The sequence below is a fragment of the Lepidochelys kempii genome, chromosome 10, assembly GCF_965140285.1.
Source record: "Lepidochelys kempii isolate rLepKem1 chromosome 10, rLepKem1.hap1, whole genome shotgun sequence".
Taxonomy (NCBI): domain Eukaryota; kingdom Metazoa; phylum Chordata; order Testudines; family Cheloniidae; genus Lepidochelys; species Lepidochelys kempii.
This window is the reverse complement of record NC_136389.1, coordinates 1,550,448-1,692,890: the sequence shown is the minus strand read 5'-3', so window position 1 is coordinate 1,692,890 and position 142,443 is coordinate 1,550,448. Positions and strand designations below refer to the sequence as shown.

General features: G+C 53.8%; 1 protein-coding gene across 1 annotated transcript; it reads right to left on the bottom strand.

Moving 5' to 3' along the window:
• Positions 1-34,807: 34,807 nt before the first annotated feature.
• Positions 34,808-77,514, bottom strand: HS3ST2 (heparan sulfate-glucosamine 3-sulfotransferase 2). The gene is made up of 2 exons (XM_073361597.2): positions 76,674-77,514; positions 34,808-36,273 (listed from the first exon to the last, which is right to left on the bottom strand). The coding sequence occupies exons 1-2, from the start codon at positions 77,186-77,188 to the stop codon at positions 35,655-35,657; spliced, it is 1,134 nt and encodes a 377-aa protein (XP_073217698.1). The 5' UTR covers positions 77,189-77,514; the 3' UTR covers positions 34,808-35,654.
• Between the last annotated feature and the right edge of the window lie 64,929 nt (positions 77,515-142,443).

Sequence of the window (142,443 nt, the reverse complement as noted above, 5' to 3'; positions counted from 1 at the left end):
GTGAAGCTGACACAATGCTGCCCTTGCTAGCTGGCATGTAGGCCTACTGTGACTCTCTAGACAGGGGTGGGGAGGAATCGTAACATTAACAGCACAAAGAGTGCTTCAGGGCCTTCCACTGTGACCACACACGAGCCCCATATAACAGCTATGGCACTGTGCCCCAGTGGTCATCCAGAGGGCCATGGCTATGGCTCCTGCTGCCTGTTCCAAGAGCAATGACTCTTGACGACCCCTCCGCCTCCGTAGGTGGCAGCCGGAGCAGCAATGGCATTAAAATGCTGGTGTTGATTTGACACGGGGGCACCTGGAGACATTTTGCTGGGAAAAAAGGAAAATGGCAAAGCTCCCCATCAAAATTGTTATTACAGCACCATCCCTTCATGTCAACAGCCTGCTCACGAAAGCTCATGCTCTAATAAATGGGTTAGTCTCTAAGGTGCCACAAGTCCTCCTGTTCTTTCTGCAGATACAGACTAACACGGCTGCTCCTCTGAAACCTTTCCCAACAAGGGGAGTTTTTAATACAACTTGATGTAGTTCTGGCAGAAAGGACGCTACTAGACACAGAGCTTGGTAATGTGCGGGCTGTTCATGCTAATTACACGTTGTTTCTAAAATTATGCTCCCAGGCTGGGGGGCTGTGGGCTGGGATCAACATTAAGAGCTTTCTGTGATCAGATTATTTCTACTGTGATACACATTCGAATGAGCCTGTCAACTGAAATTTTCTGTCTGGTTAGGAATTGATTTTTCTAGCTTCTTGCTCATATGTAAACATTTTTAGTGGTCCTCAGCCAAAGCAGGAGCAGGGAAAGCAAACATCAGACCAAGCAAACTCGATCCCTTTAGGGAAATCACTGGCCACAGAAGGAAACAAAATGCATGATGGCTTCAAAAGACATCCATTAAACTGTGTGCTGAAATGATTCATAGCATGGGTACTTAAAGGTTTAATTAGATCTTAATCACATAATTTTATCTTTGTTTTAGAAATTAGTGCTTAATGACTGTATTGCTCTCATAACAGCACCGTGACAAATACGGCACTAACCCACGGGGCAGAGATGGGACAGAGATTGTGAGCTGTTCCTCAGAGCAGGATATTAAACACCCCTAAGCCAATCAGACCTGGCAGCATTTAGCAAGGACTCTAATAGAACCCTCTAAAAGTGGAGAGGAGGCAACGGGATCTACATGGCAGATACCCGGCCCCCTGTACTGTGGCCAGGTGCAGGAGCTGGCTGCGTTCTCTTGGCCAGGCCCTGAGGAGCACTAGCCTGGATGGACAGAGCTCTCTGCATGCCCTGGGGATCTCTGCTCAGACGCCTAAGCATGGACTTGAGCTCTGGGCTGCTGAGCTTTGCCCTTTGTTTCCATTTGGGCAGTTGAAGGGTGTGGGGAGCCTTCCATGGGGGGTGACACCTGCAGACCTGGCTTGAGGCAGCCAGCAACTCTGTGTTAGACTTAAATCTGGGCCTGGAAGGGAAGATCCGCCTCCCCAGAAGCTGCTGCCGAGAGCCAAATGGCCTTTGCTGTGCCCCATTGAGACTCTGGGGCTGGGGAGAGAGGGCCCCTCCAGCGTGCTGGAGGCCTGATGAGGTTGTGTAAACAGAGCTCTCCTTACAGGAGAACAGGGTTTGCAGCGGGATAGGAGAGCTCAGGCCAGCTGGCAGCAAGAGCCCGCTCTGACTCCTGCCCAGCCTTCCTCCAGGCCCAGGGGTGCTCAGGCCCCCCGCTCTCCCGACCCCTTCCCCAAAGCCCTCACCACCTGCTCTGCCTCTTCCTGCCCTCCCCTTCCTCCCGGAGCCTCCTGCGTGCCCCGAAACCACTGATAGGCGCTGGGAGGGAGGGGTGGAGCGGCCGGCAGGTGGGGGAGCCGCGAGGGAGAGCTGGCTGTCTGTGGGTGCTGACCACTCGCTAACCTTTTTCCATGTCGGTGCCCCTGCCCCTACCGAATAACAACCTAGCGACACCTGAGCTGCAGTGGAAGAGGAGTCACAAGAAGCCTGGCACCCACCTGGCAAGGTTCAGTCTCCCATGAGCCCAGGGGATCACTGTGTATGGGCAGAACTAAGACTCGGGAGTTTCACCCATCTAGGAAACAGGCCGATGTCCCTCAGGCCAGCGTGAGTGGGAGGTGGTTTAATTGAAATCTAGCTAATGAGCAGAGTTTCTTGAAGGTTGGTTAGAATCTGTAAGAAAACAGGATCTTACGTCTTCATCTCGTCCCCGGTTCAGTGCGATGCTCTATTAATGATGTCAAGAACTGTCACGGGGCAGCCAAAGGGCAGGGGCCTTGGAGGAATGGGATGAGGGGGAGGAGCCGGGGTGCTCTGGGGCAGTCTCCCAAGGGAAGTGGTGCGAGGTCAAGTCATTGTGGGGTATCAGAAGAGGGCTGAGCAAAGCACAGGAGTAGCTGCTGTTGGGGGGTCAGTCCTGAACTGGCCAAGAGAGGCGAGTGGTGACCTAATGGGCTCCTACATCTCAGCTTTGAGTCAGTGGATCGTGGCCGGATGGTGTGAGTGACAAGGACAAAACCCACAATACAATTCTTCTGCAGCTTCCCTTCTGGCGTGGCTGCCAGCCCAGTGCTTGGCTGGCCACGGGTTCCCCTGTGCTCCTTTCTTGGAATTGCCCCAGTGCGTTGCTCCTGGCTGCCCTGCTCCTGGGTGTGACCCGGTTTTATTTTCAGTGGGACATCTCCCCAGGAAGGGGAAGAGACCCCTGTCGCTTCTGGAGGCTGTGTGTGTGTGTGTATGCATGTGCACGTTAGAAGCATGTGTGTAGGTGCTGATTGATGCTGAGGGACTGGGGTGTCTGGTCCTGACATGCTAACTTCACGCATTGCATTTCCACTACGCGGTGGGAGCTGGCTGGCGTTTAGGTCTCCCTGCTCTTTCAGGTAGCGCAGCAGCTGTCCGATTGCACCAGTTCGGGGATGTGTCCGAGTCAGCCCTGTTTGCTGGGGATGCAGAATGCCGGAGACGGTGACATAGATTGGAGTGAAAGGCTGCATGCAGCAGGTTGGACCCTTCACAGAATAGGGCGACTGTCATTAATCTCAGTCACTGCTGGGCACTTGTTCTCCCAGGCTGCCACTTCAGGCACCAACAGAACCTTCAGTGCCATCACCGATTTTTGCATGCTACAGAGGCTGTGTTTGTGTGCCCAGTAATGTGGGGTGTGGTCTGCCTGGCATTTGCCACACGTCCACATGCTTGGCCAATACACACACAGACCCAGGACACTTGCGTTATGCTGCTCTGTGGAGGATCACGTTGGCAGTCTTCAGATATGTTAAGGGTGTTTATAAGGAGGACACTGATCAATTGTTCTCCATGTGCATTGAAGGCAGGACAAGAAGCAATGGGCTTAATCTGCAGCAAGGGAGAGTTAGGTTAAATATTAGGAAAAACTTTCTAATTATAAGGGGAGTTAAGCTCTGGAACAGGCTTCCAAGGGAGGTTAGAGTCCCCGTCACTGGAGGTTTAAGAACAAGTTAGACAAACCTGTTGGCCCTGCCGTAGCACAGGGGCTGGACTTGATGACATCTTGAGGTCCGCTCCAGCCCTACAGTTGTGTGATTTGTTGGGGTTTGGGGGTTTTTGTTTTTGTTTTTTTTTTTTTGCTCCATACTAAGGCTGGTGTTTCGTTTATACCTGCAGCAAGAGGAGTGTAGCCAGAGCTGATCCACATGCGTCTAATGCCTGTCTATTTTATTTCAATTCGTACGCAAAGCCTAGTCATATGCACGGGGCACCCTTGGCTGCAGTTTTAAAGTTTTATGCCAGATTTGTACCCAAATGTAACTATTGTGAAATTCCAAAGAGCTTGCTAAACACAAACTGAGCAAGGTGGCGCTCCAGTCACCCGCCCCGTTCTCATGTACCTGGGGAAAAAAAGACAAGCCTTGACTTTCTCCAAGTTCTGGGCCTGCGTATCCTGCAACAGCAAGATCGACAGGTTAAGTTCACATTGTGTCACGGGTTGTTTCCTTTGGTCAGTTCTTAAAATTGTTGCCTTTTAAAAATTCCTTGAGTTTGCTCTTGTCCCTGTACAGGGCAGGATGTAGAGCAGGTGCACGCCTGGCCCTTTCCATCCCTCAGAGTGGCCCTCATGATCTCATTTCGTGGCCCCGTCCTTTAACTTTATCCTCCCATGGGGGGGTTTTCTCCTGACAGAAAACAATGTTGCTGTGACTGAAGAACCCCTTAATGCCATCTGGCAAGGGGATTCCAGGAACCGATGAACCGGAATCGGCCCAAGAATGTCCTGGGCGGTCTTGACTGGGAAATGCGTGTACAAGTGCAGAGTTGGGAGCTATGTTCTTACTGCAGATTTGTTCTTGGAGGCGGTATCAAGCTGTGAATCGCCAGGAGAGGTGAAAAAGCAGGTTTTCAGTCAGCCAGAGCCATTTATTCACCTGTCTGTCAGATGTAAATGGAGCACTGCGAGCTGACACAATGGATGGCCATTTACATACAGAGTCAATGAAGAGATGTGACCCCAACAGGGAAGGATGGACCATGAGCTGTGCAGCCTAAGTAGAAGGCAAAGAAGCCACTCCTTATCCTGCACCAAGGCAGTAACCGGGCAAAGGAGGGGTGTGAGAAGAACTTCTGCAGACAGGAGCTTAGCCTGTTGGTTAAGGTTAGTCTCTAACAGCCATGTTATAATTGGAAACAAGAGGCAAGGAGATCGTAATTTACATGTAACCAACAATTCAAGTTATAACCAGTAATACACTTGTTGACTTCACTACAAATCTATCTCAGGGCTGTAATATTGGGCAAGGTGCTGACCCTGAGTTGCATCGCATGAGCTGCTGTGTACACAGGGTCTCTGAGGACAGCAGAGTTGGTATTTCAGTGGAGAAGGGGCTGAACATGCTTTAAAGGGGCTCGGGGCCTGGGATGCCTCTGTTGTTAACCAGCAAGGCATGGGCAGGCTGGGCACCCCTACGTGAGAGACCCAGCCTGGAGCGCTGCGTTGCATGCACACCACTGTTACTCGTGCCCCACGGGAGAGGGGCGTGCAACTTGTGCGTTTGATAGGAAGCACTGAATGTGTTTTATTAGACCAGATCGCTGCCCTGTGACTCCTAGCAGTGCAGCCTGCCCCCTCTCTGAGCTCTCGGGTTTACGACCCTGCCTCTCCAGCTGACCCATCTTGTTATTCCCAGCAACAGCCCTCTGACCATTCTGTTGATACGGCTGCATTAATACAGGACTTGCCTTTGATCCGCAGCATCTGGGAGGCGCAGGGAGATGCGTGCCCCTTCCTACAGCCGTATTTTTACTGGAGCAATAAAATCTCTTTGCAATTGAAGTGACTCTCTCCTTTATCCTTGAAATCCACGCTGCCCTTGCTGCCTATGGAGGCGGTGCCCTTCCCCACCTTCCCTGTCTGGTTGTCCTGCCAGGTGACCCGCTCGCACTCCTCGCTGCCCCAGAGTAGGGGCCCTAGGTCATAAAGCATCTTTGGACAATTACGAACCGGTTCCCTAGCAGGAATGAACTCCATCGAATCCCTTCAGTCCCTGGGTAAATATTCGTGCCTAAACTGTTCCAGTCTCCCTTTCATGTCCTCGGCTCGTGCAGCCCTCGGAGCTACAGCCGCAAAACGCCAGCGGCAACAGAGATGGCTGGCTGGCACTGGGCAGGGCTTCCTGAGGTGTAGCAGGGCAGAGAACTGGGGGGCTAACTGGGAACGCCTCTAAACCATGAGTAGGTCAATGGGGCTCTGTGTGTAAGGGAGGCCAGGACTGGGCCTGGGGTGTTCAGGGCAGCCAGGTGGGTCACCTTGCTTCAAAACCTGGGCGTGTGCGAAACTGTGAACAGGCAGAACTGTAGCTTGTTGCCGTGCATGGTACTCCCTCAGAAAGCCGCTGAGACAGGCGGCGGATTGTGATCAGTGCTGTAGAATTAATCTGAACCCCAGGTTGTCCTGAACTGAGCTGAAATCTCAAAATCAGGAGAAAACCAGAGCCCTGAGCATAAAAACTCCTGACCAAGGCTGGTGACCTCAGGATGTAAAAGTTCCAGCAGGGCTTTCTACCCCCCTGTGTGCCGCTGGGATCCGAGATCCCTTGGGATGTCGCTAGGGTGTCTAGTGCTATTTCCCTGCATCCCCTAGTTCTAAGCAGAGAGAGGCCTACGTGCAAAGTCTGATCTGAACTTTCCAAAGTTTGAGGTGTTTGGAGCCAGGGGTTTGGCTCAGACCACTTTCTAGATGTAGGGGTCAGCAATGGAGCTCACAGCAGGAGCCAAACTCTGCTAGCATTCTGGAGTGCTCGGATCTGGGTCTTGGGTTCAGTCCGGTTGGGTTCTGGGCCTGATCTCAGAATTTCTGTCACTTGGCAACATGGAGGCACCATCAGTCTGAAAAGGCATCCAAAGGCCAGTGCTCTGCTGGGCTTGGGCTCCGGGGTGGCAGTGGGTGTCACGGCCCTGCTAGGGAGGTCTGAACTTGCCTGATAGTCTGGCTTGTCCAGACCGTCCTGTCCTCGCTGCCCGCTGAGCCGCCCCGTAGCCGCATGCCTGTGTGGGTGCACTCGCGTGTGCAGCTTCCAGGGGCCTCCGCATGACACGGGACATCAGGACAAAGCAGCTGTGCTGCCCCTTCCACCAGTTCTGTGGCTCCCTGCCCCCAGGCCGGTGCCTGGCACGCCCCCCAGCACCCACCCCCAGCTAGCCATTGAGCCCAGCCTTGCACCATTCGCCTCTCCGGTGGAAAGAGCAGGTTTGCGTGTGGAGGGCCTGGGTGAGTCCTGCGGGTGTGTTTTGGGGAGGCAGCATCTCAGCCGAGTTTGGCTGCCCGCGCCCTTTCTGGTGCCGCCTGGCGCTTCCCCCTGCGTTGATCGCTGCAGTCCCACAGCTCCGTGCCAGGGGTGCCTTCAGGGGTCTTGCTGGAATTGCTTCTCTTGCAGTGATAAGAAGCATCGCTTTGCAGTCAGCGCTAGAATGTATTTGACAGGAGCCTTCACAGCCATCACTTCGCATGATGCCCAGCACCATCTGTCCACAACCCTTGGAGTAACTGACATCATTGTTCCTGAGCTGGACAAAATCTCAGCGAAGCTGCCTGCTTGCAGGGATCTGTCAGGGCTCTCCCTCCTGGTCTGATCTGCTGCCTGAGCTTGGCTGCACAGGTCACCTTAATTGGACCAGTCCTTTGATTAGCTGTCAGACTGTGAATTATGGGCAGATGCCACAAGTTCAGATCAGTGTCGATACGATCAGATCTTCCAAAAAAGGATAATGTAGGGATTTTTTTACTCATCTATTTTTTTTTTTAAGACGCGCACTCTCTCCAGATCAGTAAACTCAAATGAGGCTTAAAGGTGAACTCCAAAAACTTTTTAGAAGCAAATTAAATGCATTAACTGGCTGTGTAAGATCCTAACTTGGTGAGAAGACAGACGGGTGGACTCACGCAACTAATAACACATCCAGAAGCCTAGGAGGCGAAGATCAGCTCCTCCTTCATGTAGCTGCCAACATGGGCTGGGGGCCCAGCGTCTCCTTCACAGCAGGAGACGAAGCCATGGGCACCTGAAGTACCTCAAGATGCTGCACTGGCTCTGAGAGGTCTGGGCTCTGCAAGGGATGGTCACAGAGATCCTGGGCTCTGTGCCAGACCCATTGGCCTGGAGCTTCCCTCCTGCAGCGGGGGAGCCTTCCCACGCTCCTTTGGGGCATAGCTAAGGGAAAGGGGTTGTAAGCAGAGCCACTCTGCCTGCCAAAACCCCCTCTTGGGGCCTTCAAACGGCTCCCCTGCATGCCTGGGGACCAAGCGGGGAGTGCAAAGGACAACTTCGCATAGGGCTAGCAGTGAATGCGCTGTAATGAGAACCTCTGACACCCTCATCCAGTCCTCCTCCTTCCAAGTCTTGACCCCTCATGCTCGCCTCCACTGTGATTTCTCAGGGCTTATGGGGACTGTGGTCTCCTCCAGCCAACCCTGCTGGGATGCCGTTTCGCCAGTGGTGCGCACAGCGGTGAGTGACCTTTCTGCCGTACGCTCCCCTCCCAGCCAGGGCCTGATTTGAAACCCACTGATGTCAATAGAAAGACTCCATTCCTGTGGATCAAGCTGTTGGTGACTGACCAGTAGCCCTGCCTACGCACCCTGCTCGCTGGAGTCTGCCGTGGCCATGTCCAGGAAACCCTTCCGACCTTGCTGCCACAGGTATGAGTCATGCTTGTATTAGGAGCTGTAACATCTGTGCGTCTTCCTTGGAGAGTGGGCAGGGGCCAGTCAGCCCTGAGGACAGGGCATTTCTGTGCCTTAGTGCAAGGTCCTAACAGATTGGTAGGAAACGTGACCTCCCTGGACATAGCAAGACACCAGTGTGCAGCCTCTTGACTGCCGGGGGTAGAGCCTCAGGAAGGTTTCCCGCAGGGATGATATTTATTCAGGTGGGTGCTTTTCTAACCGACCTGCTCTAGGAATGATTTGGGTGAGGTTCTCTGGCCTGCATTCTGCAGCAGGTCAGGACGAGATGGTCACAGTGGTCCCTCTGCCCTTGGAATCTCTGACTCTGGGGCACAGCTCCTGCTGAATGGAAGGAGGTGGCGTATTATAAATATATGAAATCAGCGCAGAGGAGCTACAGAGAAATGGGAATCCTGACAAAGAAAGCTACAGACCACAAACTGCTGGCAATGAGAAGCCGAAAAGCGGGGGAAGAGACCTCCTCTGAAGTTGGGAGTCCAGGGAATCTGGAAAATGGGGTTTTATGATCAGAGTCCAGCTCTGAATCTGTCTTTGCAAATTACTTGGTTCTGAAGTGCCCTGAAAGCTAAAGGAAGCTAAAAAAGCATCAAAAAGGGGCCCTGAAATTGGATTGGGAATGTGTGGATTGTTTTAAAATGAATGAAACTGTACAGAACATCTGAGCTTTGGAGAATCTTGATTAATTTATATACTGTACCACGGCAGCTTAAATAAAAGAAAAATGAGATTTGTTTTTGTAACAGGACTCTGAGTTCCGGCGAGCGAGGATCCCAGGAGAGGCTCGGGTAATTATTGGGTGTACGTGTGATGCCAGTTGTCTAGCTACAGTGGTGCTAGCTTGTAATGGAAACACAGTGAGGAGCACAGTGAGGGGGAAGGTGGAGAGGAGGGAGTGAGAATGGGGATGGAGAGCAGTCTCTTGTGGCTAGGGAAGGCCAGTGAAGAATACCTGGTCCTGGTGACAATGTTAGTTATCGGAGCCTCCAGCACAGAAGGCAAGTTACCAGCCACCCTGTCTAGCCAACCATGAGTAGGTCTAACACATCACCACAAAGACCTGCCACTCACAGCCATTTCCATCTCCTTTTGCTTGGCAAGGTCTTGGAGTGGGGGACGATGAATAAACCAACCACTGCTTGGGCTGGAAAGAAATGTCTCTTACAGGCAGGTTCTTCTAGAATTTCCTATTGTGGGTGTTTTTTTTGCAACTTCCGTTGAAGCACTGGGCACTGGCTACTGTGGGAGGCAGGATACTGGCCTTGTCTGACCCACAACAGCAGTTCCTGCCTTCCCACAGGGAGAACAGAAGAGGGCTAAGAACAGAGCCTTGGGCCTGACAGAACAGAGGAGATTACATCAAACCTCCATGAGAAATGGAGCAAGGAGCAGGTCGAGAGACATCGGAGCTGGAGCTACCCTGGCTTCTTGCTCAAAAAGAATAGAGTGAGAATATCAAGAGCTGTGTGGAGATCAAATACAAGGAGAAGAGAATGGGATCTGTCATCGGAGGCAAAAAAGCAGAGACCTGTAGGCCATTAGCACCTGGCAAGGGGCAGAGCCAGCTTTAGGAAAGAGTAGGATAATGTTTGAACTAATGATAGGCTGGCCGTGAAAGGTTTAGTGCAGATGAGAACAGAAAGTCTGGGTTCTTATCTGCACGGTACCAGCCTCGCTACTCTGCAGCCTGGGGCTGGGAATCCAGTGAGATTTCAGCCATTTCCTGCATCCAGCTGCACTAGAAATACCTTGAGAACAACCTTCCTTAAGGATTTTGTCACTTGCATTTCCAGTATGACTTCAATCAGGAAACAGGCACTTGAATTGAACCCTAGTAGTAATAATTTAGTTGAAATTTTTTCACAGCTTGGGAAGGTGTGTTCCTGGCTTGGCTTGAGGGAGGAATGAAGCTGCTTATTCTATTGAAAATGCCCCAGTTTAGCTAACGTTTAGACCCAGATCCACAGTTAGTGTAAGCTGATGAAGTTCCATTGATTTTTATACAGAGCCGAGCCTTCATACCAGCTGAGGATCTGGGCCTTAGCTTGCATTATTAATAACTGTATTGATCTTTATTGGTCACTCTAAGATTTTAATTATAAACAGATTATGAAAGATTAATAAATAGTTTAAAAAAAACAGCTAATCTGAGTCAACCAGGTAAATAGGCCGCTTATCCCCTTCTAGAGCGTAAACCACTCATGTTTACAACATGCTTCTAACATGTACTAACAATGGATAAAGTTCTGTTTATAAAGAGTTCAGTATAAAATCTGACTGACCTATTTCTCAGGAGATGTAGGCTGACACAGCCCCACATAACAGGAGCCTTTCCCAGAGAAGTGCTGGGAGCCTTGTCCCCAAGACCTACAGTCTGAGGATACAGCTGGGACAGAAAAACCCGAAAGAAGTACACAGGAAAGGCGCAGGGAGGGGCATTGCAGTGGGAATGAGCCATTGCTGGGTTTTCAGGCCTGTTTGGCAGGAGGAGCGATGGCTCTTGTGGTCGTAGGAATTGGATTTTATAGTTACTCTCCAGGGGGAGTTGCTGCACGGATTGCAGCAAGCTGTTTAATTAGTTGATCCAAATGCTGCGGCTGGTGTGTTTAGAGACTTTGAAATTCCATGCTGCCAAGGACACAGACTGGTCGTTTTCTGACCATGAGAAGGGGTCAAAAGATGACAAAGCAGAGCCTTTACGGTTCTGTTCTGAGTATTCAGGAGGCCCTGATCCTGCTGCCCTCAGTAGCGATGGCAGGCTTGGGCCCTAAAAAGGCTTGCTTTGAACGGATCTGGCTCAAACTCTTACGGGAGCAGAACCCACTTCAGTTTACATTTATGCTGATTAAGTATTGAGGAAATGATGAATATTAAAGACCTTCCTGCTGGGGGTTCAGGCTTGAATGAACCAGTCTAAACATGGTGCACGCAATGGCCATGAACAAGCAGCTCTGCATGACTCTGGGGAGTGTGGGGATGCTCCTGGCCGTGGGCTGGGCGCGTTCAGGGGGATGGATGGTGGCAGCTGAACGAAGGGGTGCGATCCCAGCAGACACTGCCTGCCCTACCCCTGAGGTAGCTCAGCGCGAGCAGGTCACGCAATGCGCTTCACGTGCTTCCAACAGGCTCTCGGAGCCTGGGAGCTGCTGCAAAGGCTCGGTTTGGACTTGAAGGCGTGGGGCCGGATCCGTCCGGCTGAGCAGGAGAGGGGAACAGACGCTTCATTGTTCGTGTTTCAGCGCGTAGCAAGCGCTGCCTGCTGGTGGGACTGGACACCCCAAAGAACAAACCACCCTAGTCACAGACCACGCCTAGCCTGGTGTGTTCTCAACCAGGAGTCCAGAGGCACCTGGGGGGCCACAAGCAGGTATCAGGGGGGTCCTCCAAGCGGGGCCAGAATGACACTCACTGCGGCCCAGGGCAGAAAGCTGAAGCCCCACTGTATGGGGCTGAAGCCGAAGACAGTTTGCGGGGGCTCCTGTGGCATGGGGCCCCAGGCAACTGCCCTGCTTGCTACCCCCTCACACCAGCGCTGGATTTTATATGCAGAAAACCAGTAATTGTGGCACAGGTGGGCTGTGGAGTTTTTATAGTATTTTGGGGCAGGGGCGAAGGGAGAGGCTCAGAAAGAAATAGGTTGTGAACCTCTGCTCTAGGAAACCAGCATGTCTAGCATCTTGCTCAGGCTCCCGGCCCTCTCGTTAACGGCTGATGTTCTCTAAGTCATTAGAACAAACCAAGACACACTGTGCTACAGCATTCCCTTTAATAGCTGTTAGGTGTGTTCTTGCCGTTGTATATTTGCGTGGCTTGTCTAGCTACACGTGTCTCTTGTTTTTGTGGTTGTCTGTGCTGGCCTCGTAACTCAGAGTTTGACTGTAGCGTCAAATCCCAGGGCTGCCCCTGGAGCAATTGTTCTGGGGGAGTGATGACACCCTTATTACCACTGTCCCGCCCCACCACTCTAACGCCAGCACCCTGATTGAATCTGTCTCTGCTGCACTGTGGTTCCCGACGTGTCACGCCACTCCTGATCTGTCTACCCGTGCCCTGCTAACTGCTCCCACAGGCGGCTACCCCTGCTCCCTGGAGTCTTTGCATTGTGGTTACTGCTGTGCAGTAGAGGTCAGAACAATGTTCTTCTACTCAATGGTACAGTGAAGCAGAGTTGCCCCTTGTCCGTGTGCAGGTCTTCACACAAGGCTCTAAAAGATCCAGCCGTATCCAGCCAGCTGTGCTCCATCTGGGAGGTTTAAAGTCAGAGCTACTGTGGGTGAAAACTAAGCAATGTCTTGTGGGAGGAAGAAATAACAAAAGGTCTCGGACTAATTAGAGCTGGCAAACGTTTCCCAGGTCTGACTTGCGAACCTTACAGTGTTTACATGGAGATCACATTTAATGTGCAGCCAATGCCCTTGATAAGGAGGAGAGAAAACTTCTTCATTTAAACAGGTTTCAGAGTAACAGCCGTGTTAGTCTGTATTCGCAAAAAGAAAAGGAGTACTTGTGGCACCTTAGAGACTAACCAATTTATTTGAGCATAAGCTTTCGTGAGCTACAGCTCACTTCATCGGATGCATCGGATGCATCCGATGAAGTGAGCTGTAGCTCACGAAAGCTTATGCTCAAATAAATTGGTTAGTCTCTAAGGTGCCACAAGTACTCCTTTTCTTTTTTCATTTAAACAAAGGGCCGAGTGTCTGTCCCTTCCTGGCTCTCGAAATATTTCTTAATTATACGTCTCCTTCTCTAACCTTGTGTTCCAAGTGCCAGGTGGAGGAGATCAGCATAATGAAAACCATTAAAAACACTCTGGTTTCCTTTGCGAAGCAGCACAGGGTCCAACCGGAACAGCCGTGCCCATGTGTGCTTTGTGTCAGGATGATGGCACGCTGCTCTGTCTGTTCCAAAGCACTGGATGGGGTGGAAGGAGAAACCATCCCCGGATGGGAGAGCCCTTTCTTCTAGGGGGATGTGTTGGTGGCATAGAAGAATACGGTGGTGCCATTTCGTGCTGGGGTACATAGATTTTTCAAGTCTTTGTTTTTATGTGTGCGGTGGAGCGTGAGTTGATGATGGGGCGGGACAGGTCACCGGTACCTCCATTGCGGAGAGTAATATTGTGCTCGTGTTAGAGCATATTGGGAATGGACCCTTTGAATAGAAAAGGGGAGTTGACTCTCTCCTGATCATTTTGTCAGCTTGCGAGGTGTTTGCGGGATGAACTTGCAAACACAATGAAATGAGATGGGCCCACAAAATAACCAGGAGGGGTTGAGGCAGCGTCCTTACAGATCAGCCCAGGAAGGGCATTGCATGCGTAGGGGACAGCATGGAAGAAAGTACAGGGAGGGTGTGGGAGAGGTGGACAGCACAAAGCCTGGAGGCTGGTAGTGTTGGTGGAGAAGCAGGGAGTGACAAAGGACAAGGCTGGGAAAGTGGGAGGGGCAGGGCCCTGGAGGTGAGGAGGAGAGGGTTGAATTGGATGTGTTGGAAAAGGGGGAGCCAGTGACTCTGTGTCAGGATTTGTACAGGACTCCTGAGCAATGTGTGCTCTGGGGCAGCCGAGTCCCAGTGCTGCTGTGGGGCAGGTCAGGCTCTGGGGCCACACTCACTGGGTGCAGGGGAAGTGAGCGCTTGGCACTACTCTCGGGAACCTCTGTCCCTCACACCCAGCCAAACGGGGAGGGGCAGACCAGGGCTGGGAGAGCGAGTGTGTCTGGCATTGAGCCTTTGAAGAAGAGATGGCGTCCACCTGACCAAGAAGGGGAAGGGCATCTTTGTACACTGATTAGCCAACCTAGAGAGGAGGTTCAATAGGTGGTCAAAGCACAGAGTATAAATGGGTGACCCTAACAGAGGGTTAGATGTTGGGGGTACACATGGGATACTCTAGTAGGGTCAAAGGAACAACAAGAAGATCAGTGGGGGAATCTGATCAACATTTTAGATGTCTGTACACAAATGCAAGGAGAATGGGGAATAGACAGGAAGAGCTGGAAGTACTAGTCCATAAGCTAAGTTATTATTTATTTGGCATCACAGAGACTCGGGGGTGGGGGGGGGGGGGAGAGGAAGAAGTCTCATGACTGGAATAGTGGTAGCGAGGGGGATAGCTTGTTTAGAAAGGACAAGCAGGATAACAGGGAGGAGGGGTGCATTGTACATAAAGGATATAGACACTTCTTCTGTGGTCCAGAAGGAGGTGGGAGGCAGACCGGGTGCGAGTCTCTGGGTAAAGATAAAATGATTAAAGATGGGGTGACATCAAGGTGGAGGTCTCCTATGACCACCCAATCAGGAAGAGGAAGTGGATGAGGCATTTCTAAAACAAATAACAGAAATATCCAAAACACAAGACCTGGTACTAATGGGGGACTTGAACTTCCCAGACATCTGTTGGGAAAGAAATATGGCAAAACACAAAATTTCCAATCATTCTTGCAATGTGCCAAGGATGACATTTTGTTGCAGAAAGTGGAGGAAGTAACCAGGGGGACAGCCATTGTAGATGGGATTCTGACCAACAGGGAGGAATTGGTAGCAAATCTGAAGGTGAAAGGCAATTTGGGAGACCGAGATCATGAAATGAGAGATTTCATGATTCCTAAGGCAAGGAAGGAGTGAGAGCAGCAGAACAAGGATAATGGACTCAGCAAATCCGACTTTAACAAAATCGGAGAACTGGTGGGTAAGATCCCATGGGAAGAAAATCTAAGGGAAAAAGGAGTTCAGAGGAGCTGGCAACTCCTCAAGGAGACAATATTAAAGGTGCAACTGCAAACTATTTCAGTGCAAAGGAAAGAGCAGAAGAATAGTAAGAGGCTCATACGGCTCCATCGGGAGCTATTTAATGACCAGGAAATCAAAAAGGAATCCTACAAAAAGTGGAATCATGATCAACTTGCTAAGGAGGAGTGAAAAAGAACAGCGCAAGTATGTAGGGACAAAATCAGAAAGGCTGAGGCACAAAATGAGTTATACCTGGCAGGGGACATAAAGGCAAGATGAGGAAGTTCTTTAAATATATTTGGAGCAAGAGAAAGATGAAAGAAAGTATAGGCCCTCTACTTAGTGGGGAAGGAGAGCTAATAACTGATGACATCGAGAAAGTGGAGATACTTAATGCCTATTTTGCTTCAGTCTTCACTAAAAAGGTTAATGATGACAACACAGTGTTAAGCAGGGGGAATAAATGCAAGCTGAAATAGTTTAACCTGTTCCTTCCCTATCTTTAGATAAATTAGAGGTATTTAAGTCAGCCGGCCTGATGAAATTCATTTGAGGGCACTTAAGGAAATAGCTGAAGCAATCTCAGAGCCATTAACAACTCCTGGAGGATGAGAGAAGTCCCAGAAGACTGGAGAAGGACAAACACAGTGCCTATCTTTATAAAGGGGAACAAGGAGGACCTCGGGAATTACAGACCAGTCAGCCATACTTTAACACCTGGAAAGATATTGGAGCAAATTATTAAACACTCAGTTTGTAAGCACCTGGAGGATAATAGGGTTACCAGGAAAAGTCAGCAAGGATTTGTCAAGAACAAATCATGCCAAACCAACTTAATTTCCCTCTTTGGCAGGGTTACTGCCCTAGTGGATAGGGGGGAAGCAGTAGACACGATACACCTTGATTTTAGTCAGGCTTTTGACACAGTCCCCCATGACATTCTCATAAGCAAACCAGGAACTGTGATCTAGATAAAACTACTATAAGGTGGGTGCACAGCTGGTTGAAAGACTGTACTCAGAGAATAGTTATCACTGGTTTGCTGTCAAATTGGGAGGGCATATCTAGTGGGGTTACAGGGGGGTTAATCCTGGGTATTGTACTAGTCAATATTTTCAGTAATGATGTGGATAATGGAGTAGAGAATACGCTTATAAAATTTGCAGCTGACCCCGAGCAAGCACTTATGAAGACCAGGTTTAAAATTCAAAATGACTTTGACAAATTGGAGAATTGGTCTGAATTCGAAAAGCTGAAATTCAATAAAGACAAGTGCAAAGTACTACATTCAGGAAGGAAAAACCAAAGGCACAGGCTGGGGAATGCCAGGCTAGGCCAGGCTGTAGTACTGCTGAACAGGACCTGGGGGTGTTAGTGGATCACAAACTGAATGAGTTCTCAGTGTGCTGCAGCTGTAACAAAGGCTAATATTCCTGGGAGTATGAACAGGAGCGTTGTATGTAAGACACAGGAGGTAATTGTCCTGCTCTGCTCTGCTCTGGGGAGGCCCCAGCAGGAGGATCGGGTCCACTTCTCGGCACCACAGTTTAGGAAGGATGTGGACAAATTACAAAGAGTCCAGAGGAGAGCAACAAAAATGACCAAAGGTTTAGAAAGCCTGACCTATGAGGAAAGGTTAAAACAACCAGGCATGTTTAGTCCTGAGAAAAGAAGTTTGAGGGGTGACCTGATACCAGCCTTCCAATATCATAGGGGCTGTTATGAAGAGGAGAGTGATCAATTGTTCTCCCATCCACTGAAGGCAGGACAAGAAGCAATGGGCTTAATCTTCAGGAAGGGAGAGTTAGGTGAGATATTAGGAAAAACTTTCTACCTCTAAGGGTAGCTAAGCTCTGGAACAGGCTTCCAACAGTGGTTGTGGAGTCCTCATCATTGGAAGTTTTTAATAACAAGTTGACAAACATCTGTCAGGGACGGTCTCGGTTTACTTGGTCCTGCCACAGCGCAGGGGGCTGGGCTTAAGGCCTTCTCGAGGTCCCTTCCAGCCCTGCATTTCTATGATTCTATGAATAAAGGAGACAAAATTGCAGAGGGTTCCAACCCAGCCCTCCCTTCCCTGATCCAGCCAAATGTGAGCATTTCCTTGGCCTTTGCTGCAGTTAAAACGTGGTAAATAAAACCATTCTTGGTCATTTTCTGCCCTTCCTGCAGACAGCAACAATGGGACCTTGACAATAGAAGCAGATGGTTTTGCACAGGATGTCTGTTTCCCATCTAATTGACGATTAGAGCGAAGAGCACCCCGCCTTGTCATTTGCATGTTGAAAAGCAACACCGATGATATGAAATCACACAATTCCTATTCGTCCCAGGGCCTGGATGTTGCTCCCTGGTTGGAGCAGTGCCGTTTGGGCACCGCTCCAGATTCTTTATTTCAAATAAGCCCCTGAAGTTGCAGTGTTTCTTGGTGGCCACCCTCGCTGTGACAGATGTCTTTCCGAGCACTGTTACAATGACGTAGCTCACCTCTTTGCAGTGCAGGCTATTTCTAGCTATCAAAAGAGAGGCCCGTGTTTGTGAGACGTGGGTGCAGATGAGGGCCTCTGTTGGGATCTTGAACTCCAGGGCAAAGCAGGCTGTCTTGGCATCTAACGGTTTCCATTATAAGCCAGCTTTGCAGAGCCTTTGAAGCTGGCTCAGTGTAAAGTGACTCCAGGTAGAATCATGGAGCCAGAGGGTTAGAAGGGCCCGCAAGGGTCACCTGGTCTAACCCCCTGCCAAGATGCAGGATTTGCTGGGTCTAAACCACCCAAGACAGATGATTTCCAGCCTCCTTTTGAAAACCTCTAGTGAAGGAGCTTCAGCAACCTCCCCAGGTGTCTGTTCCATTGTCCGGCTGTTCTTACGGTTTGGGAGTTTTTCCTGAGATTTAATCTAACTCGGCTGTGCTGTAGTTTGAACCCATCACCTCTTGTCCTGCCTTCTGGGCCGGAGAGAACAACTTTTCTCCATCCTTTTTGTGGCAGCCTTTCAAATATCTGAAGACTGCTCTCATATCCCCCCTTAATCTCCTCTTTTCCAAACTAAACATACCCAGTTCCTTCAGTCCTGGCACAGATGGCTGTACCTTCAGGTACAGCCCTGGCTGTCAAGGGCCCACCAGGCAACTTTAGCATGTAGACTCATGGACTTTAAGGCCAGAAGGGACCGTTTTGATCATCTAGTCTGCCCTCCTGCACATTGCAGGCCACAGAACCCCACCTACCCACCCTATAATAGACCCCTAACGTCCGGCTGAGTTACTGACGTCCTCAAATCATGGGTTAAAGACTTCAAGTTACAGAGAATCCGCCATTTACATCAGTTTAAACCTGTACATGACCCAGGCTCCAGGAAGGTGGAAAAACCCCAGGGTCTCTGCCCCTCTGACCTGGGGGAAAATTCCTTCCTGACCCAAATATGATCAGATCAGTTAGGCCCTGAGCATGTGGGCAAACCATGCCAGGCAGATACCAGCATCTCTCTGGTTCCTACAAAACATTTCTCTCTTCCCAGTCAGTATGGGGGTCTGGAGCTTCAGGTGAGAGCGAATCTAAGGGAAGCTCAGCCCAGACCTCAGGGCTCCAGCTGGCTTGGGCTGGAACCATGTGAGCTCAGGGATTTGTATAATGCCAACTCACACATCAAGCCAGGTTTGTCTGAGACTGGGACAGGTTCCAGTGGGAGACCTACTGAGAAAACCTTGGGATAAAAATGGTCCCAGACCCAGATCTGTGATGACCCCTGAAGCCAGGTGAGCTCTGTGAGGCATCGGGCTTGATCTCAAACATTTTGCTACAGCTCAGCATGCCCCTTGTCCCTCTGTTAGAGCCTGGGTGGCCTCATGCCCATAGGTAGCACTCTGAAGGTCGGTCTCTCTTGCAGAAATGACCCATGGAGAGTCTTTGGTGATGGAGGAGTCACAGTCCATGGATCCGGGGTACCAGCCACCAGCTCAGCAGCTGCTGCGAAGTCTTTCTTACAGCTTGAACTGCTTGGTTTTTAAATGGATATTTTCCTCCTCTGTTTAGCACCTATAACTACAGGTCATAATGAACTGGAGGAAATGTTAATCACGTTAAGGGACTGCTCTAACACTGCAGGCGAATTAGCAATGGGGCTTAAACTCTTTGCCCTCCTCCCACCAGTGCCTGGCTACGACGTCTAGCTGTCCGCAAACCCATAGCAGAATGAGCCAGGCTAGGGATGGTGTTTGAGTCTTCACCTCAGACATCCCCACTTTCTGGTCAGAGCCTTTACACACACTGTGCATGTGGTTTGCTGAGGTTTAATATAACTCATGGCCAGCGCAAGGCAGCTTTGTCAAATTCCAGCGGAGCATGTGTTCATACCCATGTGTGCACCGGGCAGCCCCGGAGGGAGGTAGCTGGCTAGTCTATATTACAGTTACAAGGGCAGTGCTATTTGACTACAGGCTGAACTTTAGTTCTGACATCCTATTACTGAAATCTCATCCCCCCTCGCTGTGCAATCGGGCGTTAGCATTTTGGACTTGGCATGCACATTAATCACGTCACCGAAAGGTCTGCCTTGTCACCATCTTTGGACATTTTCATCAAGTCTTCACAGTATATTGGAGCAAAGTGCACTGTCTCCCTTACCAAGTAAATAGATGGCTTCAATTATCAGAATTGTACACTGGCCATTACAATTTATATGCTAGCTTATAAAATCCACACTCAAAGAAAATATTTCCCCGAAACTATCTCAGTAGTTAAACAGCGGGGAAGCTGTTTGGGGCCGCAGTGTCCTACCAGAGGAAATACTGAACAATCAAAAATAATTGGCTTTGAAAAAGGGAAGCCCAGCTCTCACTTAGGGGCAGGACTGAGTCTTGTCTGAGAGAATGCAAATAACCATAGACAAAAGCCCTATTAGCTCAACTAGCCCACCCCCCTCAGAACCTGGATTGGTCCCTACTGCACATTTACTAGCATTTCATCCAGTCCACTTTTACGTCTGCCAAATAACGGGGTTTCTACTGCTTCCCATGGGAAACTGCCCCAGCCTAGCACACCTCACTCTCACCCCCTTTCCTAAACGTCCCCTTCCTTAACTTCATCACAGGATTCCTAGTTCTACCCTGTGTACACGATGCTAAATAAGTCCTTGGTGTTCACCCCCCGTTATCCCCATGCCCTCCTGAGTTGCGGGGCAGCCAAGCTATATAGGGTTAACTCTTTTAAATTTCCACCCAAGTCAATCCCTCTGCCTCCATGGTCCATTTTATTGCTTTTCTGCGAGCTCTCCAGTTTAAGATGTTTCTGGGAATGAGACCCTTGGAGCTGAGCACAGAATTCCAGAAGTGGCCACACCAGAGCCATGTATTCGTGCTACTGCCCAGGGCACCATTATTATTTCTCCCTAGAGCTCACCAAAGCATTCCACTGGAACATGCAAAGACCCATCTAGCCTGGTATCCCGTCTTCCGACAGTGGCCAGTGCCAGGTGCCCCAGAGGGAATGAACAGAACAGGGAGTCACTGTGTGATCCATCCCCCTGTCACCCATTCCCTGCTTCTGGCAAACAGAGGCTAAGGAAATCCAGAGCACAGCGTTGCGTCCCTGACCATCCTGGCTAGTAGCCATTGTTGGACCTATCCCTCTAGGAACTTATCTAGTTCTTTTTTGAACCCCGTTATAGCTATGTAGAGAGGCCAGCATATTCTAAAGTGGCCACTCTTGTTTGTTGGCTCAGTGTGTGAGTGATTCCATCTGAGACAGAGGGGCCGATTCTCAGAGGTGCTCGGCACCTGCAGCTCCCAGGTACTGTACCGGGATCTGTGGTGCTCAGCGTCTCTGAAAATCGGCTGTATTGACGGTATCTCCCAACAGTAGCTGCCCCTTTTGAAGATATTGGTCACAGTGGCTGTTTTTACCTTCCAAACAGCTCCAAAGCTGCCAGGCAATCTGGAAGAACAGGGATAATTTAGTGGTGTCTGAGGGGGTGGGGGGGGGGGGAGCATATTCAGAGTTGAGGGTTCAGAACACGTGGCTTGGGGGCGGGTAGTGAGAACTCAGCCAGAACCCTGCTGTCGTCCCCTGCTAGTGTAAGAACACTGTGATTGTGCGCGTCTCCCCCTGCCCCACCAGTGAAAAGGGCTCCGGTTGGTACCCCCTCCGTATCCCCCTCGCACTGAGAATATTGTTACCACGCCGACGCTGGGGACAAAGAAGCAACCACCTCCTGATTTGAATGACTGAGCTTTTCTGGGTCACCAGTGACTTCACCCATGGGTAATGTGACTATGTAATAAGCAGATGTTTGTGTCCTTTTTAACATCAAACATATAGGAAAGACATAGACCTAATGGCAGCTTCTATGGGCCATGCGGACAGTCCCATTCATTCACTAGAGGTTGTGGTTGCTGGGTTCAGAAGTTGCTCTCTCTGGTGTAGGACGAGTTGCCCCATTCCTGACTAACCCAGGATCCTCTGAGCAGCTCAGTGTTGAGCCCAAACCAATATGGCTCTACCGAGGGCCTTGCAGCGCATGATCTGGGGGAAATGCCCGGGGAGTGGCAGGGGCCAGTGGCCTCGGGGGCTTTATAGCTTTGGAAAGATGTTATTGGCACATCTAGCAAAAGGGAGCAGCCTCTTAATTCAGGGTGGGGGGAAGGGGGTAGGAAACTGTTACCAGACCAGTGAGTCAAGAATGGACGCTGGTGATTTAAGTGCCTCCCGATTCCTTTTAAGTCTCATTCAGCTTCTGAAGCAGCCATCAAAACTAAACAAGATCTCTCTCGAGTGCTAGCTTTGAACAGGTTTAGCTGCTGGGAAGAGATTCGTCTAGCTAATCTAGTCAGTTTAAAACTACGCTCGTCACCAGGGGGCCCAGCTCCTCAAAGGTGTAACACCCATTGATTTCCATTTGGTGTCTGTCACCTTGAGGGCCGTGGCCTGGATTCCTACCAGAAAGTACCAGAGAAGCTTGACAATTGCTCAGGGATCTGTAGGGATCAATAACAAGCCCTTGGTTGGCATGTAATGAGTGCCATATGAGTGCCCCAGTGACTGACTGGTCTAACCCGAGATGTGAAAGGAGCTGAGCCATGGTTAATTCACCTTTCACAGTAAGAGCTGATGTTCAGCATGTCCCAGATCATTAACTGCCTCATTCTTTGGAGTGTAAAACGGAGCCCAGCAGGATCTCTGTGTCCCCGGTGAGCTCCCCTGCTCAGTAGATGCCCCTGGCCTTGTGCCCTCCGGGGAAGGGCTCGCGTGGGAGGGGGAAATGGCTGCTTGCCCTTGAGGCGTGTGTCTGAAGTCCCAGTACCAGCCTGCTACTTCTGGGTTCTGCATAGTGCAGCCTGTGGGGATAGGTAGGTAAGATACAGGTGTGGAGTAAAGCGCTAATGCAAAAGCCAATAGGTCTCAAGCCTGTAAAGAGAATAGCTCAGCCAAGCTCAGGCCCAAGGCCTAAAGTTTTGACATAAGACCCAACCCAGAAATGACCCTACAGGATGGGAAGCTGCAATACACAACCGGACTAAACTGCTGACAGGTTGGCAGAGGATGCCAGTTGATATCCACTTTAGATATTTTAAGTTAGAAACATCAGCAGACTTTTGACCACAAGAATGCCATGGTGACTAATTGACCTATATGCGATAAGTCTGAGGCGAAAGGCTTAGTAACGTAGGGGAGAAGGGTACCCCAGCATTCGCAAGGTGAGGAAATACAGATAAGGGTAAGGGGCTGAAACCCCTGCTGAATAGGCTACGTGCCGTGGGAGGAGCATTGGGGTGGTGACTACTCTGGATTTTTCCCCAGGGAGGATGTGAGTACGTGGATGCTCAGGCGAGGGATGTTTTGACTGTGCTGTACTCTCTCAGTCTACTTTGCTGGGTTGGAGAGTTTGTACTTTTGCTAATGGTGCTTATAAAAATATTACAAGAACAGACAGCCTTTCCAAAGTGTAACGGTCTGTCTTGTGCACACTGGGGTCCTCATAATAACTCTAATATTTCTGGCTCTGGTCACGAGGCAGAACCCTGCCAGACTACAGAATGTTAATTGGTTTTGCTAATTAAGCAATAGAACTAATATAAAACCCATAGCTATGCAAATCACCAGTGTTTTAGGGTAGACACCCAGCTGGCTTCCGGAGGTGATGTGGTTTGGAGGAATGAGCACAGGCTGCGGATTCTGGCTGACTTCGGTAAATTGCTTCACCTTTCTGTCTTGATTTCTGCTTCTGTAAAATGGGGGAGGGAGGTTTAATAATTTTCACTCCCCTACCTCACTAGGGGGTTGTGAGGATCAATGAGTTCAGGTCTGTACATGGCTTTGCACATAGAAAACTATATAATACGATAATATTACTCAGCATTTACGGAGTGCTTTCCAAATGGCTCAGCGACCAGAGTGGTGAGTGCAGTGTAACTGGTGTGCAGGACCCCAAGCCTCTGCTGCACTTGGACCATGCATAGAAGAAAGACACTTCTGGGGAAGCCCATTTTGGCAAGCAGGAATCAGGTCTTGTAGCTGAAAACTTCCAGCCATAGTGAAGGGATATTCCAGGCACCTTCTACACATCCAGGCTCAGATGCTCAAGTGGTGTAAACGGGGGCAGCTCCTTTGGGGTCAGTGCGTTTGGAAGGCTTGGGGTGTAGAACCCACTGAAGTCAATGGTGCTGTGCTGATCTGCGTCACCTGGGATCGGGCCATCAGTCTACAATGAGCAATGTGTCAGGAGGTTCCACGCACGCACACAACCTCCAGCGCTTTAATTCCTGTCTGCAGCACTTGGGAAATCCAGCGTGCGTTCCATTTCCATGGCCTCTGTCATCCCAAGCTACCAGCTGCCCAATGTGCCCCTAGTGTCAGGGGAGACTGCAGTGACTGGGTGTGGGAGGTCCCTGGCCCCAGCGAGGGAGGAGCACACAGGGCCGGAGAGCCTCTGCTGATAGACCAAGGGGGCAGTTTGCTACTAAAGTGAGTCCAAGCCTCACTAAACAAACAGCAGGAATGGAAGGGTGAAGCACATCTCATAACAATGCGTCACAAGCTCCCTCTGCCGTGCCCGGAGTAACGAGGACTAGCTGTGTGCATTCTGGGCTTTGCAGACTCGTCCATTTACCAGGCAGTGACGTACTGCATAATAACCACAGCTCTGGAAACATTTACATGCCTGGCCTGGAAGATCTATGGCCAGAGAAGGCACTTTACTGAGGCTGGAACAATCCTGCTTGGACTGCAGCTGATTAACAAGCTGCCGAACAATGGCGGGCACAGGAGGGTCTAGCTCATTGGTGCTACGCACATTATAGGCTTGAGGGCTTTCTGGCTCGCAGAAAGTGCTGTGTGAGGATGTGTTGAGACACAAAATAGCCCAAGCAGATGCTGGGCTGACCTTCACTCACTGCAGCTTTGATTGCCTTTCTCCAACCATCGCAAGCGTCCCTGAAGGTGCAACTTTAACCCTTTGCTTCCGATCCATCCTTGCACTGCATGCCCATGGTCAATAATTTATGACAGACTTCTCTGTGTCTATCAGGTATTCTCTGTCATATGGCATGCAGCCCCACAAAGCCCTGCATGTCTGCACTGTGCCCGATCCCACTGGGGATCTGCCCCCGGACCAGGACATCACAGGCATCAAACAGGAGAGAGCCAAAAAGCAAACACGCAAACAGGTCTGCCCAGATCCACGCTAAGCTCTTTATTTGAGCAAAGGAGGCAGCAAGGCCTGGAGGTTAAACTCTTGGCATGGTAGAAGCACTGGGCAGAGCAGAGTGTCCAGTAGCAACACTGCTTGATCCATGTCAGAGAGAAGAAATAAGTACAGGTTTGGAGCGTGATCCCCCCATGTGGCTTTGGCTCATAGCCTGTCACCCCTCTGCTCCCTTTCTGGTCTGGGGCGGTCCTGTGACCCCAGGAGGTTGGAAAAGTTCAGGGAAGTTTCGAAATCGTTGGCTACGTATTCAAACTGAATGTTTGCAATGTGTGAGGTGTTTCAAGATCCTGGCCAGTAAGTCTGACTACACATGTCGCCTAGCAAGAGACTTGCCCAGCTCATCCCGTGTTAGGTCAGTCTCTGCTCTGTCACGTCATCACAAGGGAGTTTCGTCCTAATGCAGTTATGGTTGCTCATAATATGGCAGCGACGCATTAGGCCTGATTCTGAGCCACACCCAGATAACACTCTATTGATTGAGCTGGGTAGAGAAAGGTAATTCCATTTCATGGAAGATTTTGATATTTTGACATCTGATTTCACTCCAATTTAGAACAAAAGGGAATGGAGCCCCGGTTTCAGGGCAGTCTGCCTGCTGGGCTGCCCCAGACCCAAAGACCTTGGAAACTTGCGGGGGGTCCTTGATGCAGAGGCAGTTCAACAGGTGGGCTGTAGAGGAGCTGGGTGGGTGAGCTGCCCGCAAGTTTCTGTCAGAACTTCGTAGAAATCGAACTGTCTCTGAAATAGGTTTTGATTTTGACAAATCAGCAAATTTGGATGACAGAATGTGACATATCCATTGACTGATGTGGCGTTACTCCTGATTACAAAGCATGTGTCAGAATCAGACTCACCTGTATAAACCCCGAGAGAGCTCTCATTTGAATTCCTGTGAGAATAACTGAGGTCCAATGTATAAATCAATGGCTAATTTGAAGGTAAAAAAGGAACAACAGTATAATTTAATGCTTCAACAAAGCCTAAAGGGATTGGAGCACAAAAAACCTAGTCTTCCATGTTTAGCTTGGCGTGGTACTTTAAAACTCACACGGTACCTCCGCAGGAGCCATTTCATCATTGGGGTGAAATTACAGCGGAGAAGAAATTGCCATTCTGTTCTGTGATATCCCTCAGCCATCTGTATTCGGGCTAAACTAATTGGATCCAACCATCTCTCTCCATCTGGAGAAGGAGCAGTTTCCTTCTAAGGCCTTTTGCATTTGGAACAAGAAAAAACACCAGTAAGAATATTTTATGTTGTTCAGTCTGAAGGATCCGTTACAAAGGGTCATATATTCAGAGGAGAGCACGACCCAGTTGTCACTATGCAAACAATAATTCCATCTACAACAAAACTGACATGAACAAGATGTTCAGGCTGCCTGGCTGAGTACTCAGGTTGGGAAATGCTTGATTTAAAGCCGCATGACTAGTTTGTATGCATCACAATAGCGCTTCACTCCCAGGATCTTCTGTTGTGTCTCATGCCCTCTCCTTGTACATGCTTCGTGTAGCACCGCACACCACAGTGTGTCTGCCAAACCAGCTGTGAAAGTCACTCGTATGCATGATGCCAGTGTGGCCATGATCAAAAGCCACGGAGGTCAAGGGGAGTCTTTCCATGGACTTCAGTGTGGTTTGGTGGGGCTCATGTTGCACCCGGCCCCTTTCCCTGTGTGCCTTACAAGACAGGTCTCACCCGGAGGTGGACGACCCTGCATGGTATGATCTAATCAGTATTACTGGACGCGTTCTCTGAGAAGCAGTACCTGGCCATGCACTAGAGCTGGTGTCCTAAGACAGCTAAGGAAAAGAGGCACAATGAACTTGGGCATTTCCTTGTCTTTTGAATCTTTGCCGTCTTCATTTTTTTAAATAAAGGTTTTTGATGGAAATTCCTAGGTGTTTTTCCTTAATCCCCTCCCCCAAATTAGAAAAAAAGGAAGGATGCCTTCCCCGCTGAGGTTCATAGCAGGGAGCACCTGGCCTGTGCATTGTGTGAGTCTATCCTACAAGACACCTTCCCAGGGACAGTAAATTCTGTTCCATGCTGCTTGTTGACTGAACGGCTGGTCCTGCTCCCCGCCAGGCAACCTGGGGGCTGTGTCCCTCGACTTGCAATGCTCATAGGTGTGTCAGGCAGAACTGTGGGCTGGTAGAAGTGGGCTGGGCTGGACAGTCTCTTGTTCTGGGCAAGAATGGCTGGGAATGACTGTGTCTGCCAAGTGCCAGCTGCATCCTGCTATGACCCTAACCGGCGGGTAGGGCCTGCTGTGCTCACATCGTGCCTTTTCTGAACTACCCCTCTGGGCACGTGGGCAAAGGCTGCATCATATGAGCCAGGCAGGAGCTCTCCTTGGCCCGGCTGGCTGGAGCAGTGCTGAGCTGGTCTCTACTGTGATTCCCCTCTGGCTATGAGGGGCTCGTCCCAGCTGGAAGCCTCGGCATCATCTCACTAGCTTTGCAACAGACTGTTAGCAACCCCGGCTCGCTCTGTGCAAAGGCCTCCGCTTGAGCCTTTTCAATTTCTGGCACAGCTCTCTCGAATGTCTGTCGTCTACACTAATGCTTTGAAGCTGCATTTTAAGAGCCCCTAATGTGATAAACATTTTCCGCTTTACAGCCCTTCTTGAGCCCTCATTTGCTGACCCTCTAGAAATCTAGAAGCACACGTCTGCTCCCTCCCTTTGTAAGGCCAAATGTAAAGTAACCGTCTGATATTGCAGCGCGTCCCTCAGCCTCAACAGGGGCCCCGCGGGCAGTTGGGTCCTGTTCCCTGGGGGGTGTTTTCAGTGAGTTCCCACGGAAGGCAGGGAATCACTGGGAGCGGGCAAAGCAGCCTGGGCTGTAACATGCCAACAAGCACGTGGCTCCTGCCTTCCTGCCAACCCTGGCACTGCCATGGGCACTTCATCCAGCCGTGGGCCCAGGAGCAGCGTGAAGTGCTCTTGGCCTCCCCTTGGGCGTAGTGTCTGGGCCGCCTTACAATGCAGCCATCGGCTGTGTTACCGACTGGATCAGTGCCCCTCTGTGTGATGTATCGTCTGGGTCCGGCCCCCCAGCCCGGACACCTACACCCTGACTGACGCGGCCTGGTGAGTCGATGCTGCAGCGCATTAGGGTTCTAGCCCTGGTCTGCAAAGGGGAGGCAGGGAGGGAAACCTCTGAAACCCGGCTGAAGGTGCCCTCAAAATGTCTCCACAGCTTCATGGCAAGAGCTCGTTGGCACGTCCTGCCCTAGAGGGCTGGAGTGTTACAAACTGCTGGCATCGCCGCATGGTGCTGTCACAGCCTGCCAAGGTGTTTTCGCCGCACGAGAGCAAGGTTTGCTCCTTCGGGGGCACGGGGCTGCTAGCTCTCGTTGCGCGAGGGTGGCTCTGGAGGAAGGGAGCTGTGTGGGCAGCAGAGTTTTACAGTCGGTTCTGGGGGCAGAGCTGCTCTCCAGGAGCTTGGCTGAGGCGCCTGGAAGAAGGGACTGCCCTGTGTGCTGTGGGCTCTGGACTGGTGTGTAGGCACTTAAAGCAAGTGACACTTAGAAAGTGCTCAGGCTCTACCTCGCGGGCGGCTTCCCAGTGCTGGAGAAAATCTTCAAGGCCCCAGTTGCCTGCTCCCCCTTGGCAGAGGAGGGGCAACAGGATTCTGTTGCCGTGAGCTGATCTACGGCTGCTGCGTTGAGTGTCGGGGTGGAAGCACTGCAGTGGTGGGTAACTTCGCCTTGTTTGTCTAGTCTAAGATTACGAGGTGCTTCTGAATCCTTTGGGGGTGAAGTGGCCTAGGGCAGCATAAGCTCGTTCTCACGGATTGTCTGTTGTTGCTATTTACGGACCTAGCTGCAGATGGACCCATTGGGGCTCCAGTCCTGTTTTCTAGCCTGCCCCACTCATCCACCAGCTGCCCTCTGACTCCCATCTGACTGGCAGTTCTGGGGAGGGGGCTGCAGGCAACTGGACAAGTACCACTTGCAAGCAGGAATAAGCAGCCTGAGCTGGGCATGGGAAGGCAGCTTTCTCCTCAGCCTCTTGTGCCCTGCTCGGTTCTGGCCTTACAAACGGCAGTTTAACAGCTGGTGGGAGCATCTTGCTCCTACCTGGTTTAGGAGGGGCTGGGGAGCCGAGGTTTATACACGCAGCCGCTGCGATTCCTTTGGCACCAGGAATCAGTTGGGCGTTTCCTGGCCTCCTGTGACTCCCCTGGCCCCCCAGGGGAGAGCAGCTCAGTGGTTTACAAAATGGTACTTTAAACTATTTTTACAGTCACACGGAGGAGGCTGGAAGCAGCAGCCACTCCATTGTGATTTAGATGCGAGTGGTAAATTGTAACCTTTGACAGAAATAGCTGAGATTTACTAGGGAAATCAATAGATGACTCACACAGGCCAGCACTCCACGAGGCAAATAACACTTCACCACCATGCCGGCAGGCGTCCGCCTTGATAGTCAGTGAAGGGGCCACTCGTTCCAGCAGCTGGGCACAGGCTAGTGAGATGGATTGCTGCAGGAGGGGCTTGGGACAGGAGTGTGTAATTACACAAGCCCCTCTCCCTTTGTGGTGCGTGCCTACAGCCTGCCCTACAGCCACATCACCAGGGCAGTCTAGGCTCCAAACCCACCGCCAGCAACCCTTCACTCCAAAGCCAGGCTGGGCCAGCTCCAGCCTCCCTTTCCTGAGCTGCGGCTGGTTCCCAGGGAACACATGCACCATCCCTGCCAGCTGGGCGGAGAAGACTGAAGCCAGCGGTCATACTGCCCAGCGTTTACAGATGGGGGTTTCTATTGCCAAAAAATACTCCAGACTTTGACCAGGAGCCCAGATATCCTGGTGACGGGTGTGGTCTAATGACCTGAACAGAATGGACTAGGATACACCACCCCCATGGGCTGGAATTTGTTCTGAATCCCAGTTTTGCAGGTGGGGAAAGCAAGGCATGGGCTTGGTCAAGGCCACCCCAAGGGTGGTGGCAGAGGTGGGGGTTAAAACCGAGGAGCTCCTGGCCCCCCCTCCTGTGCTCAGCCCTCTCCTCTATTGCTGAGTGCCCCATAAAGGAGGTTGGGAGATTCCCTGGGCGTGACTGACTCATACAGGCAGGTGACTAGCTGGAGAGGAGAGGAGAGGTTAGGTTATTTCCATTTGCAAGCTGGGGTGCTGGAAACCCTGCTGTAGTCACCCCAGGTAGTGGTGTAATGTGCTCGTTGTCAAAGAGGCCAAATCAATGAGCCTCTGTGTGATGGGAGGGGCCCCAGGTGTGACTGGGCCCCTTTGCCCTGCTGTGGCTGGCAGGGCGTGGGTGAGGAGTTAAGGTCGGCGTTTGTCCTAGACAGTTAACAATACAGCAGTTCATTTCCAGGGGGCCCGGCAGGGAGCGGGACTGCTCAGCACTCAGCTAGCAGCACGGAGACAAGGCGTGTTACACCCCGGAGAACTGAAAGAAGCAACCCCATGATCACGAGCCCCTTCCCTCAGCCCCAGCCCAGCTGTCCTGGGTCTGGTTCTCTCGAGGGCTCCAGCAGCTGCTTAGTTCATTTACCCCTCATTGCTTTTTGAAACGCCCAGCTGGTCACGGCGCCCACCGCGGAGCAGGTGACCCGTGGCTGGTGGGGCCTTCCCAAGGGGGATTGAGGTATTTCCCTGCCCGATAGGGGGCAGCTCGTGTTGTTTGTGTGCAGGGGTCTGCAGGCTCGTGGAAAGTTGCTCTTTCTTTGGCCATAGCTTTCTGAGCCCCTCTGTGCATCTCCAATTCCTGGGGCATGCAGGGCAGGGCTTGGCTCGGGGGCGAGCGCTGTATCCGGAGGGGTCTAACCCCACTGGCCTAACCCCACTTCCCCGCAGAGGGATGAGGCAGCAATGTGGCTCTTTCTCCTCCCCCGTGAGCTTTTGGGCTGCTCTCTACGCAGAGTGCCTGTGGCCCCCACCACCTCCCCCCACTCTCTGGGTAACACCCACAGACCCCAGGCGTCGGCGGGCAGGATCGAACCTGGGACCTCTGGAGCTAAATGCATGAGCCATGTGGCTCTTAGCTAAGGCTGTAGCGGACTCATTAATCTCTAGGTGGTCTCGGTACCGCCAGAGGGGACAGAGCACCACACGCAGGAGGTGTGTGGGTTACACCTGCCCTGGCCGTGGTGCAGGGGTGCCTGGGTCTCTGGGAACTCGCGTGAGCCGCCCGGCAGCACAGAACAATGTGGAGCACGCTCTGTCACTGGATTTAGAGCGGGTGGAAGTGCTGCTGAGTGACGGCCCTGGACAGCGGCCTCCTCTCCGACGCAGCCTGGGCAGCGGCTGCACTAGCTTCCCCCGTTTGCTGCCCCTGCCTTGTCCGTGGTTGGGGCTCCATGGCCCATTTGATTGGTGGCCTGAGCTGAGAGGCTGCCAGCCTTGGCACCTAGAGCCCGGGGTGATGGGTGCGTCACAACGGTCAGCCTGTGGAACTCCTTGCCAGGGGATGTTGTGAAGGCCAAAAGTATAACTGAGTTAAAAAAAGAGCTAGATCCATTCATGGAGGACAGGGCCCTCAATGGCTTTTAGCCAGGGGGGTCAGGGATGTGACCCCTGGCTCTGGGTGTCCCTAAACCTCCAACTGCCAGAAGCTGAGAGTGAACAACAGGGAAGGGAATCACTTGATGATGATTCCCTGCTCTGTTCATTCCCTCTGAAGCACCTGGCACTGGCCACGAAGACAGGACACTGGGCTGGATGGCCCCTTGGTTGACCTGGTCTGGCCGTTCTTATGGTCTTAAGGTTTAAAATACAGAGGTGGCCAGCATGCCAATTTACTACCAGTTGGGGTCTGGACCCCGGGCCAAGGCCACCAAGCAGGTCTCACCCAGAGCATCGGAGCCACGGGGCAGTGACGACTGACCTGCTGCCGGGCTGGAAGCAGCGACCCAGGGTGCAGGTGGGAGCTCCTGTCCTGACCTGTCACGTTATAAGTCACAGGTTGCGCATCTTCCTAGTGTCCCTTTGCCCATGGGGGAGGAGAAAGGGGATCTTTCTGGTAGGGGCCGCATTAAGGAAAGGGTTGTCTAGGAGGGGCCTATGCCCAGCACTGACTCTTCCTGGGTAAAACAGAGGGTGTCTGGGGCATTAGCTGGATGGGGAAGGAGGTGCTAAACCAGGGACGTGGCAGGTTTGTTCACTCTTGTGGGGCAGGTTTCTACACCCCATGTGGGTGCTTTTTATCCCTGCCCTGCTCTAGGCCCTGGCACAGGCGCAGCCCTACCAAATTCACGGCCATGGAAAACGCGTCACGGGCTGTGACATCGGGTCTCCCCCATGGCATCTGCCTCTGGTTGGGGGTCGCCCTTACTGCTGTGCGGCCTGAGCTGGGCGGCCGGAGAGCAGCGGCTGCTGGCCGGGAGCCCGGCTCTGAAGGCCGAGCCGCCATCAGCAGCAGCACAGAAGTCAGGGTGGCAGAACCGGGCCCTTCTTACAATAGCCTTGCAACCCCCCACCCTTTTGGGTCGGGACCCCCAGGGTTACAACGCCGAGATCTGATAACATGAAATTTAAGATTTAAAAAAATCCTATGACTGTGAAATTGATCAAAATGGACTGCGTCTGTGGGAGGGCCCCCGCCACCGGGGCGGCGTTGGGTGCTTTGCCACTTTGGCCCGTGTCTCGCCAGAGCCGAAGGCATCGTGAGCCTCCTCTGTGGGTTCTGCATCCTTCTGACACAGCAGGGCAGGAGGCCGGGGGAGCCGGCCAGACAGTGCTCACTGCAGAGGGAGTTTCTGTGGAGTCCCTCGGGCCATGTTAAACGATCGGGGGGAAAACAAACCATCTGGTCCAGGCTCTAGCTGACAAATTAATTTGGAAAACACAGACATCAGTGTCTGTGTTGCAGCGTCTCCTGAGGAAGAGGATGCTCCGTCACCCACTGCACGTGCTCCCGCCAGGTTGGATCAGCGCATGGGTTGTTTGAATGCACTAATGCAACAATACCTAGGGAGGTGGTGGAATCTCCTTCCTTTGAGGTTTTTAAGGCCCGGCTTGACAAAGCCCTGGCTGGGATGATTTAGTTGGGGATTGGTCCTGCTTTGAGCAGGGGGTTGGACTAGATGACCTCCTGAGGTCCCTTCCAACCCTGATAGTCTATGATTCTAACAACTGCCCAGAGCGGGGCTGTAACTTTCCTCTGTTCCCCCCCACCCCCCAGTGGATAGTTACACACAGCAGCATGTGGGAGATTTGGCTCCGTTTCTCTTTTCAATGAGAGCAAGGGGCCCGGCGCAGCCCAGAACCAGCCCAAATGGGCCACGGGGAGGAGAAGGCGGGGAGGGGATTTGAGTGAAAGAATTAATATGAAAAAATGAACTACGCGGTGTGAATTGTTTGGAGACACCATCCAGCAAGAGTCATGGCACTTGACACAGTTATAACTGTGGGGTCTTATAAAACATCCCATTAAGTGCGGCCATAACTTACTAGTGCGTGTGATGCCCTAGTCACTAGCTAGTACCTGGCCTAAGGAGAAGGAGTTACCAATGGGACCTGTGCCTTGGGCTCGTTCTTCAACGACGCATTTAGTCGCTATAGGGCTGACCCTGGACGCCCTGCGGGTAGGAGCAGGGCTCCGGCTGTGGCAAAGGCCTTGTCACCTCTAGTCCTGCATTGGGCTTGGCCTGAGGATGGGGCACAGAGAGACCTGCCTTGACCCAGCGCTGGCTCTGTTCGTCCTAGGCCAGGCAAAGCAAATAATTTCCCTTTGCCGGTGGGGCCCCCCCCCGATTGTCCATGTCTGAGCTATTCCCGCGCCAGGCTCTGGAGGCGCGTCACGTTCAGCGGGGCGCCGTAGGAAACCAGGAACAGGGAGGGCTGAATGGAGCTGGGTGGGGTTAAGTGTGAGGCAGGTGTGTGCTATGCAACCCCCACCGCTCTGCCAATGCACCTCGACCCCGACCCTTAGCCGCCCCCTGCTATGCCAGGCCTGGGCACTACCCCATCTCCCCCCCGCCCCCAGCCAGCTCTGCTGGTGCCCCTCAATCCTGACCCATGGCTCCCTGCTCTCCCAGCGCCCCCTTGGCCCTTCTGCTGAGCCTCAGTCCCCACCCAACGCCCCCTGCTCGTCCAGTGCTGGGCGCCCCACCACACAGCACCATGAGCCTTGCCAGGCCTGACAAACAGTCACCTCTGGCCACGCCTCAGCTGGGGCCTTTGGGGTTTGGGAGCCTCCCCTCAGACAGGCCTTTCCCTCCCAGCACATGGAAACCCTCTGGCAAACAGGAGCTGCTGGGGCTAGTCATGGCTTGTCCCACTCAAGGAGCAACTTGCCCCCCAAAGTACAAGGAAGGCCTGGGTGAGGCGCTGGGCTGGGAGCGGCTGCCCGGTGCTGCCGTGCGCCCTATGGGGCTGCTTGCATGAGACTCAGCTCTGTCTGGCGCTTGGGTCACTCTCCTGACTGCGGAGGCCAAAGTAAGGGGCCCTTGGGATAGCCCCAGGCGATGTCCCAGGTTCCCTTTTGGGAAATACGGCCACCCCAGGCCAGCAATAATCTCCTCTGCCAGAGCCACACAAGAGCCTTGAACATGCAGATTTCTGCATCAGCCAAGTTCCCCACAAAACCCCCAAACAAGAGTGAGGGACCAGGCTCATAAATGTGCTGGGTGCGCCTGCAGAGCCCATCCGTGATGCTAAGAGCGGGCCAGGCAAAGAGAGGGTCCGGGCCCAACGACAGGAGAGTTTTATACCTGTTATCAGTCGGGCTCAGTCGGTGCCTCATCAGTGTGGAAAACGGCAGCTCCAGCAATATCCCCTGGCCATGGAAACCTGTCACCTTTAAAGCCTGAAAATGCTGACTTTCCTCTGACTCCCTGCCACCTCGGGGTACCTGGGGACTGCTCACCCTGGTGTCCATAGGCTGTGTCAGCCCATCCCATGTGTGTCACATCTCAATCCACCCTGGGTGGGACGGTTGGGATCTGTCCCCTCCTATGTGCTCTGAGAGCACTGGTCCATATGGCCTGGTTTTCTCTCGCTTGCTTGTTCCTTCTCTGGCCCCCGTCACTGCGGAATCCGGCCGGCGCCTGATGCTTTGGTGGTTTTGCATAGTGTCTGAGGGCGTTTGAACACAGACCCTGTGCGGGGTTCAGGGCCAAACCCGCTGTGGAAAGACCATTCCTAAGAAAAGTACTTTAATAAGGACCAGTTCTCTTCATCTTTATTTCATAGGGAGTCACATGCTGAACAAGAAAACTAGTGGCCCTAGAGTACCCGTACCAGCAGAAATCTGTGCTTTATTCACAGGACAAAGTATCATCACAATGTGTTTGGAAACATTTTTTTTCAAGCATACACATCACCATCTTCATGGGTACATTCTTCGCTCAGGTGACAAAAGGCAAAATGGAGAGGCCCACCCCAGCCTGAGATGCATGGCTTCCTATGGGTCATAGAGCCCCATGTAGGCCCCAGCCCCTGCGGGCGTGGGACATTCATCCTAGTCCTGGTGAACTGGATGAGGAGGCGAGAGGCTGACCCACCCAGAGCCTGGGAAGCTTTAGCCAGGGAATGCTCCAATTGGTGGTTATTTTCGGAACATGCACAAGGTACATGCCAGGTAGACGCTTGAGCCAGTTTGCGCATGGGCAGCAGTGTGTATCGACCAGCCATTATTAAAAATCAGATGGCCTGTGGCCTCCACACAGCCCCTGGGGCCCTTTTCTGGCTGCTCAGGGAGTGCCCGATCACAGTATAAAAACCAAATGCAAAACAAGCCCCCCAGCTGTTGACAGAAGCTGGTGAGGGCTTGGCTGTGTCCAGCGGTCTCTGCCTGGCACATGTTGGGCTGGGGACATAACTCCACATCCTCCTTGGCCTTTGGCCTGGAAAGACCTGGCCTCCCACAGGGTCTGGAAAGCCGCTCTCACCAGCACCCGCGAGAAGGGACAAGATGGCCGACGGAGGGGGTGGCTCGCACGTTGGCCCCCAGTTTACCACCCTCATGGAAGACTGCGGCAAGCTCACCTCACCACCACTCTGGGCCTCGACATTTATTCCCACCTGAAGTCCTGCCCGACGGTTTCATAGAATTTAATATTATATGGTCTATAAAAGTCCCGGAGCTGCTCTATCACCTCAGGGTCTATCTGCACATGAGTTCTCCCTTTGGACTTGCCCAGACAGCGTGGTAAACTGCTGCTCTCTGTTTTCTTCAGGCAAGGAAACCCTTTTGTCTTGTTGAAGTAGAAGTGCTTGTCCGTGATCACCCGCTTGATGCCCAGGAAGTCCTGCACTTTGCCCATCTCCCCAGCCGGGTCTGTGATCAGCCTTTCCCCACTGACAAAGTGGATCTGGGAGAGGGGGAAGTACTGGAGCCAGCTGTCCAGGTGCACCACGTACATCCCGATGCGGATGGCGTTCCACGAGGTGTCCACCAGCCCCAGGCTGCGGTTCTGGAAGGACAGCCCTTCGAAGGTGGGGATGTCGGGTTTCTTGGAGAGCGTCTGCGTGTAGTCCGAGATGGCCCTGGTGACTGGGTTCCGCACCACCACGATCAGCTTGGTGTCTCTGGACATGTTGAAGATCCGCCGTGGGGCCTCCTTGGTGACAAAGTAGCTGGGTGTCTTTTCCATTGTGATCTGGCTGCTGAGCGTCCTGGGCATCAAGCTTCTGTAAGCAAAGAAGCGCACAGGTGAGGACAGGAGCTGGGACCCACACGAGGCGCTTGCAAACACAGCCCAGGTGCCCCATTCTCAGAGCCCAGGCAGCTGGGGACTGCCTGGAAGGGCACCGATAGGGGTTTAGCTCCCTAATAGTCAGACTAACACGCACCAGACAAGAGACTCATTCCCATCCAGATGGGACCACGCCACTGAGAGGCCAGGAGAAGACAGGAGCCCCCAACAGTTAGCTGTAGCATGCAATGCCAGATGAGGGACATGGGAAACTTTCCCTGCACTGTAGCTACTGATGGGACAACTGCCATAGTCTGGCAGGTTCAGAGAAGCACCCAAGAGTTCAGGCACCCTTCCTCACCTGACCGAAGGAGTGAAACCGCCATTGCTTAAGTCATCTCACTGACAGGACAAAGCCCCAGGGAAGGCACTCTCGGGATTGCTTTGGCCCCAGGGAGATGGATTATTGTTCTTCTAAGGCTTCCCAGCTCTTGGGCTCAATGAAAAACCCACCCAGGTTTTTCTTCCAACCATCCAAGAATGTTAATCCCACATTCATAAAGTTTCAGCCATTCCCAGCCTCCCTGTTGTGTGCACTTGGGCTTTGTAAGGTGGAAAAGGACTTGAGTTCAGACAGACAGCCGGACATTTAGAACATCTGTCTCAGAAATAGAGAGAGCCCAGCTCAAAGTCCCCACCATGGAGGTGGGCCACAGGGACACTAGCCAGGCTAGTGCAGGGACTGAAAACAAGACGGTGCCCGATTGAAACTTCTGGAGGGATTGAGAGAGGCCCAGTGGAATTGGCCAGGACTTGGGTTATCACCCCTACTCCTGTGAAAAGTCTGAAGGGACCTTCAAATGACCAGGCCCTCAGACCTACAGCTCAGCAGCGCACCTCCGGCACGGCAGGGCCCCTAGTACCAAAGCGGGGTATCGGCGTCAGCACTAATGTGACCTACTGACTCACCCACATCATTTCCTGCTGCACCGGCGTGTCGGTGTCCCTGGGAGGGCTCCCACCCAGGCACTGATGCAGCCACGGCAAAACCTGCCCAGCCCACAGCACAAGGTTGTGTTGCTGCCCGAGAACTAACCCCTGAAATGGTAACCTGCCGCTTCGCCCGGGGCGGGTCAGTAGCACGGCGTTCTGGCTAAGGTTGCACAGAGGCGTCGAGGAGAAGCTGGCTTTCCACATTACAGGCAATTATCCCGCTCTGGCAGACTGCAACAGGGAAGCTTATGCACCCTGACATGGAAAGCCCTGGGTTTTGAATACAGAGGAGCTGGCCACACTTGCTCCCTCCCCACCCCCTCAGCTAGGACATGTCGCTGTTCAGACAGCGTAGGCTTCAGACACCGACGATGAGGTGGGATATTCACGCACCCGGGGCTGCTCCCTCTGAGCGGCTCATGGAGACAGACCCAGGCCAGAGCCATGCTGCAGAGTGAGCATCTCCTGCTCTGCTCCTGAGCCAGACAAGCTGGCTGAGGTGCCAGCAGCAATGTGCGAGGGCGTCTCCGAGCCCTTCACACTCACACCAGCTCCAGCCGCAAACAGAGGCTGGGCCGGGGTGCAGAAAACAAACACAGTAGGAGACGGTCATGCCGTTCTGCCACTGGTCTGGGCACCACAAGCCAGACAGTCTCTATGTAAAAGAATAAATGGACACAAATCAGACGTCAAGAATTATAACATTCAAAAACCAGTGGGAGAACACTTCAATGTCTCTGGTCACTCGATTACAGACCTAAAAGTGGCAATTCTTCAACAAAAAAACTTCAAAACCAACTCCAACGAGAGTCTGCTGAATTGGAATGAATTTGCAAACTGGATACCATTAACTTTGGCTTGAATAGAGACTGGGAGTGGATGGGCCATTACACAAAGTAAAACTATTTTCCCAGGTTTAATTCCCCCACCCACCCCCCACTGTTCCTCAGACGTTCTTGTCAACTGCTGGAAATGGCCCACTTTGATTATCATTACAAAAGGTCCCCCCCTCCCCCTGCTCTCCTGCTGGTAATAGCTCACCTTAAGTGATCACTCTTGTTACAGTGTGTATGGTAACACCCATTGTTTCATATTCTCTATGTATATACATCTCCCCCCTGTATTTTCCACTGAATGCATCCGATGAAGTGAGCTGTAGCTCAGGAAAGCTGATGCTCAAATACATTTGTTAGTCTCTAAGGTGCCACAAGTCCTCCTTTTCTTTTTGCGAATACAGACTAACACGGCTGCTCCTCTGAAACCTCTCAGGGACAGTATCTCTGCTGACAATCTCTCTGCTGCAGAACCAGCCCCTCGCAACCACCAGCAGAGTCCCCAGGGGCGTGACGGGGAGATCGCCCCCTTGCTGAGGATTACCACCAGGGCAAGGTCTTGCTGTCTGCTAAAGTCAATCGCCCTGCTGAACAATCAGGGGGTCCGGGGGTTCCTGGATTTATTGGGGCTTGGCTCAGTCACACGACTCCTTGAAGGTCCTTTCAGTCCCTTATAGCCCATAGCATGGGGAGATTGTCGCAGAGGCCTGGGGCTGTGAGAGACGCAGAGCTTCCCAGTGAGACCTCAGCGGTGGCTTGCTGCTACAGGGCCCCATCTGCCCTTGAAATAGTCATGATGGTATTTGTCCTAGTGTCACTGGCCCTGCCTCCAAGCAGCCAGCCGCCCGAGACGGGCATGCAACTGAGATCGTTAAACAGACCCTGAGAACCCGGGCAGGCCCCAGACGTGAGCTGTTAGTGGTGGGGAAAGTCCGGGGCTCAAGCTCAACGACAGCTCTAAGGAGAGGGGCATGTGCTGGGTATCTGGATGTGCCGTAGCACTGTTCACAACTTGGGGCCACAACTGCACTGCTGGGCTGCACCAGGGGCCAGGAGGGTTGGAGACTAGCAGGAGGAGGGCCATGGACATACGCAGACGGGGCGAGTACCCCACTGAGCATCACTGGGCCGGCGGGATGGGGCCAGCTGAGCCTGCCCCCTCAGCCACCAGCCTGGGCTGCTCCTCTAAGCACAGATGCGTCAGCTAGGGCCGGTCCCCATGAGGGCCTCCCAGACCAGCAGGAACCATAGCATGGCAGAACAATGGAGACAGGGACTGGTAACCTCATGGGCTCCAGGCCACCGGTGCAGCCAGTAACTTTGTCAGTGCCTAGGATGCTTGTCTTCATAGCCCCCTGGCTGTGGACTGAGGTCTGGCTCATCCAGGCCCAGGCCCTGGGGCTGGAAAAGCTTTTCCAATAACCCTACAGCGTATCAGGTTCAGTCCTAGCCCAGCGTCCGCCTACTACATGCATCCCACTGGCAGGCAGGAGCCATGGCGCCGGGCAGGAAGCTGTCATTGCTAAAGGCGCTGGACGCACCTAGGCCATGCACTGCAAGCAGGCAGCCTGCCTGCTTCTCCTCTGTGTGGACGTGTGGCCCGCTCCTCCGAGAGGCTCTGCCAGCAACACCCACCTGAGCCGGCACCCAAGCCGGGCTGCGGGGAAAGGATGGTGCAGAATTAAAACCACTGGGGGACGGGGCTTGGTTTAAAGTCACATGGCTTAAAACCCAGCATGCAGTACTGATGCCAATTGCTCTCCATCCTCCCAATGGGCTCTCTCACCCCCAGGCTGCCCTGGCAGCCCCTGGAGAACAGGCACTCAGGAGGAGACGGAGCGGAGCTGCCCGTGCTGCGTGTGACCGGGCAGGGGCTAGGCAAGGAAGAGGGCTGGCACCTAGCCCTTCTGTGGCACTGGGGGCCCTCGCTCAGACCTCTGCCCAGCGCCAGCCCCAAGGGCTCTAACATGGAGTCAAGCCCCCCCAAAATCTGGAGCCTGGCTTGAAAATCAGACCATTTAAAGCCACGGTCCCTTTGTCTGCTCTGGTCACGTTTTCCAGCCTTCTCCAGAACCACGAGGGCTAGAAATCTTCCTCTGCTGAAAGCCGCGCACCTCCCAGGCATGGGACTCCAGGCCCCAGGGCTTTACCCCAGGGCCTTGGACTAGCGATAAAATCACAAGCGCTCACAACGCTGCCTCCGTGCCGGAGCAGCACCAGGCGGCACTGGGGTGGGCTGCCCAGGTGGCGGATACTGGTAGCTCCTCTGCGCCCCGCGCATGGACTCAGGGCAGTGGGGCAGGATTAGGCCCTTGCAACAAGACCAGAACCCGGCCTGCCGTGCCGGACCCACATGCCCCCGCTTCCTCACTTGGCCTGCAGCACGGGGCCCTGGCAGAGCCATGGGGCATGCAGAGCGGCAGCAGGAGGGGGCTGCAGGTCAGGCCCGAGGGGCATGGGCAGCGCTGCAGAAGGAAGCCTGCGCTGTGGACTCGAGCCCGGGCCGCTCTCCCTTCACCTTCAAGCAGTAAATTGCTTTGCAGGTTTAAAATAAAGCAGCTTGAACCGAGCCCAGCACAGCGTGCCAGGCGCCCGCGAGCCATTCTGCTCGCAGACCCCGCGCCACTCACCACACGCCTGGCTCCACAAGCTTTCCCCCTTTGTTACTACAGCACTTCTGGCATTTGCAAAACAAATTGCAGCTGGCGCCATCTGGAATGATTGCCATTGCATGGGTTCACTGCGCCTTGATGGCATTAACGAGCGCTCTGGCCCGCAGCCTGCCCTTCTGTGGAGCACAGTGCCAAAGACGCACCAAGCGGCCTCGAAGGGTCTGAGACCATGGCAGGAGCCACAACCCAGCCACTGAGCTGGGGGCTGCACAGCTGCTAGCCAGCAGTGCAGCCCGGGAACCCCGTGCTAACTCTCAGGGCCCCCCCAGCCCAGCTCTATTGGCCAGATCAGTGCTGCCTAGATCCAGCCCAGCAGCTACTGCATCCCCCTCCGTCCTTGGGCCAGCACGGGCCAGCTGTGCCCGTGGTAGGTGCCTAGCGAGAAGGGGCAGGGCCTGGCCCCAAGGGGCCGCTCCTAGGAACCCAGCAGGGCAGCAAGGCACTACGGACTCTGGCAATAACCCTGCCCCAGGCAGTTCTTCGGGGCAGCCCATTCTCTCCCACCTCCGTGTCATTCGGGTTGTTTCCAGACGGGCCGGCTCCAGGGAGCCGCACTGCTGGAGATGCTTTGTGCGCGTCCCGCGGGCTGTGGTGCCTGGCCCGGTGCTGAGCCTTTTCTGTAGCACGTGTGACCCACAGCACCAGAGCCCTTCAGCCTGGTGCTCGGCTGCCCCTGCCTGTAATGCCCTGGCCTCACCCCTGTCCCCCTGCACGATTCCCATGCCTGTCTGGCACTCTTCAGGCTGTGACCCGGGGAGGATGCCTGAGCCGAGAGGGGCACTCCTTGCTCCTCTCACACCCCACATTTTCCCTGCTGCAAGGTGATGCTGACTTCTGCATTGGGCCCCAGCTCCCACTTTCTCTGTGAAGCCAGGAACCGGCTTGCTGGGTAAAGGAGAGATTTAATTTCAGCTGCCTTGTGCCCTCAGGCAATGCCCATGCCCCTTCCTCTGCTTCAGAGCAGGAAGTCAGAGCTCACCGTGGCCCCTTCTCCCTCGACACACGCGTGTGTAACTCCCTCAGCTTTACTGGGTATGTCTACACTGCAGTACAGACCCATGGCTGCCCCCCACTGGGAGGGGGAGGTCCCACAGCCCATGCTCCAGCCCAAGCTCAATGTCTACACAGCAATTTGTAGCCCTGCAGCCAAGCCCTGGAAGCCCAAGTCAGCTGTCCCAGGCCAGCGGGTCTCTTATCGCAGTGTAGACGTACCCAGTCTGGCTCCTGCTGCACCCCGAGGAGCGTGTGCACGGCCCCTTCCGACAGAAGGCTGAGGGTCCCCAGCACAGGAGCTGGGACCTGGGTCTCCTGCTGCAGCTCTTCAGGGAGCGTGGGTTTTGGGACAGGACAGACCAGCTCAGCAGATACACTTCTGTTATCCCAGGGTCTCCGCACAATGGCAGGCTCGCGGTTACGGGCTGGAAAGTATGTTTCGTGCTCAAAAGCAGCTGCTACGTTTCCCACTTTGGGGTGAGCGGGGGACTTTCCTCAGCGAGCAGCTTTGACTTGCGCTGTGCGGCGGACCCACACAAAGGAGCACGGCCACTCAGGGAGCTGCCTGGGGCGGATGCTGCTCTGGGGACCTGGGAAATGTGCCTCCAGGAGGGGCTTGTTTAAACCAGAGTCCGGCCGTGTAACGGAACCTGCTGGCCCGGGCCCTGCACGGAGCCCATGGCAATTCCGGACGGAACTAGAGCGAGGCACAGCACAGTTCCCCTTCCCTGCCCGCACTGGGGCCCTGGCCTCGAGGAGACCAAGTACTGGGGCAGCTTTGGCCCCCATCACCGCTAACTTTCACTCTCTATTACAATTTATTGTGCAATAGCCCTTAGACCCCCGCAGCCGCGGTCAGGGCCCCCCTGGGCAGGGGGCTGCATAACCACAGCCCAAGAGACAGACCATGGCCCCCAAGTGATTAAAATGTAAATAGAGAAGCCAAGCAAAGGGGACCCGGACGTGAAGCGACGTGTCCAGGTTTACGCGGCTGGGAACAGACCTACGGCCCCTGGACCCTGCTATCGGCTCAGGGGACAGAGCTTTAACTGACCCTGGGGACTGCTCCTCGGGGACGGGGCAGCCGCACCCACAGCGCCAGAAGAGCTGGTCACGGGGTGGCAAGTCCAGTGAAGGCTGCAGAGACAGGACGTGCCCGGAGCCAGCATTTTAAAAGCGCAGTTTGCATGTACTCAAGAACTGCTACCGCTCAGGGAAGCTTAACTAGCTGGATTCAATAGCTGTGTCTGTCTGTCATGCTGTCAGTCATCCCCCCACGCCTGGTCCCCCAGCTGAGATCCATCCCATCCCATCACCTTGCTGCCGGGTTCACAGCACACAACACTAATTATGGGGACTGCGTCTGCTGCAGGAACACTAGGGTCTGAGGAAGGGACTCCGGCTCCCAGCAATAGGCATAACAACTCATGAACTCCACCCTGACTGAAATGCCCTAGGTGGTAATGGGAAGGAGACAGATCTGGGGAATGGGTGGGGATGGTTCAGAGCTTAATTTGTAATGAGAGAGGTGCTGGGGCTCAAGCAAGTTTTTTACTTTCGTAACTGATGTGGCAGGCCCTTGTTGCCAAGAAGGCCAATGGCATATTGGGCTGTATTAGTTGGAGCATTGCCAGCAGATCGAGGGAAGTGATTATTCCCCTCTATTCGGCACTGGTGAGGCCTCATCTGGTGTATTGTGTCCAGTTCTGGTCCCCCCACTACAGAAGGGATGTGGACAAATTGGAGAGAGTCCAGCGGAGGGCAACAAAAATGATCAGGGGGCTGGAGCACATGACTTACGAGGAGAGGCTGAGGGAACTGGGTTATTTGAAGAGTTGCTGAAGAGAAGACTGAGGCGGGATTTGATAGCTGCTTTCAACTACCTGCAGGGGGGTTCCAAAGCGGATGGAGCTCGGCTGTTCTCAGTGGCGGCAGATGACAGAACAAGGAGTAATGGTCTCAAGTTGCATTGGGGGAGGTTTAGGTTGGATATTAGGAAAAACTTTTTCACTAGGAGGGTGGTGAAACACTGGAATGGGTTACCTAGGGAGGTGGTGGAATCTCCTTCCTTAGAGGTTTAAGACCTGGCTTGACAAAGCCCTGGCTGGGATGATTTAGTTGGTGTTGGGCCTGCTTTGAGCAGGGGGTTGGACTAGATGAGGTCTCTTCCAGTCCTAATATTCTATGATTAACTTATTAAACCCCAACACAGAGAGGGGATTTGGTTCCCCCCAGAGTCCTTCACTTACACCTGGCTGTGGGAGATTGAGCAGGGCTTTGCCGGTCACTCTGTAACCCTGCACTCCGCCAGGCCTGGCCAGGGCAAAGGCTCCTGTAAGCGTCGGTGCCCGTTAGCACAGCACAGAGTGCTGCTCGCACCCACCCTGGCCCCAGCCCTAATGGGCTTATCCCCCACCCAATACCAGTGTAATCCCAATGGGCCCCATGCTTCCCCAGATACCATTGCAAGCCCCGTGCACTGTTTGTATCATCCTCCCCTGGCCCTGGGCGTCACGCACTCGCCGCTCTGATCTGATCTGGCAGCATTCACACAGGCGGTGGCGATGGGACAAGCTGCAGGGCAGGGCGAGCCAGGTCCCTGGGCTCCAGCGAGGTCATTGTGGCAGCCAGGCAAAGGAGGGTCCCGCCCTCCTGAGGAAGCCTTGCACGTTGGCTCCAGCACAGCAAACCTATTCCAAGGCTGCAGCGAGGCAGAATTAGGCAGCCAGGACGCTGCCCTCCGGATTCATTTACACTCCGGCAGTCCCCGTGAAAGTGACAGCCTGGCGGATTTCAGGACATGCGGGGAGCCAGCCGCTCTGGGAGCCGGCTGCATTAATGCTGGCACTAACAGCTCGTGAGGCCGCGAGCGTGCCCTCCCCTGCAACGCTCAGCTCGTGAAGAGTTAATCGAATGGGACAGTTGTCCCAGCTCAGCCGTGCAATGTGCCACGTCCCTTGCAAACGCGGCCTGGCTGGATTGCTGACCAAGGTGAAGTTCTGCAACTGACGTGCACCCCCCTCTCCCCCTGCTTCCCCCCTTGGCCCCAGCGAATCTGCTTTACTCTGCCCCCCTGATCCTCCTCGGCAGCACGGTGCTGGCCTAAGCACCGCCATTTGGACCACCGCTGGGTCAGCTCCAAGAGACTCACAGATTAATTAAACCTAATGATGTGCTCCATGGAAATTCTGCAAGTGCTGGGGAAGAACAGTGGAGGTTCTCAGGCAGTCCTGGCGTGAGATCCCTCTGGGAGGGAGACCACGGAGCAGGGCAGAGAAGGACCCAGAGCACGAGTCATTTTAATAGATGAGCTCTGGTGCTGTGCAGTCTGACCGGGATCAAGGCTGACAGGGAAAGCAACGGCCGCAATGCTGCCTGCGATTATTCGGTGGGAGAGGGCCACACACTGATCTCTTTGTGGGGATAAGCCCCAGCCAAACTCTTACAGCCATGGCCCGCAGATAGAAAGAAAAGCATTTCTAGGAGCTACACCCCAGGGTTGGGGTTAAGGGCGTGATCCTGGGAGGTGCTGAGGGCTCCTGGGACAGGTCAGGCACCATCAGCGCCCACTGAATGGATGGGAGTTAAGAACACTGAGAACATCGCAGAACTTGGCTCTCCGCGGACAGACCCATGGGCACTGGGTTTGCACAAGGGGCATCTCAGCAAAGAGTCCAGGGAAACTCAGGTTTAGAAAAGGCTTCTGCTAGAGGGACCAAAATCCCCCAAGGGGAAAATGGGGCCCCGCATGGAACTGGCCAGAGCCCTCCTCCTGCCCGGGCGGGGCCGGCCCGACCCGCTAACCCAACCCCTGCCTGCCCCCTGCGCGAAACTGGGGTCACAGGTCACTTGAGCCCGACCCGAGCCTGATCTCCCCTGCTGCACGGGGCTGGCTTCACTGCTCGCCCTCGGACACCTCCACACGTTCCTCCACACACCACTTGTTTGACGAAAGTGGGCACGTGTCCCGTTTGCTCTTGTCAGCTGACCAAGTCAGCAAGAGCAAATGGGCCAATGCCTGCTTCGGTCAAAAAAGTCAGGGAGGCGGGGACGAGGCTTAGAAAAAGGACTCTCCTGCGAACATGGGACCTATGGTCACCCGAGCTTCTGCCCGGAACCTGCCCCGCTACCTGGCTCTGCCCTGGGGTGTCCTCCTGTGAGCAGTCCCGCCACAGGACAGCAGCACTAGGGTCACATGGAATTACTGCCAATAAACCAGCCTGCCCCTCGTGCACAGCTGGAACGTTCTCACCGCTGGGCCAGGAAGGGACATTTAATCTTGTTTGCAAAATTCTGCAGAAAACGTAAATTGCTCAAACCCTGAGTCGGTTTTGGCGGATATGGACCCGTTACCTACCCAACTGGGCAAAGCGGAGCATAGCAAGCTGGGTGCTCCCACCCGGACCCCACCCCAGCACCCCATGCAGACATGTGGTTGCAGGGGCTTTTGGGGAAGAAACACCAGTTGGTGAAAACATGACATTTTGCAGATGGGGGAACTGCCCAGAATTAAAAGGTGCAAATTTCTGTGAGAAAAGTCCCTCTTTGAGCCAGCTCCATTCACTGCTCTCTGGGCCTTTCGCTCCTGCGATCCCCCATGCATTGCAGCCATTATTGCAGCTTGGAGGGGCCAGACACGCAGCAGCCATTAACCGTTTACAAATAAGTGGATGGGGGACAGCATACCAACTGAGCAATCTCTGCCATAGGCTCCCCTCTAATCCCCTGATGCAGGGTTCTCAGGCACCTGGCGAGGGGGGGTCTAAGCACTGCCCACATCTATCTGGTTTTCACTAAGCATGTCCCGGTGACTGCATCTCCTTCAAGCAGCCTGCAGCCACGTGGCCAGCATGCTCAAAAAGCCGACCGCCACCGTCAGCAATTACTGGCCCCCAGTAGTGCAGACACCCCTCCTCCTTCCTGCACCAGAGGGCTAAGGCCCGGGGACAGCCGCAGCAGTGTGGGGACCTGCCATGCCACCGCTTGTGGGGCCCTGGCTGCTGCACTGTTGCATTCAAGCATCTTTCACGAACACTGAAAAGGAAACAGCCGCGTGGGTTGCTGCAGTGCCCACAGGGCCCCTTTGCATCAGGGACAGCTAAAGGGCTGGCATAACCTGCACAAGCCCCTCTTTGGCCGACCCATTTACTTCAGATATTAGCCCCACAGACACGGTCAGCACTTCCATCAGCCCCTAGGGTTGCCTTTGCCATGCGCCAGGCCGGTCACCATAGGCTCCAGCCAGCACCCCCCAGCAGGGATTTGCAGTATTTCTATTGGTCTGTGCAGTGCCCATTCGCTCTACCAAATTTCTCATTAGAAAGAGACCCAAGTAATTAGTTTGCATAAATTAATAGGCCTGTTCTACATAGGTACCAGAGCATGGGCCTGGCTTAATTGGCCTTTCCCACTGCCCAGCTTTAGACCCCATAAATCCAGGTTATGAGTCCTATTGTTTAATGACTGTCAGAAAATGCTAATTTACTGCCAGGCCCCACTGCTGCTCTCTCTAGATCACAAACAAGTTTTTGTCATAAATCAGTGCAGGGCAGCTTGATAAGCAATTCACCATTACGATCTATGGGCAGAGAATCATAAAACTGCTGTTTCGTTAATGGCCCATCTTCAGGGATGTTAGAGTTTCATTACGTGAGCTATTAGGTCTATGTATTTAAAAATGAAATTACACGTTCTAATCAATTATGAAAAATACAAAATAACAGCATAGTAAATTACTGAAATGAGACAAGAGGATTAAAAAAAAACCAAAAAAAAACGGACTCCTAGTTCTTGCTGCAACGGAGCAATGGAGATTGCTGAGACAACAAAACACACCCTGACTGGAGGCATAAATCACTCTGAAAGCAGGCAAGGGGGAGAAGTGTCATCCAGACTTCATCTTTAGGGTAACGGTGGGATCCCAGGCCTGCAGGGGCTGGAACATGCATTGCAAATGTAATGACAGTTTACTTTAAAATGATAGTTCTGGACTTCTGCATTGGCAGAGTTATTTGCATGCAAGTAGCAAGTCATAGTCTTCAGCTTTATTTTTCATGGATGGTTTAGATTTGAAACCTTTCAGTGTCCTGCTCCTTGTGCAACACACTGAGGACTCACAGCAGAGATCCAGCTTTTGGTGCTTGTGTGTGGTGGGAACGTGCTACCGTGTCAACGATCCCCGGTGCGTTACACAAGGCTACCCGGGCTCATGCTAAATGAGCCCCTCCCAGGAGCGGGTCCGAGTTAAGGGCAAACATGGGTAAGTCTTAATGATACTGAAGGGAGTAATGATCGGGGTCAGGGAGATGCATTAGCCAGCCAGTGGGCCGTGCAAGGGACGGTGAGGAGGAGGGGCTGACCCTGCGGTTTGGGAGCAGCTGTAGAGAGGAAGCAGGCTGGCCAGTGGAGTTGCTTTCCTCTTCATATTGCTCCGCACTGAGGCTGGAGCGCAGGGAGAATGTTCAGAAGACACTGCTCCTGCCAGATACTTCAGACCAGGGCAGCCCAAGGGAAAGCCAGGTTTCTCATGGTTCTCACTCGGGTCGACACATGGGCCAAGAGCAACGGGTCCAATCCTGCTCTGGCTGCCCTCCCTGCGCCGCTGGAGACTGAAGGCAGGATGGTGCAGCACGCCGGCCGATGCAAGCTCCTAAGGAGTTCAGAACAGGCCTGGGAGGGCGGAGAGCCTGATTTCAGCTGGACCTGCGGGTGCTCAGCCTTGCGGGACATTCGGCCCGAGTACAATTATGCCTCAATTGTGGAGCTGTTCATAACCGTCATCATGGAAATGTCCAGGTCCAATCAGACTCCTCTCCAGGATCCTCAGACCCCCCAAAGCTCTGGGACAGCAGGTGCACAAACGTCCTGGGGATGGGCCTGGAAGAGGAAGGACTGAAAAATAAACCAACATATCAAGCAGCTCAGCAGCACCTTGAGCCACCTTGGAGCCGATCTGACAAGCACTAGGCCATTGTACAGCCCCAGCACTGCCTCCGGGAAAGGGCAACGACACCTCGGAGAGGAGCCACAGGGCGTGCGCTGTAGGATGAAATGGTTCGCCTGTGGCCCAAGTGCCCCGCCAAGAGATCTGAGCCATTTAGACGCCTCTAGTCCTGGCCCCTCCCGAATGAATAGCTTGTTCTCTTCATCTGAGCTTTTCTTCTTGCCCGTGCACAGTCTCAGATTTTCTTCCGTTATAATGCACCAAGCTGTGCCAGTGAATCGACACCTGGATCACACTGGTAGTTACAAGTATTCGCGGTCCAAGTTCTGGGCTGTGAACGGACCCACTGGTCACACGATGCTGCCTCTCTGCCCCGACTGCATTAGCAGAACTGCCACCATTCAGCTTCTGCATCAAACACCCGATTTAGGCAATCCGGCGGGGCTCTCCGGGAGCATTCTCTACACCCTGCTGTGTCCTGGACGGCTCCTGACAGTAAACGCCTTCGCTTGAGTGCTCAGGGAAAGTGAACATGCAGGGCCATGAACACAGCACAAGTCGCTGCATTGTTTTAATGGCGTGAATATTCGTGGAACGTTTCTGTGTATTTCCCCAGCATTGGTGCTGGGAACGCAGTTTATCTGCCGCTCCTGGCACCTGCTTTTCAGCATCTCAGACTCTCCGCTTCATTTGTTTCTCCTCATTCTTCCCAAGAGGCTAAAACACAGATCACCAGAGGTGTTTTAACTGTCGGAAGTACCGGCGCTGTCCAGGCCAATCAAACTCTCTGGCTAGGCTCCTGTGAATCCACCCAGAGAAAACTGTGTCCAATAGCACGAGTGTCACACACGGTTAGAACACATGTGGCGTGCGTGCGATGCCGGCCTGTGCAGAGACATCCCAGGTCTGCACACGTTGGGGCCTGGCAGGGGAAACAGCGGGCTCCGGGTCTCACAGGGTGCATTCTCCCACCAGCTCAATGTTGTGTCTGGCATTTAAATCCAGCCAGACTCATTTCCCGTTCCCTGCCACAACAAGAGAATTTTAGGCAGGAAAAGGAGAGTACTGAGAGCAGAATTTGGCTCACCTTTATCGAGTTCTCTTTTGGCTCAGAAGTTGGGAGGACTGGAGCTGGGAATAAGGCACAGCACAACACACCGGGGTATCACCCGAGATCTCCCGGGGACAGCCGGACAGGCCTCCTCCAGAGAGATGCTAGGTTCTCAATGAGCAGAGGCAGGGACCAGCTGCCTGATGGGCTCCTCTCCAGCCGGAACGTGTCAGCTTCCTGAAAACCACATCGAATCAAACATGGCCCACTTGCTGGCGCTGCCCATCACTGCCCCCGCCTTTGCTTTGGCCTCTCTTTGCCAACGTGCTCTGCCTTCCTCCTAGCATGGCCACAGATGGGCCTCCAGCCCCAGCGCTCAATGACACCAACCCACGGACTGCAGGGGGCACATGGGGAAGAGCCCAAGGAGTTTCCCTCTTGGGTTTGTGTCTAACTTGGGGAGGGGGGATTTTCTGACACTGGCGAAAGCCCTGGTTAGACACATTAATCTGGCAGCCAGTGCAGCATTAATTTCTCTTGAATGAGAGGTTATGTTTTACGATAGTTACTCAGCTTCTAAAGCCTTTTCGTGCCATGCATGAGCAGTAAAGCTCTTCAAACTTTGAGATTTCAGGACTGCGTTTGGCCATGCTACTGGAATGAGCAGAACAGACATGTCCTCCAGCCCAACGAAGAGTAATCAGAGAGAAGCTGCCCATGGTAAAAATTCCTGGGGTGGACGGGAGTCTCCACTGAACTCACTGGGGCCAAGATTTCACCCTAGGTGGCCCCAAATCAGCTGTCAGGAGCCGAGCCTCCCCCCCGCCCGCCCTGACTGTACTGCACAACCCAACAAAACCCGACACATTCCACGGACAAGCCAGACCTGGGGCTTGTGGGCAGGCACCTTCCCAACCTGCTCTAGATCAAAGTCACACGCTGCACAGAGTGCAGGGCTCAACCCTCTTCCTGGGACATGGCTTTATGAACAAACAAATTAAGTCAGCTCACACTCCTCCCCAGGCTGGGCTGCTCCTAGGGTTTCTTGCCAGGAATGCTCAGCCTGCCCCTTGGTCCTCTACCTCTAGAGAGAGACTCCCACCTCCCCTTTACAGCCAGGTGGGGTAAGAGCCACCTGCCTTAAAGAGTCCACACAGGATCAACACCTGCTAACAGGCCTGAAGTGTCTCAGGTTAACTTGCTAGCCTGGAACAGGCCTACTTCACCGCACGGCACAGATGACAACACAGGTTCACAAGTAGATTCTATTTATTACCTTCTGCAGCAAGCAGAGACACCGTAAAGCTGGTCTGTTCTATCACGCGTGCTAAGCAGTGTTCACGCAGCTCTGCCTCCTGCATGGCAGCGCGCGGGAAAGGAGGCTGAAGGAATGAAAAGCCGGACAGGTGGCTCGGCCGGCCGGGATAATTCCCTATGCAGTCACTGCCTGGCAATTCTCCGCAATCTCTGGGCCTCAGTCAAGGCAGCTGCTCTGTCCCGGGTCTCTCTCAAGCAAGTCCACAGGCAGGGGCTGGAGTAGCATGGAGAGGACCCGGCCCAGTACACGTGTTCGCTACAGAGTCCCCTGCAAAGTGGGTTCCTCAGCAAGGGGCTCTGGATCCACCCAGAGGGGTGCCGGGGTGAGGTGGGGGGTCACTACTGCAGTATCCCCAGCTCTGCACAGACATCGTGTCTGCCTGGCGGGGGCTGGTGGAGAAGCAGGAAGGGGGGGCGGGGATGGATCTAGGCTACAGAAGAGCTGGGTAAAGGGCCCAGTCTTTCTTGGTACCTGGCTTTCCTGTGCCCTCAGGTTGAGCTAAAGAGAGCTGCTTCCAGCCAGAGAAGGGGCCAGGGCTTCAAAGGCTCCTACCTGACTTCTAAGCGGGAACACACACACCCCCCACACCCTGCCCCCCCAACCCTTTCCTGGGCTTCGCTAGCAGAGGGAATGCTGCATTCCCTGCCGATCCCAGGGAGTAAGATCCCACATCTGCCTGTTGGCAGCAAGCCTGGCTCATCGGCCTCCCCATGCGCATTATGGCCAAGCTGGCATTCCATCAGCGCACGGCTGGAGCCGCCCATACAGCGGGCAGACTGCCTCCCACGGCGCCCTGCCAACTTCCGTTGTGCTCAGGGGCACTGCTGAGCCATGGACGCCCCAAGACGGAGGCTGCCGTTTGTATAATCACACCCCATGTCTGCATTGTCAGGAGAACACATAAAACATGGACACAGAACCATCCTTAGGAACCACCTTACCAGAAATCACGAAGCCAGGCCACGTGCACGGGCCAGACCTGGCACCGTGGCTCAGGGACTTCTCGTTTATACCCTTCGGCCTCGTCTACGTGTAAAAGCGCGGTCGACCCAGCGGTGGCGCTCGGGCTGTGAAAAATTCCCCCCCCGCCCCGAGAACCACAGCGAGGCTGACCTAACCCCCGGGGCAGACACAGCTGGGTCAACGGACGAATGGTTCCAGCTGCCTAGCTGCCGGCGCTCGGGGGCAATGGAGAGCTCCCCGCCATCGCTGTGGGAACGTTGACACTCGGCGCGGCCGAGGCATAGCTAAGGCACCGTGCTTAGGCCATGGCCTGACACCGTTATCGAGCACAGCACCACAGCAAGCTTCGCTGATGGGAAGTCAGAGACTCAAGCAGGATTAATAATGCCCTGCACCTTCTGCCATGGGGCCTGGTCTTTCACACACCAGCCAACGCTGATTCCTAGTGTGTCTAAGGCCACCAGAACGCGAGCTCCTGCCTGCTGTTCTCCAGCACTCGGGGGAGCCCCTTGGACCGAGGCATGGCCCGTCTCCAGCTATTTAGTCTCGTGCTCACACAGCCTGTAGCATCAGTCCCTGAAGGGCTGGGGAAAGCAGAGGTGGCCTTGGGAGGAGCAGCTGCCTACCTTTCCCTCCCAAACCTGCATCTTGAGTCACACGCTGCTAACCTGGCCAAGCTGCTCTGAGCAAGGCTTTTGCAGCCTGCCTATCGTGTGGCTTTTGCTGGGCACATGGTGTTGCAGCCCAGTGCGTGCTGTCACTCAGGCACTGTCAGGGCTGGGGTGCCAGGGTCCTGGTCACTTTGCCAGGCTGCCTACATGCCAGTGAATATTGCCCTTCACCCACAGGTAGCCCACTGGGCTGGGTGGTCGTCTTTCAGCAGCCCCACAGCCAGGCTGCAGCTGCAAAGGATCCGAACACAACACGGTTCGGACAAGGCCCTTTACCCTTCCTGGCAGCAGAGCACGGCTGTCCGGCTCACTCGCTGCAGGCAGACGAGGGGGGCGGGCGGGGGGAGGTGGAACCAGGACTGCTTTCTTTCAGCTGGTCTCGTCGGAGCACGCTGCTTTGTGCTACTGGGGAGAGCTGGGCCAAGAGAGGGCAAGGTGCAGGTCAGGTGGCTGGGAACCCAGGCCCTTGAGGGAGCGTCCCACAAGATGAAGGCTGTTGTTTCGGTCAGTGACTCGGAAAACACGTACCCATCAGGCTCCCCTCACGGGGTAACGTTCCCTGCCTAACAGTCACTGCTCCACCCGGCTAGGTCACCCAGGCTGGGGGTGATGTGCCAGAACGTGACCACCCATGTCTCAGGCCTGTCTCTGGCAGATCCTCCTGTGAACTGCCAACTCCTCCAAGTGGGCAAGGGGCACCCGCTATGGGCACCGCGATCACTGCCCCGTGCTGCAGACCCACACTCCTGCCCTGCAGCAGCAGGACACACCCTTTTGCCAGCTGCAGTCACACGGCTCAATGGCCATATTCCACCTCCCCCCCGCAGGCGTGACACTGGGATTTGCGAGGGGGAAGAGAGGAGGCATTCACTACAGGTATTGAAAGTCAGCCCCATGTTTGTTAAACTGGTTCAGCCCTCAGGAAGAGTTAATTCCCCAGCAGCACCCTTCTGAGACCCTGAATTATTAATTTCTTTATCATTTGTCTTCAGGCACCCTATGGCCTGTACAACACTCCCACACAAAGAAACATACGCTCCCTCCCTGGCTGCATTGCTTTGATGTCGGGGAAACACCCTCCCAGGAATCAACTTGTACAAAAATGCATCAGCTGATGGAGCTATTGCTGATAAGCATGTGTGTGTCACGACAACCTGCATAATCCCATTACATCTCGGCTTCCTTCGGTGCAGAATGGAGTTGGGGGGGAGGCTCTTCAGTAAATATTTGCTCCTGCAGCTCATTGTGTACAGAGGATTCACAGGGCTGACAGTTGACTCTTCTCAGAGGCGATAGACTGAAGTGTGTGTGATCCTAGCCACATGCAGGCATAAAAACAAACTGTTTAGTTTAGCAAAACACCAAAGGTGAGCTCCCCTAGTGATGACCTGCCTCCTCCAGCTGCTGGCACAGCTCCGTTGCTCGTGTTTAAGAGATCTTCCAGGACAGTGGAGCTGGGGAACAGAGGGACAGCCAGGGCTAGTACTGAAGAGACAAATTTCTTCCCAATACAAGATGAGGAATGTGCTGATATCGCCTTGAGACCTGCACCATGGGGTGCTGGGCCTCTGAACGCCAAGGCTGGGAGGCAGCAGGACTGAGGTGGAGCTTGCAAAACCTGCATGGAAAAGGGAATCTACAAAACACAAAATATGAACTCTGGAGAGTTTTAAACGTCAGAGACGACAACAAACACCTTCTGAAATGCACCTGCGCCTCACAGCTATTAACGCTGCTCAGGGTTGCACCCAGCGGGAGAAGAGACAGACAGCTGGAGTGAACTGTAGATCATTCCCTATTGCAAGTGTGAGAACAGCGCCCCTGGCCCAGACTATTCCATAGGCCAGAGCGTGCCCGTTCCCACACTCCAGGCAGCAGCTTGTGCTGGTACAAAGCAATAGTGATGGACGGCTTGCACAGAGAGAGATCCCAGTGAACAAGCCAGCAGTCACTGCAAACAGCCTCCCTCCTGCTCATCGCCCTTGGCTCTCCAGTGCTTCAGGACAGGGGCGGTCTTCGCATTGGGCCGTGCTGGGGCCTCAGCACTGCTTCCCAGCTGGTGCCGTTCCCCGTGACACCGGCTGCCCCCTCCCACAGCAGCTAAGGCGGGTCACAGCAGCCAGGCAATGCCCATGTGTTCAGTCATTCAGAACCAACTGGGACTCAAGTCGACAGTTCCCATACTTGGCCTGCCCAAGGGAGAAGTGTTTGGCTTTTTAAATGAAAGTTTGAGCAACACTGGGCCAGGCTTCTGGAAGTCTGCGCTGTATGTGTGTGGGGGGGACTTTCCCTTGCAGAACCCTTCGATACAGGAATTGATAAATAATTAGCAAGCGTTCATGCAGTTAAAGACTAATTGTGATGTGTTCACACATGCAACCTTACCAGACTCCTGGGCACGGACCTGTGCTGTCTTAGTGCCCTCCCATTGGGCATGGGGTGGGTTTATAGTGGAATAAAGTGATTCAGGTTTCATCCACCTGGAGGTTGGAGGTTTTGGGGACTGTGATTTTGGTTTGGCCCATGGGGGTCATAAGGCCTATCTGTGGAGCTGAGGCCCAGATCCAGGTTTGTGCAGGGAGGTTCTGATCCAGGGCTTTGCTGTGGCTCTGATTCTAGATTCAGAATCTCCGGCCTCAGTGCTAAGAGAGGCTGGAGTAGTTACCAAAGGATTAACTCCCTTTAATAAATGTTTATGTTCAAAGAATTTACGAGGGTGCTCACAGACAGATAATTAGGGACATTTCGATGCATGCCAGCAGTGCGAGCACAGTAATTAACTTTGTTGCCGATTCATTTTTAATCATTTCAGTGCTCTGGAGACGTTAAGTGTCCTTTGAGCCCATAACTTCTCTTTGGTGGGGCCCACGTCCTTCATGCCATGCACACATGCTCCTAATTCCTCTCCTTCTAAACAGCTGGTCACTGCGAAATTAAACCGAACCTGGCACAACGGAGCAGCAGCGAGAGGAACCTGGCAGGCAGAACCAGCCTGGAAATGGGGTGGCTACAGGCAGCTGTGATTGCCTTACATCACACTGCACAAGCCGTACTGACAGCGTTCCAAGGACAGGCATTGCTAACACCCCCCATCGGGGAAATCACAGGCCTGCAAACAAACGGCTAATCTGCATATTTTGAGCGGCCGTCACAGCAGCCATGGGGTGACACGTGGGTGTAGGGCTGCAAACCCAGCAGGGCTTACAGGAGGAAAGGTTCAGGCCCTGAGTTGACCACAGGGGTGCGCAGGGAGGGACACTCATTGAAAGACCTGATTCACATCAGAATCGAGTCAAGAAGAAAGAGTCAAGTACCAAGAGTAGAGGAACCCTCCTACCTGCCACACGCTGGGGACGTCCCTCACCAAAGACGCCCTGGAAAACGTGGACAAGTCAGGCTTCATCTGAAGGCCAAGCAGGGCAGCAGAAGGGGGAGCCAGGGCTGGGACATGTTCCCTTGGCTCAGCACCATCCACTTATTCAGTTTCATTCCCTGTTGCCGTCAGCGGCTCTCTCAAGCCTTCATCTCCAGCCTTCTCAGGGACAGCTCTAGCTAGCCAGGCTGGGGAGATGAGCCTGGCTGGTGCAGGCCCTGCTTTGGGGAGTACCAGGTTACACAAGAACCTACGGTTTTGTTGCTGATGGACTCCAAGTGACGCACAGGCAGTCACGTGGCTGAGCAGCCCCTTGGAAAGGGCAGTGTTTGCCTTCTGAAGCTCCCTGGGAACGTTTCCTTGCCTGCCAATCTGACTCCCCCAGAATTGCTCCATTTTTGCCAGCGGGGAAGGTTTTGGTCTCCCAAAGTCACGACTGCAATCGCTGTCCAGCTGTTGCGCTGATCCGTACGCTGCTCCCTGGGGAGCTCCTGGCCCTGCTGCCTTCAGGGCACTGCTGCTGCTCAGTGCCACAGCGGGACGATTTGCCTTCCCCGTGCTGTGCCAGCACCGAATCAGAGGCCCCTCCTGCTGGGAGCCTCTGCACCGATACAGCTGGGACTTGCTGAGAGCTGCCCTGTTCCATCAATCCCACCAAGCCCCCAAGCAAACCAGGGGCCTGCATCTCAGCTCCAGCAGCTCCCACATCCTGCTCACTGCTAATACAGCCTGACTTGATATTCTACTCCTGGGGGTATTCTGCGCCACTGCGCATGCACAGAATTCATGTCTTCTGCAGAAAATACATTCTGCCCGAGAGGCGATGCAGTTACGCCTTTTGTCCACCAGGGGCTTCTGTGGCACCCGGACAGAGGGCAGCCGGCTCAGCCAGCCATGGCAACGAGCAGCCAATAGGGAGGAAGAGAGGGAGTTCTTCCCAGTGCCCTGCCAGGTGGGGAGGCACAGGATGAGGGGGATGGACAGAGGGGGGCTATGACGAACCGGGACTGTTCTTAATGTTTCCTATGAATAGTGTGGGGGTGCCTCAGTTTCCCCTAGGCAGTTCTTAAGTCTCTAGGGGGTGGGGTAAGGGTGTATGATCGTTGCAGAGCCCTAGAGGGCAGGTGTGTGCAGGGGTCTGGACACAGAGAATGGCCGACACCCTGTTTCCTGGCAACGGATGGCCTGGGCCCTTCCCCCCTGCAAGGTGAGAGCTAAAGGGTTGGAGAACAAAGGAATCCGGTGACCTCCTGGCCTGGGAAAGGAACAAAGCCCAGAGGAGGAGGGGCTGGAGGGAGTTTCAGTTTGGGGCTGGCTGGGGACATGACGTGAAGGGCAGACGGGGTTGTCTGGCTCACTGCCCCCCAAAATGGACCCAGCTGAGGGGTCCCGTTCTCTGCACCTGCAAACTCTGTTTTAGACCATGTTCCTGTCGTCTAATAAACCTCTGTTTTACTGGCTGGCTGAGAGTCACATCTGACTGCGGAGTTGGGGGGCAGGACCCAACTTCCCCAAGACCCCTCCTGGGTGGACTCGCTGTGGGAAGGGCACGGAGGGGCAGAGGATGCTGAATGCTCTGAGGTCAGACCCAGGAAGGTGGAAGCTGGGTGAGCTGTGTGTCCTGCAGACAGGCTGCTCACAGGAAGGCGACTGCCCCAGAGTCCTGCCTGGCTTCATGGGGAGCAGTTCCAGAGCATCACCCGGGGACTCTGTGACAGGGGCACAGGGGGCTGCTGGGGGAGGGTCACCGATGGGTTCAGAAGGGCTAATGGGGAGGACAGATTTGGGAATGAATGGGAATGACAGGGGCTGAATGGGAGTGGGGTGCAGGACCACATAGGGCCAGGGCAGATGTGACTGAATGAATGGGTGAGGCTAGGGGTCAGCCAGGGTCTGCATGGGGGAAGTTCCCCAACAATACCTCCCACAAAAAAACCCACAACAGTTCCACATCTCTCCCACCCACACCCAACATCCCTCCGGGTTCACTCCCAGGCTCCTTCCCAGCAATTACTTCCCTCTCCCTCAGCTCCTCCATGAGCCCTGGCCCCCCCAAGCCTTTGTGCTGCTTCTGAGGGGTGCAGGAAATAGGTTTCTGTAGTGCAGTTTAAATGAATTATTACGCAAAGTTCTGTATTAATATGCCTAGTAAGGAATTTATTTGTCAAAAAAACATTTCCTGAATCTTTTTTGTTGTCTGTTGAAATAAATGACCAAAATAATTGAAACTGGTGTGAGTATATTGTGTTATTTTGATAAATAAACTATGCAAAATTTTAAAATATTGTACGTAGAATTTGGAATTTTTTGCACAGAATTCCCCCAGGAGTAAGACTCCCCTTGTGGGGACTCAGGCTTGTCTCATGCCCCAGCGTGGGCCTGGCACAGCCTCCTGGACCCCGCACCACACACCCTCCCAGTGCACTGCTTCTGGTCAGCCCCTGGCCCCTGTCGCCTTCCCTAGCCCTGGCCTCCCCTTGCTAATGCCCCCACCACCGAGGTCTCTCTTCAGACTTCCTATCCCAGCCTTCCCCAACCTGACCTCTCCTCACTGAGCCTCCGCTACCCACCCTGACCCCAACTCTGGCCTCGAGTAAGTCACACATTTAAATCCAGAGAGTGACTTCAGGTAGCAGGCGGGATCGGAGGCAGGGTACTGAAGGTGAGCGATGAACAGAGGGGCCCCATCTACGGCGCTCTCCCTGTTGTACTTTCCCCTGCCCCTCCCCTGACTTAGGTGCCTTTGCTGCGTTGAGCCTCATGGAGACTAGGAGCTCCTTGGGACAGAGCCTTGCCATGCACCTTGCACAGCCCCTCGCACACATCTGCCTCCATGGGAGCAGCACGGAGCACGCGTCACCCCCTGTGGGGAAAGGAGACCCACTGACGCCAGACCCATGGGCATGGGCAGAGAGCTGCAATTCCACCCCTTGAGTGGCCCAGGCCGCGCGCCCGCATTGCCGCTCCCCCAGGCAGCTCCCCAGTCTCTCGTTGTTCGGGGTTTGCTCAGAGACCAGGGAAGCTCTCGGGAGGGTAAATCGATGCTGGGCTGTTGCCAAGAAGCTTCTTCTGAAGCGGCTGCAAGGCTGCAGCCTTGTGCTCCTGACCAGCGCCACGGTAGATGCTGACGGGAGACAGCCAAGCAGCCCTTGCCAGGCCCCCCAGGCTAAGCCGTCCCAGGGCTCCCAGGCAGGTGCACCGGGGTGAGCTACGCTCTGCTGGAAACGTTCACCAGACACATGGACAACAGGGAGCTGGCTGCAGCAGCGGGCAGGTCTGGGTCCAATCTCCTGGGGGGAGGAAAGCACTGGGCCAGCTGGGGGAATTGGGCCAGAAGGCTACAGCATGGCAGAGAATAGCAGAAACCTCTGGATTTGGGAAGCACCAACACAAAGCCTCAAATTGCCAGCGGGCTCCTGGCACCTGGCTGCTGGGGTGGCGGGGGACGGCTGCTGCAGAGCAGGCTGGGTGGGTGGGATGGAGCAGCGCCGGGCTTTCTGCCCTCGTTTTGTAGGTCAGCTGAGCGGTCGCCCGTGTGTTCCCGGCTGCCTTGCCAGCCCAGCGATGGGCCAGCTCCTGAGGCGGTGATGAGCCACGCCGCTCCCCGCCCCCCCTCAGGAGACGCCACCAGACGGCTAGACACGGAAAGCTACACCCCAGGCTCCCCAGCACGGCCGTCGCTCTTGGCCCCAGGCAGCGCTCCCTGGGCATGGGGGGGGGGGCAGCAATCGGGACCCGGGCACCGTTGCTGCCGGCACCTGGGGTGCATCTCTAGGGCTGGCTGGCACCATGACCGCCCGGGGTCTGGTTTCTCTTAGCAGCGTTTCCTAGTGGTGGGCCCAAGCCCTGGCATAAGGAAACGTCCTATCCCTGCGTGGCTTCCCACATCGTCACGGCTTCCCAGCAAGGAGGAGGAAAACAATTCCCGGCTGGCAGTTGACACTCATGGAAGAGCTGTTCTTGACGACACACAGAGCGCTGCAGCCAAGAGCTGGCGCCTGGGGCAGAGGAGAGAATTCAAACCCAGCCCAGGTGGGCAGGCAGAGCGCTGGTCTGAGTAATGGTTTCAAAGCGAGCTGCCAGGTGTGGCTTGTCGTGGGGCATCCACTCTCTGCGCTGTGCGGAGGGCTGGCCCTGGCAGACTTCCTTCGTTAACCAAACAGCCCAATGACAATAGCGAGGGGCGTTCCCATCCCCTGAGGGATCTGCTCGGCTGGGAGGCCACGTGCTCCTCATTAGGCTACTGCCAGATTTGAAGCACTAAAAACCAGGAATCAATTTGAGCTCACAAGGTCAGTGTTGGAATGAATTTCCCTGAGCCCTCCAGATGTCAGAGCTGCCAGCCAAAGGATGGGCAGTTCCCAAGGGCAGCCAGCAGGTCTGTGCATGGCTATGGGACCCCTATGGCCAGGATGCCCTTGGGCTCACTGTTTGCCAGAGCAGCCCTTGGCTTAGCATGCTGCTGCTGTGTATGCTCCCAGCAGCTAAGCTGGGCGAGCACTGGAGTGAGACTTAACCCCTGGAGTACGACAGACAGACGCCGACTTTAGCTTCTGGAAGGCACGGCCTCATCTGCAGGTGTGAGAAGAGGAGCCACCAGCCTCAGCAATTGGACTGTGCAGTCGACACGTCTCTCTGCCCCCTTTCGATCTGCCAAGAGGTCCAGTAAACTCTACAGCAATTTGTCCCCTTTCTGCTCCGCAGGCTCTGTACAATCCCCCTCTCCTAAACCCTGGTCTACCGGCCTATGACTTGCCCTCACCCAAAGAGCCGTTCCCACCTTCGCTGCTGAGCAGCACCTGCACCTGGCTGGAGAAGTCCGGCCAAGACATTCCCAGGTGTGAATAGGCTATAAACAAAACCACCGAAGTGCTTCCCGGGCATGCGCCGCCCCCACTCGCTCGAAGGCTGGAGCGGGTGAGCTTCATTCCCAACCAGACTTGGCAGAAGCCAACAGGAGCTGCACCAACACGGGCTCCCAGCGGGGGCTGAAAAGCTTTTTACCTGTCACACAAACACTCACCAGACAAAGGGTCATGGACACTTTACAAGTAGACGTCCCTTTTCCAGTTCACAAAGGTCATCCGCCAGGGAGCAGGGACAACGCCACAGGATCGACCAATCGTGTGGTGCAAACAATAGCAAATACTCCTGGTCACTAGGCTGCAAACAATCTATTGGCTCCAAGGGGCCCATGCAAAATATTTACGGCAGAGCAAACGGAAGTGTAAAACTCATGACCAGTCTGTGGGTTGTTTTTGGGACCAGGGTGAAATGAGCAGAACGAAAAACTTTTCACTACAGATCTGACCTGCTCTTTCCCTCAGGCCTGGTCCACACTATGAGTTGAGGTCGAATTTAGCAGCGTTATCTCAATTTAACCCTGCACCCGTCCACATGACGAAGCCCTTTTTTTCGACTTAACGGGCTCTTAAAATAGATTTCTTTACTCCATCCCCGACGAGAGGATTAGCGCTGAAATTGGCCTTGCCGGGTCGAATTTGGGGTAGTGTGGATGCAATTCGACCGTATTGGCCTCCGGGAGCTATCCCAGAGTGCTCAGTTGTGACCGCTCTGGACAGCACTCTCAACTCAGATGCACTGGCCAGGTAGACAGGAAAAGGCCCGCGAACTTTTGAATCTCATTTCCTGTTTGGCCAGCATGGCGAGCTCACCTGCACAGGTCACCATGCAGAGCTCATCATCACAGGAGACCATGCAGTCCCAGAATCGCCGAAGAGCTCCAGCATGGACCAATGGGAGGTACGGGATCTGATCGCTGTATGGGGAGACAAATCCGTGCTGGCAGAACTCCGTTCCAAAAGACGAAATACCAAAATATTTGAAAAAAAATCTCCAATGGCACAAAGGACAGAGGCTATAACAGGGACCCACAGCAGTGCCGCTTGCAACTTAAGGAGCTCAGGCAAGCCTACCAAAAGCCTACCATTCATGGTCACCTGGTTGAAATAGGGTGCTTTTCTTAAGGGGACATTCAGAGGTGCCTGTTCCTGTGGTTGAACGGAAATCTCCCCTGCTGTTAGCCACGTGGTGGGGGGAGGGGTGAAGCCATCATCCCAGAGAATTGGGCGTGTGCGCGGGGGGGTTAGTTGGGTTTCTGCTGCACGTGAATCTGGAAACCGCAGCCCCTCCTTTTAAATTGCCAGCCCATTTTTAATGGGCAGCCCAACGGCTACTTCATATGGGAAATGAGGGCGTTGCTGTTTGAAACCATTCCCACGTTAGGAAGGTTAAAGAAGCCAAACGACTGTGGCTTACCATGGCTGCCTGCAAGCCGAATTCTGCTGCCCGGCTTTGTGTGAGTGATCTCTCACACCAAACTGGCAGATCCTCAATAACGGGCAAAATGCGACCTTGTAATGACAGCACATGTGCTATGCAGTGTTAACAGCAAGGTTTACCGTGAAAGAGTCTACCCCTTGTTCTATAAAATGTGTCTTTTTAACTACCACTCTCTCTTTTTTCCCCCTCCACCAGCTGCATGTGTTTCTCCTTCCCAGAGGCTAGTGAAGATTAGAAGACGAAAAACGCACTCGCGATGAAATATTCTCTGACCTCATACTGTCTTCCCACACTGACAGAGCACAGCAAAATACGTGGAGGCAGACAGTCTCAGAGTGCAGGAAAACACAATATGACCGCAAGGAGAGGTGGCAGGCTGAAGATAGTAGGTGGCGTCAGCTTGCTGAAAGAAGGCAGGAGTCAATGCTCAGGCTCAAACTCACATACTCCAGCATATGGCTGAGCTGCAGAAAAGGCAGCAGGAGCACAGACCGCCGCTACAGCCCCTGTGTAACCAACCACCCTCCTCCAAGTTCCGTAGCCGACACCCAAGAACGCGGTGGGGGAGCCTCCGGCCACCCAGCCACTCCACCCCAGAGGATTGCCCAAGCAACAGAAGGCTGGCATTCAATAAGTTTTAAAGTGCTGTGTGGCCTTGTCCTTCCCTCCACCCCCACCCCTCCCAGGCTACCTTGGCAGTTATCCCCCTATTTGTGTGATGAATAAAGAAAGAATGCATGAATGTGAAGCAACAATGACTTTATTGCCTTGGCAAACGGTGATCGAAGGGGGGAGGGGAGGGTGTTTAGCTTACAGGAACGAAGAGTGAAACTGGGGGCGGGGGGATATTCCATCAAGGAGAAACCATAGCCTGGCCAGTCATGAAACTGGTCTTCAAAGCTTCTCTGATGCACACCGTGCCCTCCTGTACTCTTCTAACCGCCCTGGTGTCTGGCTACGTGTAATCAGCTGCCAAGCGATTTACCTCAACCTTCCACCCTGCCGTAAACATCTCCCCCTTACTGTCACAGATATTGTGGAGCACACAGCAAGCTGTAATAACAATGGGAATATTGGTTTCGCTGAGGTCTAACCAAGTCAGTAAACTGCGCCAGCATGCTTTTAAACGCCTAAATGCACATTCTACCACCATTCTGCACTTGCTCAGCCTATAGTTGAACAGCTCCTGACTACCGTCCAGGCTGCCTGTGTATGGCTTCATGAGCTATGGTGTCACAGAGTCCCTGGGCGATGCTTTGGAATTGCTCCCCATGAAGCCAGTCAGGACTCTGGGGAAGTCTCCTCTCTGTGAGCAGACTGTCTGCAGGACACACAGCTCACACAGCTTCCACCTTCCTGCGTCTGACCTCAGAGCCTTCCGCATCCTCTGCCCCTCTGTGCGCTTCCCTCAGCGAGTCCGCCCAGGCAGGGTCTTGGGGAAGCCAGAGCGTCCTGCACCCCAACTTCGCAGTCAGACGTGACTCTCAGCCAGCCAGTAAAACAGAAGGTTTATTAGATGACTGGAACATGATCTAAACCAGAGCTTGTAGGTGCAGAGAACAGGACCCCTCAACTGGGTCCATTTTGGGGGGCAGTGAGCCAGACAACCATGTCTGCACTTCACTCCATGTCCCAGCCAGCCCCAAACTGAAACTCCCTCCAGCCCCTCCTCCCCTGGCCTTCCCCTTTCCCAGGCCAGGAGGTCACCAGATTCCTTTGTTCTCCAACCCTTTAGCTCTCACCTTGCAGGGGGGAAGGGCCCAGGCCATCAGTTGCCAGGAAACAGGGTGGTGGCTATTCTCTGTGTCCAGACCCTTGCACACACATGCCCTCTAGGGCTCTGCAAGGATCATGCACCCTTACCCCACCACCTAAATACTTAAGAACTGCATAGGGGAAACTGAGGCACCCCCACACTATTCAGAGGAAACATTAAGAACAGTCCCACTTCGTCACACATGGCATTAAAGGGTAGAGGCTGGGTCCCCAAGGATAACTATAGGCATTTCAACATCCCCAATGGTTATTTTTTGGTCTGGTAAGTAAGTCCCTTGCTGCAGCTGTTGAAACAGACCAGAGTTCCTGAAGATGCAAGCGTCATGCACCTTTCCCGGCCATCCCATGTTGATGTTGGTGAAACATCCCTTGTGATCCACCAGAGCTTGCAGCACTATTGAAAAGTACCCGTTGCGGTTTATGTACTCGGCGGCTTGGTGCTCCGGTGCCAAGACAGACGGAACCCATAGCCCTATTGCCCCACCACAGTTAGGGAATCCCATTGCAGCAAAGCCATCCATTATGACCTGCACATTTCCCAGAGTCACTACCCCTGATATCAGCAGATCTTTGATTGCGTGGGCTACTTGCATCACAGCAGCCCCCACAGTAGATTTGGCCACTCCAAATTGATTCCCAACTGACCGGCGCTGCAAGCTTCCACAGGGCTATTGCCATTCGCTTCTCAGCTGTGAGGGCTGCTCTCATCTTGGTATTCTTGCGCTTCGGGGCAGGGGAAAGCAAGTCACAAAGTTCCATGAAAGTGCCCTTACACATGCGAAAGTTTCGCAACCACTGGGAATCGTCCCAGACCTGCAACACTATGCGGTCCCACCACTCTGTGCTTGTTTCCCGAGCCCAGAATCGGCGTTCCACGCCATGAACCTGCCCAACTGACACCATGATGTGCACATTGCGGGGGCCCGTCCCTTGTGAGAAGTCTGTGTCCATGTCCTCATCACTCTCGTCACCGCGCTGACGTCGCATCCTCCTTGCCCGGTTTCACTTTTCTTGCAGGTTATGGTTCTGTGTATCCTGCTAGATAACGCGCGCGGTGTTTATAGGCTCATAATTGCCGCGGTGATCTGAGCGGGCTCCATGTTCCCAGCACTATGGCATCTGCGCTGAAAAAAGGCACAAAACGATTGTCTGCTCCCTCTGACGGAGGGAGGGGTGACTGACAACTTGGCTTACAGGGAACTAAAATCAACAAAAGGGGTGGCTTTGCATCAGAGAAACAGAATGGCCCCCTCAAGGATAGAACTCAAAACCCTGGCTTTAGCAGGCCGTTGATTTCACAGAGGAAGGGAGGAGAAAATGAATACAAAACAAATCTGGTTTATTTCTTGTTTTGATCCACTTCATCTATCTTTATACATCTTGCTGGCAGCAGACGGTGCAGTACGACTGCTGGCCATCGTCATCTCCTGGGTGCTCGGCAGCAGACGGTGCAGTACGACTGCTGGCCATCGTCATCGCCTGGGTGCTCGGCAGCAGACGGTGCAGTACGACTGCTGGCCATCGTCATCGCCTGGGTGCTCGGCAGCAGATGGTGCGGTAGGACTGCCGGCAGGACTGAATTGCCATGAGACGAAACTTAAAAGGGAAAGGACCTGGCTGAGTCACTCCCATGTCTGCCCAGGCGCCCCTGACCGACCTCACTGAGGTCGGCTAAACGAGCACCCTGGAGTATGGCGACGATGGCTACCAGTCACATTGCACCGTCTGCTGCCAACAGGCAATGAGCTTCTGCTGTGTAGCAATGCAGTACCATGTCTGCCAGCACCCAGGAGACATACGGTGACAGTGAGCTGAGTGAGCTCCATGCTTGCCGTGGTATGGCGTCTGCACAGGTAACCCAGGAAAAAAGGTGTGAAACGATTGTCTGCCCTTGCTTTCACAGAGGGAGGGAGGGAGGGAATGGGGGACCTGACTAAATGTACCCAGAACCACCCGCGACAATGTTTTTGCCCCATCAGGCATTGGGATTTCTACCCAGAATTCCAATGGGCGGCGGAGACTGCAGGAACTGCAGGATAGCTCCTACAGTGCAACGCTCCAGGTGTCGACGGTTGCCTCGGTCCTGTGGACACACTCTGCCGAGTTAATGCCAACTAAATGCACTTAGAGCATTTGTGTGGGGACACACACACAATTAACTGTATAAAAATGCTTTCTACAAAACCGACTTCTATAAATTCGACCTAATTTCGTAGTGTAGATATAGGAGACGCCAGATTACAACAGTCCCAGCCACCCATCGCCTGTCATACAAAACCGTGGAAATCAAGGAGAAGAAAAGACTCATGAAATCTCCTTCCTCCCCAGCTCCTGTTCCATCCTGCCAGCGCACACTGGTCTCTACAGCACATGCTCCCCAGGAATAAGAAACCGGGCACAACACAAGCCCTCAGGACACGATGGGAATCCCCTGAGTGCTGGACAAGGCCCACAGGCACTTTGCCCAACCAGAGCCCCATGGCGTGCAGTAGGGCTCAGCGACAGAACTCATGGGATGTGGAGATGTGGCAGCCAACAAGGAGGGTCTCTACTTCCCAGTGGTTTGGGCGCTGGGGATAGGAGAGCAGCAGCTGTTTGCCTTGTCGTCATTAGGCCAACATCTGCGAGATTCCCTTTGTCCTCAGCCCCATCAGGATCTGACAGATCTGGGCACCAATCCCCCAGGGTAGTCTGCTCAGTTACAGGGAAAGAGGGATGATGAGGCCACGTGTTGGGGGGCATCCTGGAACTCCCCCCTTGCTTGCCCCCACCCCATCTTGAAGGGCCAACTGCCCCCCCATTTCTGAGCAATTTTTTGTAGGTGAAACAAACATGGAAAATTAGAATTAAAAACCACATAAGCAGCTACAGCTGCTGTAACTATTCCCTAATTAAAAGCGCATTTAAGAGATAAGTTAAGTTATCTACTCAATGTAATGTTCCAGCACATGCAAATGCACATGGTAGTGGTTGGCAAGGGGTTGTACAGAGGAAAGTCCCCAGACAAGTCTGTCACCAAGAACACAGAGCTTTCGATGTTAAACGTGCCTTGCCCAGACAGCAATGGGAGGGGAGTGCCTTGCCCACCCCAAAGGGCAGCTGCAGCTCCGATCTTCCTAATAGCGGCCAAGAGTCCTGTGGCACCGTATAGACTAACAGACGTGTTGGAGCGTGAGCTTTCGTGGGTGACCACCCACTTCGTCGGATGCATGCATGTATTCGCCTACGAAAGCTCGTGCTCCAATACGTCTGCCAGTCTATACAGTGCCACCGGTCTCTTTGCCGCTTTTACAGATCCGGACTAACACGGCGACCCCTCTGATACTATCTTCCTCACGTGGCCGTCAGGACAGAATCCCCTGCCCCACGCGTACAGGAGCATCCTGCAGTTTGCTGAGGCCTGTGGACGTGGTCATTAGCACAGCTGAGGCAGACCTCCAGACACATCTGCACCCGCCATGGGTACTCGTCTGCTCGGTGCGTTCCTGAGGGAGGACAGGTATTCGCCCATCAGCCAGTAAGCGTCCAAGGAGGAGTTCTTGTGAGGGAGAGGCTGCTGGCCCAGGGGCACCATGGATACAGGGCTTGAGGGCCCGCTGGTCTATTCTGGTGCGGCAACTCCTGAAGTCAGAACATACACGGTTGAATAAAATCTCTAGACGGAATCTGCTGGCAGGAACAGGATGACGACGATGTTCTGCAGCTCTGGGTAGTGCCAACTGGTTATAGTTCAAAAGGTGACCACGTACCAATGGCACCTTCTGACTCAACAGCCCGGCTCCCTGCCTGGATTCAGAGCCACATCTGCTGGCACAAGCGGGAAACCCAAGCACTTTGCCCGACAGAGCCAACGCAGTCACCCGGCTTCTACTCTGACTCGCACACCATCCACAGAACATTGCATCAAGTCCTAATCGTGCAGGCCTTGTTACTGGGAATGCTGAAGCCAGAAAGCACACAGCTCGCCTTTCAGAAGCGGGGTGCGCATGCAGCCTAGGCTGCTAGGAAACCCATCTCCTAACACACACATCAGCTGGAGCATCTTGCATGTTCAGGAGTCACAGAGAGGCAGACTTTGAACCCCATAATGCCAGAATTAAGAGTCTCTGCTCCAAGTATAACTGCAAATTAAATGGCACTATCTTCCTTGTGTTCTGGGAAGTACTGAAGGTTATTGGCCTGCTACACTTGCGGCAGGGAAATAGATATTTTGACCAGGATTGGTAATGAATTAATATTCCCCAGTCACTGGCTATTTGGTTTCTGCTGTCTTAACACTGATCTTTCAAAAATACCGCTCTGGTATTGAATTTCTGGCTAATGAGGTGGATTAAAGAGGCTGATGGGAATTGGGAAGGGCGTGGGTGCAGCAGATACGGAGTCATTAGATAGACAGCTCTGGTGCATGTTAATACAGCGTGGAGATTTGGGGCCACAGGAGAAGGGCAAGATCTGGATCAGGGTCAAGTCGACCTTACATCCATTCACTGAAAAAGACACAGAGAAAAGGCTGCCTTTTGTGAAACAGGCCGCAACGTGGAACTAGCTGGTTTGGAGAAGCAAGATTTCTGGTGCCCTCTGGGAGAGAAATATCAGGAGTCTAATCCACCACACAGATTTTGATACCTCCATCTCAGACTGCACTAGGTGGAGGCAGAAGGTGGATGGAAATGAAAAAACAACTGACCCTTTAGGGGTCTCATGGAAGGTCCCATGTCTGGTTCTTGTTTTCATTAGAGCCATCTGCTCCTCCTTATCAAACCCCATTCTGGGTCATTTACACCAGAGGGCCTGAAACCCAAAACAAATGCTTAGGCACCACTGTGGCGAGTGTCATGGAAATGCCTTTAGAAAGACAAACCTGTTAAGTAACCTATAAAACATGCTGGGTGTGTGGATGAGAACCTGACATCATCTACTTTGCTATGAACAGTGTTGTGCTAAATAGAGAGTAGCCCAGGGAAGGGAAATCAGACACTCCTGTTAACCCTTCTCATAATAAAAGAACAAGGGAGTCAATTCAATTGAAAGGCAACCAAAGAATAGATTGAAAATGTGTTTGTTTCTAAACATGGCACAATTAGTTTATGGAACTCATTGCCCCAAGATATCAAGAGGCCAAGATCTTATCAGGATTCAAAGAAACGGATTAGAGTTTTATATGGACAGCAAAAACATCCACAATTATACCACATAAGATGAAAAGAGATAAGGCATTTAAAGCTTCATTTTTCAGGGCACAAACGAACCCACTAAGTGCCCAGGGTCATGGTGAAATTTCCCCTATGGACACAAGGGTCCTGTGGCTGCTGCTGGCCACTGCTGGGCTAGATGGATGCAGATCGAGGGGTCTCTCCATTCTGTTGCAATGACTTGGTCAAAAGGACGCAACTTCTGGCCAAGACCTGAACAGTCCAGCTTCCGCCAGCAGGGATGACATCCAGCTCAGCCAGCATGGCCAGCCAAGACCTGCTCAGTGCAGCTCCTAATGATGGAGCAAGGGGGGAGACTCCCAGCTGAGACCTAGCCAGTGCAGCTCATGCAGCGGGAGGCAAGGCTTGGCTACCGATCAAGCCCCGGAAGAGCCAGCTGGGGTCTCAACTGCGGTTAGATGCATGAGACGCACCTGGCCTGGCTGCGCCAGATGGGAACCCTGCTGGCTAGTGAAGCCTGCTCTAGCCCCCTTCTGACAGTCATGATGTGTGTGGTCCCCACAGTCTAGATTGTAACAGAGGCTTCTCCAGACCCTCCCCCACCCCACGTAGCACCCTAGCCTAGGTGCTACGAGTCACACTCACAAGGCTGTGCCAAGAGGGGCATTATTTCTCAGGGACGAGGCAGCAGGCTAGCAGCTGGTGTATTCCAAGAGTCTGGGAGGAGCGGCCTCCTCCATCCCCAGCCCCTTTGTGCTGGATCAGCACAGCCCGCCGGGGCTCCCAGGTGAGGAGAGCTGCAATATCCAAGGTAATAAAGGACGCTGGACTGGTTAATTATATTAGCGCTGTGCTTCTCTGGAATCCAGCCGTCAATATGAAATGTCCTATTAGCTTCCCTGGGTTTACTGGCAGAGGAAGGGGAGCTAATCATGTCGCTGAGGTTACAGAGCTCACCGAATGGGCCTACTTAATTGCTTCACTTTGAGAGTAAAATCAATCCAGCATTTTATACTTTAGCGAGCTGTGCTCTTACGTTTTGGCACATATGTAAGATACAAAAAGAATCTAATAAAACCCGGGAAGTGTCATTTAATTGTTTTATCTGGCGAGATCTCTGCATTGATCCGAGCACAAACCCAGACCTCTGGGCAGCAGTTCAGCCGCTCTCCCTGCACAGTTAAGTCACATTCCTCAGGCAGGCACAGAGTTGGCACTGCCCGGCTCAGCAAGTCATAGAATCATAGAATATCAGGGTTGGAAAGGACCTCAGGAGGTCATCTAGTCCAACCCCCTGCTCAAAGCAGGACCAATCCCCAACTAAATCATCCCAGCCAGGGCTTTGTCAAGCCTGACCTTAAAAACCTCTAAGGAAGGAGATTCTACCACCTCCCTAGGTAACGCATTCCAGTGTTTCACCACCCTCCTAGTGAAAAAGTTTTTCCTAATATCCAACCTAAACCTCCCCTACTGCAACTTGAGACCATTACTCCTTGTCCTGTCCTCTTCCACCACTGAGAATAGTCTAGAACCATCCTCTCTGGAACCACCTCTCAGGTAGTTGAAAGCAGCTATCAAATCCCCCCTCATTCTTCTCTTCTGCAGACTAAACAATCCCAGTTCCCTCAGCCTCTCCTCATAACTCATGTGTTCCAGACCCCTCATTTAATTAATTAAGTGCCCATCACCATCCTCAGAGATGGTGGTGCTAAATTATTAACACGAGTCTGTTCCCTCTGTGACAGGCTGGATCACAGAAACCCCCTTGGGGCTGCCAACTGATGCACTGAGACTACCTTTGAGCCAGTTTTCTTTGTTAGCTTGGGACATTAGAACCCTACCTTGTTTGAGCCAGACACGCTCGCCTGCTGCAAACACAGACCCAGGTCTGAACCACGTTTCACAAACTGCAGGTTTAACTGAAAACAGCTTAAGAGTGTTCCTGCCTCCAGCACTTAGATGCCCAGCTTTCAATGGGGTTCAAACCCTAAATAAATCCGTTTTACCCTGTATAAAGCTTATACAGGATAAATTCAAATTGTTCGCCCTCTATAACACTGATAGAGAGATATGCCCAGCTGTTTCTCCCCCCAGGTATTAATGCGTACTTTGGGTTAAATAATAAGTAAAAAGTTATTTTGTTAACTACAAAAAGTAGATTTTAAGTGGTTCCAAGTAATGACAGAACAAAGTGAATTACCAAGTAAAATAAAATAAAACTCAAGTCACTGACAGATTCCCTCATCACTCGGATACAGAAGCAGACACATGCAGACAGTGGCTTCCAGCCTGATAGGAACATGGATCTGCAGGTGGATTTAGGAACACAGGCCATAAAGCTGGAAAGGACCTGCTGGGCCATTGAGTACAGTCCCTGGCTATTTCAGACAATCCCATCATATAATCCCTTTAATAAATTTACCAAGCTCCAGCTTCAAACTATGTAGGGTATTTGCTCCCCACTACTCCTGTTGGGCAGTTGGTCCAGAACTTCACTCCTCTGAGGTCAGAAACTTTCTTAGCATCTCCAGCCTAAACATATTCCTGTGTTCTTGTGCCAACACGGTCTTCTAGCTTCAGCAGCTCTTCTCACTCCCTGGTGCATTTATCGAGAGCAAGCAGATCCCCTCTCAGCCTGCGTAGGGCAAACAAGCCAAGATCTTTTACTCTCCATTCCTAAAACACGCTCTTCCTTCCCCGATCCTCTTAGCAACTGTCCTTAGCACCTGCTCCAGTCTGAATTAATCTGTCTTGAACGTGAGTGACTAGAACTGTGCACACGATTCCAGAAGAGGTCTCACCAGTGCCTGATACAATGGCATTAATACCTGCCTATGGCTACTGGAAATAGCTCGCTTGATACATCCTTGGATCACACTTGTTTTTGACTTGAGACAGGCCCTGTTTTCTTACCATCCCGTCCCTTGTGTTGCAGGGCAACACTCATTTCCTGCAGTGTTAGAGCTGGGCAGGAAACGGTTTCCCCACCTTGTGAAAATGTTATTTCAAAACTAGCCTGTTCTTCACCAGGATGGAACAGAGACCTTTTGAACTTTGCACTAAGAGAGATCAAGATCCCAGAATAGCCAACAGCCATTGTGTGAATGTCTCCCATTTTGACCAGAAATTCCATCCTGGGCCTCAAATCGTTCTCTACAAAATCATCATCAAAACTGGTACGTTTCCCACACTAAAAAGAAAAGGAGGACTTGTGGCACCTTAGAGACTAACCAATTTATTTGAGCATGAGCTTTCGGGAGCTACAGCTCACTTCATCGGATGCATACCGTGGAAACTGCAGCAGACTTTATATACACACAGAGAGCATGAAACAATACCTCCTCCCACCCCACTGTCCTCCTGGTAATAGCTTATCTAAAGTGATCATCAAGTTGGGCCATTTCCAGCACAAATCCAGGTTTTCTCACCCTCCGCCGCCCCGCACACAAACTCACTCTCCTGCTGGTAATAGCCCATCCAAAGTGACCACTCTCCCTACGATGTGCATGGTAATCAAGGTGGGCCATTTCCAGCACAAATCCAGACTCTCCCATTCCCCCCCCCCCGGAACACACACCACACACAAACTCACTCTCCTGCTGGCAATAGCTCATCCAAACTGACCACTCTCCAAGTTTAAATCCAAGTTAAACCAGAACATCTGGGGGGGGGAGGGTAGGAAAAAACAAGAGGAAACAGGCTACCTTGCATAATGACTTAGCCACTCCCAGTCTCTATTTAAGCCTAAATTAATAGTATCCAATTTGCAAATGAATTCCAATTCAGCAGTTTCTTGCTGGAGTCTGGATTTGAAGTTTTTTTGTTGTAAGATAGCGACCTTCATGTCTGTGATTGCGTGACCAGAGAGATTGAAGTGTTCTCCGACTGGTTTATGAATGTTATAATTCTTGACATCTGATTGTGTCCATTTATTCTTTTACGTAGAGACTGTCCAGTTTGGCCAATGTACATGGCAGAGGGGCATTGCTGGCACATGATGGCATAGATCACATTGGTGGATGTGCAGGTGAACGAGCCTCTGATAGTGTGGCTGATGTTATATAATGTCTTCTGCAGTTTCCACAGTATGCATCCGATGAAGTGAGCTGTAGCTCACGAAAGCTTATGCTCTAATAAATTGGTTAGTCTCTAAGGTGCCACAAGTCCTCCTTTTCTTTTTGCGAATACAGACTAACACGGCTGTTACTCTGATCCCCACACTAAGAGCCACTTTCAACAAATCTGCATTTTCTAATGAAAAACAATGTCAAGAAACTCCTGAGCAGCTGTACACAGTATATCACCCCTGCGGCCAATCTTCCAGACTCGGAATGGGAGGGTGTGGCAATGCTCATCCTGTGCTCCAGGATGAGCTTTCACTGGAAAAGACAGAGCGCATCTCCAGCCCCTAGGGCTGTGGAGAAACCCTTCAGAACCTGGCCTAAGTACAACCTAATGCAGCAATGCCTGGCCGAAGCTGCAGAGAGCCTGGAATAGCTCTGAGGGTGAACCGCCCCATTCACCCCATGGGGCATTAATTCAGCTGCCCAATATAAGTTTCCGCTCAGCAATTAGTTGTTTCACTGCTGATCAATACCCATACGGAAGGAGCGGGTTTGGTTATGAAGCTCTAGCTACACAAATGACTGTGTGAGACCGCTCATGCTGGCATGGTGAGCGCGTGGGAGACAGCCCTACTTATCCTTCCCCCCAAGCCCGGAGCCCAGCAGAGCCCATGTGACCATATTTTAAATGTCAACACTATCTCCTGAGAGAGGCATATCATTTTGGTACCACAAATGGGTGGGCCGTGGAAGAATACCAATAGCTCCAGGCCCCCATGCGACACCCGAGCCGTGCCTGACAGCTCCTGGGGGCTTCTTTCCATTAGTGACTTGCTGGTAGGGCAGGCGTGTGGGACTGGAGCGGGGCTGCCCGCCCACAGGGCCATTGCAAAGGCGGCTTCCAGCCACCTGGCTCCTGTAGGCACCAACTAGTGCAGGGAGCTCTTCCCTTCTGCATGATTCGTTAGCGGACACGGAGACCACAGGCATAGCCCTCCCCACAGAGCCAGAGAGAAGACTGCAGGGGCTACGTGAACACAGCCCCACCGCAGTGACCCCCTGCGGGGTCTCAGAAAGGGACGCCCTGTGCAGCAGGTACACGACACTGAGCTCCCATCAAAGACGCTCACCCCCGAAAGCATGAACAGCAGCCTGGCAACCGTCCAACTGAACGGCAGGGGCCTGTGCTGGCCTCTGAACGCAGAGGAGAGGGGTCGCACCCACACACAGGCTGTTCTTATCCAACACCCAGAAACCGAACTGCTTGGTATCTCTTAGAGCCTCCACATTTTACAAGAAAGCCTTTTATTTAAATTACATTTCCCCCCCCCCCCGTCTCTTCCTGGAGATGCAGGGACTACCCTCTAAGGGTTGATTTATTAGAGATCTCAGCTATTTTACATGCGTTTGATTTCAGAAAGCGGACACAGCACCCGAGAGGCTGCACTTCTGTGGCACCAGCAGCAGCTGGTTTCAGGGCAGCTCGAGGGCAAGTGACGGGTGGTAGACCGGTGGCCACCGAGGCGGTGGAGTGGTCACCTGGAGGGCAGTCTGTCCGAGAACGGCCATACAGGTTGTGAAGGCCCCTTCCCCTTAGCACGAGTTTACAGAATGAGCTGGGCATTCCATGTTTGCTGGCTGGCGAGGGCCCCAGCCTCCCCACACAGCCACGGGGTGTTCACCCAGACAAAACCGTCAGGCGCCTGGGGGTGTGGCTGGTGTACCTCACGGCTGGAAACAGACATAAGCACAGTGGGACTTTCTGATCCTCCAACAGGCAGCAAAAAGAGTGTTACCCCTAGCCAGGGTCAGCGCTTCTTCCTGACACCACCACCTCAGGGAAGTCAAGCAACAGACCGATCAATTATTAGCACAAAAACCGGGCCAGGGCAGCCGCTTGCATGGCTGTACATCCTGTTGCTCTGCCAGTCTACGGGGGGCAAGTCTTATAAAGAAAGCCCACAGGCAGTGATCCATGTGCTAGGCAGAGTCCCCCCCCAAGGATAAACCACCCCCCCACCCTCCTGGCTACATGACAGCCCTCCCAGGGTCTCAGAGGCAGGGAGAGGCACTGGCCGGGAGCGGGGGGCAAGGGAAATGAATCGGGTGCAGACTGGCCCTAGGGAGGCCGCTGTGAGGAGCAGGAGCGGGGCAGCAGCTGATGGTCTGTGGGGTAGGCAGACACGCCCCAGCTAGGAACCCAGGGGCCAGCCCCTCACGTTCGAACATGGGCCTGAGGGACCCAGCCCGACCCCCACTCCAAGCCCCCTGGGCTGCCCAGCGCTGTATCTCCTGCGGGCTCCCTGGGGGCGACAGGGTCACTCAGGCCAGGCCCCCGGCCGTGCTGCGCACCCCCCTGAGAGCCCAGCCTGAGCCCCCCGCCTCTGGCAAGGGGCAGCACCCTGCGCTGGCTGCTGGGGAAGGGTGGGCCAGGACTGGGCTCTCCCAGCGGGCGCCCAGCAGGATTTGCCCCCTGCCCCCCCCAGCCTGGGGAACCGGCGGAGGGCTAGGGGCAGCGGGGCTGGGATGGGGAGAGTGCGGGGGACAGGGCCGGGTCCCCCCGTCTCAATCCAGCACACGCGGGGCCCCAGTACAACGCCCCCCCGCCGCCTGAAGCCCACCCCCGGGCTCGTCCCGCAGGGGGTCCAAGGGATCCAGCCCTCGCCCAGCTCCAGGAGCTGCACGGACCCCGTTTTCCACGGCCACGGCTCCCGAGCCCCGCGGCTCCCGGTGCAGCGGGCCCAGAGGCACCCCGGGCTCGGCCCTTTCCGCGCCGACCCTGGGTGCTGGAGGGCAGGGCGGGTCGGCCAGCGGGGCTACTCCTCCAGCTGCCCCGGGTCCGGGCAGGGGGCACCGGGAGCCCAAGGGCCGTTCCCCGGGGACCGAGCAGGACACCCGGGCCGGAGCGAGCGGACCCGTGGCCACAGGGGTCGCTGGGCTCCAGCGGGGCGGTCACAGGCTTGGCCCGGGACCAGGCTCCCTGCTCCGTCCGCGGGTCCGGCCCCGGGGGGGTGGGGGGGGGGAAGAGTCCGCGGAGCCACCAACTCAGACCTTGGGGGGAAGGGGCGCCCGGCAGCCGGCCCCGCAGGGCCCCTCCGCCGCCCCTGCGCGCAGCCCCAGTCCTGCCGCTAAGCCGCTGGCTGGACACCTCCGTCTGCCCTGCGCCCCTGCCCTGCGCCCCGGGGCCCTTCTCCGCCGGCCCCCTGCCCTGCGCCCCGGGGCCCTTCTCCGCCGGCCCCCTGCCCTGCGCCCCAGCCAGCGCCCCCCGAGCCGGGCAGGCGCCGCTCACCTGTACCACTCCAGCCCGCGCCCGTAGTGCCGGTCGAAGAAGTGGGGCTCGGTGCCCACGGCGCGCACCTCGGGGTGCACCCGGATAAACTCCAGCACGGCGCGGGTGCCGCCCTTCTTCACCCCCACGACGAGGGCCTGCGGGAGCCGCTTGCTGCCCAGCTTGGCGGGGCCGGAGCCGTTCCCAGCCGGCGGCGCCTCCTGGCCCGCGCCCCGGGGGCCGCTCCACGCCGGCTCGCCGCTCCGGTCGCGCCCCCAGGGGCTGGCGGCCGCGCCCCCCGGCTCGCCGGGCCCCCGGCCGCAGGAGCGGGACTTCTGCAGAAGTTTCTTGGCGCCGGCGCTGCGGGCGGCGGGGCAGCGGCGCTCGGGGCCGGGCAGCGGCCCCCCGGCGCAGCGGAGCAGGCTATAGCACAGGTAGGTGCCGGACAGGGACAGCGTGAAGAAGAAGAAGAGGAAGCGGCGCGTCAGCCTGGGGGAGGGTGGCCCGGCCCGGCCGCTCAGCGCCCGGCACGCCATGGCTCCATGGGGCCGGGGAGCGCGGCGCTGCGCTGCCGGCGGCGCATGGGGCTGGGGCCGGGCGGCGCGCAGCGCACCGAGGCTGAGGCAGGCTCCGTGCCCGGCTCCCCGCGGCTCCGGGGAAGCGGCGGCGGCTGCCCTGGCATGTCCCGCTCCTAGGAAGAGGGGCGGCCCGGGGGGCTCCGCACGCTGCCCCTGCCTGCGGGCGCCGCCCCGAGCTCCGGCTCCGCAGCTCCCATGGCCGGCTCCTGCAGCCCGGCAATCTGCAGCGGGCGCGACTCCGAATCCGGGGCCCCGCGGCCGGCTCCGGCTCCGGCTTCCTCTGTCCCCGGGAAATGCCGGGGCAGCGCCGGTGCCGCTGCTATTTAAGGGGCCGCCTGACGTCAGCGGCTCCCGGAGCCCCCACGAACCGCCGGAGCCCGAGCCGCCGGGAACCCGCACCCCCTGCCCGGACCCCAACCTCGCACCCCCACCGCAACACCAGCCCGGAGCCCGGACCCGGAACCTGTCAGCCCAGAGCCCGAAGCCCCCTCCCAGAGCCCCCTCTTGCACCCCTCAACCCTGGCCCCGCCCCAGAGCCCACACCCGAACCTTTCACCCCCAGCCTCACCCCAGAGCCGTCACCCCCCGCCCACACCCTCAGCCAGGAGTCCGCACCCAAAACTTCCTCCTGGACCCACCCCAGAGCCCACATCCCAAGTCCCTCACCCCCACCCCAAACCTTTCACCCTGACCTCATACCAGAGCCTGCACCCTCTACCCCAGAGCCCCCCGTGAACCCCTCAATCCTGGCCCCACCCCAGAGCCTGCACCCCCTACCCCAGAGCCCCCCTGTGAACCCCTCAATCCTGGCCCCACCCCAGAGCCTGCACCCCCTACCCCAGAGCCCCCCGTGAACCCCTCAATCCTGGCCCCACCCCAGAGCCTGCACCCCCTACCCCAGAGCCCCCCTGTGAACCCCTCAATCCTGGCCCCACCCCAGAGCCTGCACCCCCTACCCCAGAGCCCCCCTGTGAACCCCTCAATCCTGGCCCCACCCCAGAGCCTGCACCCCCTACCCCAGAGCCCCCCCGTGAACCCCTCAATCCTGGCCCCAGCCCAGAGTCTGCATCCAAACCTTCCACCCCGGCTAGGGTGACCAGATGACCCGATTTTCTAGGGACTGTCCCGATTTTCAGGTCTTTTTCTTATATAGGCTCCTATTACCCCCCACCCCGTCCCGGTTTTTCACATTTGCTGTCTGGTCCCCTACCCCTGGCCTCACCCTAAAGCCGTCACTCTCAGCCCCTCACCCTCTCCCATACCCCCAGCCCAGAGCCCACAGCCCAAACTCCCTCCTACACTGCAACACCCTGCCCTACCCTGGAGTCCTCTCCTGTACGCTGAGCCTCTCACCTGGCTCCACCCCAGAGCTTGCACCCGAAGCCTGCACTCTGAACCCCCTCCTGCACCTCAAGCCCCCCACCCCAGGGCCTGTACCCTCCTCCCACACCCCCAGCCCTTCCTCCCCCCCAACACCTCCTGCAGCTCTTCCTAGGCTGCCCCAGCTAGGTGGCCCTGCTCCCCACAAGCCACCTGCAGCTCCTTGGGGAGGAGGGGTCAGGTGAAGATGCTCCCAATTTGGCTCCCTTCTCCGGGCAGTCCTGGACCCCAGGAGCCTCCACTTCAGCCTCTCTGAACCCTCTGGGGTGTGTCTACACTGCAGTTAACCCCCCTGCTGGCCTGGCTCAGCGGACCTGGGCTGTAACATTGCTGTGTAGACATCTGGGCTTTCTAGGGCCCTCCCCCCGTGAGGTCCAAGGGCTTGGGGTTCAGCCAGCCCAAACGGAGCAATGCTCTTGCTCCACACCCAGCCCCGATCAGGCCCAGGAGACAGCCTGGGTTTAACTGCAGTGTAGACACACCCACCCACACCTTCTCCAGCAAGTGGGACACAGCAGCTGCTAGCCTTGGTGGCTGTCTGTGCAGGCCAGTCCCTCTGCAGGAGGTGCATGCAGGGCTAGTGTGGTTTTGGGTGTGTCTCTGTCAGGGGGTTGGCATGGTCCGGTCTGGCCAGGCAAGGACACACTGTGCCTCAAGGTCTGTTGCCGCTGTAACGTTAGCCCAGGGTTAATAACACTCCAGCTGGCAGACCTGGGTTTGTTAACCTGGGGCTTCAGTGTCTACACAGCGCTCTGCAGGCCGAGCGAAATCATCCCTATTCCAGACCTCCGAGCGCGCTCCCAAAACAGGGCTGCTCTAGCACTTGGTTCGCTGTGCGGCGTGGGGAAACTTGACTGTCCAGAGGAAAAGGAAGGTGTCCCGTGGGATTGTGGGGTCCCAGAGCATGAGTCCACTGGGGCTGCATCCACACCACAGAGCAATAGGGCTTGACTCCTGGGCCCGGCTTGACCCATTGTGGGTCCTGGGACTATGGGTCTGAGCCGTGGGTTAGCATGATTTGTGAGTAGATGGAAGAGGGGCTAGGCTTGAACGTGAGCTCAAACCCTGGCTTTTCTGTGCAGTGTAGACACACCCTGAGGGTTGCAAGCAGCCTGTCACCAAAACACACCCTGTTCTGCTTTGCTCAGGCGCCCTCTCGTGGTGGATCCGGGCTCCTGGGGAGTCTGAAGGAGGGAGCCCGGAAAGCCTCCTGCAGAATGCACGGACAAGCGGGGGGCTCCTCAGCCTGTGCCAGGCACAGGGCCTCCCTCCAGGGAGCAGCGGCCCTGCTGCAGGTTCAGGGCCAGGGTTGCTTAACAACTTGGTTTTCTCCCCCGTGCGTCTGGAGTTGCTTTCCCAGAGACAGCCCGGCAAGGCCTCTGCCCAGCGCTCCCGCTGCCCTGTGTGGGGAGATTGGGGGTGTGGTGCCATCGGGGCAGACGCGGCAGAATGCCCATGGGCCCCCTGGAAACTAGCACTCGGCACATCTGCCTTGCCCTGCACCAGCTCCAGGGGAGCCTCGTGGCAGCTCCCAGCCTCCAGAGCTGCCGCCCAAGCTGCCCGCTCCGGAATGGGCAGCGCGTGTCGGGCGCGGGGTTGGCGAGCGCGCCGTGCACACAGCTCACGCTCTGAAGAGGGGTTTTGGCTGTGTTAAGTGACCCTGAGCCTCTTTCCACCTGGCTGTCCCTGCCTTCCAGCCTGCTATCTCTGCCCCTGCCCAACTGTCGGCGGGAGATTCCCTGGCAGCCAGAGTAGCAGAGGGGCTGGAGAGAAGGGGGAGGCCAAGGGAAGATGACCACGGTGCTGAGAAGTGAGAACAAGTTTGCTCCGTAAATACCCATGTCAGGGAGCAGGTGGTAGCCGTTAGACTGGCAGCTAGAAAGCCTGCAGCCACTCAGACTAGATGGCACAGCAAATGCGGGATGGTTTGTGGAGCCTCTCTCCTGTGTCTGTATGAATCTAGTCCATGCCCCATGTCATGGGGGGGGCGGGGGCAGCTGTTCAGTGGCTTATCTGTGATGAGTTTGAGAGGTCTCAGTCTAGTTCCCAGGGGACAGGTCTCTGCATCAAAAAAGTCATCACTACAATTCCCTCTTGCTGGACCTCTTGGAGGGGCTCGGTTTGAACGGATAACGCAGTCCCCTGGATCTGTGGAGCCTGGGTGGCAGCGTGCTAGCAGGTCAATGCACGCGATGCTGCGTGGGCTCTGTGCATAAAGAGAGGGCTGTCAATCCAGCACCTTTCACCAGCAATACGATCACTGCAATGAAGATGAGGCAAGCCGTGAGTAGAGGGGTGTGTGAATGAAGCTCTCACGCTGTGTTTAGACATTGTGTGCTACAGACCTGCTCTCCCAGCACTTTCCTGTTGGGCGTCACGATTAGGAGATTAATTGAGTGGAATAGATCCCCGCTGACAGGGATTTTATAAGCCAAGATGGAGCCAGGCTGCGTCCTGGCAGATGTTTGTCACTGTAACTGGCTTTGATTTCCTGGACGCAAAGCCAGTTTTGTAGACGGCAAAATGGAGACTTCAGACATCATGAATGGCAGGGCCAGGTGGGCTGGCGGGGGCACTATGCCATGCCCTGCCCCACAGGCGTGCTGGGCAGGCTGTGAACACTGCAGAGGCCCTGGCGAAGGGCTGGCCTGCTGTGACAGCTGGAGGTCAGTGCTGTAGGGGTAGTTTGCAGCCTTCTGCAGCTGCATGTGCCCTTCTCAGTTAGGGCCGTATATCCTGGAGTGAGTGGGGCTGGCTCCTGGGCATTTCTTGATTTAGTGTCCTGATCTTTCCTCCCATGTAACATAAGGCAAAAATAATGCCTGCAGTGAGAGTACTCTGGAAAGCAATCTGTCCCTCCCATCCACTTTCCATCCCGACAGAGCTTAGCCAGGGTAGGTGCAGGCCTAAGCAGGGTTGACATAAATAGGTGACCCGGGAATAACGGTGTCCCAGGAACGTCACAAGTAGCTGGACTGGCTGATGTCTTGCTACAGAAGCTGAGAAGCTCCCCACTGGACTGCGTTACACGTGCTGGGCCCCTGTGTCAGCTGCCACCACACAGCTCCGGAGCGCCGAGGAGCAGCCCCACGGACCCATTTCTGAGTTCTACACTCACCGTAACAGCTCACACCAGAGACCCAGACATCACTGTGGGCAGCTCCCTGGAAGCCTCTGCGCAGTCTGCAGAAAAGCAAATGAAATGAAAGTGGATGGGAAATGATTTCCCATCCCTGCAATGCTTTCCATCCCCCTCCAGCACACAAGTAGCCTGTGGAACTCATTGCCACTAGATATCATAGAATCATAGAATATCAGGGTTGGAAGGGACCCCTGAAGGTCATCTAGTCCAACCCCCTGCTCGAAGCAGGACCAATTCCCAGTTAAATCATCCCAGCCAGGGCTTTATCAAGCCTGACCTTAAAAACCTCTAAGGAAGGAGATTCTACCACCTCCCTAGGTAACGCATTCCAGTGTTTCACCACCCTCTTAGTGAAAAAGTTTTTCCTAATATCCAATCTAAACCTCCCCCACTGCAACTTGAGACCATTACTCCTCGTTCTGTCATCTGCTACCACTGAGAACAGTCTAGAGCCATCCTCTTTGGAACCCCCTTTCAGGTAGTTGAAAGCAGCTATCAAATCCCCCCTCATTCTTCTCTTCTGCAGGCTAAACAATCCCAGCTCCCTCAGCCTCTCCTCATAAGTCATGTGTTCTAGACCCCTAATCATTTTTGTTGCCCTTCGCTGGACTCTCTCCAATTTATCCACATCCTTCTTGTAGTGTGGGGCCCAAAACTGGACACAGTACTCCAGATGAGGCCTCACCAATGTCGAGGCCAATATCACTGAGGCCAATACCCTTAGCAGGATTCAATAGAGGATTGGACATGACTGTGTGTAATTAGAATTTCCAGAGTTACATTAGTATGGATTAAAAATCCCCAAAAGGCAACACACACAAAAAGGCCTTCTGCTTCAGGGCATAACCAGTCACTAACTAATGAGGGGTAGAGAAAGCTGTCCCTGGGGCAGGTTGCTCTATACCGCCCATAATGGGGTTTCTGAGGCAGTTGGCATGGCCGCTGTTGGTGCCATGAGGTTGAATTAGAGGGATCCCTGTGTGCTCCCTGCTCCCCCAGAAGGACGTGATTGAGGGGTCCTGGTTGTACCCACAAGCTCTGTTTGGGACTGTTCCTGTTGTCCAATAAACCTTCTGTTTTACTGGCTGGCTGAGAGTCTCAGTGGATCCCAGGAAGAGGGGTGCAGGGCCTGGACTCCCCCACACTCCGTGACACCCTGCTCTGACCCAGCCTGGCCATTCCTATGTTCCCTGAAGGCAAAGATGATTCCGCTAGAGATGAGCCTGAACGAAAGACCCAGATTTTAACATTGAATCTGAATCCAGAGCTTGCAATCTTTTCATGTGACCCAGTTCCAAACCACCCCAAATTCCTGAAACCCAGAGCTGATTCCTAGTTTTGCAGGTTGATCCATCTCTGTTTAATGGGTATTCAATGCTGCTTCTGTCTTCACACTCGAGGACGTGGCTCTGAGGGTGTGTTTCTGTAAACGCTGTTCGTGTTCTGTGCAGAGACCTTGTACTGAAGAGAAATCTGTTGTGTGCCTTCCAAAGTGTGAAAACCAACCCAGTTCCTTAGCAAGCTCCCAGGCAGCCTTTCCTCCCCGTTCATTTACAGGTAGCAAATGGATGAATATCCAAGGTTGTGCCTGTTGTGATAAGAGACGTGAGTGCGCACAGCCATAGCTAATGTGAATGGACACAGAGGGGCAGTGGAGCAAAGGTCTGGCAGCTCCAGGTTGAAGTGGGGTTCTGGGCAGATGAGTGAGAGCTCTGCCTCTGTTCGGAGAAAGGGGCTTGATGCGGCACTAGGGAGAAGCCTTGGAAAAGGAGTGCACTCTAATGACGGTACAAATGGGCATTTTGGGCCTCTCTTGCCCTGGCCTGCTTGTGTACGGTGCCTGGAAAACACTCTGAGCCAATGCAACTGCAAAGTTATTGATTGTCCTGAGATTGCCCACTGTAGGCCTGGCTTGACCTGGGTACCTGGACATGGGGAAGGCTGCACTTCTTGGGAGACAGGATTAGGGAGGTGGATGGACCAGCAGGCTGATCACAGAATGGCTGCACTAGCTAAGCTAAGTGGGACACCCAGGGAAGCATTTACAATGGCGAAGGGCAGTCCGGAATGGAAAGATGAGGTAGTGAGTAAGTCGGCCGTGGACCGAGCGTGCTGTGCAGGGGTTGGTTCCTGCAGTGGAATCAAGCCAATCCCCAAATGTGGCCTGCAGTGGAGCACGAACATGTGTAGAGTGGCAGAGATGGACTGTGTGATGTGTGGCATGCCCTATGCCCACTGACACCCCCCCCCCCGTCTGACCGCCTCCCTTCCACACACCTGCGGGGTTGTTTCTCTGGCTGCTGATGCTCAGCTTGCTCCTGCTAGACCGGGACGGTGTGCAGAGCCAGTTTATCAATAATCGTTATTGCCTCGGCTTTCTCAGCACAGAGAGCTGCTCAAAACTACCTGCCCTGTTACCTGAGAAGAGGGATGATAACAGGACGAGATAGGGCAAAATATGCCAGCCCAACACAACGGGATGCTGCCAGCTCCTTGCCAGCCCGTTGTGGGCTGGACGCTGCAGCTTTGTTTTATGGAACGTTGTCGAGTTCAAATTTAAAGAAAAAATGTTTCCTGAAAAGCACCATTCTGTCCCTGTGTTCGGATGCAAGGAGTGACCCAGGAATTTGATGGGGATTTTGCAAAGCGGTTATTGAGGAATAAGAATCCACTCGCTCAGAAGAGTCCTGGACCATAGGACAGGAGCCCGAGTCCCTGTGGGACAGGTGTCCTCATGTGATCATTAGGATCCCCAAAGAGCACTCGGGTCTGGGCCATTTGGTCCATTTTTGTTTTGTGCATTCTCAGCTGTTGGTGACTGGAAGAGGGCCGGGGTGGCTGGTGAGAGCTGCCGAGTGTGAACGTGGTGGTGACGTGTAAGAACAGACCCACTGTGAAGCTGTGCTCGCTTCAGAGCGGCTGATCACCTGTGCTGTCAGGCAACTGTGTCCGAGTCTGGGTGTGGCAGTGGGGGGTGGAGGGGGTGGGGGGCAAGAGGAATTAGACCTCTGGGACAGGTGCCCAGCTGGGGTAGGTCAGTCTAGTTTCATTAATTTCAGTTGGTAGATCTCCAGCTGGGGACCTGGCCCATTGGCTGCAATGGAACTATCCCCGTTTACACCAGCTGGGGATCTGGCCCATTGGCTTCACTGGAATGACCCACATTTACACCTGCTGGAGATCTGGCCCTGTATAGTCCAAACCAAAGTGCGATGCAGAAAGCCTTGAGGAGGCTTGCCAGTGACTTCCAGCCCCCTCAGCGGGTGGCATTCTGTCCTGGCTTTCTCCTAGATGCTGAATGGGACAGGTGCAGACCTGGGGGATGTTCTGAGCAACATGCGCAGGAAGCAAAGACAGGATCTGCTACAAAGAGACAGATACATGGCAGGCTCTCCCTGTGCAGTCACAAGTCTCTCGGCGGTCCTGATCTCATAGCATGTGTGTGTGTCTGTCTGTCTGTCCTCACTCCTCACCGTCACATCTCACTGCTCTAAATCCAGACCCTGGTGTCTGGCCCGAGTTGCTGAGGTCTAGTACTGGGGACATAATGGGAGAGCAGGTGGGCAGGCTCCCCCGTGCCTTGGCACAATGGCACTGCCTGGTTCTGCTGCAAGGGGCTGGGATTGGCTCCTAGGGGAGGGCAAAGAGGGTTTCTGTGGCCTGTAGCAAGACCAGACCGTAGCTCTCCTCCTGCCACACCTGGCTGCGGGAGGGCCCCGCGAGCGGGGGAGGTGCTCGCTGACCCAGCCTATGGAGCGTGCAGACGTGCAGCCGTCCCGGGTACAGCTCGCTGTGTGCAGACAAGGGGGCGTTAGTTACATTAGCCATTCGGGGTACAGAGGGGCCACTCGCAGCCGCTGATTCGGGCCAGCCCCTTTGCTGCGGCAGCAGAAGCCAGCGTGGGTCATTCCAGTCGTTCCCGTTTCCGGACAAGCAGCCACCATGAAGCTGCAGAAAAGTTGGTTTTCCCACGTTGAGCCACTTTGTTATCTCCATGTGCTGATAAGCCTCAGCACCAGACACGCTGCTTACGCACCGGAACATTAGAGGAGCCTGGATAAATAAAGCTGGTGTCTGTCGCTCAACTCCCCCGTTTCCCCACTTGCAAGGGGGGAATGTTTCCTAAAGTTGACAATTTTGCTTTCAGTCTTTGTCTTCTGCAGGGTTTTTTTCCCGTGACATGTTTGCAGTTTGCCTGAGACATCACGCAAACAGCTTTGGGGACCTCCTGCGCATTTCTGACCCTGGCTTTTGTGCTCACAGGAGCCACAGGGAGTTGGGCCTGATTCTGATCTCACCTCTGCTGGTGTAAATCCACAGAAGTCATTGGAGTAACTCCCGTGTCAAGGAACAGAACAGGCCCTCTGAGGCGAGTGAGAGAGCATCTCCCCTTTCCGGGCACTAGCCGCAGTTGTCAGGCCCTAACTCGCTCAAGAGACAGGAGCCGCACTCCAGCGGGGAGGCCATGTGTTCTGGAAAAGCATGAGCTCCTTCCCCGTCCGCTCCTCTCCTGATGCCCTGTTCTCCTTCACCCACCTCTCAACCCGAGGTCTCACTTTCCACCCCCACCCATGGGTGCTGGAACTAGAGGTGCTGCGGGGGAGGGGGGTGTTACACCCCCGGCTTGAAGTGGGTTTACGGTTTGGTTCAATGGCTCCCAGCCCCCCGCCCACTGTACACACTCTTCCAGCACCCCTGCCCCCAGGCTCTCCATCTGTTCCCCCAGTGCCTTCCCTTGCTAGCTACTTGCCTCCCTTGCTCATCCTGTCCCACAACTTGGCCTTTGTACCCGTCCTCTCTAGTATCCCCATCCTCTAGCCCCGGCCCCTCATTCCCCTCCTCCTTCTCCCCAGCCCCTCTTACAACCACTCCTTCATCTCCTGGCCCCCTTCCAGCTCGGCGTCTGCACTCCCCAGCTCTCCAGCAGCCTCCCCATGGCTGAGTCGGCACTCGCCCAAGACCAGGGCTGTCCAAACCGCAGCTGCTCTCATCATCATCCTTGCCCAGCTCCCTGACCACGTCACTCCCCTCTCCGAGCCCCTCCACTCGCTTCCCATTTGCCTCAGGCCAGATTCCCACTTCTTCTCCTCCCTGACAGGGCCCTCCGCAGCTCTGCCTCCTCCCCGGCTTTTGTCCCTCCTCATGCCACAAGGCCCCCCCTCCACCCCCCGCTAGCTTTGTGCCTGCATGCCCACCTCTCCCACGGACAGCTCCATGTCTGCCTCCGCGCTGCCCCGTGTGCAGGGAACGCCATCCCCGAAAGAGTCCATGAAGCCACCACCCACTTTTCCTTCAAATCCCTCCTCCAGACTCACCCCTGGCATCAGCCAACTAGCGGCCATTGGGACCAGCAGGTGCCATTCGCTTTCATATTAATAAAAGACAAAGCGTGAGTGAGTTGCAAGTTACTGACCCAGGTGACCACGAGATCTCATGCCATTCCCCTGCTGTCGGATACACTCACTGTGATGTCCTACGGCACGTTCTCCAGAGCACAGCCCATGTCTTACTTGGTGCAGTGCCTAGCACAACATGGCCCCAGCCCTGACTGAGGGCTCTGGTTGCTCCCACAGTACACAGAAGACATGCTAGCAATAATGCTTCCTGCTGGGGTTTGTAAGGGAAGGAGTCTGCAGCCAAATGTGGCTGGGGCACGTCCCAGCCTCCCCTCCGGCAGAGGCAGCTGGCGAAGCACGTTGAAATGGAAAGGGCTGCAGAAACGCAAGGGATGACGTGAGAGATTTTTACAGATGTAGCAGAGAGAAGATCTGTGCTGAGATACACATGACACTATTCCATAGGAGACAAGTAGGCCAATAAAATACATGCTGAAAACAGCAAATAAGATTAAAGGCGATATTTTAGCCTTGATGTCCTCTTCGGGTTTTGGGAGAAGAGATCAAGGTTAGAATTTGTTTCCACAGCCTAAAAAAGACCTCGGGGCCAAAATTTCAGGGCTAATCCATTTTTCTATTTCTAATGTGTTTGTCATTCACCAGCTTGGAGCCTACAAGCTGATGTATTTTTCTAATCCTGCCGGAATTGATCCCTGTGTCATACACATCCCATGTGTGGGCTGGGAACTCCAGGAGCCATGAGGCAAAGTTGGGGCTGCAGTGTTTCCAGCCAGGTGACCTTGGGAGTATCCATTCACTCAAGCACTTGCATGAAAGCAAAACGCACTCAGTGTCTGAACTGGTCTGAAGTTCTTGCCTGTCTCCTAAGACAAGGATAAGAGCAGTCCTTTCTGACGGTGAGAGACTGGGTCCACTTAAGGATGTTAAAAGAAAACAATGGGCTTTGCCTGTGTGTTCTGGTGCATTGTGACTGTGCAGGGCCAAGGCCAGAGCGATGGAGTTACTAGATAGATGGCATCTGCAATCACCCTCATCACTGGGGTGAATGAGCCACTTCCATTAGCCCATTGGTTGGTTCTAGTTTTATACTGGAATGGAGCCCCCTAAATAGCCTCACTTTCTGTGTCCATCAGCAGCGAAAACAAGAGTCTAATTAAAGGGCTGATACAATTTGTTCTCATTCAACAGAACAAACTCGTCTCTCGGTGGTCCTGGTGGAAAGCCAGGCGGGAGAGCGGCTCCATATGGAAACTGCAGCAGGCTTTGGCCCAGTATATTCCGACGTCATGGATGTATCCTGACACCATTCCCTGGTCTCGCTGCTTCCAGCCTGGCCTCCATTCCATTCAGACCAGGAGATTTCCTGAGGAGAGGGGACCTGGTGACAAATACCAATGAATTTACCACAGCGAATGCCCCGTTGTGCTCAGGACGGCACAGTCGGGGAGGTCCCAGCTCGTGCCTTGCTGGAAAGGAAGCTCTCCAGGCATGTTGCTGAGCAGGGTACACGTTTGTGAGGTGCGCCATGCCCAGGCTCCACTCCACCACTTTGATTTAGCCATCAGAAAGCACTGACGTTTGCAAGTCTTCAGCAAAGCTCCTGCGAAGCTGGTGGCCCCGGCGAAGCCGGCTGGGAGCAGGTTTGTGGCCTGACGCTGGCGCCCGCCCATAGATGGGGCCCGTGACACACAGGAGGTCACGTCCCACAAGTTGGCTGCGGCCCTGAGGAGGTGCAGAAACACCACGTGCTCCCAGAGACCCACACCTCACTGTCTCCTGCTAGTGAGAACTGGGCCTGGCTTGGTGATTACCCAGCCTGCTTCGACAGAGGCCCGGACTCTGGCCCAGGCCCAGCACCATCTGAATGACCTGCAGAGCCGTCTGGGAGGCGTCCTGTTCGCTATGGTTAGGACAGCGAGAGCCAGGCAGCTGTTGTCTTGGGCCATCTCCATTTCTTTTCACTCGCCCATGTCCCCCAGCAGTGTGTGGAAGGTGGGTGGGATATTCGCCCCATTAGCTGCCACTGTTTCTGGTTCCCTGGCATGGCTATTCATTGCTAGGGCAGGCAGGCTGTAATGCAGAGCAATGAACATTTTCCTCAAGCCACTAATTAATTAGCACCACAACCAACTTCCAGATCTGCTGGCCAGCTTGTGAGTTCTAAAGCGCCAGGATCTCACTCCTGCTGGAGCCAGAGGTTTCTGTCCAAATGCAGCTGGAAAATGAATCCCCAAAGCTTCAGCATCATGGATTCAGGCGGAAACTTCTATAAGCCTCAAGAATCAGTTCTGAACACAACCTGCTCCAAACAAGGTCAGAGGCAATACATTTCCTTCTGACTCCAGTTTGAGCTACTTTAGCCTCAAATCTCGACTGCTCGCCCAGCTGGAGTCGCTGGGCCTGGCCGTGCTGCATAGACTCATGGCATTCGGAAATACATTTTTAAGCAGGATGGAACGGTGCTTAAGAGCTAAATGGCTCCCCCCAGACTTAATCACTTCTAGTGGAGTCCTGGGATGAGAGGGATAAAGAGCGGGGGGGAAAGGGGGACGGCTTTAATCCTGCTGAGTAGATTACAGAGATTACTTCAATCTAATCCTTACCTATCTGTCACTGACGCTGCAAAGAGCATAACGAAATGAGGGGTGCGTGCTGGCTCCCTCTGTGCGGCTGGGGCCTGAGACCTCAGGAGCTGTGGCTGTAAACCTGTTGCTGCCTTCCCTGGAGATAAAGACTAACACCTCCCATGTGCACAGGCTCTGACTGACCACAGCTGTGGGCCCACGCACAGCCAAGAGCTACGACTGATGCTGCAGCTCGCGAAGCAGGGACCTGGGGGCAGGCCGGCCCCTTAGCCCATCTGCCCCGCCGAGCAGCCTGTACCAGATCATTGCTGAAGGTCCGGCATTGTCTGTGCTGATCTTTTCCTTCTGGTTTTGGATGGGACAGGAAGGGAAACGATCAAATTGCCAAGTTGTCCCCACGCTTTGGGCTAGGAGGCCATAGGAAAACATGCCGAACGTCTCCCAAGAAGGCCTGCAGAAGTTGGAAGACTCCGAGCGACTTGGAGATCTCTGGATGCTCGTAGGGCTGGCCCCATGGGACCTGGGGCAGGTCGCTCGGACTGATGCTGCCGGGTCAAAAGGTCCTGCAGGCACTCAAGTGAGTCTGGGCCTTGGCCGTGCCCCCATTTTAACTGCATCCAGCAGAGGCCAGCGGCGTTGGCGGGGTGGACAAGGAGACTGCCAGGTAAACTGTGTCTAAGGCAAGTTCCTCACCTCTGATATAGTTCACTTGAAGAGTCACAGACAGAAAGACTCTCCCAGCCAACAGTGCAGGCAGGGCAACTCCTGTTACTGTTCGGAGATCTGAGCATTACAGCACGGAAACAACACACACACACACACAATGTCAGTGGGATTTGGATGAGGCCCTTAGCGTGCATGGCCTGCATCTATCCCAGGCCTGTGGAATGCAGGTGCATGCCTGGGGCGTGTGTAGCTGACAGTACAGGCAATGGGGTTCAGGTGTATACAGAAAACACGTCTGTGACCATTATCTGCGTCCTCATTCTTGCACCACTGTGGATGAAACTCTTCCGAGCTCTCCAGAGCTGGCTGCGCAGGTTAAATCTCATGAGATTTCCTTTGGGGTCAGAGGCGCCGACCTCGTTTTCCAGTAATTAGCTATAACTCCTTGGCTCTCAGAATTTCCACAATTATATTTAACTGTAAATGAGGAATTTACATTTTAACACTGTCAGGTGACTCTTGTAGAAAGCTTGTTTCCAGCATTAACCCTGCCTAAGGGATCGTTTTATAGCTCTTTCCTCTCCTTAGATAAACGTCAGACAGAAAATGAAAGGAACTCTCAGCCTCTACCTCCACCGTGCACTTTGTGGGCCAGGTTAGTTTTGGTCCCGTTCAACAGGGAGAGGTTCGCAGTTACTCCTGCTACAGAGACTAGGGTAGGGTCTTTTGATAATTTTGTTTGCAAAACAAACCACCCTGCCTCCTGTCTATGACACAGTGTTCTTCATTGCTACCCAGTGGGGAATTGGGGCTCCAAGGTTTGCTGGTGTGAACACAGCCCCTTCTGAATGCTAGACTTGCTTTTCTGTGTCAGTGCTGATGGAGCATGCATTAACTGGCCTTTTGGCTGTTTGCAGCCGTGGCAAACTTCGTATCGATTCTGTGGACACTTTGCACCATGCGTCACATGCTAGGAACACGCTGAGTGAGAACCCCTAACATTGTGCAGAGCAGCAGTCCCAGCCAGTGGCCAAGGGCACATGGGGGAGGCAAAGCACACGGCATCCTGTAGCCGCTGAATCCTTGCTGGGGTTGACTGCAGGTAACTACCGTGAATACTAAAGCGATGCCTTGCAAAGCATGTTGTCACCATCAGCGCAGGCAGTTTAATTGCTCCGATTATGGATGGCGTCAGTGTTATGGTCTGAAGTTTACAGCTGCAATGAAGGATTCTCACAGTGCACTTTACAGAGGAGCAGCTCGGTTGATGTGGGATTACATGGTTCACTGCACCACTGGGGACATCCAGGAGCTGTACGGTTTCATTGGCATCCTCTGGGAGGGGTGTCACAGAAACCAGCCAGCCTCAGAGGTGTCGCACATCCGCACCCGAGAGTGGCAGCCATCAGGGGCCCAAGGGGGGCTGGACTGTTACTCATCCCCCAAGTGAGGAACCTGGGGAGAAGTCAGGCTGAAAAGTGTCATGTGGGGGAGAGGCACTCGCTTGGGCGAGGCTCGCTGGCTCTGGGGAAGGGCCTGCACTGGGGCAGCAGAGGGAGGGGGTTGTTTCAGCAGGTGTCGAGTCCTCAGCAGCTGCACAGGCCTGGTGCTGCTGGGAAAGCGTGCTCCACCCCAGCAGTAACCGCTGCCAGGACCTCACCCCAGACCCAATGCTTCTGTGTCCCTTTGCCGTCCAGTGACTGCAGCTGCGTTCCCGCCCGGCTGCTCCCTGTGGTGAGACCAGCGTGCTGGGCCTGCTGCCATGTGCAGTCCCCGGGCAGTCGCCCCAGGCACTGAGGGCTTGACAAGGGCCATGTGGTGGTGTTGGGTCACTGCAGAATCGTCGCAAAGCACTGCATTGGATGCAGCCAGCAGTCAATCCAGCTGGGTCCTCTTAGTAACCACAGCCAGTCTGTAAGGTCCTGGCCCACGATGTGGGGACGGGAGCCCAGTGCCCCGGGGAGCAGCCTGCTGCTATGCCCCTGGGAGGGGGCAGTGTCTTGTTCCCTCTGCTGTCACCCTGGCTAGCCAAGCGCAGCCCTCGGGAGCTGGCTAGTCCTGGGGCTTGGCGGTGCTGCAGGCCCTGGGGTCATGGAGCTGCGTGGTCACCGGGATGGCACTAGTGTTGGCTGGGACCCACCCCAAAGGCTGCCCCAGCTGCTGTGCCCTTGAGAAATATGCCAGGCCGGGTGCCTCTGGCCACGCCGAGGAGCGTGCAGACACTTGGGCGCCCGTCCCAGCTCAACTGAACCGCCAATGCTTTTGAAGTTTCACCCACCGCTAATTTAAATGCAGCATCTAATGATCACCGCACTCTTCAGCAGGGAGCTGTAAGGATGCCCGCGACACGAAGCTACACCAATAAAATCTTCATCTCTTTCATGCTGCTCATTAAGGGAGTGAGCTGCGCACAGAGGCTTGTTGGGTGACAGATCCGTAAAGGGAAGGAACTGTCCCCGATTTATCAGTTGCTCTTGATGATTTTTTCTCCTGTTTTTGTTAGCACCAAGGGGAAGTGGGAGTATTCGGCTGCCCCCATCCACCCCCTTCCTCCCCAACACAGCCCTGCCCCCTTGTTAGAGACACCGTCAGACACTAAGCCAGCCACCTTGGCCAGCAAAGTATAGCTGGCTGGTGCATTCTCCCGCCTGACGGCCATGGCTCACTGGAGCAGGGGGAGCAGTGGAGTCTATCTATGCTGCTGATCTGACCCCCAGCACCAGCGTATCTGAGCTCAGCACAGTCCTTGTCCCATTTATCTTCACAACACCCGGCAAGGCAGGGCAAAGCTCTTATCCACACTGTGTAGATGGGGACGGAGACCCAGGGGGGCTAAGTGACTCCCCCAAGGTCACACAGGAACCTGTGGCAGAGCTGGGACTTGACCCCGGGTCTCCAAAATCCCAGATGGGCTCTCCTTCCCCTCCTAATGCTCAGTACATGGCTTCTCGGCGGCATTTCGGTGGGCGGTTCTCCGGTAGCCTCGCTTGGTGGTGGCATTTCGGCGGTGCGGTGTCCTGTGGGTGCACACAACTGCCCCGGCAGGCGCCATTGCGCCCGCGGGCACCGCACTGGGGACCCCTGCTCTACCTGCCCCTGGAGTGAATCAGGTGGAGAGAACAAAACCCTGACTCAGCCGCCAAAAGCAGGCTCTCCCTAGCAATAGAGTCAGGGAACGAGGCCAAACGCTGCCCTCCAGTACATGTGCCCTGACCATCTCTGCCCTTTGACACAGGACACTTCAGTGGGAGTCGCACATACGTATCCATGGCCCAGCTGGTTTGGAAAGCCGCACACTTCGACACTGTTCTGTGCACTGTGGTTTAGCTGCTGCCGATGGATGGCTCTTAACCAAACCTTTGGACAACGCAGAGAACCCGGAGAGCCTGCCCTGGCCCTGCATGCGGAGAAGTGTAACCAGGAAATGTGGGCAAGGGCTCGCAAGAGGGGCAGTTTGTCAGCAGGAGGACAAGAGGTGGGGAGCCTAGACCATGTGACTAAAAGTTAAAATGGCCTCAGAGAGAGTCACGACTTGCCTAGGGAAAGGGGGATCCCAGATCTCAGCACGTGGTGTGCAGAGCCCTGGTCCCAGCGTCTCACACGGCCTCCTCCAGTGCAGGGATGGGCTCTGCCTCTGTTGCTGAAAAAGCACCTTCTTGCTGACTTTTCCAATGAGAATGACTCACGCAGAAGTGATCAGGAGCCCGTGGCTCAGACTTACTTGCAAGATGCAAGGGGGATTGACAAGCAAAAAGGCAAATACCCTTTAGTAGCTTTGCATTAAAATTAGCTTCTTGTTGGAAATCAGATGTGTGTACTTCCATGGACAGGGGAGAGGAAGGCGAGCAAGGGGGCCTCGGTGAAATATTCCTCTCCGTGCCTGGAGTTGGAAGAACTTGAAGATGCGTGCAAGCTGGTATGTTTCTGGATCACTGGTGAAAAGGTAGCCAGGCTTGTGGAATGCATGCCTGAGCGCCGGGACATCAGGGGGCTGCAGTCCAGAAGTGACGATGCTCACAGAGCTGTGCAGAAAAGCAAGGCCTTGATTTGCACGGGGAGCTGCAGGTCACTGGCGGAGTTGTGCGCAAGGAGCCGGCACTTTGGGTGGAGATGGGGAAGCCAGGTTGGGGTTGAGAGGCCTCAGTCGAGCTCTGAGTGGAGCCCACTTGTGGACCAGGCTGTCTACAGATCCCATTCTCAGGAGGATCTCTCCTAGGGACGCTCTGGAATCTCCCAAACCACCAGAAAGTGTCACTAATGAAGTGTGTTCTCTACACAAACCAAGCAAGAGCACCAGCCCCTTGCCATGCCGTCCTGGGGAATGCATCCAAGGCTTCCCAGAGGTGCTGTACAGGCCAAGGGCGGAACAGCAAGAGACACCAGAAAAGCGTGTTTGAATTCAGCCCTTGACCGTTCAGTTGTGATACAAGGGCTCAGCTGAGATGCTGACTTGTGTGTCACTGGATTTCAATAGTCAGAGATCTGCTCTTCGGCTCACCCAAGCTGACCGACCCCCTGTCACCGAGGCCATCAGCTCCTGCTAGCAGCAGCAGTTACAGGAGGGCAAATGCACCAAGGGGAAAACATCCCTTTCTCTTTGTGTAACCTCCCCGAGAAGGGCACTGCTGGGCATCCGCCCCACAGCAAAGAGGGGCACTGCCAGGGAGCAGCGTCAGCCAGGGCTGAGCTGGGCGGATTGTTAGTCATTTGGGTTGTGGTGGTGCCTAGAGCAACTGAGACCTCCTTGTGCTGTGCAAGTGTACACGGAGACAGCCCCTACCCCGGAGCGGGCTCAGCCTACGGCTCTGTCTGCACCAAAGCGATCTGCCCTGGTGGAACCACGCAGGTGTAGCTGAGCCGATGCAAACCCTCTAATGCAGGCATGCTGCACCCCAGCCCAGCGGGGTCTCTGCATCCCTTCAGGATGGCCCCAGGTTCAGTTCAATCCCTAATTCGCACTGGTGTGTCTGCCCTGCCGCACATCAATGTAGTTACACCAGTGTGAATTTCCCTGAGGCCTCCAGGCTAAGCATACCACGAGAGACAACAGGTTGGTGCAGCTATCAGACAGGGTGAACGCAATGCACCAGTCAGATGATCAGCCTGCCGAGCGGTGGCCATGGTGTACCAGCCCCCTGCCCATGCCGAGTGCTTTGTAGGCGTCACATCGGGGTGAGTTTTAAGGCGGGGTGTGGTGGCCTTGTGGATTTTTATAGGGAGCTCTTCCATCCGTGAGGGGACCGTGGGAGACAGCAGGAGAGTGTCTGTGGGAAGCCGACTGACGATCAATAAGGTTTGGCACCACGGGGGAGCGGAGGTGGGAGTCAGTGTCTTGATAGTGTAGGAGGGATGGTAGATCAGGTGCGGCTAAACTGCCATGGGGCACAGAAGCGAGGAGGAGGAGTCTGTGTTTGATGCAGGGGACGAGGGGAGCCTATGGAGGGATGCAAAGTGTTGGGAGGTTGGGGGTGATGTGGTCAGCGGCACAGGCCAGGAAGAGCATCTTTGCATCAGCACTTTGACTGGATTTGAAGGGGAAAGATGCCCTTTTCCAGGTGTATTAGGAGGCAGACAGTCTGTGTTTGTTCAGCACAGTGGGCGTGGAGACGTATCAGGCAGCTCACTATAAATTCCCTTCGTGTTGGTGTGGTAGAAGGAGTGCATTCTCCAGAGGGACTGAAGGAGGAGAGCCTGGTGCCCTGGCAAGCCAGGATCGGGAGGTGCTTGTGTTCCCTTTCCAGGTTCACACATTCAGCCTGGTGCAAGGCATCACGTGGCCAGGAGCCAGGGACCAGAGCAGAGGCTGGGCTGCTCTGGGAACACACCCCAGAGTGCTAAGGACACCACCCGCACCTTCCCACCCAGCGTGTGGGAGTCAGGAGGCCTCATGGCACAGGCATGGAGTGAGATGGACGTTTTAGATCAGAAACATTTGAGCAAATAAGTTAAACAGGGTTGGGGTTTTTGTGTGGTGTGGAACGTCCATTTGAGGTGTCTTGTTTTATTAACTACCTTTTCGTATTTGTAAGGGGGTTTTTTGGGGTGTGTGTGTGAAAATAATTCTCCCATGGTCAGGCTGGAAGTAGGGTGGGGGTCTACCCGAGAGGAGACTGGTGACTGGAGGAGAATGAAAACCCAGCTGTCTACTGAAAAATAAAGAACCCTGGAACAGCATGGCTTAAACCCTTCAGAACGAGCCAAGTCGTTTGATTCGTGGTGGGATGCGGGAAGAGAAGAGTTTGCACCACAAAAGCTATTTTTTCTCTCAGAAGCAAAAAGGGCAAATGTTTCATAAACTATAGGGCATGTTAGACGAGTGTGCACAGCCTGGCCATGTGAGTGTGTTGGTGCACCCCCGCCCCCCAGACAGACAGCCAAGCACCCTGCCATCCGCGCACACACATGGAGATTGTATCGCAATTCAGTCACTCCCATTGTAACAAGGCTGGTTCCGGCGGGACTCAACGGAGAGTGCCAATTCAGGACAAATTGCGTAAAGCAGGGCAGTTACAGCCCCAGGCTGGGGTTCCTTTGCACACCAAGGCAAATCAAAGAAGACTTTGGTCTCACCCCACTGGCTAACCACAAGTCACACAAGCAATTCCCTCAGACACTCCAGTTTCCCAATATCCCCACCAGTGCCCCTCTTTATGGGGACAGATGGTTATGAAAACCAATACCCCAGTAAAAGGAAAAAAGTTCTCGCGATCTCAAAGGACCAAGCCCCAGACCCAGGTCAATATACAAATCAGATCTTACCCACAAATCATGCTGTTGCCAATCCTTTAGAATCTAAAATCTAAAGGGTTATTCATAAAAAGAAAGAAATATAGACGAGAGCTAGAATTGGTTAAATGGATCATGGCAAAGATCCAGTCATGGCAACATCCAGTCATGGCAAAGATCTTGATTCAGGCTTGCAGCAGTGGTAGAATAAACGGCAGGTTCAAATCAAGTCTCTGGAGAATATCCCCAGCTGGGATGGGTCTTTCAGTCCTTGGTTCAGAGCCTCAGTGTAGCCAAGTCCCTCCAGAGGTAAGAGGCAGGATTGAAGACCAGATGGAGGAGCTGCAGCAGCTTTCTATAATCTCTTGCCATGTGGTCTCTGCTTTCTTTGTCTCAAAGACAAGCTGCCCATCACATGGCCTGGAAACACCTCGGAGTTCTGCCCATAGGCAGGTCCCTGCACACCTTGCTGAGTCCCAAGGTGTGCCTGCCTTCTCTCAGTGGGTCAGTTGTCTCACTGGTGGTCCTTAATGGGCCATCCAGCAGGCTAGGCAGAGCTGACACCAACTTGTCTGGGGTGTCCCCAAGCACAGCACAAGTTTGGAATACACACAGTATAGAGCCAATACTTATAACTTTAAATACAAAAATGATACACGCACACAGACCGCATAATCCTAACCAGCAAACCATAACCTCACCTGAGACACCTTATTTGACCGCGTTTATACAAGATTTGGTGCCACTACAGGACCTTGGTTGCAACAATGTTCTATACGGTCCCAGTTCAAGTCAATAACATCACACCCATGCTGCATCCCCCACCTCCTGCCTCGCTTTACTAAACCGCTGGTGGAATCCTGGCCCTGTTACTTAATGGGCATTCTGTCCATGACTTCTCTGGGGCCAGAGCCAAAGTACCTGGATTCACCTGACCCAGGAGACGTGCGTGGGAATGAGTCAGCCCCTCCGGCGTGAGACAGGGGAAATGTCACCAGGGATATGAGCTGCTCAAGGAGGAGGAGACACGGCTGCCAGTTTTAAAATGGCCTGTTTAGGACTGCAGCTGCTGGTCTCTGTCAAATTTAAAGGGCCAGCCCCACACAGGCACACTGGGAGAAAGGTCTCAAAGGAGTTCTGCTGTGGCCTAGGGTGAGTTAGCAGCGACCGGGGAGTCATCCAGGAAGGAGAGCCTGGTCCAAGGGGTTGCATGGACAAGGTCTCCATGTCACACTATGGGAGTGACTTCCAGCTGCTTTGTAGGAGTGACTCATGTTCCAGTCCCCTGCCACAGATGCAGGCCCCTGGAGAAGAGTGGGTAGTGGAGGAAATCTGCTCTCTTGTTCCAGCACAATCAGCCAAAAGATTATCGCCCATATTCTCCGGGCCAGCAAATCGGCTGTGTGGATATTTTACAACACAGCCCTGAGCGTTTCTACAGAACTAGGTGGCACAGCCAGGATCAAAGCACGCTTTGTAGCAACTGTTGTTGAAATTATCTACCTCGCCCAGTGAACATAGACTGAGAACTGTGGGCCCAGGCCCACGGGAGTCAGTGAGTCCAGGACTATGCCCCTGTTCTCACTCCAGAGCCGAGTCTATCAGAATAGACAGCGGTTGCAAAATTGTATGGCCTGTTTTTAAAGAAGGGCTGTATGTACCAGGCCCGCAGGAGCTCTGGGCTGTACCTGCCGCAGCGTCTCTATCTGCAGGCTCCTGAAGGTAAGTTACCCATGAGGAGGATTCAGAGTAACAGCCGTGTTAGTCTGTATTCGCAAAAAGAAAAGGAGGACTTGTGGCACCTTAGAGACTAACCAATTTATTAGAGCATAAGCTTTTGTGAGCTACAGCTCACTTCCTCAGATGCATATCGTGGAAACTGCAGCAGACTCCATGAGGAGGAGGAGCTGTTAGATCAGAAGCAGTCTCCAGTCCAAACGTGTTGTAAAATGTTGCTTTCTATTTTCAGTGGGATTGAAAAGAGAACAAAACCATTTCGGAACTCAGAGAAACAAAGCAAGTGCCCCTGCGCCAGACCCAGCACCCCCAGCTGTCTCCTGACTAATGACGAATCGATGCACTACAAGGGGGAGGGGGACAATATTTACGCAAACCCTGTTTACACTGGAGCCAGATTCAAAGCAGTGCATTTCTCTTTCAGGAGAGAAGTGAGGTGGGCATTTGCCCTCTGGTGATTTCCATTCTGAGCACATCAATTTCCCTGATCTGGCCCGGGCTTCTCTATCACCCCACAAACAAGGACTTACTTAGCAACCAAAGATTATGAACCCTGCGCCAGAGCCATACACGAGGAATCAATATTCATCTGTCATTTTGTCTGGAATATCTCATCGGCCTCCTCCTTGGGGACGTGGAGTGGACGCTATAGAAACCAAACCACCAATAGCAACGGGCACTTCGGGCACATCCTTCATCCAAGGCTTCCACGGAGCTCTTCCAAAGGATGGTCAGTTTCCCTAGCCCTGTGCACCCCCGGGGGCAGGGGCACAGAGCGGTTTTTTTTAAAGTTTTTTAAGACAGTTTTTTTAAAGGGGCATGTGCAGAAGTGTGCCCACCAGTCCTCAGAGGTGGGCGTGAGCATTCCCAGCTGCATGTGCCCGCTCCCTGAGGTGTGGGAGTGCACTCAGGGCTGTGGGTGTGTGGGAAAGTGTGAATACGTGAGCATCAGTGACTTGCTCCGGGCCACACGCTGAGTCAGGCGGAGCTGGGCCCAGGACACAGACACTAGGCTCCAGACAGTGCTGCAGTTACCTCAGTTCTGTGTTATTCTTACTACGGTTTCCATGATGGTGGCTGTGCCTTGGACAGAGCCCTGGGCCAGGACCCCATTGGGCTAGATGTTGCATGGTCTCTCCTGCATGCCCGGGCCTCGTGGGCCAGCGTTGCCCTGAACGCTGCTGTCCTGAACTCTCCGGGCGTGGCAGACGTGGCCAGGATGCAGATTGGTGTGAGGTGCTGACCTGACCCAAGTGCCGGGTCAGAAGAAGAGTGACGCAGAGATTGAAACCTGCACAGACAGCCCCGGAAACTCCGGAGGCCCCTCACCACTCTGAGCAAAACTGGGTCAGCTTAGCCCTCACGGGGGGAAAAGCCAGCCCTTGTCAGCGACCATCTGTGACGCCTGCCTGGGATCACAGATTTCTCTGCTTCAGTCCTGGCCAGATAGATTAATTAATCAAGGAACCCAGAACAAATCACAGAGAAATGTAAGGCCTGTTAATTACCCCTGATTAATTGGGGTGAATTTTTAATTGTATCCCTAAGCTGAGATGTGCAGTTCAATAGGCAACATAATTAGTGACCCAGCAATCAGTTTGAAACCAATTAGCCTTGTGTAACCAGTGAAACTAGACCAATGCTACCCAGTGGGGCTGGACCTACTTTTGGGGAGCTTTGGAACAAACAAGGTATTAATCAGCCCTGGGCTGAGTGGCCGGCTGGCTGTGGTGGGACAGGAGCTGTGCTGTGCGCGGCTTCCGCCCTGTGGCCACAATCCCCGGGGCTCCGCACACAGGGCCCCTCCATAAAACGGGCACTTTCTGAGCGACACAACGAGATGGCAAACGTGGAAGCTTGGTGAGCAGGTCTCTGCGTGGGCTTTCCCAGTGCTAGGGATAAAACAAAATCCACTGAGCAAACACGTGGTGTGACTAGTGCCCTGGGGAGGGTGGACAGAAATGGAGTTCTCTGAACCTCCTTCCCTTTTGCCGGGGGTGGGTTGAGCTTTTCCCTTGCCTGCTTCTGATCCAGCTCAGGGTGAGGGGCAGGCCCTGAGGAGTCCCAGCCCATGCCAGCCTCTGTACTAGGTGGGCAGGGCCGCCAGGGTCCTGTTTTCTTTTGGATGGGTGCCTGGCATTCGGGATCTAACATGGAGGGAGCTGTGTCACCGCGGGCTGGCCCTTCCCCTCAAGGTGGGGTCACAGACTGATGGCCCAGCCTTTGCCATCATCAGGGGACTTGCCGTGTTTCCTTTTTTGGGCCCCTCCCGAGGGGTTGGTGTGAAAATGTGAGTTGAGAGAGAATGTTCACTGCAGTTCATTTTGAAAAAGCTTCTCTCTGCTCTTTTTTTGGCAGTCTCCCTAGAGCTGCGAGAGGCTATGGGGCTGCAGGGGACCGCTAGATATTAGATCCCAGACAGACAGACAGACAACTGGATCAGTCTCTCTCCCATGGAAAGCAAATTCATTTGGACTCAGCTGACGGATCTTCCTTTATACACAGGGCTGGCAGCTCGGGGCTGCAGTGACTGGGAGATGCACACTGGGCTGGAGTCGGCAGGCATGAGCCTGTCTCCAGCGAGGTCTTTCTCTTCTCTTCCAAGGGGTGTGCACGTGAGCCTTGTGACAGACTCAGGGTTGCTCTCTCCATAGGACAGGGGCAGGGTGGGCAGCAGCTGGACAATTTCCACCCACACACCATCCTTGGCTAACGCGCTCCACCCCTGTCCAGAGCAAGCCTCTCTGCAGTCCACAGGGCTCATGGAGACCCGGAGGCCAGTAACGGTTCCAATCGGTGCTAGTCGTGATGATGATTTTCCTGCTGTGAACAGGGGGTCCACTGCGAAGCAGACTGAGCCCCCCCCCCGCGTTCCCTTTGCGTGGCCAGCAGAGAGCACCCAGCTGGGCTGGAGACTAGCTAGCATGGCCTAGCGGACAGAGCACTGGACTGGGACTCAGGAGACCAGGATGCTATTTGTGGCTCGGCGGCTGGCCTGCCGGGTGACATTGGGCAACTCACTTCTGCTCCCTGTGCGGCAGCTGCCCCATCTGTACCAGGGGGTAACGATCCTGCGAAGCTCTGTGACCTGTAGGGCAGACTGAGCTGTGTGGGAGCTTGCTCTCACTGGTAGCGTTAGCCCTGGGCAAAAGCCTCTGTGGTCCACGGCTGACCCATTCTGACCCACCCTGCTTCCCTCCTCCTTCGCTATGGGGCTGCTCGCGAGGTCAGAGGAAAACTTTTTTCCCTGTGCAGGGACACGTTTTCATCAGCTGCCAGGTCAGGAAGCAGATGGAAATCAGCCCGGTTGTCCTGGATAACCAGAGGCAGCCACAGTTGTTTACAAGTCTTGTTTACTGAATTAATTAACTGTGCAAACAAAGCAACAGCTTGCCCCTTCACCCGGCAGCTCCCACCTCGCGGATCGCACCAGTCTAGCCAATTCCCAGGAGAAACAGAGCAGCGAGGATGAGGAGAGAGGAGGGGCACTGGGCACACAATCCTGTGCAAATTGCTGAGCAGAGCAATGTAGGGAGGGCTTGAGGGCTGGAGGAGGGTGAGCGACACCTACTCCTCCCAGGAAAAGGGAAATGAAACACGCAGTGCCTGGAGAGAAGGAGAAGGGCGTTAGCTGCCCAACGCCCAGCCCAAAGACAACCCCCCTCAGCCAGCTGAACCCGGAACAGGATATGTGCCATGGGCAGGCTTACCATGACCAACGCTTACATGTCCAAATGCACCAGATGAAAACAATCAATTCCTCCCTCTCCTATTCCCCAAGGGCTGGAGCCAAGGATCTGTGTGTCCTGGAGCTTTCCCCCAAACAGTGCGTTGTCCTTAAAGACGCCAGCGGGTCATCCCCGCAATACCAACCCGGCGTGTGCAGCTCGGTGCTCAGGAGCAACCCTACAATAAGGCCTGGTGCACAGCAGCGTCCTCAGGAAATGCTGGATTGTAAATATGTGAAGGGATTGGTAGATCTGGAAAACACTGTGTCCCGGCTGCCTTCACCTCGCACAGTTTAGCTGGTCTTAATGCACTACCAATCGTGAGCAAGCTAGTCATGGGTAAAGGGGGCTGGGGTGGAGAATGGTCCCCATGCCCCTGTGCCTACATCCCCCTCCTGGCTAGTCTGTTTGGAGTGGTGTGAGCAACATGCTCGCTGCCTCCGGCATCAAAGACACATGTCACAACCACGGAGGGCCCACAGGAGTCATTAGTAATTAATTTGGTTTCCAATCCTCTAATCCAGCTGCTTCTTGATTTGATAAGCAAAAAATCTGCTCTGGCCACATGGTCCTTGTTCCATTCGATAGTTCCCGCTGGAGTCACTGACATGGAGCAGCACCATCCCCACCGGGACGCCAAGTGTAAGGACCAGGCCCTTGTGTCACATCACCCCTGGGGGAGATTCACGTTAGGCCCAGTCCTGCACCTGCGGAGCTCAGCGGCACCACGCTCGTGGGCTGTAGCCTCACTCTGCGGCTCTCATGAGTGACAAGAGGTTTTCCTGGAATAAGATACAGCAGATTTCACACCCTGAGCAAAGAAGGGACAATAGCCAAAAAGGATCCAGCTGCCTCGTGTCCACTGGACCTGCACCCCAGGGACCCCTTCCAGCACCGTGCCCGCTGTCCCCGTGCCAGGGACCCCTTCCAGCACCGTGCCCACCGGCCCCAGGCCCAGGGACTCCTTCCAGCACTGTGCCCACCGGCCCCAGGCCCAGGGACCCCTTCCAGCACCGTGCCCACCGGCCCCAGGCCCAGGTACTCCTTCCAGCACTGTGCCCACTGGTCCCAGCTGGGCTGAGAGCCGCACCCCCTGATGTCTGAGAGCCACAGGGCCTCGGGTCTGCTGGCCACCCAGCTCAAGAGGTCCTGGTCTGGGCACCCATAAACCCAGGGGCCCTGTTGAAGCTGGGCTGGGCGATGCTCTGGAACTGCTCCCCATGAAGCCAGGCAGGACGCTGGGGAGTCTCCTCTCTGTGAGCAGCCTGTCTGCAGGACACACAGCTCACCCGGCTTCCACCTTCCTGGGTCTGACCTCGGAGCATTCAGCATCCTCTGCCCCTCCGTGCGCTTCCCCCAGCGAGTCCGCTCAGGCGGGTTTCCTGGGGAAGCCAGAGGGTCCGGCACCCCAACTTCGCAGTCAGACGTGACTCTCAGCCAGCCAGTAAAACAGAGGTTTATTAGACGACAGGAACATGGTTTAACACAGAGCTTGTAGGGGCAGAGAACCAGACCCCTCAGCTGGGTCCATTCTGGGGGGCAGTGAGCCAGACAACCCCGTCTGCCCTTCACTCCATGTCTCCAGCCAGCCCCAAACTGAAACTCCCTCCAGCCCCTCCTCCTCTGGGCTTTGTTCCTTTCCCGGGCCAGGAGGACACCGGATTCCTTTGTTCTCCCGTCCTTTAGCTCTCACCTTGCAGGGGGGAAGGGCCAGGCCATCAGTTGCCAGGAAACAGGGTGTCGGCCATCCTCTGTGTCCAGACCCCTGCACACACCTGCCCTCCAGGGCTCTGCAACGATCATATACCCTTATCCCCTCACCTAGATACTTAAGAACTGCATAGGGGAAACTGAGGCACTCCCACACTATTCAGAGGAAACATTAAGAACAGTCCCACTTCGTCACAAACTGGGGGTGCTAAATTGCACTGATGTGGCAGGGACCCTTCCAGCCCATCCCTACGCCCTGAGCCTCTCTCTGGGGAAGCCCAGGAGACTGAGGAGCTTGGCCTCAGGATTTTGGTTCAGGCTCAGCTCTAGTGGGGGGTACAGATGGGGGGATGGTCTGAGGTTCAGGGCTCTTTTTGAGTGCTTCCATAACCCGCATGAACCTGCCTAAACCACGGTTCCAGCTGAGCTGTACAGGACGGAGCATGATTCAATGGGGCTTTCTGCACCCCCGGCTCCCAAGCCCAGGCATGGGGCTGAGCTGTGTGCTTAGCACCGGCATCCCGGGGCGTGCAGCCACGGAGCGGTGATTAAAAGTGGCCATGCAGTGCACTAATGGGCATTCGGGGTTGGGGGAGGGGACTCGTGGGGGGAGTGCCACGCCAGCCCGCGCAGGCGGCCTGGAAGGAGGCCAGTGCACTGGGTGGACGTGAGGGGACGTCACCGAGGAGAGGCCAAATCCATCGCTAAAACCAGCATTAATCTCCAGGACAGTGTTGTCAAAAATCTTAGCAGCAAAATTACATGTTGTAGCTGTATTTCTGCTACACAAAATCAATACTAATTATGGCGAGCCAGACATTGCATAGAGAGGGCTCGACCCAGTGTTACAAGCTGCAGTAAACTCCTGCTCTGTCCCTTGTTTATAGAAAATTACTGTGCATGTTTTGTTGGCAAACAGCTTCCAATCTGTCGGGATGTCAGGGCTGAATACAGACGTGAGCCTGGAAAACACACACACCCGAGAGGTTCATAGAGGTTCATAGAATATCAGGGTTGGAAGGGACCTCAGGAGGTCATCTAGTCCAACCCCCTGCTCAAAGCAGGACCAGACAGAGGAACAGCCACCCTGGGTCAGACCAACGGTCCATCCAGCCCAGTAGCCTGTCTGCTGACCGTGGCCAGTGCCAGGGGCTTCAGAGGGAATGAACAGAACAGGGTAGTTATCGAATGATCCATCCACGGCCGTCCAGTCCCAGCTCCTGGCAAACAGAGGCTAGGGACACTCAGAGCATGGGGTTGCATCCTTGCCCATCCTGGCTAATAGCCACTGATGCACCCATTCTCCAGGAACATGCTAGTTCTCTTTGGGACTCTGTTATAGTTTTGCACATCCACGCAGGCTAACATCACTGAGCAGTTACCCCGCCCGAGGCAGCTGCAGTCTCACAGGATCTCCCACCCTCAGACATGGGGGAAATCATTTGCCTTTCCCTGCAGGGGCTCTTGACTGATTCAACGGGAACCCAGGGTCAGGCCAGGTTTGTAACGCTGATGTGTGCCCAACAGTGCGTCCAGCTGCTCTGGGAGGGGGTGTCACTATGCTGGCATGGCCCCTCCTGCTCTGGGGGGCACAAATGGGGTCTCACAGGCATGGGGGTCAACCCTGGTGGCAAGGAAAATGGACATAAACAGCAACAGGAGGCCGGGAGGATCAAAGAACCCCGGGGGGGTGTGTGTGTGCGAATGGTGACAGTGCCGTGAGCACTGGGGGGGAGGGGTGCCGGGAGGGGGTGTTGCCAGGGCGCAGGCTGTGAGCTCCATGCTGTCACTGGGGACTCAGTGGTAAGGTGGGAATTTCCATGGGAGCGCCTGAGAGGGTGGCTTGCTTTCCAGGAGCAGAGCTGAATGGCAGGAGGATGCAGACACACTGAGTGACAACCTCCTGGGCCTGTTTAGCGAGACCCTACCATAACAATGCAGTTCCTTGTTTCCCAACAGCACGGGTTGCTCCCAGTAAAATCACTCTTTCGGCATGAGGCAGCTAGCTGGCGCGGGGATGCTGCCCAGCGGGGTTACTAGGCTCCCTGGAGCAGGGGGCAGGATGCAGCTCCCCGCTGGCAGGGCAGGGGAGATGAAGCAGGGAGATGGGGCTGCTGATCTGGGAGCTGGAACATTCCCCGCTTCCTCCATTTATGGTTTTTGAAAAGATTTTCAATTCACCTTTAACTCTGGGTCCATAAATAAACTTCAAAGGCTGAACCCTCTGCTGTGGCAGAGCTGAGCTGAGAGTGTCTGACTCAGTTTGAATAGGAAATGAATCCATAATCAGGATGCTGCTGATTCTGGCCCGCATAAAAAGCCCTTATCTGTAGATGCAGACTTCACAGTGAAGAGCAAGGGGAGAACAGGGTGAGTGGTGACTTTGCTGTTGTGCCATCTGCCCCTAGGCCTGGGTCCTGTCTGTCCTGCAGCTCTGACAGGTGCAATCCCCAGCTGTGAAGTTTCTCAGGGTAGATGCAACCGAGAAGGAGGATGAAGCATCTTGCTGGGAGAGTGTCTCTGACGTTTGTCCAGGAATTTCTCACTAGTGTTCTAGTGACCTGAGTTTTATTGCCAGTGACATTAACCTTAGAGGCCCAGATCTCCCTTCCAAACTTTCTAACTCACCTTCTCCCTCTGTCCCAAAATAAAAAAGTGAGCTCCTGTCCATAGAAAGCAACCGCAGGATTCTACAGAGCATCACTGCTAACTCATAGGATGATAGATCTGGTCACCTATCCATCCAGTTCTTCTGCCATACTCAGTATTATGGTCTTGCCAGACCCTGGCTCTCTCTCTAACTAGAGTTTCTGCTGTCTGGTGTCTTTTCTGATTCAGGGGATTTATTTTTAGGCACAATCAGGCTCATGCCATAGGAGTAAAAACTTGTGTTTAAAAATCATTTCCCTTGCGTTATACCAAAGATTGCTCCCAGAACGCTCCCAGAGCTAGGCTCCTGGGGACCACGAGGAATCTTTAGAACCTGCCAATTCCCTCTACAAACAACTTTTCGAACTACAAAAGTTCTACCTTACAAGCTCCTCCTGGATCAGTTTTAACTAGAAACAAGCTAGAACCTGGTCTGCATCTGTTTCTACCGCAGGCTCTCTGCCCACTTGCTGCAGAGAGTTGTATATTCATTTTGCTATGGCCCATATTTCAAAATTGTTTCCCTAATAGTAAGACTTTCTGCTGTAAGCTGGGGGCTCGTCAGATGGAAAAACCAGAGGAGAAGAAAGTCCCTGGTGTACCAGTCGATCCCCGGATGACTGTGGGCCATCACTGTGATGCAGCCATGGAAAAGACCAGTGCTGTGAAACGAGCTATTGCCAGGAGAGAGAGAGAGGGACGTATTAACACTCTTCCCAAGGTGCTGGTGAGACGGCGTCTGGAACGCTGCGCACACTTTGGGAATCCAGACTGGACCAGGTGCAGAGTGTGATGCTGGCAGAGCAAGGTCCCCATGTCTCAGCTGAACAGAGACAAAGCCGCAGCTGGGATCAGTCTGGCTCCCCTGTGTTGGCATTGTGAAAGCAGGCATTAGGGTATGAAGAATGTGTTTAGCATTTACTGAGTGCTTGTGAGCTGCTGCTGGCATGAATCTCACTTATATCAGTAGCTGAGATTGTACGGTAATATTTCAGCCTGTGTATTATGAGCCTCTGTAAGCATGTAAATCACCAGACAGGAGAGAGCCCCTAACTAGTCCGCCCGGCCAATCCCCAGCCGACGGTGTTACCGCCTGTCCAACAGGAAGGTCCATGAGCACCAGACATTCCTAATTTGGATGCACAACTAACCACAACTGAACACACAGGCACATTTGACCAAGGCTGACCATTTGCATATGCACTCTCCCAGTTTGTGCAATAAATGAACCTGCACAAATGACGCCTGTGATTGCATGTGATTTTGGGGTAGGAGATTTTGAAGATATGGGCCTTAAATTTAAAGTAATTTCTACAGAATCTGATGTTTATTGATTTAAGAAACAACCAAGTTTCCTCATGAAGCAACAGCAAAAGCCAGCCATTCGAATGGTAGAGCCAGATCTTCAGCTGGTGCAAAAATTGAAAGCACTTCACACAGCAGAGCATGAAGGCTCTAGCTAAGGACTTTGCATTTGCTGGAGACACCGACTGGTTTCCGGGGGCAGTGCCCTGGCACCCCTTGCTGTAGTGATTTCTCGGTGACAGCCCGGTGGGCAGGGGAGGCTCAGAGAGGTCTTACCTGCGTGGACAGAGGTAAACGGTGTGTCAATAATAATGCACTCAGCAGGTGATAATGCAAGCCACAGAGAGCCCTCACGGGCCGGGAGCAAAGCACTCCTTGCAGAGGGGCTGGTGAGCTGGATGGCCAGGAAGCGGAGTCTGGGACAGGGGCTAATTCCCTGACTTCCCCTGTTGTCCCCTGGAGTTCTGGGGGCAGGGGTGGGAGTCTGTCAGGAGCTTTCAGGAGCCTGGAGGAGGGTTGTACACAGGCAGGGGCCTGGCAGGGGTCAGTCCTTCCAAGCAAGGAGCATGGAAGGGAGAGGTTGTCTCATGTTCGGTGTGGGAGACAGCTATAGGGTGCCTATGGGGGCATTTTACGGGAGCAGCGCTCATCATCCCCACCAGGATCCTGTGGTCTCTGGGCAAGGAAGCAACCTGCAACATCCTTGCCTTAAGCTTGCCCCTGTGTTCCGTCCCCCCAGCCCCACCCATCTCCCGGTCCAGCATTAGCACAGGGGGAGCAGGGAAAGCCTGTGGCCTCTCTGCAAACAGCTGACAGGCCGCGACTGGGAAGGGGCTGGGGACACAGTGGGTGGAACCTGGACACATCATCCCTGCCCAGGGCATGCAGGGGGGAGTCTCACTCTGGAGCCCAGCCGTGGGGGAAGGTAGGTCTGAATCCTTGGCCATAACCTAAAGATTTGCAGGCTATGCTCCGCAAACACAGAACGAAAGCCATTGCCGTGGCAGGGCTGTTAGTTGCAGGGACGCCAGGGCGCTGAGCGGGGCTAATCTGGGGCGCTCATCCCTAGGGGGCTTGCTGTGCTGTTCGTGAGCCATGCCAGACAGGAAAGGCCATCCCGCACTGTTTGTCACAGGCCGTCAGTGTCACATTACAAGATGATCCAGAACAGGGAGATCGAGGGCAGAGGAATTAAAACAGGAGGGAGCCTTTTAATTAAATAGCCACGTCAGAGTCTCTAATCAGCCGGCTGAGTAACTGGCTGCTGAGGGGAAGTTTGTGCATGTCAAAAGCCATTAATCAAAGTGCCGCTTCTTAGGTCAGCCTCTCTCCGACTAGTGACTGGGACCATGGCTCACCCCTCCTGCACCTGCTGGCCAGGGGCTGGATGGGCCCTTCTCTCTCTCAGCCAGGCGAGGCATGGGGGAGGAGTGAGTTCTCCCCCTTGGTCGGCCTGTCTGGATCTTGGGCCCAGCTCTCATGTGGGGCACGAATGCCGCTTTCTGGGTGTCTTCCTGGGAGCTAGTGTGCGGGCAGGGAGTGGAAGGGGCTGGCCAGGCCGAAGGAGAAGGGAGCCAGGGCTGCAGTAACTTACACTCCCCCACAGTGAAGGGGAGCTAGGAGGGATGGGGATAGCTCCTTCTTGAGGCTGCTCCTGGCCCAGAACTCTTACGCGTGCCCCCCTCAGGGCTGGTGATCGGAGCTCAGGAACACATGGCCCGGTCCATGGATGATATGCTGGGATATGGGACCTGCCCTGCACACTGGGGTCTGTCTGGGGAGCGCACTCATCTGGGAGCACAGAGTGTGTGTGTGTGTGGGTGGCAAAGGGGTCTGTGTGTACTAGCTGTGCGTGTGAGTGTGCAATGTGAGTGTGCAATGTGTACTAGCTGTGGGTGTGAGTGGGTGTGTCTTAGGGGGACACTGAGGGAGAGCCAACAGGGAAGTCGCTGGAAGAAATGTCGCTGTGTTAAATACATTTGGGACTGACTCAGGCATTGCTGCCTAGCCATTGCCTGCACCTCCTAAAATAGCCAGAGTGTCCACTCCGCGGGGCACCGTCACTCAGCACATGGCAAACAAGCATCTCCTTCCTCCCAGGGCTAGAGCCGGGGGCTGTGTGGCCAGCCCCTCGGGGGAAAGCCAGGAGCAGCGGGACCAGAAGATACCGGAGCTCAAAGCAGAGCCAGGTCCAGGCCTTGCTTCTGTCTGCCAGATTAATGGACTCAACAGCTCAGGATAGAGGGAGTCACCCCTGTTGGAGGCGTGGGGAGAACCCCTCATCCTGATATGCCCCGGGGGGGGGGTTGCTATGTCCTGCAACCTCACAGCTGTGGGTGCAGCCACAGGGCCCTGAGCTGAGGGAGTCATCACGCAGCGTCATGCTCTGAATATTGCTGTCCTACATACGCAGGCAGCGTCCCGCACTCGGCACTCTCTGCGGCCATAGGAAGCATTAGCCTCAACCGCCGAAGCAGCCGGCAGTTCCACTCCGGGCAGTACGGTCCCAAACAGACCCGAGCTGCAGGCTAATCACAGGTCGAGTTAATTGGGGTGAACATCTCCAACTGTCAGCGGCTCTGGGGGGCGCTCCAGTTTTCCTTGGCTAATGAACCCAGCAGATGGGGGCGGGGGGGGGGGGGCTCTGACAAGGGGCTCTGTTGTTTTACACAGTAAACATACGAAATGAGCAGTGCTCTGGATAGAGGAGCTGTTGGGAGGAGTTACGTTCGTTTCCCAAACAATTAAAAAGCCACTTCTCAGCCTGGCCTATCAATGCCCTAGGGCCAGAGCAGGCAGCCCTGCAGCACTCCTGCCAGCTGGGGGCGCTCTCCCCTCATTCTGTGCCGACCACATTGGCTCATTTAACTTTAAAGCACCCTAGTGGGCTGAGCCTAATGTACAAAGAGGCAGTAAGCTGAATTGCCCTGGGTGTCACGTGTAGCTGGCCCTTGCATTCACCTCTGCCAGTAGAAATACAAGAGCAACGTTACAAACCACATTTGGGAGGGAGTGTGGCCTAGTGAACAGAGGCCTGCGAGCCAGGACTCCCATGTTCTATTTCCACTGGTCTCTGTGACTAACTGGGTGACTCTGGGCACCTCTCTGCCTCAGTTTCCCGCTCTGCGATAACAGATTGCCTAGCTCACGGGCGTGTTGGAAGGGTTCAAGGATTCAAGAGCAAACCAGCCCAGATAGTCACCCCAGTCCACCCAGCATGGGAACTGATCATGGGGCTGGGAGGGGAGGAGGACACGGTTTGAGCTGAAAGCAGAGAGCAGGAGAACGCTACTGGGCTAAGCAGCGAGGGACCAGTGTTATCCTTAGAGGTGCAGGAAGGAGCACCGTGAGCAACAGACAGGGCAAAAGACTTGGGCAAATAGGTTCTGCTACATCCCCTCTCTTCTCTTATCTGTGTACGGATGTCAGTGAACACCTCTGGTACGTTGCTGGGGCTTTACTCAGCTGGGATCTGTGGGGTTCCTATAGAAACCTTTTTCATGCACCAATTATTTAACGGTAAGGAGGTGAAAGCGTTCAGGATCTGATTTGGACTAGAAAGTGGGAGACATTTACCCTGAGATGGAGCTGTCAGACTAGAAGCCCTATTGCCACCCCTCTGTAACAGGAGCCGGGCAGGATGGGAGTCAGCCCCGCGCTCCAGGCAGAGCCGCATTGTGCTGAGTGCCCAGACACGACATCTCAGCCCTGCACATGCTGCCACGTCGCAGCATGGGGAAGAGACGTCCGTGGGGGCAGTGAGAGCGGGGGGGCCAGAGGCGAGAGCGGGGTCTGTGCGTGAGTTAATGCCTGGAACTGACAAGGTGTGAAATCAGATGCTCTGCCCTGATGGTACTGGCTCTGGGGCTGGAAGAAAGGACAGCCAGGGGAATTGCTGGCAGGTCCAAGCGCTCTCTGGAGGAGGTGTAGAAAAGCTAACAGGGAAGCAGTCCCAGAGGGGAAATAGCCGCTCTCCCGCCCAGCAGTTACAATAGCGTCACACACTGGCTCTGGGAGACTCTTGCCTTCCTTTGTAGCAGTAACCCAGACTGTCACTAAGACCACGGTGGTGAAAGCCACAGCAACAAGTGCCCGAGGACAGCTTCACCTCATTTGTGAGTGAAAACAACCCGCAGGGCTGGCACCAGGGTGGTAGCTATCATTGCTCTGAGGGCCAGGGTGGCGGGTGGGGACGCTGCAGAAAGGGGCCAAGGGAGCCCGGCACTAGCAGGAAGACAAGGGCAGTGTCTCTCCCTTACTAGAACACACAGCCTGGCCTTGGCATGTCCCCTCTCGGTGCCGCGGCCAGAGCTGGAAGGCCCCCGGGACACAGAGGCCCGTTTGAGGCTTACTGCTCTGTGTCAGCTACTGTTGCTAGGCCCAACATGCGCCGTGCACCTCTCACACGGGTGTCACGGTATTTAGTGGAAAGGTGACACGTGATACAGCCTGCGAAATCGGACACTCTGGGCACGGATGTAGGGAACTACGCTGGAGGTGAGATTATGGAGACTCTGAGATTATGTCCTGGAAACAGAGCAAGGCAACAAAACAGGCTTTGTCTATATAATGGGGAAAGACAATATGGTGGCAGACACCCTGCCCAAGAAAGAGGACTTTCTGACCTGCTGCCTACGAGTCAGCCAGGAGCTAACCCTCTTGCAGCATTGTAATGGGGGCGGTGTGACCCAAAGAGCATCCCACTGCCAAAGGGCAAGGGGCCCAATGGGTTCAGCTGGCCTGACCAATGCAGTGTGCCCCAACTTGCTATGGTTACAGTCTGCATCTAAAAGGGCCATGTTATTTGTCACTGGAACACTAACAACTGCCTGTTCATGAACGTTCTTGCCTGGCGTACGGGGTGTGTATTAGGAGTTCTGGGTAGCTGCTGGAATTATGGCTAGAATGTGTTTACACCAAGGCATGTCCAGGAGCTGGTAACAGCGCTGCCCTAGACCAAGGAAAGTGTGTTTGCTTCTCTGACAAGCCTGCTCGTCAGGCAGACGCAATGAAGGTCCATTTACGTGTTAGGTAAACAAAGCTACCACGCTAACATGTGAGGTCTGGGGCAGGAGACAGCCGGGGAGAGACGCCTGGTCTAGGTTTTATTTTCAAAGAAAACATTGTAAAGTTTTGCTGGGCTATAAGGACAGGGCGGGGGATGAACCAAGTGAAGGGACTGACTGGATACAAGATCACTGCATTCTAACAGTGTATCGAGTGAGGTCTTGTCTGAAAGCCTGCAACATCAGCCATTAAAATCATCATGAAATGTCTGTATTAACACCATATAAGGAATTATGGATCCTCACTGATATTAGGCTTTACAGTCTGTGTCCAAACAAGGGGAGAAACAGGTCTTCACAGACAGCAGGGAATGGCACAGCTATTTACCTGTCTCCTATGTAAATTAAACATGGTGACATCAAAACAATGGAAGCCCCAGGGGAATGCGGAGCCCATAAGAAAGGAAAAACACTTTGAGGTCATCCTGCCTCTTAAAACAAGGTCACTGAACTTTGGACAACATAAGCAAAGACAGAAGCCATCTTTGGCATCCATCACTAGACAGACACAAGGGGCCAGAGATCTTGCAAGCTGAGAAAGCTGGGTCCTTCAGCCAAGGAGGGGTGGAAGTCTCTGAGGAACCTGCTTAGGTGTAGATCTTTCCCTTAGGAAGACAAGGGAAGCCAGCACCTTGTGCTTCTGTGGAAGGTCCCAACTGACAGAAAGTCAGCCAGGGCTTGAAAGAAGAAAGACTGGCATGAAATCTTCCTTGAGCAAAGACTGTAGCTCATTAAGTTAAGTCTTATCCACAGAAAGCATATTTGGTTTTGTTTTACTTGTAATTCTATCTTCATTCCTTATACTTGAACACACTTATTTTGTGTTTTGTTAATCAATCTGTTTTACTTTTTTAACTCTAACCAGCTCAGTGCTGTGTTTGAAGGGAAGGGCGTGTTCACCCCAGTAAGTTAATAAGCTGTGATGTGCTGTTGTCTCTTTAAAGGAGCAATGAACCCAGAGTGGGGCTGTAGCCAGGCTGCTGGGCTCACAGCTGCTGAACCAGGGCTGTCTAGCACACAGACCCCGAGGGTGCATCTGCACTGCCGTGACACACCCGCGGCTGGCTCGTGTCAGCTGACTCAGCCCGCGGGGCTCGGGCTGTGGAGCTATAAAATTGCAGCAGAGACATTCGGGCTGGCTGGAGCCTGGGCTCTGGGACTCTCAGAGCCCAGGCACCAGCCTGAGCTTGAAAGTCTCCACTGCAATTTTATAGCTCCACAGCCCGAGCCCCGCGGGCTGAGTCAGCTGACACGGGCCAGCCGCGGGTGTTACTGCAGTGTAGACATACCGTCACCGTGTGACCTGCATGCTTAGGCTGGCTGTGAGTGTCCCAGGCTGGGATCACAGCACATCCTCCCACGGCCTGAGTGTGTTGCCCCCTGCAGGACTCCAGCCCTGCCCTGCCAAGGCAGCATGAGACCAGAGCGGTGGCTGCCAGGAAGCAAGGTGGTGCCCTGTCTCTCCCTGGAGTTGAACCTGCACCCTCAGCCCCAGGCAGCCAAGGACCAGACCCAAGGGCCATTTACATTCAAGTATAAAGGGTTAAATGAAACCTAGAAAGCGTTAAACCCCAGCTGCACAAGCCCCCCCGCCCCGGGATAGCTGCGTGCAGGAAGCACTCATCACACTAAGGCACACAGGCAGCTGAGCTAAACACTTTTGACTCTATTTATTACTAAAAATTATGCAACTGGGTCGCGTTTTTGCCATTTTTTTATGCATGAGCCAGGCTGCAAATTCTATTATTTAAAAAAAACCAAAACTGTTTTAGCGGGTGAGGCACTAAACCACGTACGTAAACACCCAAAATAATTCTAACCGACACCTTGACGATGGCAGAGTGAACTCTAAAGCCTTCGTTTGCCTTCCCTTCTTCATCTAGCTTTTCCTAATTTGTTACTGGAAGCTTCATTTTCATCTGGCCTCTTGAATCACACCTGTGGTATTGGCACATGCATCCGTGTATAGGTACAAAAATCCAGATTTCTACACACAAGTTGTATAACTGCACACGCAAACAAGTAGTGAGATGCACAATTATGTGGGCACTTCGCTCACCATAGTGCGAAGTTTTAATTTGTGCATACCAATGATGTCTCCAATATCTGCAATCATAGCTAGCCCTGCATACTGAAAACTGGGCCAATAATGGCTAGTGAGACAGTCCAAACTAAATCTGACATAACAGATGGGACGCGGGTAATTTGTGCTTTGCATTATCCAAACGGACCAGCAGCTGTCATTCTTTCAGCACAGGTAACACACCTGCAAGTACATTCCTGGGTGATAGACAAAGTGGTCCTTAAAGGCAAAAATCCAGCTATTCATCTTCAGTGACTCAAAGACAAGAGGGCAAGACAGGCAGGGCACTTCAGGGAGATCAGAAGAAAGATCTTTATGCAGAGAGTGATGACTGCGGGCCCCAGCCTCCCCAAGGCAGCAGGAAAACTGAAAAGGGGAATATGGCAAAACCAAACTAGCCACACAGAAGAAAAACAAAGTGATGGCCAGCCAAACAACCTGCCAGGTCAGGGGATGGCTCAATATGAGCACAAAGGTGTCCCTCGACCCTGAGATATTTGTGACTTGGGGATGAAATATGAATGTCTGCAGGCAGGGACCAGAGACGCCAGCCAGGATGGCAGCAGATACTGCAGGGGCTGGGCTGGGCTGCAGCTCTGGGAAGCCTGAGACATGGGGGCTGCAACCCTTCTGCAGAAAGGCCCAGGGCAGCCTGCCCCCAGCGTGCGCTCCCTAGCGATGGCAGAGAGAGCACATGGAACATGCAGAGAGACTTAGTGAGGGGGAGGGCCCGCCCTCTAGTGCCTGCCAAGGCCCAGGTTGGGCTGGGTGGGGGCTCAGAGTCACAACCAGGCCCTCTGCTCATTGCTCTTGGAGCCACGTCTGGGACGATTATCCAGACTTCATTTGCTGTGCACATTGTTGCAAGTTTGGAAAGAATGGGCCCCATGGTGAGGCTCCAGACCTGTCCAGATGGGGCTGCAGCTGGGAGGAAGATGAACTCAGGTTAATTTTCTCTGGATGATCAGGCCAAGAGTAAAGATCTCGAGTAAGATCCCACCCAGGCTGCAGCCCCTGTGCACTGCTGCAGTGGTGTTTAGGGCTGTAAAATCCTCCCACGGCTGGAGGAGCATTTCCCTGGTGCAGGTATTACGTAGGACAGTGCAGGCAGCCCTGCTCAGACCCCTTCATAAGCTGCAGCACAAGGGACGTGTTAGGAGCAGGGTGGTCCCCTGAGACAGGCTACTGGCACCTAGAGCAGCCCTCCAGACTGCCTACGTCACACCAGGGCCAGTTTGGTCCCTGGAGCAGCCCAGAGTCCAGAGGGCACAAAGGGGTCTTGAAGCCGCCTCTGCTGTCCCTCCAAGACACACACCACAGAATCTCCTCACCCCTTCGGCAGCCATTGCTCCTCAGCTCCGGCCACACCATCACTTCTTAAGGAGGCCTGTGCCCAGAGGTTCCAGGCTGATTCCAGCGCCCCATGGCTGGATAGACAAAACCCACGGTGCTGGGAGGACGGGGGGTCCATTGGACGCAGGGCCATTTTGGGGAGAAATTTTGACCTTTCCCACATTCAGAATCCAGGGACAACCCCCTGCAGCTTTGTCAGAACGTTACAGGGACTGAGCTGATGACTGTGGTGATGAGGCCATGGAAGTGTCTCTGACCAAGGGAAAGGGGCAACGCAGCCAGACACTTAGCCAGTCACCCCTTCGCTCGATGGCCTCATACCCCATGGTCAGCACAGATTTACTGCTGCATCACGTCGCGCCCTCAGGACACTGGGTTAGGTACACACGTGTCCCTAGCTAAATCTATCTCACAAACTGTCCCCGGTCTCGGGGCTGCTGCTCACAGCGGAGTAAACCCCAATCCCTCCTGCCATGTTCCTCTCCTAGGAAGGGGGGAAATAAGCAGTTGGTCGAGCTCACCCCAGTGTGCCCGTGAATGGCAGCGGATGAATGACAGGGCTGAACATGGAATGGGAACGTCCTGGTTGCACTGAGTCTGAGGCTCTTCTGTATCCCGGGTCATGTGGGTTTGTGTCATACCCGCAGCTCACATGCTGCCATGCAGGTCGGGGGCAATGTCTCAACCTCTCCAGAGACGGGGCCTGCAGATGGACCTGCACAGATGGGTACCACGTGCTGATGCTTGTGAACTGCCACGCAGGCACTGTTGCGGGCAATACAAGAGTTGGAAAAAGGGCTGCAGGTTTCCAGGGCGTTGTCACCTGGCACAGTCATATGATTATTCACTTTGTCTTGAAGGGAAAAAAAGACACAATTGTCAATTGCCTTTGGCCAAAGTTTTCTCTCTTCCAGAGGCTGGCGCTGCCCAGGTCCTCCCCAGCAGTGATGTGTAATGACGGCCTTATTCATCACATCACCTGATTATTTGCAGCTAAATGTCACCCTTCACCATGACCTTGGCACTCTAACAAACGGGGCTTAGGCACTCTTGTACTATAAACATCTTCGTCTGACCCCCCCAAAAGTGAAGAATGACAAGCAGACTGTAGGCTAAATAACCTGGCAATTGGAAAAGGAACTACAGGTAACTTATCAATTAGCCTGTTTTCTTTCCAATAAATCACACACTGTGGCATCTGACCCTGGCCACACTGACATTTCTATAACCCATTTGCCACCCTGCTCATATTAAATGGCTTCCAGTCACCCTAAATTTGGAGATTTTAATCTCTTATATTAAGTCAGCGGTTCTTAGTAATTCGGTGGATCTATTTTTATTGGCTTGTAAATCAGGGTTCTCCATGTCGGTGACTGTGGTCAGGGAGAGAGGCGTTTGTCTGTGAAATTGGGTTGACACAGACCATTGACTGCAATGATAACAAGTGATTTGCAGGGCTGGACGGACAAGCCATTTACACGAAGCAGATTATAATATAACAATAAAAAGTTTCATTACAGGAAGCCAGTAGAAGCTGCAGTGCACCCGGAGAACAGGAACAAAGGAGCCACGCCGGGAGACGTGGGAGCTGCGCTCGTGTCTGCAGGGGCTGATCTTGGCCTGCAGTTGCCTAACGTCTCAGCTCACTCATGGGGCCTGGGGGCCATGCTGATGGGGGCTCGTTGATATAAACACTGCAGGGGCCACCTGAAAGAAATCCAAACCAGAATGGGTTGTGCTGAAAGATGCCAGTGGCTGCCCTCAGGTGAGTCTGAGCGCTAGAGACAGTCCCAAGGGATGGGCCAAGCCCCCTCCTTCAGGCTAGACAGGACAAGCAGCAAGCCCCTTTCTGCGGTAAGGACACCTGCAGCCCATGGGCGTGACTCCCCAGGCAACAGGCTGCCTGGCAGCTCCCATTCACCCGTCTGGCCCGGGGGGGTTACATGGCAACAAACTCAGGGGCTAGAACAATGGTAGCAGTGTGCGTGTGCGTGTCTGTGTGTGTGCATCTGTGTCTGTGTGTGTGCGCACGTACGCACAGGTGCTGGAGGCTGAAGAAGCTGGGTACTGTCATGTGTGTGTGTGTGTGCGTCTCTGTGTGTGTCTGTGTGTGTGCGCGCGTGTGTGTCTGTGTGTGCGCGCGAGTGTGTGCGCGCACACGTGTGTGTGCGTGTGTGCATCTGTGTGTGTCTGTGTGTGTGCGTGTGCGCGTGCGTGCGTGCGCATGTGTGTGCGTGTGTGTGCATCTGGGTGTGTGCGTGTGTGTGCGTCTGTGTCTGCGTGTGTGTGTGCGTGCGTGTGTGCGTGTGTGTCTGTGTGCGCGTGTGTCTGTGTGTGTGTGTGTGTGTGCGTGTGCGTGTGTGTAACAGGTTAGCAGCAGAGTGTGTGTTGGGTTCAGGGCCGGCCCCAGTGTGGGGCTCTAACTCTCAGCGTGTCCAGCTTTTGGAGCTTTCAGCCACCTGCTGACAAACCCTTGGCGAGGGGGCGCCAGGGGACTCATGCAGACAGCACGGCCTGGCTGGGTATTTATTATACGTCAGGCCACCAGAGTGTGGCTGGCTGAGAACTGAGCCAACAGACGGCAGGTGGAGATGGCTTCATGGCAGCTGATCACCTAAAAACAACTCCGAGGTGTTCCTTGGTCCGGACTGTACTTTATTACAGCCCAGCTAATACGCTGTAAATTGGACGGTGGTTGGAGAGAAGAAAGGGAAGAATTATGATTAACTGAACATGCTGAAGGCGGCAGTCACACCAGCCAGGTGCTACTGGGAATATTATCGAGGGCTATCATTACCCAGATTTATACACCCAGGGCTGGATAATAACTGTTTGGTCACTGCACTTTGGTCTCTGCCACTGGCTGGCACTCTCGCTGATCAGGGGCGATGGAGCTGACTGAGCAGGAACAACTCATCTCCTCCCGGCAAACTTCATGAGGGCTCTAATGAAGGGGAAGCAGGTATTCGCCTGAGAGGCTCCTCTGTCCTTCCCGCCCACCTTACTCTGGGCAGCCAGGGCAGGCTAGAGCTGTGACGCTCGGATCTGGGCTCAGGGTGCTGGGATTCAGGCTTTTGGAGACGGAGGCAAAGCCTGAAATTCAGAGCTGGCTCCTGGTTCTGTAGCTAGGCAATGGGCGGGGAGATCTGGATCCCATCCCCAGTCTTGCCACTGAGCATGCTGGCCCCTTGGGCCAGTGACCGAGGGGCTCACAATTGCTGAATGGGAGTTTTCCATTGATGCAGTGCACACAGGCGCTCTGCCCAGCTGTGAAGTGGGGGCTGTGAGGCTGGAGTCAGTCGTGAGGGGCACTTGGGATCTCAGCAGGGAGGGTGCCACAGGGTGCTATTGTTGTACTGTCTGAACACCCACCATGCGGGGCTGTTGGCTCTGGAGCTCTGCGCCAGCTGGGGGCGCCGTTCCTGCTGCCCTGTGCTCTGACAGCAAATCAGAGACCATAAGGACAGCGCTTGCAAACACGGGTCTGAATTCCAAACTGCTGGTCAGTCCCAGCGTGCTTGAGCAGACTTTTAAATGGCGACTCATCGTACTCCAAGAGGTTGCAGCTTGTCCCCCCCGCTGCCTGAGCAGAAAGGGTCTCATTGTCCTAGCCCAGCACAATACCACGAAGGGTGGTCACCTGTGAGCAGAGACACCTAGTGACACAGCGTGGCCGCATGCCGCGGGAACACGGAGCAGTGATGAACTCTCCAAAGTGCAGCCGGCTGAGTTACACTTTATATTCAGCATCTGTTTCCACACCACTGAGTGAATGATTAGTAGATGTTATAAACCAGTGACAGACATGAGTACAGTGTGCGATAGCTAGTTATAAACATGGCCTAGATCTATCAAGATTTCTTAGATACTCATTGTGATGAAGTGGGACTGTTCTTAATGTTTCCTCTGAATAGTGTGGGGGTGCCTCAGTTTCCCCTAGGCAGTTCTTAAGTATCTAGGTGGGGGGATAAGGGTGTATGATCCTTGCAGAGCCCTAGCGGGCAGGTGTGTGCAGGGGTCTGGACACAGAGAATGGCCAATACCCTGTTTCCTGGCAACTGATGGCCTGGCCCTCCCCCCTGCAAGGTGAGAGCTAAAGGGTTGGAGAACAAAGGAATCCAGTGACCTCCTGGCCTGGGAAAGGAACAAAGCCCAGAGGAGGAGGGGCTGGAGGGAGTTTCAGTTTGGGGCTGGCTGGAGACATGGAGTGAAGTACAGACGTGATTGTCTGAGTCACTGCCCCCCAAAATGGACCCAGCCGAGGGGTCCCGTTCTCTGCACCTGCAAGCTCTGTTTTAGACCATGTTCCTGTCGTCTAATAAACCTCTGTTTTACTGGCTGGCTGAGAGTCACATCTGTCTGTGAAGTTGGGGTGCAGGACCCTCTGGCTTCCCCAGGACCCCGCCTGGGCAGACTCGCTGTGGGAAGCACATGGAGGGGCAGAGGAGGCTGAATGCTCCAAGGTCAGATCCAGGAAGGTGGAAACTGTGTGAGCTGTGTGTCCTGGAGACAGGCTGCTCACAGGAAGGCGACTGCCCCAGAGTCCTGCCTGGCTTCATGGGGAGCAGTTCCAGAGCATCGCCCAGGGACTCCGTGACACTCATATACCCTTATCACTGTAGAACCTCACACTCTTTCTTCTAGTCAGCCCTGCGAGGCGAGGCCAGGCCGTTAGCTGCACTGATGGGGAATGGAGGCAGGGAGATTTTGCCCACGGACACCTGGTGGAGCAGGGAATTGAACCCCGGTCTTACACCTGAACCACTGGGCCAGCCTTCCTCTCTCGATGGTTATAAGTGATTGAATTTGTTTATAAGCAACCCATTGGCCTGTTGAACTCTCTGCAATTAATTAACACAGCTACTTATCATTTATTAACCCTTTAGAAAAGATTGATGCATTGACCCTTAATATAAAGTGTGATCCACATTTTGTCCATGATACAAAAAACATCCTTCCCAAGAGAGCGGGGGGAGCCTGGAGTGTTTTCTGGGAGTGGCAGCTGTTTCACTGTGCTTCTTAGGTCGAAGTATTTATTAATACCAAGGGGAAGTGCTCAGAGCTTGCTGAAGGACGGAGCTGAGCAGGTCCACCCTGTGCTGGGCTGAGCATGTGATACTAGCTGGGGAAGAAGAACAGTAGGTGTTTAATAGGAGTAATTTCCTGGCAGAGCTGAATAATGTCATCAGCCGCTGAACACATGTCAAGTGACCTCTCCCTGCCCTCTCCAGGAAGCCCCATTAATCAGAGGAGCAGAGCAGTGCAGAGAGATCCCAGCAGAATTATTACAATCTCTGGATATTCACTGATCACATCGTGACTTGCAAACCTCCATCGCTCTAGCAGGGCACTCAGATCTGCCCCACGCACGCTGCTTTGCCCTAGCTTTGCATTCACAGTCCCTGCCTCTGCCCCCCACCCTCATCTCAGCAGATTCTCATCTTTGGACCTGTTGGAGCGTCAGAAATTCCCATCCAATAGACTTATAGTTTGTTCATTCTAAGGACACATTTTATGTGACACTTTCCAGATCACTGACAGGCTTGTGAGGAGATGCCCGACTGGCTATTCTGGGCGATAAGGCTTGGCAGGCTGGGGTGATGTTGTCTCATATCAGTACATCAAAGAAATAATTAGAGGAAGGAGGCCAAAGAAATCATCTCTGTATGTGAGATTGGATACGTTCTGCCAGCACCACACATGGCCGCCTGTGAACTGCAGTGTGGATATGGAGTTACTTGGGATCTAAACTGGTGTTACTGGTGTAACTGTATCTGGCCTGTAAGGCAGTAGGGTGGAGAAAGTACTGAAATATTTACTCCTGGTTCACAAGGGTCCAAACCTGATGCTGGTGTTCGCCCAGCAGTGTCAACAGCCAGACAGATGCCTGGTGTTTGTAGAAGCTGTTTTAAGAATAAGCGAGGAGGGTTGTTAGTTACCTGCCTGGGCTAGGGTTGAGGACAGGGGGCTGGATCTGACCTGGAGCAGAGCTGTGAAGGACATTAGTCACGTAATGAATGACTGGACAGGGCTCAGACCTACGGTCATGCAGGTGGGGTAAGAACCTATATAGAATAGAATGGAATGGAATAGAATAGAGTAGAAGGACAGATCTGGTTTTGTTGGGCTAAGGCAAGAAGAAGAAGGTGGGGAAAGAGAGACCTGCTAAGGTTCACCTAAATTTCACTGAACCTCCAGACTCTTCAGGTTTTGTTAGAAACTCCTGGCATTAGAGTTTGCTCACTGCTACCTGTGATGCACGAGCAGAAAGGCTTTGAACACACAGTGATTAATCAGATTCTTACTTTTGGGAATGCCACGATCTTACGATACATGTGATTCAAGCAGGTTCTAAAACCATCTCTGAATGTTCTCCCGTTAATCAGAATGTCCTCTGGGAGGAGGGGAATGTCAAAGTTGGCTCTTCTGCCATAAGATGAAAGAAAAAAATATGGAAATGAGCAGCAGAGGGAGAGAAGGGGAGAGAGTCGATTGGCTACTTGGCATGGATATTAGTGGACAGGCTCGTGGCTGCTGGGGTGTGATGGGTACACAGAGACATACCGGCTGCTTACTGGAAGCTGTGGCAGTTAGGGTCCCAGAGAGACATGAACCCATATGGATGTCAGCAGGGCTGGAAAACGTGGTTTGGCTGACATAGGAACTGACCTGGCCCTTTGTCCAACTCCGAAACTGAACCTTTTTGGACCATCCATGCAGCCCTTATTATTCTTCAGCGTTCCCTCCTCTGCCTTCCCCGGTGCTGACTGAGTCCGGAACTGCTCACGCGTGTGCCACAGGCCAGGCTGCCCCAGCCCAGCTTAGCAGAGCCAAGAGCATCTGAACGGCCCAGCCGTCTCCCTCCCGCCTGGCATGAGCTGCTACGCAGGTCAGGCTGTTCCACCTCAAGCAGCATGGCCTTATTCCCAACTCCCAGCCAGAGAGAAGAATGCGCAGGAGGAGCCCAGGTTTGATTCTCCTTTCCCTCGGGAGTGACAGTGAGGCTGGGTCCCCCATAGCCCCCGGAGTCATACAAATGTAGCCCCCTGGAGTTCCGTGGGGTGGCTCCCAGCGCACAGCGGGAGAGTTGAGCCCGGCCCAGTGGGCAGGGAACAGAACAGAACCGAGCAGGACTGGCTTTAATGTGCAGCTCCTGCAGCAAGGTTTCTCCCCAGCCCTTTACAATAATCAGGTAGGAGCCGCCATGCCGTTGCTGGGACTCTGCTAGGAGGAGCGTCCCCACCGAGCCCTGCAAAGCCATGCCAGGGGAGGGCCGGGGCAGGGTGGTTGTGAGGGAAGGACTCAGAACTTCTTATGCCCTAGACTAGGGTCTGCTGGAGGTCTGCACTGGTGCCATCACGCCCAGCACAGGGTGCTGGTGGCCACGTCCGAGCACTGCACATGGCTTTTGCGAAAAGAAAGGGTCTATTTGTCTGATGGACATTCTGCAGAGGGCACTTCATGGTGCAGCCTTTATTAAGGTTTATCCCTCGACCTCTCTATGGAACCAGTCAGCAGAGCAGCTGATCGTCTGAGCTCTGAAACAACTGCTGCTGAAATCCCCCACCTGGGTGATCTGCCAGCGGTGCGTGCAGGAAGAGCCCCAGGTGGAGGCCACCAAGGAAGGGGCAGCCGCCTGGCTCTGATTTATTCGCAGGGCTGTTAGAACCTCGCAGAAGGCACCGGGGTGTCAGTGATCCCTGGCCCCGTCTCCTGGCATCGCACCAACCTTCGGACACCTCCAAAGTACAGACACCAGCCTGCTGCGAGTGTGAATGGCCTGCTCCCTGCACCTGGCACAAGGGGGGCTAAGTGACAACTGGGTAGTTCCCTGTTTCACAAGGAACAAGTGCCGGGTCAGGAATCCCAGGGGTTGAGAGCAGGTCTCAGGGAGCTCACACCTACTCTCCCTTCCCCTGTGGCAGGATGGCAGCTGGTCTCCCTAACCTTTCTTCTGTTGTACCGTCTCGGCACAGAGTGGAGAAGCCCGAGAACTCCAGGATCCCACGGTTTGCCAAGGCCACACTCTTGAAAGCAAGGGAATGGCTAGATAAGGCCATTGATCTAGGTGACTTAGGAACCTAATGTCAAGGGGACTCAGGCTCCTCTGGGACTTACATGCTTTGAAAAATATTACCCCTTGTCAATCGGATATTGCCCCAATACCTAGCACAAGCAGAGCGGGTCGGATTCTTTTCCCAGATAGGTCCCTCAGTGGCTATAAGCCGGGATGGGCAGGGATGGTGTCTCTAGTCTCTGTTTGTCAGAAGCTGGGAAAGGAACCATTTGCCTTTTCCAGACATCCTCAGCAATAGACAGCTGATGGAATCTGATGAGAAGTAGTTTAGCCCAGATTTAGCCTCCTCCACCCGCACCCTCCGGAGGGGGTGTGAAAAGGGATGTGTGCAGCCCCTCATCTGGGCCTACAAAGGCATATGGAGCAGCCATAGTCCAGGTGCATGCAACCCTGGACCACAATGTGTTCAGGAATCAGTGTTTGGACAGAGCACTGGGCTGGGAGCTGGTTCAATCCCAGCTCTGTTGCTAACTTGCTGCATAATCTTGGGTGAATCCCTTCCCGCCTCTGCTTCCTCTCCCACCCTTTGACTGTCTTGTCTGTTTAGGGCAGGGATTGCCTCGCACTCTGAGTTCACGCAGCCCCCGGCACAACCTGGCCCAAGCCGAGTTCACTCAGTGCCCGGTACTTCATTTTCATTTAGAAATCTTTCCAGAGAAAATTTAGTTGAAATTGACAAGTTTCTTCAAAACCTTTTCATCTGGATGAAATGGCATTTTCTGACGGAACTCTGATCCGGTGACATTTTTTGACCAGCCATAATTACTACTGCTCGAGTTCTGTTCAAGTTGCCCTATGTGCTGCCCAGCCCAGAGGGACAGGGGCACTGTCCCCTTCCAAGCCCACCTCCTCGAGGCTGGTGCCTTGCTCTGAAATGTGGCATCTCCCCAGACTGTGAGGGTGTTTCTGTGTGGTCCTGCACTCCTCAGAGACAATGGCTGTGCCTCCGATCAGGTGAATTCTGCATTATTCTCTTCCTGCCGTATGGGGCCGTGACCTGGGCCATTACAAACAGGAAGATGCTGACTCCTAAATCACTGCTACTTTTTGTGCCCAGCACTGAGACTCTCACACCTCCAGGCTCCCACTGCCCCGTGACTCCTAAACAAGTTGTTGTAAGACATGGGTGGTGCAGTGTTATTCCTCTGCAGACCCAAGGATTTGTAGTACATATTAACTAGTGCATTAGTATGTTGACTCCAAGCCAAATGCACAAATTAAACATGCCTCTGAGGCATGGAGCAGAAAAAAATCCACCCTTATTGAAAAGCAATATTCTGTGGCTTGGGACGGCAGGGAAATATGCACACAAGTCAACCCCCCAGCCAGGGCGGGAGTTCAGGCTGCAGAAATTACCCAAAGTTAATATGGCCTTGGTTTTTATGAGACGTGCGTGTTGTAAATTCCATGGTGTCTCAGAGTCAAAGCAGCATAAATCTTTGGGAATCAGGCCCTTAATCTGTCAACTTCCCTAGTTCCCAGGCTTTGTATTTGATCCTCAGATGCTCTGCAGCCAGTGGCAGGTATGCGAGGAAAGCAGCAAACCAACTGCATTTCTAGGTGTTTATCCCAAAAGTCATTGCTCCTTTTACTACCACCCAGGATCCCCAAGCTGCTAATTACCAGCCCAGCGCGGCTGCACCTTTCAATCCAAGCCCTATCTCAGAGAATAATTCCCAGCAGCAAAGCAGATCCAGAACACCCCCCACCCCCAGCATGTTCCTTCTCAGTAGGTCTCAATATGCACCATCTGTGCTTAATTACTGAATTCAACACTTCTGAGCCCTGGCTGGTTGTAACATGAGTCCTTCTGCAGCTTGACATTTCCACCCATCTCACCCTGAGTCCAGAGAGTTGCACCTTCAGCAATTAGTGATTTCAAGGCTACTGCAGCCAGCTTGTTGGGCTGCTGGCATCTAGACTATTGCTCCCCAGTGGATAAATGAAAAGAGACAGCTGGGTAATCCCCCAGGGACCCTACTGACTTTGAGCAGGGTGCTCAGTGCCTGAGTCCAATACCTGCAAAACTGCCCCTGAAATAAGAACATAAGAACGGCCAGCCTGGGTCAGAACAAAGGTCCATCTAGCCCAGTATCCTGTCTTCCCACAGTGGCCAGTGCAAGGTGCCCCAGAGGGAATGAACAGAACAGGGAATCATCAAGTGATCCATTCCCTGTCACCCATTCCCAGCTTCTGGCAAACAAAGGCTAGGGACACCATTCCTGCCCATCCTGGCTAAAAGCCATTGATGGACCTACCCTCCATGAATTTATCTAGTTCTTTTTTCAACCCTGTTATACTCTTGGCCTTCACAACATCCTCTGGCAAGGAGTTCCACAGGTTGACTGTGCATTGCGTGAAGAAATACTTCCTTTGTTTGTTTTAAACCTGCTGCCTATTAATTTCATTTGGTGACCCCTAGTTCTTGTGTTATGAGAAGGAGTAAATAACACTTCCTTGTTTACTTTCTCCACATCAGTCATGATTTTATAGATCTTGATCACATCCCCCCTTAGTCGTCTCTTTTCTGAGCTGAAAAGTCCGTGTTATTAATCTCGCCTCATACAGCAGCCGTTCCAGACCCTTAATCATTTTTGCTGCCCTTTTCTGAGCCTTTTCCAATTCCAATATATCTTTTTTGAGATGGGGCGACCACATCTGCATGCAGTATTCAAGGTGTGGGCATACCATGGATTTATATAGAGGCAACATGATATTTTCTGTCTTATCTGTCCCTTTCTTAATGATTCACAACAGTCTGTTCCCTTTTTTGACTGCCCTGCACATCGAGTGGATGTTTTCAGAGAACTATCCACAGTGACTCCAAGATCTCTCTCGACTGGTATCAGCTAATGAGTGGGCAAACGGTGCAGTCATTTTACAGAGAGGGACAGTCACCTGAAGTGAGTGGTATTTCCAGGGGCCTAAGCTGGGAGTCTATTTAAAGGTTCTGAAGAATCTCTGTCTCTCCGCCCCTTCCCTTCACCACGATTCAAACCAATGGTAATGCTGTCCCAGCCATGCCAGAGGCCGAGTGGATTTTGGACCAAACACCTGGCTGGAAGTGCTTCTTGAATAACTATTAACAAGATCTGTGAGTGGAGGGCTCCTCCCAGAGAAGGTGGTGCACACATCTTCCCCTCCTCCCTACCCCAATACAATAAGTAGAGCTGCAGTGCATGATTAACTTACCGTAATTAAGTTCATTGGTGCATCCCCTATTTATGCAGTACGTTAGTGTGGCTCATTGCCCTGAGCTAGATTGTTAGACAAGGATTGTAACAGCAGCAAAGCCCTCTGACCTTATTCAGAATGATGTAAAAGGTGGGATTTATTCACTTTTATTTAATAACAATAATTATTCTTTGCCCTTCTCTAGCACTTCCTGTCCTCAGATCACAGAGCATTTTGGGAAGATGGTGTAATGGCGGCAGACCTGGTGCCAGCTCATGCCACGGGCCCCTGTCTCCCCTGAACACTGACAGCTCCCTGGCTGGACCCTGGCTGGCTCACCTGGGAGTTAGTATTGTTAAAACAAGTATAGAATTATAAGAATGTGTTTAGTGTTCAGACTTTATTGAATGCCCGTGAGCTGCTGCCGGCATTAATCTCACTTGTAACCTCAGTATCTCATATTGTAAGGTGAGCGCTTGTATTGTGAGCTTCTATGACTGAGTAAATCACCAAACAGGAGAAAGACATTAACTAGTGTGAAGTGCTGACCTTCAACCAAAGGGGTTACGTCCTGCCCAACAGGAAAGGTCCATCAACACCAGATGGGCTATTTTGGGGCATTAAAAAGGACAAAGGACTTTGTTTTTCTGCCCTCTATCCCCACTCGTGAAGATGAGACATGCAAGTGGTTTTCTCCCATCAGCAAGCAGTTTGCAGCTCAGAGCAGATGGCAGGAAGAGGACAAACCCCCCTAACAAAAGGAACTGATTATGCTGCTTGGACTCTATGGGGGGCAGGGTGGGGGAAAGTTTTCTAGGCGCAAGCAAGGGATTCCCAGCTGCTTAGCCCGGGTTAGCCCTAAGGGACTTTTAAGGCTTGCTTATTATAGAAGCCTCTATTACCTTTTCAAACTTAAGAGTGTAACTCATTTGTGTGTTTACATTAGCCTGCTTTAACCTCGTAAATAACTCTCGTGTTTCCTTTTCCAATTTAATACATCTTTATATAGTTTATTATAGAATTGGTGACAAATGTTGCCTTTGGGGTGAGATCTAAGGTAACTGACTTGAGGTAAGTGACTGGTCCTTTGGGACTGGGAGTAGCCTGAAGATTGTTGTGATCCTTGGTGTAAGGGACCATCTCCCACAAAGGCAGGCTCACCTGGGTGGCAAGACAGACAGGAGTACCCAAGGGGATTGTCTGTGGCTCTGTGGTTAGGCTGTTTTAGTGACCGAGGAGTTTGATTGGTTGGTGAAATCTATGTATAGAACTCACAGCCAGTTTGGGGTTTGTGACCTGGCTCCAAACAGCCTGCCCTGAGGCTGGTGCTCATGCCCTGGTGTCATGGCAGGCAGCATTACAGGTGCTTAAATATTATTATCCCCACTTTGGAGACTTTACAGGGAAACTGAGTCACAGCGAGGCAGTCCCAGCAGTTCATAGCAGAGTCAAGACTATAATACAAATCTCCTGACTCCCCCACCATGCTCAGTCCATTATGCCATAGCTGCCCCTGAGTTGGAGAGAGGAAGGTTTGGGCATGTTATATTATTTGGATTTTCCCGTTACACTTGGTACAGTGGTCAGTGTTCTGTCCCCAGGTCTATTTGCAGCTGAAGAATATGCAGCTCCTAGCTGGGGATGGATTAAGAATTTATTCAGCCTGTGATGTAATCAGCAAGGTTGATAATCAATGCAACGTATTTCTGGCTACTTCTAAACTACGTACGAGAAAACGGGGAACAGAAACACAAGGCTGCAAATATTAGGAAGTGTCTAATTCTAGAGTCACAAAATACTGTGGAAACAGAGCTCAGCTGGGGCTGTCTAATGGAAAGTATTGCCAAAGGGATGTGCCCCGCTCTGGACTCAGTGCTTACGTACCCCCACGTGTGGCCCTGTTGTTGTAAATGAGATTGCAGGTGTACAAGTTGGTGCTGCACCTGGCCCAGTGTCTCTAACCCTAGCAAGGCATAAGAGGGTAACACTGGCTGTGCGTGGTGGGCTAGTTCGGGGACGTTACCATAAGAAATGGAAATCGCTTCGTAATTCTGGAAACAAAAACTTCTGCCTGTCAGCACCTGTTTACTGGAAGATCAAAACAAGCCCATGCCATTCTGACGGCCTTTTGAAGAACATGCTTGGTCCTTCTCTGCCTTGCAAACACACTTCAGGCAGCTGGAAGGTCAGCTTTGTCTTCTCTGGGTACGTAGACATTAGCCTCCATAGTCAATGCCTCCCTGTGTCTCTGTGCACAGTAAGAATTTAATCCAGGTGTCTGATGAACCAGCTCGACAATGACCTTTGCAGAATTACAGGGACAATCTCAATTTTAAAGACAGTGCATTGATCAGTTCGCTCCAGGACTTGGTCACCAACAGCTTTTCGCAGGCTCCTGGGCACAGAGGGGTTAAGACGACCACTGTCATGGTGCCAGGGAACTCCCCATGTGCTCTTAGACCTGAGAGCCTTCGTGTTCACGCAGCATCACACGTGGCTTTTCCCAACAACTGCCAGAAAACCCCACGGGGAAGAACATTTCAAATTCCAAACTGAGCTCTTCACTGGGTGGAGTTTGCCCCAAACAAGGGCCCAGCCTAGACACCACATAAGACCCAGGTCAGCCCTGTGGGAAGGCTTAGGGCTCTGTCCTGCAAGGGTCTACAGCCCTTTAGCCCCAGGCCAGCCAGGCACTTGAGCACATGTTTAACTTTAACCTTTGAACTGGGAGGGACTTAAGATTAAGAACCTGCACACGTGCTTTGCTGTCACTGGGTCCCAAGAGCTCTCCAGCATGCAGAACTGAGCCGGTCCGATGGGCTTCATTGGTGCCTCACGCAGCTGCATGTGCCGCGTCCCTGTCGTGCAGGGGGTCGAGGGTCAATGTCGTGCAGAACAAGGCAGGTCCCATAGGACCCATATTAGCTGGGCCAGAGCCACTCGCTCCTTTAAATCTCCCCACTGGTTTAACATTTCAAGCACGGTGTCGTCATGTAGTGAAATGAAAGATGGGGGGAAATCGGGGAATTCCAGCAACAGAACCCTTAGCTCCCAAACCCTGGGAAAGTTCTGAAGTGACGGCAGTGTATGTCTCCTGCACATTATTTATAAATCCAAGCAAGAGCAGAACACACTTTCAATCTTAGACAGCCCACGTAATCCACAAATGCATCATTCACATTACATATTGTTTTTAAAATATGTATTTCTTCTCAGTGCACCAATCTGATCTCTGACCCCAGACAAAGGCTACTTTTTCATGAGTAATCACAAAATAAACACATATCACATGAATAATGCACATATTGATCAGCTTCCAATACAAGTGGACATATCTGCATAGATCAATAAGCCTATTCAGGTACATATGCGCAAATGTTTTTAAGAAACATCAGTTATAGGCACTTTGGCAAAACACTGGATTGTCATTTGATACATTTATTAATTGAACATATTTCCCACTTCAGAGTATCCCTTAAAAGAAAACATTCAGATATGAAAATAAAGCTACTAAAACCATCAAGAGTCTGTGGGCCAGTGAAGGTAGCTGTGTTGGAATGATACATGCAATTCTTTACACTTAATAAACACTGTATTCTCATGAGGTGGGTGGTATAAGATTTATGATGCCCTTAATTATCCATTTCCTTGCTGGCTGGGCTTTGGTAAATGATGGGAACGGTCGCTAACATTGTTGCCACTTGAAGCCTTAAGTGATTTTTGAAATGAAATTTTATTTTTGGAATTCTTCTCACTGCTTTCACATTAAAGGAGGTGCTGTGCTACGAAGTTACACACAATTTTGCATAGATGCTTTCCCCTTCTTGTGCTGAATTATGAAATGACCTGGAGTTTCGTCGCCCGTGAATATCTGCGGCAGGGGTACATTATGCCAAGTCCTTTGAAACGGTCTCGTCTGGAAATTACTATTCATTAGTAGGATGCTTGTTACTGTTTGTTTTGCACTGGCGATATTCTCAGCTCTGAACACTATGCAGAAGAAGACATGGGCCCTGCACCAAGGAGGTTTATGGATTTGTGGTTACAAAAGACCTGCTATGTTACTCTTAAAGCTTGGCTTAAAGCTGGGGATCACTCCCCATTCACTAAATAGGCCGTTTCCCTTCAGATCAGCTTGAACTTTAAACACTTGTGCCGGATCCCAGCCCAAAGCAGCCTCCAAGGCTGTCCCTCGGCACAAGCAGTCCCTCCAGCACGGTACAGAACATGAGCATGGAGCTAGGCTCAAGGACCACACGGTTAACGGGTGCCCAATACAGCCATAAATGAGATATCCAAGCAGGGCTTGACGAACGTCTGTGTGGGTGGACGCCGCGGAGGCAAACCAGGCACCCGGGTGCCGAGGCTCCCACCAGCTGACGGATGCCTCTGCCACGCTGCCCCAGAGGGAAAGACCCTAAGGGCAACAGCACAGGATTCGCTCACATTTGGGTCCTGGTTTTGCAAGCTGCCATGGGGGTAACTGATTCAATCCCAGCGCTGTGACAGCTCCATCCTCCTAGGCTGGCCCCCCTCCGCTACCACAAGGACCCAGCATCCCCGAGCAACCCGCCAGTGGTCGGTTCATATCAGGGAGCCTCCAGGCTCGATTCACCCGCCATGTCCGGGCACCCCAGCCCCACTAGCTGAGCAGGGAGAGGCAGCGAGCTGGAGGTTTCTGTTACTCGACGCGTGCACATCCATTGGGACGGGGAAGAAGATAGAAAACAAATTATTTTCTGTTCCTTTAACAGGCAAACGGCCGCTCTGGTTCCCAGGCGCTGCGGTGCTCGTGTTCCTGCCACGGCCATGTCCCCCTGGGGAGGGCACAGCAGCAGGGCTGCCAGCAGCGTCTGGAGACAAGGCGGATCTCCTTCACGCAAAGGGCTCCCAAGGGGGGGTTCTGCACCTGGGGTTCAGTTGCATTTCTTTAGAACAGCCTCCAAAACCAAATCCCAGGGTAACGTCCCCGCTGAACCTCTTCCCTGGAGAGGAAAGGCCCCAGCAAATGGCATCCGCTTTGCCCCAGGCACAGATTAGGAGTAAGCGCTCACCGGATTTAGAGCACCAGGCAGCAGAAAGATGGCTTTGAAATCAGGAATGGGGGCGGGGCACAACCCACCCTGCTCCCTCTGGCCCCCTAACAAACTCCCCCCATCCCCTCACATGCCCTCCCCTCCCTCCTGCCCAGAGACAAGCCCTCCCTGCAGCCTCCCCTGCTGATGGAGGCTGTAGGACTGAGACGTGGGGCCTGGAGCCCTTGGGGCGGTGAGACACCGTTCAGAAATGGGGCACATCGGAGCTGAGTTTTTGGAACCGGTGACCACAGAGAGAGCCGGCTGCACGCGACACCGGCACCAGCTCTGGGTGTCAGCCGCTGACACCTGACTGGGGCTAGGTGCAATTCGTCCCAGGGCAGAGAGCCAGAGTGAGCCTATACACCACTGACATCCCTCCTCAGCCCGAGGCTGAGGGAATGAGCAGTGGCTGGGCTGGGTGCGGGCCCTGCGCAGGGGGGTGAATTTCACCCAGTGCAGTCAAGGTTAGTATGGATTTAAATGTTTACATTCCAGGTACAAGTCACCTGCTATTCCATCTAGCTGTGCGGGCAGCTTCACCAGACCGCGGCCGTGGGCAGGACTGGCCCAGACAGGGAGGAGAGGGAACGGGATGGCCAGTCAGGGTGCCTAACATCTTACAGCTTTGCGTTTTGAAAACATTCAGCACTGCACAGTTCTGCATCCAATGCCCCCAAAAGCTGCCCCCAGGAGACAGAGAGCAAAGAGAAGCTGAGCAGGTCCTCTTAGGGAATTCCCAGTGTGAGGGGTCTCCAAAGGCTGGAAACCCACAGAGCACCACCTTCCAACAGGGCAAAGGCAAGAAGCCATTCCAAGGGCTGGCCGAGCAGCAGCGAGCAGTGCCCCGGAATCAGAGCTGTCCAGCTCAGAACTAGCAGCCCCTTCCAACCCCAGCCGCTAGGTTTCCTGTTCGGGTTTGTGAGTAGACCCGGCCGTTACGTAAACATCAGCGGCCACAGTTGTTGGAGCTTGTCTACACCTGAAGGGCTGGGGCTGATGTTCAGGTATCCAAAATACCTTGGGCCCCGTGGCTCATCTCCTGCCCAGCCTGATTCTCCTGGTCCTTAGCTAATCAAACGCTCATTGCCCTTGACAGTTCGCTGGTTAAGGATTACTGCGGGCCCAGTGTAAGGGAGAACAAGAGCCACAGTGACTCTTCCCGCCCAGGCGAGCTGAGGGCTTGGGGTGTTGGTCTCGTTGGAGTCAAACATTTGGCTGTAGAGAAGTACAATAATAATAATACCACCTAGTCATGTTTCTTTCATCCCTAGATCTTCAAGCACCTCACAAGGAAGGTCAGTATTATTATTCCCATTTTACAGATGGGGAACTGAGGCACAGAGAGGGACATAACTTGCCCCAAGGTCACCCAGCGACAGAGTCAGGACTAGAACCCAGGAGTCCTGAGTTCCAGTCCAGTGCGTATGCAGTAGGCCATGCTGCCTCAGTGCAGGTCCATGGGCAGGCATGGGCTCTAGTTACTGGTGACTTGGTGTCCTGGCGACATCATGTGTCTCTCTCAGGCAAACAAGTCAATATTCTAAAGAACCAAACCTCACCGCTGACTGAGTTAAGAAACCGTCCTGTATGGCTCAGCTGGGCTTTCCGTGTCAGACACTGCCGAGATCTTGTGACAGCCTTCATCTTCACCAGCCTCCCTGGAATGGTGCCAAGCTACAGAGTGTAAAGGGACCTGCTTGTTCCCAGGTTGATCTCATGCCATGTGAGCATCTGTGCAAGGAGCCTGGGAAGTCAGGGCAGGGTGTGCAGCCGCTGGGAGCCTGGGACTGGTGCAGTGATGCTGGGCCTGCCATAAAGTGACAAGCACTGGCTAGGACTCATGGAGGGGTAGCACTGGATGCAGCTCGGCGGATGGGCTCATTAACAGTCCCTTCTAATTGCTAGGCTCATAACAGTGGCATCTGTTCCCAGAAAGGCCACAGTTTCTGGCTGGCGAGAGGGCTCCTGATAGCTGTGTAATTACAGAGCAGTCCTCTAACCCACAATTGTCCCCTCTGTTGTCTGCACGGCAGTGGTCCGTTACTTCAGGGGACAGCTGCGGGTTTGAAATGTTCAGCTAAATCACGGCCTGTCCCCTGCCCCGCCAGCAGCAGAGCATTGCACACGGCACTGGGAAGACTCCATCGTCCTCCGGAGGGAGAGCCGCGGGGTGATCGGGCTCTGAGCTGTCAGGGTTCGCAGCAGGGGACGGAGCCGCCCAACCTGCTCTCGCTGCCCCTGAAAAATCCCACCTCTGGGTGCTAGGACCAATCGGCTCGGCAGCCGATCCGCAAGGTCAGCAGAGCAGGAGGTACTGGGTGCTGGCAGCCTCGCATGTGGCTGCCAGGAGACCTGAAGGCTGAGCACCAATAACCCCGGCCAGCCCTTAGTCCCATGTCACAAACCAGCTCCTGTCTGGGGCCTGCTGCTCTGCTGGGCCGCTCCACACACCAGCACCTTGGTGAGCCACGCAAAATAAGGCAGAGCCAGGGTGGGCGAGAGGGAGGGTCATTCAGCCCCTTGTCAGGCCAGCGTGTGCAGCCCCGGGCGGGAGCTGAAAGCCACCGTGCAGCTGGGAGCGCCTGCTCCTGACTGCCGGGCCGCGCCCAGACGCTCGGTGTCTGGTGGAGGGCTGAGCTGCAGAATGGAGCAGGCCAAGGTGCCTCTCGCCAATGGCCGCGGTGGAGTCCCAGGTTCCAGACCCGGCGCTAAGGCCTGAACATCAAATACCGAAACCACCTCATTGTCCTGCCCCAAATCCTGCCCAGCCCTGGCATCTCATGCTACCAAAGTAAAGTGGGGCAGGGCCCGATGCTTGATTCCCTCAGGCCCTGGGAGCACAGGAGAGGGGATCAGAGGGTCCACTCCTGAGCTGGCCTGGTCTCAGCTGGCTGCAGGAACGAGCGGCAAAACCACCCTGCCTGACGGGTATGCTGGGGAAACAGGCTGACAATGCAGAGCCAGCTGGCTGAGATCTGCTAATTTTACAGTAACGGGCTTGTTGTATCCCACACTCCCGCCTGTTTGTCTCACCCGACCGTCGAATCTGGGCATAACCTGCATCGTGAGCAGCCTGGGGGCGAGACGGTCTTTCTCCTGCTCAGCCCAACGGGGCCCTCAGCACTACCGACGGACAATTAAAAATCAGATGGCAGCAAGAGGAACTACAATAGGAATGAAATATTCATTGCTTTATTCTGCACCATGCTTAACCAATGCCAATCGCATTGTTTAGTGCCTCTCCGGAAGATGCTCAGCTCCCAGAGTGAGGAGTGTGGGGTGGAAGAGGACAGAGCATTTAAAGAATTTAAATTTAGAGAATTTAAAGGCTATTATTGCTTTTCTCCATGAGGGTAGTTATGGGGAAACAGAACTCCAAGACCCTATTGTAAGAGCCAATCACTAGTACAATGGGCTCCATCACAGCCCCAAGGTAAGAGATTGCAAGGAAACTTGTCTCCGGCCCTTTATTAAAAATACAATAGGGAACTGACATCTCTAACCTCAAACAAGAGAAATGAGATGGACCAAAATAAGGATTTCTCTCCAGATGGACATCCTGAGGTTAGAGACTGTCACTGCATCGGAAGTCGCCCAGCGATGCTAACAGATGTCTCAATAGTGTTTAACTGATATTGAGGTAGCAAATCACAGGGACATTTATGAAGAAGAGGACACTGTGGAGCTGGTCTCCTGATCATTATCCCTGTAGCGATGTCAAGGTCACAGTTCAGAGCTGGGTTATCCGCTCCTCCCGTGCCAAACATCACATGGCCTAAAGGACTCTGTAGAGCTGACACTCACAGCTGAGGGTGGATCCTGCACTCGTCCCTGGTTCTGCAGCCCAGCTTGCACCTGCGGGCAGAGAAAGGGGCCTGTATGGAGTGGGATGAGGACACAGATTTTATGTAAGGTGCATCCAAGAGAGGTGTGCTGCTCCTTTTTCCATACAACATGTAGCCTTTATTTACATTGGACTTAATGTAAGACATTTCAGAGCTCAGGATTTACTGACTCATGGATAGAAGCCCCTGCTCTGAACACAGGAATAACAGACGTATTTTGATGACAAAAACTTGAAAAGTTACAAAGCAACAGGTGTGTGCGTGTGTATCCACGTTGGTGGGGGTGCAAGGTGTGCATGAGACGAGCAAGCACAGATGCAAATGACTGTGCAGTCAGTAGGAGTCGATGTGATTAGCACTTCAGCCTGGATAGCTGAACAGTTCATTTCAGGGCTGTTAAACACTGTTTTACATATTTATTACATTGAAGAGAATTTTCCCCAACTAAGGCGTCTCAATGATCATTCTGCCTGACAAGCACCCACCATCCGCTGGAAGCTGTATTTGATTTGCAGCACTTGCATCTCTTCTATTACATTACAATGATGTTACGTACATTGCTCCTGCCAGGAGTCAGCAAAACTTAGGAGCAACAGTTGCAGCAAAGATGAGAATTCGGGCTCCCTGGGCCCTGGATTCTGCATGCCCAAGGTGACAGTTCTGACTGATGAGTTCAGCACTTCATTTCAATCTGTCCAGAGTCAGGCGAGACAGTCATTTTTTTCAAGCCCCGTCATATATAAAAGCAATTGAGTCACCAGGCATCAGTTGTCTGGCACAGGGAGAGATTACATTTTTACAAGGTTTAGCAGAAGGTCTATAAAAGTTCATTCATTCTTTAAAAAAAATTAATACAAAAACGACAACCCCTCCCCCCCCCCCCAAAAAAAAACCCCATGAAAATTGAAATGCGATGGTTGCAAAAGTTCTGCTGCAAGAGCCTTTCTATTGTGAGAGCAGATTGGTGAGAATTTAGAAATGAGACAGTGTCCGAGTTGCATTTCAGGACAATTCTAGGGTTCAACTGGGGATTTTCCTGATATTTCAGCAATTCACATTGTTAAATGAGGGGGGTTTTATTTCCCATATTTAAGGGTCATCAACATGTGTACATAGCAAGCCAAAAGTTGTCTCCTGTTTTTTCCCTGGGCAGTGGAGGGCAGCTAATGGCACTCACCGTCCAGCCTCCAAACTCCATCAATCGTTACCTAGGGAGGTGGTAGAATCTCCTTCCTTAGAAGTTTTCAAGGTCAGGCTTGACAAAGCCCTGGCTGGGATGATTTAACTGGGAATTGGTCCTGCTTTGAGCAGGGGGTTGGACTAGATGACCTCCTGAGGTCCCTTCCAACCCTGATATTCTATGATTCTATGAATCCCTCACCTACACCCAACAATCAGTGCACAGACCTTGCACGGAAACACAGCATACTGCACTGCACGGCACCCTGGGAAACTGGCCAGACGAGTTAGCTGCAAAGTTTAGAGCATTCCTCTTATTCATTCTCACAACGACCTCACCTTTCTCCCTTCCCAAGCGCCTCCGTAACTAGATCACCCAGACTCTTTTCTCCCACAATCTCCCTGTCCAGAATGCCCTCAGCCGTCCTCAGCCCTCTTCCATTCCAGCCTTCCACCGAGTGTCTCGGGGTCATTCATGGCCACACAGAGCAGACGGGATCTTAGCCTTGAGGTCTGCCCTGGAAGCCCCAAACTCTGGACATTCCATGGGGCTCGACTGATTTGACAAGGAGTTGGTCAATATTTTTTGATTGAAAATGTTTCCCATTAGAAACTGTGATTTCATCAAAACTGACATTTTCAATGGGAAAATGTTGATTTAAAGCGTGTGTTTTGATTTTCTGAGCGAGCGAATCCAAATGAAACACTTCACAACTGAGCAACATTTCATTTCAATGTTTTGATCTCAAATGTTGAAAATTTCCATTGTAGTTTCCCATTTGAAATTTTGCAAGGTGCCAACATTGTGATCGCGTGACTTTTTGTTGTGACTCAGAATGGGAAATAATTTCAAAATGGCAAACTTTCTCTTGAAAGACAAATGGTGCATACCATAAATCTCTTGCGGAATGCAGGGACTGAAGGACAGAATCAACCCTGGTGGAGGGGAAATCTTGGGTTCCAGGGACCCTAGTTATTTCACGCCTGGTGCTTGGGTACTTATGGCTCAATCCTGCAGGCCTTGAGTTGTGACTCACATGGGTCGTCCCGTTATCATCTTTGCGGTACTGGGCCCTAAACAACCTAACTGGTTTTAAGGTGGCACTTGATACATTTGTGAATTGGATTGCCTGAGCTAGCAGGAACTAAATGTGATGACCCAGGAGGCCCCTTCCAGGCCTAGGTCCCTATGTACGTCATTTCCTCTGTCTGTACATATTGCACCTAGGTTCACCCTCCAATCCTGCTGCTATTTGCTATTTCACCTCTGCTCTGATGTCATCAGATTCCCTCCTGGACGCTTTGGTGGAGAAACTGCATCAGGACTAACTCAGACCCACTAAAGTGGGTGGGAACCAGCTCATTTTGCAGACTTCTGAAATAGCAATATGGCTACTGGGGGGCAGAGGTGCTGGGCACTGTCAGAGACAGGGTCAGACCCCTGGCAAGCCCCACATTCCCTGGTGGAGTTGTGCACAGCTGAGCCCATTGCTGTAGTTGGAGCTGAAGACTCAGCCTGCAGGGATGGCGTTAGCTTACTATTGTCGGCTGCCCGATGGTTGCTACAGCGCGAGGAATCACCAGCATGAATCTCCAGCTATGGATTCTTTTTTGACAGAAGCTGACTCCCCCCGGGACGGCTGTTCATTACGAGTTAAAGAGAGAGTTACTGTCGCTACATCAAATCTTGCTATAATGATCTTTTATTGTAAATGTGGAGTGTTAATTATTGGAGAGTATTAAACAAAACATTAACTCTCTGACCCCAGGAGATGGGAACAGTTTTCACCGGTGTCTCCTGCGGATCCATAGGGCCCCTGGGCTAGACGCCAAGGCTTGCGTTGGATGAAGGCAGGCGCTGGAAAGATTCGACTAATTCTTACATGCAGAGCTGAGCCTCCCAGTGCGATGGCTCATTGCAGCTGGCGTCTTTCTGACCCAATGCCGGACTCCGCTTGCACAGCCCTGCGCCATGGCAGAATTCGCCACTGGAACCTGTGCACAGCTACATTCCCGGCCTCCTCATGCGACCCCAGGTGAGAAAATATTTTCCGAGGTGATAAATGTCACCAGACTAAAGAACTGGGAGAGAAGCAGCCGGACTCAGGAGGGAGCTTGGCCTGGCCAGCCCCTGACTGCTCCGCACCGGCCAGCCATGTATCTGGAGGTGCTGTCCAGCCGGTGCTCAGGGAAGGACCCCACTGCTGAAGGAGGCCCAGGCCTGGTAGTCTGAGGGCAGTGGGATCCTTTCTACACAGGGGATGTAAAGACGTGTGAACCGCTTCATTCCTGACCAGGATGCCGGCAGGGCCTGATTCCTGTCCTTGTCCCCGTTGGACACTGGGGCTAACTCCCGTTCCATGGCCCAGCTGCAGATTTGCTTGAGGAAGAGTTCTTCCCAAGAGCCCCAGAGAGCGATGCTGAGCTGGGACCAGCCCCAGGCGGCTCCTGCCAGCAGAGACCAGCCTCCGTGACTATAACAGTAATTATGAGACAAAGTGATGCCCAGGCAGCTGCTCCTGGCTTAGCCAGGGGAGGGCTTGGCTGTGGCTAATCCAGTAAATCTAATTCCTGCAGCTCACGAGAGTCCAGTGCAAAACTCAGCTGCAGAAACTCTCCTTCAGTGCAGCTCTCCGAGGCAGGGCTATGCTCGCCCGTGTCTGTGCAGCACCCAGGATGGGCCTTTGGGTGCTGATGCAATAGAAACGATAAACATCATCATCACGTCAGGCGCATACACTGAGTCCCGATGTGACCACGTCTGCCCGGCCGCCACACAGGAGACAAAACACAGCCAGAGCTGGGACCTGGCACCTTTCATCAGCTCCATGGCTCGGTCTGGGCTCTCCCCAGTCTATTTTCTCACTGGGGAAAATGCTCTTCTCAGCACCATTGCCGACTCTCCCTGGACCGGTGTGGTTGGAAGGCCCTGCCTGCGGGCCCATGGAAAGCCTTTGTCACAGACCGGCTGGTCCCGAGGGCTTGGGATACACGGCACAAGAGTGAGGCTGCTCTGATATCCAGGGAAGGGAAACATGGGGGTGCAGTTTTCCTGTTGAGTTATCACGGCGATAGAACGGTGGTTCAGGAGATGATGGTTACTCCATGTGACATGCACACAAGGCTACAGCCCCTAAACAACTTACCCCGGGGTCTGATTGTGGAACGGGGTTTGAGTGGCCATCGAGGGGGCTGGCACATGATTGTTCTCAGATAAGGGCCCAATCCAGCAAACTGGCAAAGCATCTACCAGTCCTAGTGTGTTCTCTGCTTTGGTTCCAGGCTGCTGGAGCATGCCACCTTTCACGGCACTGCTCTCAGCACCAAGGAGAGTTCCCGCAGCAGGAACCTGGAAGTGCCGGGCCCCAGAGATTCAAACTCATTTCTAAAAAAGGCGCATTTCCAAGCTCTGGGAAAGGTTCTAGGTCATGGTGGGGCACGGAGTCTGGCATGAGCTTTGGGCCCAGGCGGGGGTAGGGGTGAGGGGGCAATCGCTGCTCTATGGCTTTATTGGAGACTGTTCACCAGGACTTAATTTGAAATGAAAGAGCTTCCAGGGCTCAAGCAATTTTTTTACTTTCATAACTGACATGGCAAGCCCAGAGGTGCCAGGTCTGAACTGCCAGGCCCAGAGGTGCCGGGGCTCTGAACTGTCAAGTCCAGATGTGCCGGGTGCTGAACTGTCAGGCCCAGAGGTGCCGGGGCTCAGTCCTGGCAAGCCCTGGCACAAATGAAGCACTGTAGCTCACCAGTGCCTTGCTGAAATATCTGTCGAGTTTGGAGCTTTCATGTGAAAATGGCTGTAAAGTTTTGAAAGGGAAGCTGCGAGCTGTTTGCTGAGCAGAGTGTGGATGTGTGGGCCCCGACACTGCCTGGAATTTGTGATGCCATCTGAGCCAGGAGCCAGCACCAAGCCAGCTGCACGGTGCCAGGGAGGGATCACATTCTCACCAACGCAAACCCTGTTCTGCTTAGCGGCACAGATCCCTCTAGGTGGGAAGCCACCTGGATGACTGCTGAGACAGAGGTATTGCACAGGCACCCTCTGCAGGGCATGACAACAACTTCATGGCATCTATTGACTTACGGACAGTGCTACGTAATCTCATGAGCCCTCCCTCTACACACAGCTCTTCTTTGCAGCATGTTTGTAACATGACCTGCAGGCAGCCATATAAATCTGTCAGCAAGCGAGAGCCTGGGGCAGGGAGAATCACCCTCTCTGGTGACGTTCTCTGCTTGTGAGGAGAACTGCATCACAGCTGACAAAACACCCTTCCTGGACGAGCTGACTGCTTCCGCATTCAGTGAAGTAACACGAGCAAGACAAGCTGCCATCACGCCATCTGGTGAGCCCAGCTAATGTATGCAGC

What these genes read in the sequence shown, in the direction of transcription:
- HS3ST2 (XM_073361597.2), bottom strand. Translation starts at nt 77,188, where the DNA reads ATGGCGTGCCGGGCGCTGAGCGGCCGGGCCGGGCCACCCTCCCCCAGG. An exon ending in CGCGGGCTGGAGTGGTACAG is followed by an intron (nt 36,274 to 76,673) that starts GTGAGCGGCGCC and finishes CTTTGCTTACAG; the next exon opens with AAGCTTGATGCCCAGGACGC.